The 140164-nt window shown below is 42.6% G+C and overlaps 1 protein-coding gene and 1 non-coding gene across 2 annotated transcripts; one reads left to right on the top strand and one right to left on the bottom strand.

Annotated features, from left to right (window-relative positions):
• Positions 1 to 28969: 28969 nt before the first annotated feature.
• On the bottom strand, positions 28970 to 29076 carry LOC126025062 (U6 spliceosomal RNA). The gene has a single exon (XR_007501110.1). It is a non-coding gene; the product is annotated as a U6 spliceosomal RNA (small nuclear RNA).
• A 16477-nt stretch (positions 29077 to 45553) lies between these two features.
• EIF2AK3 (eukaryotic translation initiation factor 2 alpha kinase 3) lies at positions 45554 to 127292 on the top strand. Its single transcript, XM_049784910.1, has 17 exons — positions 45554 to 45867; positions 61444 to 61573; positions 86135 to 86329; positions 87895 to 88025; positions 90069 to 90303; positions 90971 to 91133; positions 94132 to 94272; positions 95222 to 95344; positions 97658 to 97878; positions 98423 to 98535; positions 109364 to 109486; positions 111051 to 111200; positions 113918 to 114695; positions 117257 to 117424; positions 122563 to 122664; positions 125980 to 126042; positions 127048 to 127292. The coding sequence occupies exons 1-17, from the start codon at positions 45569 to 45571 to the stop codon at positions 127252 to 127254; spliced, it is 3342 nt and encodes a 1113-aa protein (XP_049640867.1). The 5' UTR covers positions 45554 to 45568; the 3' UTR covers positions 127255 to 127292.
• The last annotated feature ends 12872 nt before the right edge of the window (positions 127293 to 140164 follow it).

The following is a 140164-nucleotide window of genomic DNA, read 5'->3' as shown; positions in this document are numbered from 1 at the left end:
TTTGGTTTTTGGGCCACACCCGTTTGACGCTCAGGGGTTACTCCTGGCTATGTGCTCAGAAATCGCCCCTGGCTTGGGGGGACCATATGGGACGCCGGGGGATCGAACCGCGGTCCTTCCTTGGCTAGCGCTTGCAAGGCAGACACCTTACCTCCAGCGCCACCTACCCGGCCCCTGTGGGGTTGGTTTTGTGTGTTTCTATTCTGTTGTTTGTTTGTTTGTTATTTTAATTACCCTTAGCTGTGTTCAAGGGTTACTCCTAGCTCTGCAGGAGTAAGTAATCACCTGGCATTCCAGGAGTGTAGGAATCACTCCTGGCATGCTAAGGGGCCCAAACATGAGATGCCAGAACTGAACACAGGTCGACCAACTGCAAAGCAAACAACCTACCTGCTGTACTGTCACTCTTTACTATGTGTTTTTGTTTATTTGTTTTTTGTTTGGGGGGGTCACACCCGGCAGCGCTCAAGGGTTACTCATGGATCTAGATTCAGAAATCGCTCCTGGCAGGTTCGGGGGACCATGTGGGATGCCGGGATTCAACCAACATCCTTCTGCATGCAAGGCAAATGCCTTTCATGCTCTCTGGCCCCTTTACTATGTTTTTTAACGCCCCACATAAAAATCATTCTATGCTTGTCCCTCTCCTGACTGACCATTCAGCTAACCACTTATCTGCAGAAACATGCACATAGTGGCAAACTGCATGATTTCATTTTTTCTTATAGCCATCGTGTACTGTAGTATGTTTATCGAGTCATGGACACTTGGGTTGTTACTAAATTTAGATTATTATAAATAATGTTGCAATGCAGATAGGAGAGGAAATGTCTTTTCTGAATGGATTTTTGAGGATTCTTGGGGTACATGCCAAGAAATGAAATTGCTGAGTCTTTTTTTTTTTTTTTTTTTTGGTTTTTGGGCCACACCCGGCAGTGCTCAGGGGTTACTCCTGGCTGTCTGCTCAGAAATAGCTCCTGGCAGGCACGGGGGACCATATGGGACACTGGGATTCGGGATTCGAACCAACCACCTTTGGTCCTGGATCGGCTACTTGCAAGACAAACACCGCTGTGCTATCTCTCTGGGCCCTGAAATTGCTGAGTCTTATGGAAACTCAGTTTTTAGTTTTTTGAGGAATGTCCATATTGTTTCCCAAAAGGCTGGACCACTTGACTTTCCCACCAGCAGTAAATTAGGGTCCCTTTTTTCCCCACATCCATGCCAGAACTGGTTGTTCTTGTTCTCTGTGATGTGTGCCATTGTCTGTGGTGTCAGATGATATCTCATTGTTATGAAGTGAATTCCCTGATAAGTGATGTAGAACTTTTTTTTTATCTGACTTTGGTCATCTGTATGCAAAAGACTACAAGTTTCTTGTTAGCAGAGAGTCTTTTGAATCAACAACACCTGACTCAGTATTACAAAAGTGAGTAGAGTTCTACAAAAGTCAGTCATTGTTTGTTTTCTTTTACCTTATCTCTCTCTTTGTTTCCTTTAATTTCTCTTTCCTACCTCTGGGACCTTCTTTTTCAGACTGCCAGATGGCTCTCCCCATTTCCTTTTGAAATCCCATTGATTGTCCTTGAAACAAATCACAGTGCTAATCTTTAGAAGGATATAAAGAACTTTTCCTTTGCTTTGTTGTTTATTTGTATTTTACTCAGCAATGCCCAGAACTTACTCCTGTCTCTGTGTTCAGAGATCACTGCTGGAAATATCCACACAGAAAAATGTACACATGTTTATAAGAGTTTTATTCATAATTGATAGAACCTGGAAGCAACTAAAATGTTATTCGGTAGGAGCCTGACATAAGAATAGGAGTGGAAGTTCACAGACACTTTGGTAGTAGTGAAATACAGAAATTGCATATCAAATTGTGATCATCTGCAGATAAAAGACAAACTGAAGTACATGCATATAATGGAATACTATTTAGCTATCTAAACTACGGAAGGAAGGAAGGAAGGAAGGAAGGAAGGAAGGAAGGAAGGAAGGAAGGAAGGAAGGAAGGAAGGAAGGAAGGAAGGAAGGAAGGAAGGAAGGAAGGAAGGAAGGAAGGAAGGAAGGAAGGAGGAAAGGAAGTAGGGAGGGAGGAAGGAAGGAAGGAAGGAAGGAAGGAAGGAAGGAAGGAAGGAAGGAAGGAAGGAAGGAAGGAAGGAAGGAAGGAAGGAAGGAAGGAAGGAGGAAAGGAAGTAGGGAGGGAGGGAAGAAGGGAGGGAGGGAGGGAGAGAGGGAGGAAGAGAGGGAGGGAGGGAGGTAGGGAGGAAGGGAGGGAGGGAGGGAGGAAGGAAGGAAGGAAGGAAGGAAGGAAGGAAGGAAGGAAGGAAGGAAGGAAGGAAGGAAGGAAGGAGGGAGGGAGGGAGGGAGGGGGGAGGGAGGGAGGGAGGAAGGGAGGGAGGGAGGGAGGGAGGGAGGAAGGAAGGAAGGAAGGAAGGAAGGAAGGAAGGAAGGAAGGAAGGAAGGAAGGAAGGAAGGAAGGAAGGAAGGAAGGAAGGAAGGAAGGAAGGAAGGACAATTGCCTTGTAGTTATCCAACCCAGATTTCATCCCCAGCACTCCATATGGCCCCTGAGCCCTGTCAGGAGTGATCCCTGAGCACAGAACCTGGAGTGAGCTCTCAATCCTGCTGGATGTGACCCAAGAACCAAACCAAAAAGAAAAAAAAAGAAAAAGAAAAAAAGAAACTTCCTTAAAGAAAACACACAGGTAACAAATAAGTATATTTTAAAATGTTCTGGGGTCAGAGAGATAGCACAAGGGCATTTGCCTCGCACGCAGCCGACCCAGAACAGATGGTGGTTCAAATCCTGGGATCCCATATGGTCCCCTGTGCCTGCCAGGAGCGATTTCTAAGTGCAGAGCCAGGAGTCGCCGGCAGATGTGACCTCAAAACTAATAAACAAACAAACAAATAAAATGTTCTGAGTGGTAGAACAGCTGGTAGGGTGCTTGCCTTGCATGCAGCAGACTTGGGTTCAATCCTTGGAATCCTACATGGTCACCCAAGCATCCTCAGTAGTAATTCCTGATTACAGAGCCAGAGTAACCCCTGAGCATTGCTTGATATGGCTCCAAAACCAACCAAATAAAAAATTTTTTCTAAGTTACTATAATAAGGGAACTACAAATCAGAGTAATAATGAGAAATCAACTCATACCAATGAGACTGGCACACATCAAGAAGAATTAAAACAGCCAGTATTGGACAGGATGTGAGAGAAGAGGAGCCCTTATCCACTGCTTTTTTAGAAAATAATATGTATATTTCTCAAAAAAAAAATGGGGGCTAGAGAGATAGCACAGAGGTAGGGTGTTTGCCTTGTACATAGCTGACACAGGATGGACAGTGGCTCAAATTCCAGCAACCCATATGGTCCTCCAAGCCTTCCAGGAGCAATTTCTGAGTGCAGAGCCAGGAGTAATCCCTGAGTGCCACTAGGTGTGACCACCCAAAAATTAAAAATTAAATTTCCGGGGCCGGAGAGATAGCATGGAGGTAAGGCGTTTGCCTTTCATGCAGAAGGTCATTGGTTCAAATCCCGGCGTCCCATATGGTCCCCCGTGCCTGCCAGGAGCAATTTCTGAGCATGGAGCCAGGAGTAACCCCTGAGCACTGCTGGGTGTGACCCAAAAACCACAAAAAAAAAAAAAAATTAAATTTCCATGTGATCCAGAAATTCCACTTCTTTGCATCTACCCCAAGGATCCAGAAACTTTATTCCAAAATGATATTTGTATTTCTATGTTCTTTGCAATATTATTTGTAATGACCCAAATCTAGAAACAACCCAAGAATTCAAGAAAATATGACTAAATATAAAACCTATGTTACATATGGACAATGGAATGCTACTTATCTATGAGAAAAGATGAAATGCAATTTACCACTATATGAATGGGCGTGGAGCATATCATGCTGAGTGAAGTTAGTCAGAAGTAGAACAAACAAAATGATCTCTTGTAGGTGATCTTTCTCATGTAAGGACCAAGATTCTCCCCCTAAGTCCATATAAGAAACTCCAGACAAAGACAAGCCCAAACCCTAGTTAAGTGTACTTTTCCACACTTAGCTGAAGACAGAGAGTTAACTCAGAAATAAAACCTAAGTTAGTGCCCTCCAAGAATAAGGAAATAGAGGTTGAGTGAGCTTGGAAAAAGGCTCCCTTAACAACCAAGAGTTTGAGACAGAGTAACCCTTGAAAGCCAGGGTCTAAATCAGATAATCCCCCTCCCCACCCCCCCTCCACAACCAGGGTTCAAATTAGGATATCCCTTGATGACCAAGGTTTGAGTCAAGAGTATTCTTTTTTTTTTATATATATATATTTTATTTAAATACCTTGATTACATACATGATTGTGTTTGGGTTTCAGTCATGTAAAGAACACCACCCATCACCAGTGCAATATTCCCATCACCAGTGTCCCAAATCTCCCTCCTCCCCACCTGACCCCCACCTGTACTCTAGACAGACTTTCCATTTACCTCATACATTCTCATTATTAGGACAGTTCAAAATGTAGCTATTTCTCTAACTAAACTCATCACTCTTTGTGGTGAGCTTCCTGAGGTGAGCTGTAATTTCCAGCTCTATTCTCTTTTGTGTCTGAAAATTATTATTGCAAGAATGTCTTTCATTTTTCTTAAAACCCATAGATGAGTGAGACCATTCTGCATTTTTTTCTCTCTCTCTGACTTATTTCACTCAGCATAATAGATTCCATGTACTTCCATGTATAGAAAAATTTTATTATTTCATCTCTCCTGACAGTTGCATAATATTCCATTGTATATATATATATATATATATATATATATATATATATATATATATATATATATATCACAGTTTCTTTAGCCATTCGTCTGTTGAAGGGCATCTTGGTTGTTTCCAGAGTCTTGCTATGGTAAATAGTGCTGCAATGAATATAGGTGTAAGGAAGGGGTTTTTGTATTGTATTTTTGTGTTCCTAGGGTATATTCCTAGGAGTGATATAGCTGGATCGTATGGGAGCTCGATTTCCAGTTTTTGGAAATCCATATCACCTTCCATAAAGGTTGAACTAGACGACATTCCCACCAGCAGTGGATAAGAGTTCCTTTCTCTCCACATCCCCGCCAACACTGTTTATTCTCATTCTTTGTGATGTGTGCCATTCTCTGTGGTGTGAGGTGGTACCTCAACAGATCACTTTCTTTTTTTTTTTTTTATTTAAACACCTTGATTACATACATGATTGTGTTTGGGTTTCAGTCATAAAAGGAACACCACCCATCACCAGTGCAACATTCCCATCACCCAAGTCCCAAATCTCCCTCCTCCCCACCCAACCCCCGCCTGTACCCTAAACAGGCTCTACATTTCCCTCATACATTCTCAATATTAGGACAGTTCAAAATGTAGTTATTTCTCTAACTAAACTCATCACTCTTTGTGGTGAGCTTCCTGAGGTGAGCTGGAACTTCCAGCTCTTTTCTCTTTTGTGTCTGAAATTTATTATTGCAAGAATGTCTTTCCTTTTTCTTAAAACCCATAGATGAGTGAGACCATTCTGCGTTTTTCTCTCTCTCTCTGACTTATTTCACTCAGCATAATAGATTCTGTGTACATCCATGTATAGGAAAATTTCATGACTTCATCCCTCCTGACAGCTGCATAATATTCCATTGTGTATATGTACCACAGTTTCTTTAGCCATTCGTCTGTTGAAGGGCATCTTGGTTGTTTCCAGAGTCTTGCTATGGTAAATAGTGCTGCAATGAATATAGGTGTAAGGAAGGGATTTTTGTATTGTATTTTTGTGTTCTTAGGGTATATTCCTAGGAGTGGTATAGCTGGATCGTATGGGAGCTCGATTTCCAGTTTTTGGAGGAATCTCCATATTGCTTTCCATAAAGGTTGAACTAGACGGCATTCCCACCAGCAGTGGATAAGAGTTCCTTTCTCTCCACATCCCCGCCAACACTGTTTATTCTCATTCTTTGTGATGTGTGCCATTCTCTGTAGTGTGTGGTGGTACCTCATAGTTGTTTTGATTTGCATCTCCCTGATGATTAGTGATGTGGAGTATTTTTCATGTGTCTTTTGGCCATTTGTATTTCTTCTTTGTCAAAGTGTCTGTCCATTTCTTCCCCCATTTTTTGATGGGATTAGATGTTTTTTGCTTGTAAAGTTCTGTCAGTGCCTTGTATATTTTGGAGATTAAATTAAAAAAAAAAAAAAAAGAGTATCCCTAGAAAACCAAAGTTGAGCCAGAAAAAAAAAATCAGTGATTAAGACATCTATACAAAATTTGCTAAACACATTTTTTGGGGCCGGGAAGGTGGTGTAGAGGTAAGGTGTCTGCCTTGCAAGCGCTAGCGTAGGACGGACTGCAATTCGATTCCCCGGCGTCCCATATGGTCCCCCCAAGCCAGGAACAATTTCTGAACGCACAGCCAGGAGTAACCCCTGAGCATCAAACAGGTGTGCCCCCCCCCCAAAAAAAAGACATCTATACAATGAAATAATTGTTCTGTTAATGTTCTGTTAATGCTTGTAATTTCTATATAAATTGCTTGAAGATTTGACTCAGGGTCCTTGCCAAGATTCCCCCTAGTGGGATGAGGCTCGGACCTTTGGCACCTTGAATTATCAGAGGTGGTCTTTGACTCTCAGTGCCAGATGTCAATTCGAACCCTAATACTCATAGGTAGAAAGACATATTTAAAAAGACATATTACGGGCCCGGAGAGATAACACAGCAGCGTTTGCCTTGCAAGCAGCCGATCCAGGACCAAAGGTGGTTGGTTCGAATCCCGATGTCCCATATGGTCCCCCGTGCCTGCCAGGAGCTATTTCTGAGCAGCCAGCCAGGAGTAACCCCTGAGCACCGCTGGGTGTGGCCCAAAAACCAAAAACAAACAAACAAACAAACAAAAAAGATATATTACCTGCACAGTAGATAGGGCATTTTTGTCTTGTAAGCAGCCAACCCAGGTTCAATTCCCAGTATCCCATATGGTCTCCTGAGCCTGCCAGGACTGATTTCTGAACGCACAGCCAGGAGTAACCCCTGAGCACTGTCAGATGTGGCCCAAAAACAAAAAGAAAAAAAGAAAATTATTCAAGGGATAATAAATGGCCAAAGACAACAGAGCCTTAGAACTGGCCTATAGAACTGAGTTTATCAAAACTCATGGTTAAAGTGTGGTCAAGGGGAGTTGGGGTGTAGACATACAGGCAATGGTAAAAGGAACCAGCCCCCAAAACTGCATCTCTGGCAAAGCAGATGGCCTCATGAATCCCAACCTTCTAGGCCAGCTGCATATTCCAGTGGTGCTCTTTTTTTTTTTTTTTGCTCTGTACACTCTTGTGCTACATAAAACATGTCTTTGCTGGGTAGCATCCATGTGTGTTTAAGCAGGGTCTGGCTCCCCGGTCTGTTCACATCCCTACTTTATGACCCAGCAGAATTTCTGACAATGCTTGTGGGCAGTGAAGCAAATTTGATAATAATAGAATTTTGTTTGTTTGTTTGTTTTTGGGCCACAACCAGTGATGCTCAGAGGTTATTCTGGCTATGCGCTCAGAAATCGCTCCTGGCTCAGGGGACCAAGTGGAATGCCAAGGATCAGCTGCATGCAAGGCAAATGCCCTACTGTTGTGCTATCGCTCCAGCCCAATACTAGAATACTAGAATATATATATATATTTCCCCCCAATACTAGAATATTTTAAGGAGAGATACTTCTGGCCAATGGTGCAGGCAGGTGGAGCCAGTCCTGGAACTGCTGCTGAAAGCTGACCTGCTCCAGAGGGGAAAGAGGGATTTGTTTTCTGTTTTTGTTTGGGGGCCACACCCAGCTATGCTTAGGGTTTACTCCTAGCTCTATGCATAGGGATTATTCCTGGCTGGCTTGGGGAACCAGTTGGGGTAGCCAGGGATGCAAGGTAAGCTCCCTACCCACATACTATCTTTAGGGGCCAGGAGGGACTTTGGGATGGCAGGGAGAGAGAGTCTTTCCTATCTGACCTCAGGAATGCTCCTTCCCTACAGGAGTCCTCCTTTCTCTGTACCCACCTACTTTAGCTATGCTCCCCTCTCTCCTCATTGAGTCATTGAGGGAAAGAAATGAAGAAAGGACTCCCCTCTCCTTCCATTTCCTTTCTGGGCCATTCCTGTCTCACTGCCTTGCTCTACTTCCCTCCTCTCTATTGCTTGGCTCCCACTTCAGGTTTCCTTCTGTCCTTTCTTCTGGATTCACCTGCCTCCTTTCCTCTCCCTGTCCATGTGGCTGACCTCTCACTCACCCCTGCCTCCCTCACTCCTTCTGACCACTAGCCAGGGGAAAAGACACAGCTGCCATTGCATCAAGCACTGTGCTTTGCTTTGAATTTGTGATATGACATTGATCTTTATAGAATCACACACTCAGATGAGAAATTCTTCCCTTCATATATCACTGGTCTCTCATACTCTATATTATAGTAATATAAAAATAACAAAATAGGGGCCGGAGTGATAGCACAGAAGGTAGGGTGTTTGCCTTGTTTTTTGTAGCTGACCTAGGTTTTTATTCCCAGCAATCCTATATGGCCCCCCAAGCCTGCAAGAAGTAATTTCTGAACGCAGAGCCAGTTGTGACTCCTGAGAGCCCAAGGTGTGGCCCAACCCCACCCTCACCCCAAAATATGAGCCAGACCAATAGTACAACAGGTAGAGCACTTGCCTTATACATGGCCAACAGAGTTTGATTCCTGGCATGCCATATGGTCCCCTAAACCTGCCAGGAGTGATCTTGAGCAACACAGGGTGTGACCCTGAAACAAACAATAATAATAATAATATAAAAGAGAAGTCCTTCCCTTTTCTTAGATGAGCGTTCGCCTATGGTTTTGCTACATTCAACATGGATGCCGGAGGCTTAGATACCCACAGTCAAGCCAAGCTCAGACCTGAAAGTTCCAGGAGGAGCTGAGACTACAGACAACCTATTTCTGAGTTTCTGCTGCTGAGTTTCAGGGGAAGATGTGATTACTGGGGGCTGGAGAGATAATATAACTGGTACTGCATTTTGCAAGCAGCAGACCCAGGTTCCAACCCCAGCAAACACAGAGCCAGCAGTAAGCCCTGAGCACTGGTGGGTGTGACCCCAAAAACCAAACAAACCACTTGTGCCTAAAGAATGACCCCAAATGCTCCATGTCTGATCCAGGTCTGTCCCCATTTGGCATGACAGCCTGGAGAGAGACAAAGAGATGTTGTGGCTGCTGCTGTGGAGCCTGGAGTAGCTGGTCTGCCAGAGGGCCACAGAGGGTCTAAGTCTCCCGACCATCCCTGAGGTGGATCTTGGGGTGCTGGCTTTGTCAGGTTTGACCAAGTCTGCCCAGTCTCCACTAAAGGACAGATCAGAAGGTGACAACTTCCTGTCTCCTCATGAGCTGCAGTGTCCAGCCCCATCAGCAGACACCACAGTGTGTCCTGCCAACTGGGTCCCAGAAGTAGACAATCCTTTCCTCACTTCCTCTCTGCCTTGTTCAAGGTGAGGCCCCATTTCCCCACCCCTAGAGCCCTTTCAGCAGGGGCCTCAGCCTGGGCTCCTTCCCAACCGCCAACCAGCTGGCCTGATCCCCCACTAGAAGCATTAACTGTAGCTCAGTCACACATTTTCCCATCTGGTGCTGCCGTGGGTGCCCCTTCAGCAGGCCACTGGCCGGAGGCTTCTCCAGGGTGGGCAACCAGTTTTGCTTCCTTGGCATCTCTTGTTAGGGGGCTTCTGCCTTTGCTCATGCCAAGTACAGTGCACACCCTACTTCAGCATGGGCCTGAGTTCACACATCTCCTACCCCTGATCCAGAGCTCTCTAAACTAAGTATTTTCAGCCTGGAGGAGAAAGGGGGTATTATGCCCCAATGCCTTCTTCCTCTCCCACCTCCACCATCAGACTAGCTTTCTAAGGGAAGTGCCGCAAGCCAGCCAATTCCTTCTCTCCATCCACAGTCACAACCTTGGTCATTTTGTACAATAACATGTATAATTATATATAATATATAAACAGCAATGTAGTCATAGCATAAGGACTCTCCCAGCCCTTATATTTATGGTGCTATGTTCAATATACACCCAACAGACTTTACCAAGGCACAATGATAGGAGTTTCCACAAGGGGGCAGACCATTCTTTCAACTCGAACACATGGCAACCAACTCTAATTAACCAGCTCTTTTCTAAGAATTTGAATATAATATCCCAGTTTCTCCAGCTTTTCTGGCCCTGAGATTCTGGGTGTGCTCCAGTAATGTTCTCTATTGGACTACTGTTTATAAAACCTTAACCAAGAGAACAGGTGTTTTGGCATTGCTCCACAAGAGGGATTCTCTCTTCCTCCCAGTCTGGGGGAATTTCAGCCAACAAAGGGGAAGTGGATTCCGAATAACGCCTTGCTGTCAAGGGGAAGCCCGCAGGCTCTGTACCTAAGTCTTAGTCTCAGAGTTCAGTGGGATGTCCACAAGAAAATAAAAGCCTGAAAAATCTGGGGAGACACCATACAGCCTGGGAAAAGCCTTTACAGAAAAGGGTCATTCAGGCTGAGCCCTGAAGGAAAAGAAGGGGGCAGATTTTGAAGGGAAGCAATGCAGAAACATGAGAAAATGTCAGGCTCTGAGACTGGGAGAAATTGAGGAACTAGAGAAACTGGGCTTGTATCTTGTGGGTGGAGCAAGGTGACCAGGAAAGAAGGAAAGGGAGTGAGAAGGTCAGGGAAGGCAGGGATCAGACCAGATGTAGTCTGTGAGCTTTGGAAAGGGAAATGGGTTATGTCCTTGGCAGAGAGAAGCCACTGGAAAGGATAAACAGGGCAAGAACATGGGGTGGTTTGTATATAGCTGTGGAAGAACAGACTCCAAGGGAGATGGAGTGGAAGCAAAGAAACCACTGATCACATCAGATTCAAGGGTCAGGCTTTGAGCACCTGTGCCATGGTCCTCTGAGGGTACAAAGAAAGAGTTGCCATCCTGAATATCTCCTCAACCAGTATTTCAGCCCAGACTCCCATGCCCCACTTGGTAGCCAGGCAACAAGGCCTGAAGATCTTGCAGAGAGTCTGTATGGGGTCAGGGTTATGGTTTAAGTGGTAGAGAATGTGCCTTCATGTGTGAGTCTATGAGCCTGATCTTCAACACCCAATGCCTCCCTGCTGTCCCAGCACTGCCAATTATGGACCCCGCAATAGCCAAATCTTGTGAACACAGAAGATTCCCCCAAAGGCAGATACATGGCAACAAAATATTACTGCATACTGGTGTCAGTGGACAGAATGAGGAGAAACGAAAGCTAGTTCTAGAATAATGAGAAACAGGGAAACCATGAACACTTTTTAGTGCTTTTTGGGGCCTGGCAGTACTCAGGTCTTATTCCTGGTTCTATGTTCAGAGATCACTCCTGCAGATGTGGTACAAGGAATTGAACTTGTTCAGCTACATGGAAGACAAGCACTTTTATACCTAGATTGACCTCTTTTAATCCTGAAATCCCTCTCACCATTCAGTCTCACTTCATTCTCCCTTTCTATCCAGTTTGGTGCTGCCCCTGAGCCAACAGAGATGGCACTTTCTTGCAGGACTCAGAGTGATGCAGGATGCCCCAATTATTCTTGAGACAAGTGGGGATGCAGGACCAGCAGTGTGCCCAATTATAAGGTGGGCAGGCTTGAGGAGCTGAGCCTGTGATACAACCCCAGTAAGGATCATCATGGATCCTTTTAGTGGAAAGACAGGAACTACAGGAGTAAAAGAGATCCTTGGCAGATTCCCCCAGGTAGCTCCTCTGCACCTCTGGAAAGCCCATTTGGCCTTGCACTGGCTCAGGTCTACAGACAGGGATAGATTCCTGAGAGATGACTGGGTCAGAGCTGATCAGACCCAAGGCCAGGCTATGTGTGAAAGACCCAGCTGTGATCCTGCTCTGACCAACATGTGACCAAGCCTTCTAAGAGCCATTAAAAGCAGTTATCAATAAATGTTCACACAGGGGACTACGTGGAGATGAATCACCTGAGCCAAGACAACTGTCACCTGAGCAGCTAGGAGTGATGAGGTACAGACAGTACTACCCAGAAAGGAAACTGGCTCCTTTTGGAGCCTGGCCAGTGCCACACACACACACACACACACACACACACACACACACACACACACACACACACACACACACACATATAGCCTGTCCATCCATAATGGAATCTGTGCCAAGGTTTTTCTGATAAATAAGATCCGGATTCTGTGGCAGTTACCTCTGGCCAGTGTGTTTGATCAGGGCAGGAACAGACACGCCTCCTGTGACCATGACTCATAACCATGCTATCAATGGCCCTGAGAATGCACCATCTGCCAAGGCAGAGCTAGAGAGGGCCAGGGAGCCACCAGCCAAACACCCTCTGGAAAACCTCGACCTAAATGGGACCAGTCACAAGGCACTGCCAGCCAGAGCTGTTCAAACATCCAGCCTCATGACAAAATGTCCTCAGTGTACTACTTAGACCCTGAGGAAATAGATCTAGAGACCTATAGAGATAAGTCTGCTCTTGCTTCTGTATGGTTGGTTGCAGAAGAAATTTGTAAGCATAAAGATTAAGGGGACTGGAGGCAGCCTTACAAGCTTAAGGTGGTAAATTCAATCCCCTGTGCCACCAATTGTGCCCAAAATGACCTGGGCAACATTGTTAGTGATCCCCTGCACCACAACCAACTTCTTGCAACATTGCAGCCAAGTGATCATGAGCACTGCTAGCAGATGTGCAACTCTCAGAGAGCAGCATAATCCAGTGGGCATACTGCAACTGCTAGGAAGAGAGAGGAGGGAAAGGACAGGGAAGAGGAGGAAAGGGAAGAGAATGAGGAAGGGAGGGGAAGAAAAGGGAGGGGAAAGGAAAGAAGGGGAAGAAAAGGAGGGGAGGAAAAAAGAAAGGAAAAAGAGAGGTAAGGGAGAAGGAAAGGGAGAAAGGAAAGAGAAGAAGAGGGGAGGGGAGGAGGGAAGGGAAAGAAAAAGGGAGGGAAAGGGGAAAAAGGGGGGAGGGGAAGGAAAGGGAGGGAATAAAGTAAGGAAGCCCTGAGCTTCTCACCCACATATTAGATTAATCATGTCTATAGGAAGGGCTAAAGATCCCTGATCATCAGGTAGCTTTAATTTAAGTTTTGTCAGTTTTGCTTATTTGTTCCTGGACTACTACTACACCTGGAAGTGCTCAGGGCTTACTCCTGGCTCTGTGTTCAAAGATCATTCCCAGCAGACTCAAGGGACCAGATGTTGTTCCAGGGATCAAATTCAGGTTGCTGCATGCAAGTCAAGTGCCTTATATGGTGAACTATCTCTCTGACATCAATTTTTAAACATTTTTGAAGAATCTTCATATTGGTATATTAGAGGTTGAACTTAATTTTATATTCTTTTTTTTTTCTGGGGTGGTAGTGGTGGTGGGTGGTGATGATGGTGGGGTTAATTTTATATTCTTACCCACAGTGCACGAGGGGTCCTTTTGTCCACACTTCCACCAACATTTGCAGTTTTTAGTCTTTCTTTCTTTTTGTTTTGTTTTGTTTTGTTTTGTTTTGGGGGGGGGGTCACATCCAGCAGTGCTCAGAGGTTACTCCTGGCTCTAGGCTCAGAAATCACCCCTGGGAAGCACAGGGAACCATTTGGGATGCCGGGATTCGAACCACCGTCCTTCTGCATGAAAGGCAAACGCCTTACCTCCATGCTATCTCCCCGGCCCCAGTTTTTAGTCTTTCAATGTACATCCTACAGTGAAGGAACCCATGTACAGTGGAGATAATTACAGTCTCAATTCCAAAGACAGTCTAGAGACATACTTTCTTCTTTCTCAAAGACCACAGTCATTTCTCTTTGAAAGTTTCCAACACTGTGGAGGAAAAGCTGCTTTAAAAACTAATCTCGGGGCTGGAGAGGTGGCACTAGAGGTAAGGCGTCTACCTTGCAAGCGCTAGCCTAAGACCTTGGTTCGATCCCCGGCGTCCCAAGCCAGGGGCGATTTCTGAGCACATAGCCAGGAGTAACCCCTGAGCATCAAACGGGTGTGCCCCCCCCCAAAAAAATTAATCTCATCTGAAATACATCTTTACAGTGATGTCTACACAAGAGTTTGATCCAAATGAGTCCAATGGTGTGGTCAAGTTGTCAGATGACATTAACCATCACACCTAGCTGGGCTATGATGTTGTACCCTCTCTGCTGGCTCTGTATCACTTGCAGTGACTGTCCTCTAATGGAGTCTCTCTGCAATGTGAGAGAGATGAGGTCTGACCCTACCTAAACACTTAACTCAGGGACTGTCAAAGTCACATATAGCTCTTCTCTTCAAGCCATCAAATCGCAGACTGGAGAGATAGTGTAGTAAGGAAAATGCTTGTTTTGCATGTGCCCAACCCTGACTTGATTCTCATATGCATTCTACATGTATGCACTCCATAAATTAAAAATCAAAATAAAATAAATAAAATCACCAAATCAGCGATAGTTTGCATGAGTCTATTATTTTGACCTTAGAGTCCTGTTCCCAAAGAGCATCTTCATTTTTCACTTGAACATTTAAGTTTAATTATTTAAAACTCAATAGAGGGGCTGGAGCAGTGGCGCAGGTGGTAGGGCATTTGCCTTGCAAGCGCTAACCTAGGATGGACCATGGTTTGATCCCCCAGTGTCTCATATGGTCCCCCAAGCCAGTGGTGATTTCTGAGTACATTGCCAGGAGTAACTCCTGAACGTCACCAGGTGTGGCCCCCCCAAAAACAAACAAACAAAAAACAAAAAGAAATACCTCAATAGATTGCCAGAATGAAAATGGAAAGTAAGGAGTTAGAGAGATAGTACAGCAGGTAGGGTACTTGCTGGAACTTGACTGACCCAGGTTCTTTCCTCAGAAACCTATATAGTCCCCTGAGCATCACTAGGAGTAATTCTTGAGTGGAGAATCAGAAGTTAGCCCTGAGCACTGCCAGGTGTGGCCCAAAACAAATAAAAAAAAAAATAAAGAAAATAGAAAGTGAGTGGCTGGTAACTAGACTGCCACTCTATCCAAGCAGATGTTCATAGGGCTAAATGAGAGCCTGGCAGGAAACTTAGGAATGCAAAAGTATATTGGGAAAAGATGGGTGCAGGAAAGGTCAGAAATCTGTCCTCATTCTGTGTTCTGAGAGTGTGGGCAGAGAACATTTTTAAAGTATGGCCATTTGATTAGACCTACCTAGACTGTTAACCTCAGATTCAGACTAGTCATTTTCATTTGTGGAGAGTACACCTGGCAGTGCTCAGGGCTTACTCCTGGCAGAGTTGGGGAAACATATGGGGTAATGGGGATCCAACTCAGGTCAACTTAGTGCAAGGCAAATACCCTACCCACTGTACTATTGCTGTGTTTCCCTATTTTTTTGTTTGCTCTGCTAATTATTGTCTGTTTCACTATTACCTCTCTTTCTTTCTCTCTCTCTGTCTCTCTCTGTCTCTGTCTCTCTCTCTGTCTCTCTCTCTCTCTCTGTCTCTCTCTCGCGCGCACGCGCCATTATGAAGTCCTATCCTATCCTTTTTTTGTTGTTTGGGCCACACCTAGTTGCATTCAGAACCCAGTTTTGTGCTCAAGGATCACTTATGGCAGTGCTGAGGAGACCATATGTGTTGCTATGAATCAAGCCAAGATCAGAAGATCAGCCAGGGCCTGAGTAATAACACAGTGGTAGGATGTTTGCCTTGCACGTGGTCAATCCAGGACAGACCTGAGTTCTATCTCTGGCATCCCATCTGGTCCCCCGAGCCTACCAGGAGCAATTTCTGAGTGCAGAGTCAGGAGTAACCCCTGAGTATCCTGGGTGTGGCCCAAAAACAAACAAACAAAAACTATTTAAAAAAAGAATATCAGCCATATGCAATACAAATGCCTTAAACCATATTATCTCTCTGGACTCTCCTTTAAAACATTTTCCCTATATTTTCTCTTCAGAGATAACTGCTGCAGACATGTTACGTCCCTAAGCAAAACCTTAGTGGGTCAGATAATCCTCACTGGGAACAAGCGGGTACACAAGGCGGATGAATATGAAATATGAAAATGAAATAAATGAGACCACACAAAATGCATTGTATGGGGACCCACGTCCATGGGACGAGAGTCAAATTTATTTTTCAGCTGATTACATTTTTAAGTACAAGTTCTGGTATGGAGGGTGTCGTCAGGGAGAACAAAGTAGGAGAGTAGTCCAATGGGGAAACAGGCCTAGAATCTACATATCAAATGACTATCCTATAGGTGAGAAAGACCCCTGTTGGAGGTTGGTGGTGGAATTGTTTTTGGGTAAGCAGAAAACAGGTTTAACAAAGAAACAGGAGGAGAGAGATAGAAATATTTATGATATTTATCTAGTTGTCGAAAAATAGATTTTTGGGGGTACAGAAATAATTGTTTATCATCATAGAGCTAGACTCAGAAAAACAAGCTGCTGGTGCCAGGTTATACTAGAAATACGAGTCACAAATAAACTAGCCAGCAGGGAACTTTTGGCGGGCTTTGGTACCAACATTTCTTTGTTTGCAGGAAAGCTGAGGCCGAATTTCTATAGTGGGCAGAAACAAATTAAAGGGGAAAATGTTGAGTCACGTGCCCGGAGAGATAGCACAGCGGCGTTTGCCTTGCAAGCAGCCGATCCAGGACCAAAGGTGGTTGGTTTGAATCCCGGTGTCCTATATGGTCCCCTGTGCCTGCCAGGAGCTATTTCTGAGCAGACAGTCAGGGGTAATCACTGAGCACCACCGGGTGTGGCCCAAAAACCAAAAAAAAAAAAAAAAAATGTTGAGTCACTACTGTCACATCCCACTCAGGAGAGGCACATACCACAAGGTATATTGCCCTCCTGAAAAGGAATTATTTGCCAAAAAGGCCCGCTTAGAGCAGTCAAAATCACTTGACCCTTTGCGTGGATTGTTTGGACATAATTCCATAAGTGGCTGTAACTATCTCTCTCTTTATTTTTAACCAATATTAGAAATCAGGCCTTAGTAAATTCTTTCTAACAAGGACAGTACAATCCAGCCAAAAATCTCCCACTTAACAGCTCCCTGTAATTTTTGCTACCTTGGCGCCAAGATCAGGTTTTTCCATAAACTTAGCTCAAAACAAAGTAATTTTCAGTTTTCCCCCGTAACTCTGAAACATTCCTCACTCTTCCTACTTCCCTGATAATTACCTGTTTTTCTTCGGTTTTACCCAATACAAAGCGAACCCAAAACAAACTGCCTTTTCACCTTCAGTATCAGCTCTTTAATATGCTAATTTAAGCCAGAGTCCTTCTTTCTTTCCCAGTTTCTTTGATGTCTAGAATTTGCACCCTGCTTTTCCCTGCCTCAGCCTTTTAAAAGCAGCCAGCTCAAAAAATAAAATTGTCTCGTTCCTTGTAGACGCGAGTCCCCATACAATCTGTGTGGTTTCATTCATTTCTACAATATATTTCCGTCATTCGCCGTTTCGTGTGCCCACTCTCTCCCCGCGGATTTTTTCCCGAAACTCCACGAAGGATCTGTTTGCAGGCGCTGGTGTCTAGCGAACAAAATTTGGCTCACAGCAACTACCATGTAGGAAGTATGACAGAAATATCGCCAGTGATCCATGCAAAGGGTCAATGATAGACCTCTAAACGGGCCTTCTGGCAGATATTTCTTGGGAGAAAAAATTAGACACTGCACCAGGAAGGCAAAAAGCCACATCTGGTGCGTGCCCCCCTAAGTGGGGGGTAACAGATAACAATGTGGAAAAAAATTTTTTGAAACCAGGTCTTAGTCTTGTTGGTGCTTCCTGATGACAGTCAGCCAAATTCAATGCTACCACTTATTAATCTCACCTGGTAGTCTAACTCAGGTGTTATAATATGAGATATTAACCTTTTCGTTTCTGGTTACAAACATTTGTATAGAGAGAAATTAAGAGAAATGGTTAAACTCCTGGTAATATACATCAAGGGCCCAAAAACAGAATGAGAGGGGAAAAAAAAAGACATCTGCACTCCTATGTTTTTTGCAGCACTGTTCACAAAAGCTAGAAACAACCCAAGAGCCCAAGAACAAAGGAGTGGATAAAGAAGCTGTGGTACGTCTCCACAATGGAATATGCCTTGGCTGTAAGAAAAGATAAAAATCATGCAATTTGCTGCTATGTGGACAAATCTGGAGAGTGCATTGGTGAGGGAAATGAGTCAGAGGAATATAACAGACACTGAAAAATATGACTCATTTGCGGGATATATAGGAACATAATTGGGAAATAACTAAAGCCCAAAGGCAACAGAATGGCAGAGCAGGAGGACTGGTCCTTAGTAGGAATCCTGCCACTGTGGGAGTAGAAGGAGTAGGTCAGGGAAGGAAGCACTACGATAATGAGAAAGGGAAGTGGTCTTTCTGTATAATGTCTGGGTGCTGAAAGAAGGAAGTGATGTATATGTTATCCTTTCAGTACAGTATTGTAAACCACTGTGCCTACAAAGAAACCCAAAAGAGGGAGCAGGGAGTGTCTGCCACAAAGGCAGGCTGGAGGGTTGGAGAAAAAGTGGAAGCATTGGTGGAGGCAAATGGACATTGGTGAAGAGATGAGTGTTGGAACATTGTATGCCCAAAACTCAATCATGAATAATTTTGTAACTTCATAATTCATGGTGTTTCAATTAAAAATAATTAAAAATGTAAATGATTAGGGGGTCGGAGAGATAGCACAGTGGTAGGGCATTTGCCTTGCATGTGACCAACCCAGAGGGACCTGGTTTGATTCCCAACATCTTATATGGTTCCCCAGCCTGCCAGGGGCAATTTTTGAGTGCAGAAGCCAGGAGTAGCCCCTGAGTGCTACTGGGTGTGACCCAAACATCAACCCATCAATCAATCAATAAAATTAAAAAAATTAAATGAGGGGGTGGTGAGGTGGCGCTAGAGGTAAGGTGTCTGCCTAGCAAACGCTAGCCAAGGAAGGACCGCAGTTCGATCCCCCAGCGTCCCATATGGTCCCCCCCCCCCAAGCCAGGGGCAATTTCTGAGTGCTTGGCCAGAAGTAACCCCTGAGCATCAAACGGGTGTGGCCCAAAACCAAAAAAAAAAAAAAAGAGTAAAAATAAAATGATTAAATGACAGAAAGGTATACAATAAAATCACTTGAGAAAGAAGTAAAATTATCGCTACAAATTATATAATTGTATATGTAGAATCCTCTAAATTTTCCACAAAAATTGAAACAAAACTAATAAATGAATTCATCAGGTATGGAGAACTAAAATAGGGGTAAGGCACTTGTCTTATACACATAAACCCTAATTTTGTTACTGGCATCTCATAGAGTCCTCAGAACACTGCCAGGAGTAATCCCTGAGTCAGGAGTAATTCTTGAGCACTTTTGGATGAATGTAGTACCAAAGACCCAATCCCCACCACCAAACTAATATTAGAGACCATCTTGTAATGTTTAAGATGGCTACTATCAATCAAAACAAACAAACCCCTGGCTTCCACTATTGTTCCTGAACCCCACCAGGAGTGATCCTGAAGGCAGGATTAAGGCCTGAGCACTATCAGGTGAGGACTCCCCTCCAAACCCCACCCCAAATGTTTGTTCAGAGAGAGTGAACAATGAGCTGAGCATGTGCAGGAGGCCTGGATTTGATCCTCAGCGCCACATCATCCACTAAGTGCTCATAGAAATGATTCTTAAACATGCCGGAGAGATAGCATGGAGGTAAGGCGTTTGCCCTTCATGCAGGAGGTCATCGGTTCGAATCCCGGCGCCCCATATGGTCCCCCGTGCCTGCCAGGAGCAATTTCTGAGCATGGAGCCAGGAATAACCCCTGAGCGCTGCCAGGTGTGACCCAAAAACCACAAAAAAAAAAAAAAAAAAAAAAAAAGAAATGATTCTTAAACATAGGGATGAGGATCATATTGAGCACTAACAGGTGTGGACATAAAACAAAACAACAAAAAAAAGTAAGCCCTGAACACTGATGTGTATGGCCCCACCCAAACAGGATGGAAGGAAGGAAGGGAGGGAGGAAGGAAGGAAGGAAGGAAGGAAGGAAGGAAGGAAGGAAGGAAGGAAGGAAGGAAGGAAGGAAGGAAGGAAGGAAGGAAGGAAGGAAGGAAGGAAGGAAGGAGAAAAATCCCAAACTGAGAAAATGGTCACCCCCAATCTGAGAAAATGTTTCTGGTCACCCCCAAGCTGAGAATTTCCCAGGTATGTGTGCTGTGGGGGCCTGGCTACCAACTGGCCTCTCGTGGCTTGCCAGGTTGCTTCTTGCTTCTTTCCAACATTACTCTTCAGAGCAGCTTCTTTCCCTCCTCCAGGAAGTTTTTGTCAGATTTATCTCTGCTCCGTGTGGGGCTGTGAATACACATTCAAGTTCATGCTTGACCTTTAGCTTAAGAAAATAACTCAGAGAATGTGGAGGCCAGAGTTGGTAGAGCCCGTTTCCTGCTCCCTTTCAGAACTAAGATCAGGTCCTCCCCCCACCCCAATTCAGCAGAGATGTTAAGGTGTGGTGGTGGCAGTCAATGCGGGGGAAGGAGAAAGGAAAACTCCCCCACTTCAATCTCTCTAAAATCTCTTTAGCTTCTGCCTGTCCCAGCCAGAATCAACTAGTGAACAAAGACGATCGCTCAGGCCACAGCCACCTCTGCTTCCAGTAAAGTCCAGTCACTATTGGCCTGTGGGTGAGGCTGGGTCTGAGCTCCGGGATCAGGTGATAGTCACCTGCTGGAAACACAATCTCCAAAACCAACAGGAAGCATCTACTAAAAGAACCGTGTCTTTGAGATTCAGGAGCTGCAAAGACTCTAGACTCTATAATCACTTTGAAAAGGGGTTTCAGGAAGCTGCAGGCTTCTGGAAAGAGAAGAAAATGAAAATCTGTTCTTACCTCAAAGGGCAGTCACTGACAAGGAACCATGTTCTCAAAGGCAAAGAAAGTTGGGCACAGCTAGTAGCCCTACAGCCAGCCATTGCTGGGCCCTTTGCTGACCTCTGAGTTCAGAATGTGGCTGTGAGGAAGGCTGAAGGCAACAATGAAACTGGCTTTCCAGGGGTCTCAAACTCAATTTACCTGGGGGCCGCAGGAGGCAAAGTCGGGGTGAGGCAGGGCCGCATAAGGGATTTCGCTTACCGAATATTTGCAAGGAAAAATCGCATTAGTAAGAAAAAATCGCAAAAAATCGCATTAAACATTTGCATACCCTGAACGGAATTGCTCGGGGTATGTGAATGTTTAATGCAATTTTTTTCTTACTAATGCGATTTTTATTGCAATTATTCAGTAAGCGAATAATCGCGAATACAAAATGTTGTATGGAGGGCCACAAACAGCCCGCGGGCCGCGAGTTTGAGACCCCTGAATTAAGTTCTTCCTTTTCCCAGAGGTTCTCTGATCTCATCACTTGGAGAAGAGCAAAGAACGGAGGCCTTGATGGTTTTTGATTCTTGATCAAGTGCAGCAAAACTGGCTGAGGGTGTGTGGGTGGAGCATGGAGCAATAGCACAGTAATTAGGGCATTTGCCTTGCACATAGCTAAACCAAGACCGATCCAAGTTCGATTCGTAGCATCCCATATGGTGGTTACCCGAGCCTGCTAGGGGTGATTTCTGACCACAGCGGTGCACAGGTGTTGAGGATCAATAGCCCAGATGGGGGCAGCTCTGATCCACTGTGCTTCAGAGAAATGAATAGCATTAACCAGTCACCCATGGCCAAAGAATCGTCATCATGCAAAGGTTAGAAATGACCATTGATGGGGCCGGAGAAATAGCATGGAGGTAGAGAGTGTTTGCCTTGCATACAGAAGAACGGTGGTTTGAATCCCGGCATCCCATTTGGTCCCCCAAGCCTGCCAGGAGCGATTTCTGAGCATAAAGCCAGGAGTAACCCCTGAGTGCTGCCGGGTGTGACCCCTTCCCCCAAAAAATGCCCATTGAGAGCTGGAGAGATAGTACAGCAGGTAGGGCACTTGCTTTGCAATGCACCCAACCCAGTATTGATCCCATATGGTCTGCCAAATGCCAGAAGTAAATCCTGAGCATTGCCAACAGATAAAAATGCATCAAACAAACTAGAGTGAACACTTTGCATGCAGGAACCCTGGGCTATAGGACCCTGAGTACTACAAGGAATTACCTCCCACACACCCAGCCCTGTGTCCTAACACCACTGAGTATAGAGTGCACATATCCAAACAAAATTAAATGAAGCACTAATAAACTCTCAACTTCTTTATATTTGACTCTTTATCTAGTGGTTTGTTTTTGGTTGTTGTTGTTGGGATTTGGTTTGTTTGTTTGTTTTGGTATTTGGGCCATACCCAACAGCACTCGGGTTATTCCTGGCTCTGTGCTCAGAAATTACTCCTGGCAGGCTAGGGGAACCATACGGGATGTTAGGGAACAAACCGAGGTCAATTACATGCAAGGCAATGCCCTACCTGCTGTGTTTTTGCTCTGGTACCCTATTGTTTCTTTTTGGGGGGAGAAGGATTTGGTTTGGGCCCACCTGGGCTGACAGTATTCAGGATTTACTTCCTGTTTTGTCTTCAGGAATCATTCACAGCAGTGTTCCAGAGACCAAATAAAAAACAATGCTCAAAGTTGAATCTGAGTCTTCCACATGAAAGGCAAGTACCCCTACCTGCTATACTATCTCTCTGGCCCTTTTGTGTAATTCTGTTTTTTTTTTTTTTTGGGGGGGGGTCACACCCGGCGGTGCTCAGGGATTACTCCTGGCTGTCTGCTCAGAAATAGATCCTGGCAGGCTCGGGGGACCATATGGGACACCAGGATTCGAACCAACCACCTTTGGTTCTGGATCGGGTGCTTGCAAGGCAAACGCCGCTGTGCTATCTCTCCGGGCCCCCTTTTGTATAATTCTGAATCAGCATCAACTCCATCTCTTTTCACCAAACTCCTCTATGAACAACTATATTCCTTGTTTTTTTCTTTTTTGGCTTTTTGGGCCACACCCTGTGATGCTCAGTGGTTATTCCTGGCTATGCACTCAGAAATTGCTACTGGCTCGGGGAACCATATGGGATGCCTGGGATCAAACTAAGGTCCATCCTGGATTGGCTGCATGCAAGGCAAACACCCTACCACTGTGCTATTGCTCTAGCCCCAACTATATTCCTTTTTAAGAAAATATTTTTGTGGGGCCAGAGTGATAGCACAGTGGTAAGGAGTTTGCCTTGCACACAGCAGATTCAAGACAGATGATGTTTCAAATCTCAGCATCCCATATGCCTGCCAGGAATGATTTCTGAGCACAGAGCCTGGAGTAACCCCTGAGTGCTGCCTGGTGTGACCCCCCAAAAAATTATATATTTTTGTAACTATAGAATAGAAAATATATTTTTCTTGTCACGCAAATACAGAGAAAACTGAGAATTTACTGTTCTTGATACACTAGAATAACATATCATACCATGAATTCATGCTACCAGCAGTGATAAGAATTCAATACCAACTGCAAAGATTCTCCACCCTAGGTATACAATAAAATCACTTGAAAAAGTAAAAATATCTTTACAGATTATATAGTTTTATATGTATAATTCCCTAAATATTCCACAAAAATTAATACTTGGAACTAATATGGTTTCCCCAAGCCTGCCGGGAGCAATTTCTGAGTGCAGAACCAGGAGTAACCTCTGAGCACCACCGGGTGTGACCCAGAAAAAAAAAAAAAAGAAGGGAAGAAGGAGGACATAGCCATAGTACATCGTACATAGTAGGGCATTTGCCTTGCATGAAGCCTTTCTGAGTTCAATCCCCAGCATCCTATATGGTCCTCTGAGCACTGCCAGGAGTAATTCCTGCATGTAGAGTCAGGAAAAACCTCTGAGCATTGCCAGATATGGCCCCAAAATAACAACAACAAAAATAAAAAAGTAAGGGAACAGATGACTAGATAAAGAAACTATAATATATATACGTATATGTAATAAAATACTACTTAGTTATAATAAAAAGGTGAACTCATGCAATTTTCTTTTATATGAGTGGATCTGGAGAGTATAGTGCTCAGTGAAGTCAGTCAGAAGAGGGACAGATACAGAAATGAGCTCCCTCATAAGTGGGATATAAAGAAACATAGTATGGGAGAGACAGATGGTGAAAAACAACAGAGAATGAGAACTGGTCTATAGAACTGGTCTATGGCCGGGTTGGAGTGCGTGGGCAGGAGTGAGAGGCACAGAGATATTAGTGGAGAAAAAAGGAGAGCGGTGAAAGGTGTGATGTTAGAATGTTGGACACATAAAACCCTGTCATTAACAGTATCATATATCATGGTGCCTCAAATAAACTTTTTCTTTTTGGTTTTTGTGCCACACCCAGTGATGCTCAGGGGTTACTCCTGGCTATGCACTCAGAAATCGCTCCTGGTTGGGGGACCATATGGGATGCCAGGGGATCAAACTGTGGTCCATCCTAGATCAGCCGTGTGCAAGGCAAACATCTTACTGCTGCGCCACTGCTCCGGCCCCTCAAATAAACATTTCTTTAAAAAGAGAAGGGAAGGGCCCGGAGAGATAGCACAGCGGTGTTTGCCTTGCAAGCAGCCGATCCAGGACCAAAGGTGGTTGGTTCGAATCCCAGTGTCCCATATGGTCCCCCGTGCCTGCCAGGAGCTATTTCTGAGCAGACAGCCAGGAGTAACCCCTGAGCACCGCCGGGTGTGACCCCAAAAAAAAAAAACAAAAACAAAACAAAAACAAAAAAGAGAAGGGAATTCTGCATATATTTCAAAATGGATGGACCTTGAGAAAATCATGCTAAGTGAAATAAACCAAACATGAATGGTCAGCACTTGTCTGACTCCTCTATGTCAGCATTTACAGTAGTCAAAATCAAATAAATGGAAAGTAGAATGATTTCCAGGATTGGATATGGGAAATGGGGTGTGTAAGATCCCTGAGCCTAGACCCCATGCAAAGTTATCTTCAGCTTTCCAAGCATTCACTCTGGCCTTGAAGTTTTAGTTTCACAAGAAGAAAAGTGTCCTGGAGAGAATGGTAGTGATGGTTGTACAATATTATGAATGTAATTAAGAGCACAGAATTTTATTCTAGGACCAGAGAGATAATGTACGGCTTATGGTGTTTTCCCTCTCTGATGTACTATTGCTTCGGCCCCCAACTTAAGAATTTTTTAAAACTTCATTTATTGATTGATTGGTTTGGGGGCCACACCTGGCAGTGCTCAGGGGTTACTTCTGACTCAGCACTCAGAAATCACACCTGGCAGGCTGGGGGACTATATGGGATGCCAGGAATTGGACCGGGTCCCTCCCTGGTCGACTGCATGCAAGGCAAATACTCTACGGCTGTGCCATCTCTCCGGCCCCTAACAAATTGTGAAATTTTTTTTTTTTTTTTTGGTTTTTGGGCCACACCCGGTGACGCTCAGGGGTTACTCCTGGCTATGCGCTCAGAAGTCGCTCCTGGCTTGGGGGACCACATGGGACGCCGGGGGATCGAACCGCGGTCCATCCGAGGCTAGCGCAGGCAAGGCAGGCACCTTACCTCTAGTGCCACCGCCCGGCCCCTCAAATTGTGAATTTTTAATCAGATTGGTAACCAGGCTATCCCTCTGACCAACTCATTAAGGTATCTATGCATATGTATTAAGGTCCCTTGGTAATATAGGTCAGTCAAAGGTGAATGGCAGCATGTTAAAGGAAAGTGGATGTCACTTCTCTCTTGCCAAGCTCTTCAAGAGCAACATAAAATCAAATGCTAGATCACCTGTATATTAATCCAGAAACAAGAGTACACCTAGATTGTATAAGTGGTTATTTCTTTTATAACAATCTCTTCCAAACCCCACTCTGGGAGAAGAGGGTGAGGCCACAGCCAGAAGGGCTTATCTCTGGCTCTATAATCAGGGATCACTACAGGATATGCCCCAGGACCCCATGTGGTGCGGAAATCAAAGCAGAGCCAGCCATACAGAAGGTAAGTGCCTTTACACAATAAATTGGAAAAGGGAGGGTATATCTCAGGTACCCATTTTTTCCCATTTTTTGTTTGTTTTTGTTTTGGGGCCACACCCAACAGAGGTTCCTTCTGGCTCTGCATTCAATGATCAATCTTGGCAGTGCTCCGGGGACCATATGGGATGCCAGGGATCAAACCCAGGTTGGCCACATGCAAGGCAAATTTCCCACTTTCCCACTTTTGCGTCTTTTTCTCTTGTTCCCTTCCTTTCTAGAAAATATAAGTTATTATGTGTAAGCTCACTCTTTGGTATTCTATCCAATCTCTATCAGTTTGTCTTTCAAAGTAGAGATCAGGCCTTCACTAGAATTCCATCTCCCAACATCTTAAAATCTTAAGATCTAGTTCCAGCCCCTTTGGCCTTGCTCCTCTCCCTTACCCCTCATTCCAGAGGACTAAAACTCACCTAAAGCAATGTGTGAATACCTGCTTATCTTCTACCATTCCTGGGATAGGTGTGTGACCAAGTCTTCCTGAAATTTTTGTTTTCATACACTTGTTGTATAGTTTCAGGTACTGGGGAGCTTATTAAGCCTTGTCGGTTTAAAAAAAAAGGTTTTCTCTTGGGGCCGGAGAGATAGCATGAAGGCAGGGAGTTTGCCTTTCATGTAGAAGGTCGGTGGTTCAAATCCCGGCATCCCATATGGTCCCCTGAGCCTGCCAGGAGCGATATCTGAACATGGAACCAGGAGTAACCCCTGAGCACTGCTGGGTGTGACCCAAAAACCAAAACCAAAACAAAAACAAAAAAAGCCTTCTCTTAGGAGCCAGAGTGATAGCACAGTGGGAAGAGTGTTTGCCGACCCAACCCATATGGATCCCTGAATCTGCCAGGAATAAGTTCTGAGTGCAAAGCCAAGAGTGACCCCTGAGCACAGGTGTGGCCCCCAAACAAAACAAAACAAACAAAAAAGGTCTTCTCTGAGAATAATGAGGTAAGTTGTTAGCTGGGTGGATGCTATAACACAACACTTAGACCAAGTGGGAATAGGAACACTTTTTCTGTGAACAGGTTCCCTGTGTAGCTATAGAAACCTAGGTATGAAAGGCATAGCACTTGCCTCTAGGAATTTCAGTTTTATGGTTCATGGTGAATATAGATAGCTTAAATTACCTAAGGGAAGGATAAGGTTCAAGTTTATGATTTTTTTTTAATCAGGTCTGTTTCTATAAACAGAAGTGACCACAGGCAGGATTTAGGAGATTATATGTAGTGCCAGGGATCCAACTAGGAGGTTCACATGCAAAATAAGCATCTTGTATCCTACAAGATTCCTTAACTCCTGCACTACTATTTCTTACTCTTTGTACTATTCCTTAACTCCTGGACTATTCCTTACCCCATGTACTATTTCTTACTTCCTGTACTATCTTTCTCTGTAAAGTTCATACCTTACACTCAGGAAACTTGGTTTCAATTCCTAGTATCACAAATAGAAGTCAGAAGGAGAGAGGTACAGAATGACATTTATCATATGTGAGATATAAAGAAACATAGTAAGGGAATAACAATGGCCAAAGGGAACAGAACTTAAGAAATTTAAAACTGAACCTACCAAGAGCAGGATGGTGGGGGTGGCTGGGATGGGTCCTGCGATAATGATAGGAGAAGTAAAAGTGATGAAATATGGGGTTGGATGTAGTGTGAATGAAATCCTGTCATGAGCTGTAATAAAAGTCATAGTGCGGCAAGTAAAAATAAAATAAAATACGACCAGAGTCCTTTGTGGCTGTAGTGTAGTTGTGGCTGCCCGTGCAGAGTTGGCAGAGTGGCTGGGGAAGCCAGTATCTCCCCAAGGAATCACATTGGGCAATGTGGAACTGTACTGAGAACTGAACATTGTCCTCACACATTCAGGATGTGCTTGACACTGAGCCACATCTCTAGGCCAGAGTTTGATGAAACTAAAACAAAAGAACTGAAATAATCAGGGGAAGTGTGGTAGAAGATAAGAAAGGCGTCTTGGGGGCCCAAGAGATAATGTAGGGCATCATGTAGGGCACTTGCCTTTCTGTGGTTGAATCTTTGGTGCTGCATATAGTCCCCCAGCACTGTCAGGAGTGATTCCTTAGTACAACTCCCAAGATCTAAAAAAAAAAAAAAAAATCATTGTTCACTTTAAATAGGTGAATTGTTTGTATGAGTATATATCTCAATAAATCTTTTTGCAAAGGGTTTATTGAAAGATAGCTCAGTGGCTAAAGCAAGTGCATTACAAACATGAGGTTGTGAGTTCAGTCTCTAGGGCCACCATATATATTGAGCTATTGTGGAGCCCTGGGCTCTAAACAAGGAGGGACTTCATTTTGTAAAGAACCACATATTAAGCTTCCCTTTCTCAAGCCTAAATTTCCATTAACACTGCCCCAAGCTACCTGACCATACTAGTAGCCAATCATTTTAAAGATCATCCGAAACTAGAACCTCCTTATCCCCTCCCTATATTCATCCCTTCCATATATAAACTGGCTTGTGACATAGGTCATCCTCTGGGAGAAGACCCTGACTGGTCAATTTAGGGCTTGTAACTGATGGAATAAAGTTTTGTTTTTCTTTACTCCAATTGTGTGGTCTCGTCCTTTGGCTCTGCACTAACACTGTCCTTGCCAATCTTGACTGTGAAGTTGGAAAATAAGAGGCAGAAGCAGGAAACTAGAGGTAGGACTCTGACTCATTCCAAAACCTGGGCAAAGATGAACAGGTCTTAAATCACAGAACAAGTAAGCAAAAGCTATTAGGTTGTTTGAGCAAGAACCAGAGTCACAGAAACAATTAGTAAATTTCTATATGGAACTTATGGTAAATTGTACTAGTCACTGGCAAGTGTTAACTATATTAGCAATCATTATTTATGCTAGATAAAAAATGTTTCCCTAGAAATGATGTAGCCTGTATCTAGTCTTTTTTTTTAGAGAAAAATATGGAACGCTTTATGAATTTGCGTGTCATCCTTGCGCAGGGGCCATGCTAATCTTCTCTGTATCGTTCCAATTTTAGTATATGTGCTGCCGAAGCAAGCATCTGTATCTAGTCTTTAAAGCTCTTTGTGATTTATATTCATGGCACTCTACTTTGGTGATAGACAGGCTGAACCTGCATAATAAAACTGCATTGCTGGGGCCGGAGAGGTGGCGCAAGAGGTAAGGTGTCTGCCTTGCAAGCGCTAGCCAAGGAAGGACCATGGTTCGATCCCCCGACGTCCCATATGGTCCCCCCCCAAGCCAGGGACAATTTCTGAGTGCTTAGCCAGGTGTAACCCCTGAGCATAAAATGGGTGTGGCCCAAAAAAACAAAAAGCAAACAAACAAACAAAAAACAAAAACTGCATTGCCTTTGGAGGCCAGAACAATGGTACAGCAGATAGGGTGTTTGCCTTGCATGCAGCTGACCAGGGTTCCATCCCCAGCATCCCATATGGTCCCACAAGTCTGCAAGGAATAACTTCTGAGTGTAGAGCCAGGAGTAAGTAACCACTGAGTGCTCTTGGTATGGCCCAAAAGCCAAAAAGAAAACAAACAAACAAAACTATATTGCCAAGAACAACCAGTGTTGATGCGAATGTGGGGAAAAAGGAACTCTCATTCACTGCTAGTGGGGATGCCGATTGGTCCAGTCTTTTGTTGTTGTTATTGCTGTTTTTAGGGTCACACCCGACAGCACTCAGGGGTTCGTTACTCCTGGCTCTATGCTCAGAAATTGCTCCTGGCAGGCTCGGGGGACCATATGGGATGCCAGGATTCAAACCACCATCCTTTTGCATGCAAGGCAAATGCCTTACCTCCATGCTATCTCTCTGGCCCCAACTGGTTCAGTTTCTTGGAAAAAAAAATGGATACTCCTCAAAAACCTGGAAATTGAGAGCTCCCATATGCTTCAGCAATACCACTCTTAGGGACTCAAAAACACAATACAGACAAGACCTTTGCACTTTTATGTTCTTTGCAGCATTATTTACAATATCCAGAATCTGGAAACATCACTTCTCAGCCTTTTGGCTAAGATCAAGTGCAGAATCTGGAAACAACCAGGTACCCTAGAACAGGTGTGTGGTTAAGAAACTGGCGCGGGGCCGGGCGGTGGCGCTGGAGGTAAGGTGCCTGCCTTGCCTGTGCTAGCCTAGGACGGACCGCGGTTCGATCCCCCGGCGTCCCATATGGTCCCCCAAGAAGCCAGGAGCAATTTCTGAGCTCATAGCCAGGAGTAACCCCTGAGCGTCACAGGGTGTGGCCCAAAAACCAAAAAAAAAAAAAAAAAAGAAACTGGCGCAAAGCAGCTGATCCAGGACCAAAGGTGGTTGGTTCAAATCCCAGTGTCCCATATGGTCCCCCGTGCCTGTCAGGAGCTATATCTGAGCAGACAGCCAGGAGTAACCCCTGAGCACTGCCGGGTGTGGCCCAAAAACAAACAAACAAACAAAAAAAAAAAACATGAAAAAAGGAAGAAAAAAGAAAAGAAAGAATTTTAGGGCCCGGAGAGATAGCACAGCGGCGTTTGCCTTGCAAGCAGCCGATCCAGGACTAAAGGTGGTTGGTTCGAATCCCGGTTTCCCATATGGTCCCCCGTGCCTGCCAGGAGCTATTTCTGAGCAGACAGCCAGGAGTAACCCCTGAGCATCACCAGGTGTGGCCCAAAAACCAAAAAAAAAAAAAAGAAACTGGCGCATCTACACAATATAATACTATGCAGTTGTTAGGAAAAGTGAAGTAATAAAATTTTCTTATACATAGAAGGATATGGAGATTATTATACTGAATGAAATGAGTCAAAGGAAGAAAGTCTTACTTATCTATGGGATATAAGAAAAATAAAAGACACCATGGTAGGGGCTGGAGAGATAGCATTGGAGGTTGCATCACTGCAACCCCCAGAAAGCACTGCAGCCACAATTTGTGACAGTACCACAACTAATGCATGCAGCTCCCAGAAGCTGTGCAAGAAAAGGAAGTAGTGAAATCCTTGAGGCTGGAGAGAGAATACGGGAGGGAGGGCATTTGCCTTACCCTGGGTGGCTGACCTGGATCTGATCACTGGTATCTGATATGGTTCCCTGATCCTTCCAGAATGATTCCTCAGCATAGAGGCAGGAATAACTCCTGAGCAACATTAGGTGTGACCCAAACAAACAAACAAACAAAAAAAAAAACAACAATAAAAAGTAAAAGCCGGGCTGGAGAGATAGCATAGAGGTAGAACATTTGCTTTGCATGCAGAAAGACGGTTGTTCAAATCCTGGCATCTCATATCCCAAATCAGCTGCCAGGAGCTATTTCTGAGCGTAGAGCCAGAAGTAACCCCTGAGTGATGCCAGGTGTGCCCCCCCCCCAAAGTAAAAGCCTCAAGGGGGCTGAGGAATAGGATAGGGAGTGCCAATGACTATGATGGTAGCATGTGTTCAGCCAGAAGGAGGAGGTGATGCTGAAAGTGTTGTGTATAAAATCCTATCAGCAACAGTACAGCAAACATAAAAAGCATACATACATATAAAAAAGCATGCATACATATATAGTAATAATATATAATACCTATTACATATATAATAATATATTAACAATAGTATATGTATAACAAAAGTGCCTCTTCAACCCTCTACACTCCTATGTTCATTGTAGCACTATTTACAATAGTCAGAAGAATCTGGAAGCAAACTAGATTCCTCTCAACAGATGAGTGGCTAAAGAAACTGTGGTATATCTATGCAATGGAATACTATGCAGCTGTTAGAAACAAAATGAAGTTATGAAATATGGATGAAAATGGAGAGTATTTGGGGGGGTTGGACCACACCCAGCAGGGATTACTCCTGCTCTGTACATAGAAATCACTCCTGGCAGGCTTGGAGGACCACATTGGATGCTGGAGATCCAACACCAGTCAGCCATGTGGATGGCAAATGCCTACCCACTGTGCTATGACTCCAGATCCAGTACATGGAGAGTATTATGCTCAGTAAAATGAGTTAGAGGGAAAGGGATAAACAAAATGATTTCACTTATCTGTAAGATATAAAAAAATAGGGCCCGGAGAGATAGCACAGCAGCGTTTGCCTTGCAAGCAGCCGATCCAGGACCAAAGGTGGTTGGTTCGAATCCTGGTGTCCCATATGGTCCCCCGTGCCTGCCAGGAGCTATTTCTGAGGAGTAAGCCCTGAGCACTGCTGGGTGTGGCCCAAAAACCAAAAAAAAAAAAAAAAAAAGATATAAGAAAATAAAAGACAGGCCCGGAGAGATAGCACAGGGGCGTTTGCCTTGCAAGCAACCGATCATGAACATAAGGTGGTTGGTTCTAATCCCAGTGTTCCATATGGTCCCCCGTGCCTACCAGGAGCTGTTTCTGAGCAGACAGCCAGGAGTAACCCCTGAGCATCGCCGGGTGTGACCCAAAAAAAAAAAAAAAAAAGAAGAAAATAAAAGACAGTGTGGGGATGATATCCAGAGAAAATAGAGATGAGGATTAAGAGGACCAGTCCTTGGTAGAAAGCTTGCTACAAAGAGCGGAGAGTTCAGTTAGAATAGAGAAAGGTTTAACATAAAAGGGACGTTCATGGCACCCATTTATTTATTTATTTATTTTTGTTTTTTTGGGCCACACCCAGCAGTGCTCAGGGCTTACTCCTGGCTGTCTGCTCAGAAACAGCTCCTGGCAGGCACGGGGGACTATATGGGACACTGGGATTCGAACCAACCACCTTAGGTCCTGGATCGGCTGCTTGCAAGGCAAACACCGCTGTGCTATCTCTCCGGCCCCCGGCACCCCTTTATTAGCAGTAGTGAAAACCACAATGTCAAAGAAAGGAGGAGAGAGATGGAGAGAAGGATAGAAAGATGAAGAGAGATGGAGAGAAGAGGAGAGAGAGAGAGTGAGAGAGAAGTGAGAGAAGTAAAATGCCTGTTCTAGAGGCAAGGGGGAGGGAAGAGGTCATCAGGAAGGGCAAGAGGGAAACTTTTGACCTTGTGGCAGAAATTCGCACAGGTGAAGGTTATTATACATTGTATGACTGTAACTCAATCATGAACAACTTTATCTGTGGGGGGGGGGGGAACTGGAGCATGAGCAACCTTGTAACCATGGTGTCTAAATAAAAAAAAAAATACTGCACTACAACAACAAACAAAAGTGTCTCCCTCCTAGAGGAAAAAGGTGAAAGTGGGACAAGAGGGGGGAGGGAGCTTAGGGGAGGGAAGTGGACACTGATGAAGGGATCTGTGTGGAAATATTGTATGCATGAAGCCCAATCGTCAATAACTTAGTAAGTCTGCCCTGGCAAGCAGACAACTAAGAACATGTTCACAACTAAGAACTAAGTTATCATAACAGCAGCAAAGTGGGGGGAGGAATGTTTTGGAAAAAAAAAAAAAAGATGCTGGGGCCAGATAGCACAGTGATAGGGTATTTGCCTTGCATATGGGTGACCTGGGACAGACCTGGATTTGATTCCTAGAATCCCATATAGTCCCCTAGCCTGCCAGGAGCGATTTCTGAGTGCAGAGCCAAAAGTAACCTCTGAGAGCAGCTGGGTGTGACCCCAAAACAAACAAACAAACAAAAAACAACAAAAAAGGAAGATGCAAAGAAATGTTTTCTTCTGTCCTTTCACCTTTGTACAAGGACTACCTTATTTATTTTCCCAGAAGCACCACGCTGGTGGTGCATACATATATACAAAATTTTCCCTCATCCTCTTTGCACTTATGTTTGCTTGTTTGTGAGACATATTTGGCCATATTTGGGAGTTACTACTAGTCTGGTTCCCAAGGGTCACTCTCAGAGTTTATAGGGCAGGTATTATGTAGTTCTGGGGATCAAACCTGATATTCTAGGGCCCGGAGAGATAGCACAGCGGCGTTTGCCTTGAAAACAGTCGATCCAGGACGAAAGGTGGTTGGTTCGATCCCGGTGTTCCATATGGTCCCCCGTTCCTGCCAGGAGCTATTTCTGAGCAGACAGCCAGGAATAACCTCTGAGCACTGCTGGGTGTGGCCCAAAACAAAAACAAAAACAAACAAACAAAAAAACCAACCTGATATTCTTTTTTTTTTTAATTTTTTTATTTTAAATTATGAGAACAAAAGATGCAAAGAAAGAGGACAAGGTAAAGTTACAGTGGAAGGACAATCACCCGTAACATAATTCTCAGAAGAAGTCCCCATGGTGATATCTTAACTTTGAACTTTCAGCCAAAGAAAGTTAAGATAAAATAAAACAGAATCCATGTGAGATTATTTTGTCCCTCGAGTCCCCAGATTGTAGCACATTATAATATTTCTTAACAGCACACAAAGCAATCTAAAGCCATCAAACTTACGTAACTCCTTAAACATTAGAGGCATAGTATTTTTTACATTTCCATGTACATGAATATTAGCTTAAGTTAACCTCAAATTTTAAGTGGGTGCGTTTTAAGGATTAGAGTCAAAGGAGCCCAGTAAAAACGTTGATAGAGTGGCAATTGTTGTTTGCATAGGCCCACCAAAATATGAGAGGCATGAAAAGGAATAACCTTGGCCTAAATACAAAGAGATCCTACCCCTGAAGTTTCCTGGCATAAGACCAGCTCTAGGCTTCGGGCAAGTTATCGTCCGATCCAAGACATTGTCCGTAGTGCCAACACACTTTTTACACAGTCTCTGTTGTTGATATCATGTTTCTGTATTAAAGATTCTGGAATCTGCATGTCCTACATTGAAGTCATGATGTGGAGTGTCTTCTCGTTTCACCTCACCATGAAAGGGCAATGCAAGAAGCCCTTTCCTGTAAGCAGGTTGTTGTTGTTAAGTCTTCTCAGTGTTAAGGGAAGTCTCTTTTGAGCAGGACGATGTCTGAGCAGTGGTAGGGTCTTCCGTGGTAGAGGATTGCTTCCAGGTGATGTTATAGACAAACCTCACAATTAAGGGGCAATACAGCAAGCCCTGTCCAGTAAGCAGGTCATTGTTCTTATTGTCTTCTCAGTGTTAAGGGGTGTTTCTTTTGAGTAGATAGATGTCAGAGCAGCTGTAGGGTCTTCCCTGGTACAGGAATGCCACCAGGTGATGTTATATACAACCTTGGATGTTTTGTAAATGTCTTCTGTAGATCAAGGGGTGAATGGAGAATGCCCATTCTTCTGAGGCCTGTGCCTGGTCTTTATGTCAATGTTCAGGGTGTAAGGTCTCATTGCACTACAAGATTTGTGTGTTCCCATCTCTATTAGATAAGAACTTATTGGTATGTATAGTATTTTCCCATTTTAGTGTGCTTAAGCAAACAAGAAATAAAGCCACGTGGTGCTATCAGATATATGGGGGCGTAAGAATATTTCCAACAAGACCCATGACTTGGTTCAAACATAAGTATTAAACTGAGGGATTCTTTCACACCAAATTCCATATTAAGCAGTTCACAAAGAGAAGATAAAAAACATGGGGGGGGGGGGAATCGTCACTGTATAAGAAAATATTCAGGGGCCGGAGAGATAGCATGGAGGTAAGGCGTTTGCCTTTCATGCAGAAGGTCATCGGTTCGAATCCCGGCGTCCCATATGGTCCCCCCGTGCCTGCCAGGAGCAATTTCTGAGCATGGAGCCAGGAATAACCCCTGAGCACTGCCGGGTGTGACCCAAAAACCACAAAAAAAAAGAAAAAAAAAAAAGAAAAGAAAATATTCAGCAAAAGTTTATAGACGTCAGAGAAAACACCCATAAAATGTTGAAAACATATAAGTGTCTTTTTTATGCCTTTTAAAATAGTTGGGTGGTTGTTAACTCCAGGGCACCACTTTGGTCTGTGACTTAGGACTCTACCATACTTAAGTTAGAAAGGGTAAATGAGGAGTAATGATGATAGGAATTAAAGAAGTTAAAGAGAAATATGAACTTATGAAGGGGTATGCAAAAGGGCAGAGTACAAAATGGACATTCTGCATACATAAAAACATAATTCAATGATAGTGAGTACTATTAATGTTTCTTGTGTGAGTACTATTAATGTAATCGCCCCCGAGCGATTCTGAAAATATAGACTGGACAGAGATTACCAGTGATTTCAAGAAGCTGGGAGGCCAGAAGTTCAGAGCCCCACCCAGACCCTCCCTAAGGAGCTGAATGGATAATGGGGGAAGGCCTAGGGTACCTTCAAGCTCCACCAAGGGACCCAACTCATCGGCTTGCCCAGGCATGTGGCCCGGGAAAGCCCTGGAGATCTGGAGCAAGGCGGTAGAGGGGTGCTGGGGTTACCCAAGTCCCGCACCCCCACTAGGCCTGGTCAAGCAGACCTCCGGCATGGCAGGGGCCTGCCAAACCTCCTCCTGCTAGACTCCCCAACCTGATATTCTAGCATGCAAAGTGTACACTCCCACCCTTTGAGCCATCTTCCCAGCCCTCATCCTTTTTAATTTGTATTAGTTTTGATCTTTTGGTTTTGGGGCCACACCTGGTGATGCTCAGGGGTTACTCCTGGCTCTTCAGGAATTACTCCTGGCAGTGCTTGGGGAGCCATATGGTTTCTTTCTTTCTTTCTTTCTTTTTTTTTTTTTTTTTTTTTTGGTTTTTGGGTCACACCCGGCGGTGCTAAGGGGTTACTGCTGGCTGTCTGCTCAGAAATAGCTCCTGGCAGGCATGGGGGACCATATGGGACACCGGGATTCGAACCAACTACCTTTGGTCCTAGATCGGCTGCTTGCAAGGCAAACACCGCTGTGCTATTTCTCCAGGCCCGGGGAGCCATATGGGATGCCAGAGATTTAACCAAAGTTGGTCACATGCAAGTCAAATGCCCTACTCACTATGCTATCACTCTGGTCCCACATTTGGTTTTTGGGCCACTCAGTACTCAGGGCTTACTCTTGGCAAGCTGGTGGAACCATATGGGATGCAGGGGATTGAACTCTATCCACAGTACTATCTCTCTGGCCCCATTATCCTCTTTTATATAAATATTTTTTAAATTTTTATTTTATAAAACAAGTGTGATCAACAGAATCCTTTATAATTGTCCTTATTCCCTTTAATACAAAATTCTGGAGCAGAGTTATAAAATAATTAGGGGTTCTCAGGCCAGAGATAGTACAGAAATTTGTCTTGCACACAGCCAACTCCAGTTTGATCCTTAGAACCATATATGTTCCCTTGCATTCCACCAGGAGTGACCTCTGAGCAGTGCTAAACCAAAAATACCCCACAAAAGCAGACATCTTGAAGGCCAAAAAGTTAGTACAGTGGGTATTGGGCTTGCCTTGGATATAGTCAATTTATGTTCAGTCTCAGCCACCACACTAGGTCCTCTGAGCACTGCTAAGAGTGATGATCCTTGAGCATGGAGCCAGGAGTAATCCCTGAGTACCACTGGGTATTGGTCTAAGCATGGTCCAAGGTCCATGGATCCCTGCTTCCTCAAAAGAATAAAGCACCATTATAGAGATCTTGGATCTGTGACCTTGTGGTCATTGAAAGAGGCCCAGAGCTGTAAATTGTGTTATCAGGTGGAACAAAGTTGGAGCTGTATTGGAGTAAAGTTTTGAGGAGGGTGAATCAAATCAAAGACAACAAAGAAGCTGAAGGTTTATTTTAACACTAAACATCCTTGGTCTCTTACTACCATAAAATGTGACCCATAGGAGTCGGAGTGATGGCACAGCGGTGGGACATTTGCCTTCTACACAGCCAATCCGGGACGGGCCCTGGGTTCAATTCCCTGAAATCCATGTAGTCCCCCAAGCCTGCTAGGAACAATTTCTGGGCACAGAGCCAGGAGTAATTCGAGTGCTGCAGGGTGTGGCCCAAAAAACAAAACAAACAACAAAAAAAAAAAGTGACCCATACATCAGTTTGTCTAGAACTTTCCTGATTTTTTTTTTTTTTTGGTTTTTGGGTCACACCCAGTGACACTCAGGGGTTACTCCTGGCTATGTGCTCAGAAGTCACTCCTGGCTTGCGGGGACCATATGGGACGCCGGGGATCGAGGGGGATCCAACCAAGGTCTGTCCTAGGCTAGTGCTGGCAAGGCAGACACCTTACCTCTAATGCCACCGCACAGGCCCCAACTTTTCTGATTTTAAAGCAGAAAATTACTTGGTCTCAAAATTATTAAATCATTCCATTGAGTTACCTGAATTACCCCCAGGAGACATTTCATTTTATTTTGTTTTTGTTTGACTTAATAAGTTCTGCCAAACTGAGGTGATTTAAGTCTGAAGAACAAAGCAGGCATGCCCGTAAGATTAATGGAGACATTTATTAAGGGGCATTTACATACAATGGACATGTACTAGAGATGATGAACAAACTTTGATCTGAGAGAAGGCTCAAACCCAGCCACCATGTATAGTCTTACATTCCACCAAAAGGTACCTTAGTTTAATGCCTAATCGATAAGATGTATAAGAAAGCTGATGAGGCCAGAGAGATAGCACAGTGGTAGGACTTTTGCCTTGCAAGTAGTCAAGCTAGGATGGTGGTTTGAATCCCAGAATCCCCTATGGTCCCCTGTGCCTGCTAGGAGCGGTTTTTGAGCTCAGAGCCAGGAGTAATCCCTGAGCGCTACAAGTGTGACCCAAAAACCAACCCCCATCCCAAAAAAAGGGAAAGAAAGCTGATGGGAGCCGCAGAAATGTGTCATATGCTCCTTTGTTTTATTAAGATTAATGATTTTTGCTTGTTGTTTCACGAATATATATATGATTTGGAAACATAATTACAATACTGACTTCATTCCTGGAACAGGGTTACCATTGGCCAAAGAGGTAAGCAAGATGGTGCTCGTTAAAAGAAAATAGGCACTTTCCTGCACACTCTTGTAAGAAAAGAGGTTTGATGTTTTTTGGTTTGGTTTGGTTTTGGTTTTGGTGGGGGATCATAGCCATCCATGCTCAAGGCTTAGTCCTTGGTGCTCAGATCTGGTGTGGTGCCAGGGTTTGAGTATGAATTAGCTTCAGGTGAGACAAGCACATTCCCTGCTGTATTTCACTGCAAGAGAGATTTGATTTGTTCTCGAATCTTCCAGAGTGAAAAACAGGATGTAGAGAACTACTCACTGCAGTCTTTACTTTTGTTTTCATCTTCAGTGTCAATGATATAAACAGCATAATGTAATTTTTCCTTTTCTTTCTTTCTCTCTTCTTCTTCTTCCTTCCTTTCTTCCTTCCTTCCTCCCTCCCTCTCTCCCTGTAGTGGGCACACTTGGCAATGTTCAGACTTACTCCTGGCTCTGCACTCAGGAATTACTCCTGGTGGTATGGAATGCTGAGACTTGAACCTAGGTTGACTGGATGCAAGGTGAGCACTATCTCTCCAGATCCAACATACCATATTTTCTTTAGGTTCCATTTCTCTCTCTCTTTCTTTCTTTCTTTCTTCTTTCTTTCTTTCTTTCTTTCTTTCTTTCTTTCTTTCTTTCTTTCTTTCTTTCTTTCTTTCTTTCTTTCTTTCTTTCTTTCTTTCTTTCTTTCTTTCTTTCTTTCTTTCTTTCTTTCTTTCTTTCTTTCTTTCTTTCTTTCTTTCTTTCTTTCTTTCTTTCTTTCTTTCTTTCTTTCTTTCCTTTCTTTCTTTCTTTCTTTCTTTCTTTCTTTCTTTCTTTCTTTCTTTCTTTCTTTCTTTCTTTCTTTCTTTCTTTCTCTCTCCCTCTCTTTCTCTTCTCCTTCTTTCTTTCTTTCTTTCTTTCTTTCTTTCTTTCTTTCTTTCTTTCTTTCTTTCTTTCTTTCTTTCTTTCTTTCTTTCTTTCTTTCTTTCTTTTTCTTTCTTTCTCTCTCTCTCTCTTCCTTCCTCCCTCCCTCCCTCTTTCTTTCTTTCTTTCTTTCTTTCTTTCTTTCTTTCTTTCTTTCTTTCTTTGTTTCTTTCTTTCTTTTCTTTCTTTCTTTCTTTCTTTCTTTCTTTCTTTCTTTGTTTGTTTCTTTCTTTCTTTCTTTTTTATTTTTTATTTTATTATTATTTTTTTGTGGTTTTTGGGTCACACCCAGCAGTGTTCAGGGTTTTTTTCTGGCTCCGTGCTCAGAAATTGCTCCTGGCAGGCACGGGGGACTATATGGGACACCAGGATTCAAACCAATGTCCTTCTGCATGAAAGGTAAATGCCTTACCTCCATGCTATCTCTCCGGCCCTCCATTTCTCTCTTGTACTGAATTTTCTATATGCTTTTTGGTTTCAGGTGCAGGTCTTGAGTTCCAAACCTTTCAGCTCTTTCCTACACCTTCCAAGGTCTTTGTTCCCTCAACCTCCTGACTACAGTTGAAGTTCATATGTTGAACTTGAGACATTCACCCCATTTACGTTTTACCTTCCTTTGCTGGTACCTCCTCAGACAGTTGGACTTGAGTAACTTATCCCCCACCCTCCACCCCCATTCCACCTTTTTAAAGGATCATACTCAGTGTCAAGCTTTGAGATAGAGCAAGAGGTTTGGGACTTTGCTTCACCAGTTTCAACTAATCATAACTGAAGTTACCTTTAGTTCAGATTTGGAAGGCTTTGAACCTAAAACATTAAGTAGAGAAAGAACTCACTCCTTGCATTTCTGCCATATGTGCTTGAGGGTCTGTGTTTATGATGACTAACTTCCTGTTCACAAGTTGTCTTTGCTGAGTTTCTTCAGTTCATCGGCTTAGGCGTCTCTGCTGAAGCTGACCTTCCTGTCTGATTCATCTAGTTGATGCTGCAATTTCTCCTGTTTCTTCTGTGGCACTTTTCTTTTACAGTTGTGTCAACAGGCTTTGTACCCCCCAACAGACAGAGGCTGCTCACAAGTACAGAGAAGGGCTAGCAGAAAAATCAGCTTCCTTAGGAATACTCATGGTTTTAAATCCATCTTGGGTCTTTTATAAGTGTGGGGCACCTCTCCCATACTGTCCCAAGAAATCATAGCTGGACTTTCATGGCCTGTTATCCCACCTATAACATGTCAGAATGGTCCCTGTAGGCATCATCCTTTCTAAATGTTCTTTCTTATTGCCCATCCTAGAATTAGAGTCTCCATCATCGTCTCTGCTGCCTATTATTATAGCTACCCTAGTCCTGTGTGGGCCATCAAGTCACTGTACCCACAAAGCTGGTTTAGGTCTTATGTGCATTTTGTACGTAAAATTAACATATATGGAACTGGGGACAATGTACACTAGGCCCATGCCTGGTGCTTGCCAGGCATGTAACCAACCCAGGTTTGCACTACAGATGGTCCTCCTGAGCTGTGCCAGGATGATCCCTGAGCAATCAGAAGTAAGCCCTCCTCTATGCCCCAATCACTGCAGCCTCAGCTGCTTGTGGGCTCTTTAGCCTGAGGGAGGAGGAAAAAAAAAAAAAAAACCCAGAAAAAGCAGAAGTAAGTTCTGAACAGTGCTGCTCATGTCCCCAAAAATAAACAAATCAAACGAGAGAGAGAAAAATCAACATAATAAACTTAAGATGTTCATAAAGTTACTAATTTAACTTCTTGAGGAATAGTTTTGGTTTTGTTCTATGCCCAAGTCTCATATTGGTCCCTTGCTGACTCCATGTATACCATAGGTCCACACTGGTTCCTTACTGGTTCTTTCTCGACTATCCCTTTGCTTTATTTGTTTGTTTTGAGGCCACACCTGGCAGCACTCAGGCTTTACTCCTGGCTCTGTATTAAAGAATCACTCCTGGCAAGCTTGGGGGATAATACAGGATGCTGGGAATTGAACCCAGGTCACTGTGTGCAAGACAAACACCCTACCTGCTGTGCTATCGCTCCAGCCCTAACCACTGTCACTCTGGTCTGTCACTGTTCTTCTGTAGCATGTTTCTCAAGGTCTGGAGTCCCATGGCTATGGGGTCTGTATTTCGTTTGTTTTAAGGCCACCTGAGTAAGAATGTTGCTTTCCTGCCCTCTACCCAGGCATAGCGCAGGGGTCAAAGAGAAAGTTGCCAGACCTTCGCTCTTTTATGCTACTCTTACCAACTCTTAGCCACTTCCACTCTCTATTTGCCTGACTACCACTCATGTGTGAGAGATTAAAAATAACTTGACTATATTACCTGGTGCAGACAATTTTTAAAGTTGTCTGTGGTAGGGCAGGCCCTCCTGTCTATAACTTTCTCTGACCAAAAGATAGATTTTTTCCTTAAGAGTCAAAGTAATACTACAGCAGATAGCCTTGCAAGTGTCTGACCTGATTTGATTCCCAATAGTCATATGATTCCTGAGCACTGCTAGGAGCAATCCCTGAACATAAGGCTGGGGCACCAGTAGTTTTTTGGGAAAAAAATACAAATGAAAAACAAACAAACAAACAAACAAACAAAAAACCTACCCTGAATATGCCTGTCTTAATCATCATGTGATCAGTAATGTTCTTTCATTCTCTTATTATTAGAGAAACTCATGAGACTAGACAAGGAAACCAAATTCATATTCTCAAATACAACAATACTCAGATAATTCAATCTCTGTTCAGTTCACAATAAACAAACTGCACTGATAGTTAATCCTCTAAAGCAGGGGTCCTCAAACTTTTTAAACAGGGGGCCATTTCACTGTCCCTCAGACCATTGGAGGGTCTGACTATAGTAAAAACAAAACTTATGAACGAATTCTTATGCACACTGCATATATCTTATTTTGCAATGAAGAAACAAAACAGATACAAATACAATATGTGGCACGTGGGCCATAGTTTGAGTACCACTGCTCTAAAGAATTTTTTTTGGGGGGTGACCATAAGTAGAGGTGCTCAGGGCTTACTCCTGACTCTGTGCTCAGGGATTGCTCTTGCTGGGCTTGGAGGACCCTATGGAGTGCTGGGGATCAAACTTGGGTGGGCTGCAAGCAAGGCAAACACCTTTTTTTTGTTTTTGTTTTTTGGGCCACACCCGTTTGATGTTTAGGGGTTACTCCTGGTTAAGCGCTCAGAAGTTGCCCCTGACTTGGGGGGGACCATATGGGACGCCGGGGGATCGAACTGTGGTCCTTCCTTGGCTAGCACTTGCAAGGCAGACACCTTACCTCTAGCGCCACCTCGCCGGCCCCAAGGCAAACACCTTATCCACTGTACTATTGTCCTGGCTCCAAGAATTGTTTGAGGTGGGGACTCAGGAGAGGCTAGGACCCCATCTTTCAGTGCTCAGTAGTTATTTCCTAGCTTTACTCTAGGTAAAAGAATTCAACTGAAGTTGACTATAAGCAAGGCAAGCATTTGTAATCTCTCTGGTCCTGAGTCTTCAGGTACATTAAAGGGCAGGTTTCCTAAAAAAGCAATGTAGAATGTGATTTGGGAAGACCATGGTCAGTTTTGGGTTACTGAGACACCTGTGAAATAACAAGCAGAACTGAATTGTTAATGGGAAGAGTCTCAGACTGTCCTCTCATTACTGTGTCAGTGGCTGAAACTTCTCCTTCCAAGTGGTTCCTCAATTCAGCTGACTGGTATGGGACATATGATCATCTGACACTAGCATTGATCCTCTGTAAGAAAGTCTCTTGAGAAAATAGTTTTGTTTTGTTTTGGAGCCACACCACAAATGCTTAGGGCATATCCTGGCTTTGCACATAGGAATTACTCCTGGGGGTGCTACAGGGATTTTATGTGGTGCTGAGAATTGAATCAGGATCAGCCCCATGCAAGGCAAATATCCTGCCCACTGTACCATCTCTCTAGTCTGACAAAGTTTCTCTTCTTATTCTCCTTTTTCATTGGGACTATCATGTTGAGAGAGGGACACAAATATGCCTCTGTGTGACTATAAAATCTCTCTCTCTAGTACTCTTTGCATAAAATCAACTTTACCATATTCAGAAAATATTTGCAAAACAGATATCCGAGGAAGAAATGTTATTCAAGATATATAAAAGAACTCCTAAAACTCAGCAATATGAAAATTAAGAGCTCAAAGAATGGGCAAAATGTCTGAACAGATATCTCACCAAAGATATACACGGGTGACTGGAGTTAGGGATCAGGCCACATGCCTTGCATGATGCCTACCTGGCTTTGATCTCTGGCATTCCCCTGCTAGACTTAATTCCTGAGTGCAGAGCCAGGAGTAAGCCTGAGCATCTCCAGGTGTGGCCCAAAATTAAATATAATAAAAAGGATATGCATGGTCAGGCCTGCAAATGACCCATTAAATCCCCAGCACTATGTGGACTCATGGAAGCAACTCCTAAGCACAAATCTGGTAATAACAACCTCCTCAACCCCTGCTTCTAGGTGTAATCCCCCAAACCACTGCCTAAAATTGTATACAGAGGCTGGAGAGATAGCACGGCGGTAGGGCTTTAGATTTGCTCACAGCCATTCTCAGGACGAACCTGGGTTCAATTTCCAGCATCCCATATGGTCCCCCAGTCTGCCAGGAGCGATTTCTGAGCACAGAGCCAGGAGGAACCCCTGAGCGTTGCTGGGTGTGACCCAAAAACAACAACAAAAACAAAAACAAAAGTCATGGTCTGTAAATAATTGTGTGACCTTCGACAAATTACGTAAGGGCGCTATTTCCTTCCCTTTGGGGAAGAGGGGGCGTGTCAGGTCGTCGGGATGATCTGCAGATTCTAGCTTCTCGAGCACCAAGGTAGTGATGCTCAGAATTCCTCAACCCGCCTTACCCCCTTCCAGGACTAGGAACCGCACCTATGTTTCTTTTTGCTTTTTGTTTTGGGGCCACACCCGACAGCGCTCAGGGGTTACTCCTGGCTCTATGCTCAGAAATTGCTCCCGGCAGGCTCGGGGGACCATGTGGGATCCCGGGATTCGAACCACCGACCTTCTGCATTGCAAGGCAAACAAACGCCCTATCCATGCTATCTCTCCGGCCCCCGCACCTAAGTCTTATAAGGCGGAAACTTTCCCCCCAGCACGCTTCTTTGGTGCCTTTCCAAACACACCAGTCCCTTTAAGAACAAGGCCTCCTCCCCGCCACCAGGGACTCGCCTCCCACTCTTTCCCTTTCCACATGGGACTGTCTCCATCTTCTCAGTGAGAATCAGCCACGTAGTCAGGGCCGCTTCCAACCAATCCCGAAGCAGCTCTAGGAAAGCATTTTGAGTGGCATTCGTCTCCACCAATGAACTGCACGCTTTCTCTAAGCGCCTCGCCTAAGGTGGCGAAGCCAACTTCCGCCACGACCCATCTACCCGGGATAAAGATTTTTTTTTGTCCCGGAACTCCGAAACTGACCAATCAGAAAACACAACCAGAGAGGAACATTTCTGATTGGTCATCCAATGCGGAAGAAGGCGGGGACCTCTGGGCGCCATGCTACGATTTGATTGGTTCGTTTTCTGTTGACAACCTGAGCAGGCTCTTGTCATCCAATCGAAACAGCCCGGGTCGGAAGAGTGGCAGCGCCGGCAGCCAATCGGAAAGCAGAGGCGCGGAAAGTTTGCTAAATGGGCGATGTCCGATGAGAGACTGTCACTTCGGGTGGCTTTGGTGGAGGCCGGGCTGAGTTAAGACGTGGCCCGGGGAAGTGCAGCCATCGGGGAAGCGCCGGGGTCTGGTCGAAGGCACCACCGAGGGTGGAGACGGGGAGAAGCGGGCGCCGGCAGCTGTGCACACACCTCCATGCGCGCTCGCAGGGCGGCGGGCCGCTGATGGAGCGCGCCAGCCGCGCCGGGCCGCTCGCGCGGGCTCTGCTGCGGTTGCTGCTGCTGCTGCTGCTGGGGCTCCTGGGGACGATCGCGGCCGCCAGGCGCGCCTCCGAGCTCCTGCCCCCCCGAGCCGAGGCGGCTTTCGGGCTGGGGGCTGCGGCCGCCCCCACCTCGGCCAATGCTGCGGCCGTGACGACGGCGGCCGAGGTGACCGTGGAGGACGCCGAGGCCTTGCCGGCTGCACCGGGCGCCGAGCAGGACCCGCAGCCCCAAGACGAGGCCGAGCTGCGGCCACGCGGCAGGTGGGTGAGCGCGGGGAGGCTGAACCCCCGGACTCAGAGGGGTTTGTGCACGCTGGGAAGAGCATTGGGGGTTCCCCAGGTCTCCCCGATCTCTGCGGCCTCTGGCTGGTTGATTGCACGAGGTCCTCCTTTCCATCCCCCGAGCTTCGCTGGGCTCCTGAACCCCACAAAGCTGCAGCATCCCTCACAGGTGTCTGGGGTCTGCTTGGAGGATGGAGTGCAGAGGTGGCAAAGAAAAGTCACTTTCCCTCTTTTCATTGTTTTTTTGATTCAATGCTTTCTTCCATTTCAAAAGCTTCATTCGAGCCCCGAGGAAATCAGCGTGTCCCCCCATACACACCCCCATTTAATTGTTCTCATAAATCGTCCTACCATAAATCTCTCTGCCAGTGTAACAGCTGTTGGGGGGCAAGGACTTTACAAAGATTTTTCTGCACGCTCTTGCATTCCCTTGAGCAAAACCTCGTAGTGGTCTGGAGTCAGTGACATAGAGTATCTCTCACTGACTGAGCTCTGCCTAATACTGGCTTCAGGAATAGGGGCATGCACGGGCAACTCGCACAGTTGGCAGGCCCCACCCTGGTTAACTGACTATCTCTGCCTCCGAATCTGGACTTGGAAAGTTTGACAGGCACTCCAGATCATTCTGTTTTGTTTTGTTTTGTTTTGTTTTGTTTTTTATTTGTTTCAGGGCACTTCTGGCTCTGTACTCAGGGTTTCACTCCTAGTGAGGTTTTTGGGGGAACATATGGGATGTCTGGGCTCGAACCCGGGCCTGTCTCATGTAAGGCAAACACCCTACTTGCTGTACTATTATCTGTGGCCCCAATCAGATAATTTTTGAACACCAGACTTAAAGAGCAATGTGTCAGTTATTTGTAGGATTTATTATATGAATTTTTAATTTAGGTTTGTCTTAGTTGCATAAGAGTCCTTAAATGACACCTTAACTATCTTTTAAAGCCCTTTTCCAAGACTGGACCCAAATGTAGGGCATTGTAATGATGAAATATTGTGCAGACAGTTCATCTTAACACACTCCTGAAGAAGTGATGCCCCATGTAATGGATAAAGGGAGCTGTGGGTAAACTAAATCTGGAAGAACAGTCTAAACCGGAAAGTATTGAAAATTTACAATGTAGAAGTTAGTAGATAAAAAAAATAACTTAGTAGATCATAAATTAGATTTATTTGGTTTTGAGCTCACACCCAGCAGTGCTTTGTGCCCAGGGGTCACTGCTGATGATTTTTGGGGGACTATAGTCTACGTCTGGGATTGAGTCAGGATTAAATCCACACAAGGCAAGGACGGGCCTTACCCCCTGTATTATCTCACTTGGTCCTAGATTTAAGTTTTGTTTGAACATCAGAATTCTGATCTCTATACCTAGAACCCTAAGTTCTAAAATTGTCAAGGCACAATTTTTCACGCATTCTCAAATATTTGTGTGTAGGGGCCAGGGCGGTGATGCAAGTAGTAGGACGTTTGCCTTGCACGCACTGACTTAGGACAGACCGCTGTTCAATCCCCCAGCATCCTATATGGTCCCCCAAGCCAGGAGTAATTTCTGAGCGCTGAGCCAGGAATAATCCCTGAGCGTCACCGGGTGTGGCCCAAAAACAAACCAAAAAAATTGTGTGTAGATTCTTTTTCATTTCTTTGGTGTTTGGGCCACTCCCATAAGTGCTCAGGGTTTACTCCTGGCTCTGGCTCTGGAATCACTCCTGGAATCATTCCTAAGGCTGCCGGGGACCATATGGGAGGCTGGGGATTGAAACCATGTGGGCAATACAAGTGTCCTACCCACTGCTCCAGCCCCTTGTGTGTAGCTTCTTTTTCCTAAGTGGCAAGTATTTGATCAATATTTTTGTTTGTTTTTGCTGGTTTTCCTGGAGGTAAGATTTTTTTTTTTTTTTTTTGCTGACAAGTACAAATTCATGCAGCTGTTAGTGCTGACAGTCACATCCCCAGAAGTCCGATATGTAGGATAGGTCGATAGTTCCAGTTTTCCTGGAGGAACAGATAATCTAACACTGAGAGGATTCCATGAGATTCAGAGTAGAGCAGAAGTTGTGCAAATTAGGTGTCATTGGTGTTACAAGGTTTTTGTAGGGACAGGGAATTGGCTTAGTGGTAAAGTACTGTCTTGCATGTGTGTTCAACCCTGATACCATGGGAAAACAAAACAAAACAAAACAACTTCTTCCCCCTGAAGGTTTTTGTGGTATTCAGTGGTTGGGGTGAAGAAAACAAGAAGGTAAGATAAGGCTGAGTGGTTCCTGAGAAGTTGGTGACATTGTGAGAGATATACTGGACTTGAGAAAACAGAAGTGGCACAAAAACTTTTTTAGGGAAAGTGTGTGTGTGCAATGACCTGTGAGTATGAGAGATACAGGTGTTTAACTGTGTAGGGATTATTATACATGTGTGCTTATCAAATGTTGACCTGTGGCTGGATAGGACTGTATAGGAGAAGAAATTAGAAGAGCAGCTTAGAGCCTTATTGTATGTGTGTGTGTGTTCCCCTTTTTGAGAACCATTGGTTCTTAGGACTTAGTAGTGATCCAAGGATCACTCGGAAACTATAAGGGTTGTAGAGGATCAACCCAGGGTCAGTTAAATGCAAGCGTCTCACCCCTTTTGTACTATCTCTCTAGCCCCTCTCACCTTAACATTTTTACCATGTTCCCTATCACCTGAGAACGTGGTAGAAATGCAAAATCAGCCATCACTTTATAACCATTGAGTGATTGTTTGCATTTTCACAAGATCACATGTGAAATATATGAACATTATAGCTCTAGAGAGGTTGTGTTAGAGTACATTAAATGCCAGGAATGAATGGTCTTTGCTTAAGAAAGATGTTTCGGGGCCTGAGAGAGATTATGGCAGGTAAGGTGCTTTCCTTGCAGGTAGCCAATTTGGGTTTGATCCCTAAGACTGACACTGAATATGTTCCCCTGAGCACTGCCAGGTGTCATTAAGGAACATAGCACCAGGAGTAAACACTGAGCACTGTTCGGTATAGAAGAAAGCAACAAAGGAAGGGTAAAAACAGAAATACTTCTCTAATAATACCACGATAAGATAAGGATATCAGAAGGAGTGCAAATGAGAGCTTTATTGTTTAGTTGATGTAGAACAGAGTCAGGTGATTTGAGAAAGATTCTTGATTCATGGAAAATCTATTGATTCCTCCTCCTCCATCTAAAGGTTGAAACTGGTGATTGCAAGCATGGAACATTGAGAGATTTAGGGGGATGTGGAAGATAAGGTAAGGGATTTGGAGTTGGACATGGTGAATTGGAGGTTTGGGCACACATCAGAGGGAGAGGTTTGGTAATCAGGTGGAAATGATGGGAACAGCAAGAAGTTAGGGTGAATAGGTGGAGCTTTGAGCAAAAGAAGGCTCATGACCAGACCTCAGGAAATGCCTCTTAGAGAAGACGGGCCAGCAGAAGACCCAGTAAAGCTGACTGTTGGAAAACTAGGGTGAGGATGGAGGGAAAGGAAGGATCAGTGATGAGCACACTTAGAGGACAAGTGAAATATGGGCCGGAGTGATAGTGAGTGCATCTTGTAGGGCATTTGGCTTGTATGTAGCCAATGTAGCTCTGATCCCTGGCATCTCATATGGTCTCCCGAGTCCCACCAGGAGTAAATCCTGAGCACAACCAGGTGTGGCCTCAAAGTGAAAACAAAAACATACAAAACCCAAATAACAAAAAATAATTCAAGTGTAATAGCAGAGAATACTTAGATTGTTAGATGTTAAGGATTCATCCCTTTCAGCTCCACAGCTTCCTTCCTTCCGTGCTAAACCTGACAGGAGGCAAATGTAGGCACCCTGGATCCAGGATCCCAGATCTTAGGCCCTCAAAGAAGGAGATTGTAGACATTGAAAAGGAATAGAAGAGGGGGACACGGAGAGTATAGTTGGTAAGGTACTTCCCTTGCATGTGACTGACCTAGGTTTGATCTCCAGCATCCCATGTGGTCCCTATCCCTCTAGGAGTGATTCCTGAGTGCAAAGCCAGGAGAGGAACATCTGAGCACTGCCAGGTTTGATGCAAAGACAAAACAAACCAACAAAAACATTAAAAAGGAATTGAAGAGGAGTGAAAGTGAAGGGATTGGAGATGTCCACAAGGAGGAATAAGAATAGTGAAAATAGAGGCTGTGTACAGTGGTTAGGACACAAGTTTAGCATGCAACTGACTATGGTTTGATTTCTGACACCATATGGTTGCTCAAGCATTGTAGGGTACATTGTTGGAACCCCCAACACTGCAGGACTGGCCTGGCTAATACCTGGCTGTGCAGGGCTAGAGCAGCACAGTGTCCTTGTACCTTCGCATTGAACAGCCGGCCTGGTTTGTCAAAAATTGCAGGTGGGACCCCAGGTCTCCTGAGCTCTCCCCGCCAAAATTAGTGAAAATAGGAGCATTTTGCCTAGCATCTTAAGATAGTGTGAGAGTTTTTTAAAACCTTGGGTAAGTAAATTGATTTAGTGTCAACAAGAGAAGAAATGAAAACCCTTCAAAACCTTTAAATGCTTTTTTTAAGAAGTAGAAGACCAGAAACCATCAGGTCCATAATAATAGACTGATATCCTGTTTGTTTCAAGGAGGGTGATTAGGGGAACAGATCTGAATTAACCAAGCGTTTATTACCAACAGCTGTAAAGAGCTATGGCACTTGTAAAATTTAAAAAGAGGGAGGTGGGGAATGAAGAGGCCTGTTTTTGCCTATTGTTCTTTGATTCTGGAGAAGCAATGTGGACCTCACTAATTCATTGTTTTCCTCCTTCACAAAGTATTTATTGGTTTTATTCTAAACAGCCAGCATCTCAAGTGTCTGAGTGAATAAAACTATTTTTTCTTTAAAAAGTAATTAAAACTGGGACCAGAGCAATAATCCAGCAGGTAGGACACTCGCCTTGCATGTAACCGGTTTCAATTCCTTGTACCCTTTATGGTCTCCTGAGCACCGCCAAAAGTGATGCCTAGCAGAGTCAGGAGTAAGCCCTAAGTACTGCCAGGTGTGGCCCACAAACAAAAGCAAACAGCAAAAGTAACTAAAACTTGTTTTCCTGGTAGTCTTGCCAATTTTGTGTGTGTGTGTGGGGGGGGCTTGGGTCACACCCAGCAGCGCCGCTCAGGGGTTACTCCTGGCTCCATGCTCAGAAATCGCTCCTGGCAGGCTCGGGGGACCATCTGGGATGCCAGGATTTGAACCAATGACCTTCTGCATGAAAGGCAAACACCTTACCTCCATGCTATCTCTCCGCCCCATCTTGTCAGTTCTTTTGTTAAACTTTACACCTACTAGAAATTTGAATGGAATGGACACTGCAGAAAGTTGGGAAGAAATTCATAATCTCTTCTTCTGTTCTGTTTAATTTCCATTGAGTTACCAGTTATTTGACTCAACACTTGTAAACTTTAAGTGTTACTTATGATGGGCTGTACATCTTCCCATTGGTGCATCTGGCCACCTAAGAAGATGAAAAGGACTTGTTTTAGTTCAACTCTTACACTAATTTATAAGGAAACACTCCTTCTTCCTTTACCTTTATTGCCGGCTAACAAAAGTGTTACTGCATATGACATTAATCTATGAGGCTTCTTTAATTTGTATTATGTAAAATGACTTAAAAAATGAGAAAATACGATGGCCTGATTGATAGTAGACCAGGTAACGTGCTTGCCTTTCTTTTATCCTGGCCCCCCACACGTTCCCCTGAGCCCTGCAGGAGTGATCCCTCAGTGCTGAGCCCCACTTAAGCCCTGAGCACTGTTGGGTGTGGCAAATATACAAAAGAGAGAGAGAAGAGAGATTAACATGAAAATATTTAATGCAAGAATATTTAATTACTCTTCATTTCTATAATTTTTCCATAAATTAGTGTGAATCAGTGGTATAGAGGTCTGGTTTCCCTCAGATTTTCACATTCATAGTTCTCTTTTGTTGTTGTTTTGTTTTGGGGCCACACTCAGCAGTGCTCAGGGGTTATTCCTGGCACTGGGTTCAGAAATCACTATTGGCAGGCTCCGGACCATATGGGATGTTGGGAATTGAATGTGGGTTCATCCCGGGTTGGCTGCGTGCGAGGCAAACGCCCTGCTGCTGTTCTATGGCTCTGGCCCTCCATTCATATTTATTTCTTAGTTTCTTGGCATGTCAGATGATGCCCAGAGTTGATTTCTGGCTCTGTGCTCAGGGATTATTCTTAACACAAAGTGGGAACCGTATGCAGTGCATGGGATCAAACCCAGGTTGGCTGCATGCAAGGGAAGTGCCTTACTTACTTGCTCTACTGTTTTTCTTGACCCTAGACAATTTTTTAAAAGTCGATATAACTCTGTAAGTATAGTTAATTTTTACATATTTATTTTGACTTGGGTATGGCCAATCTCGTGATATGTTCAAATAAAGGTTTTTATTTGCAGATTTACTTAGTAGGTGAGGGCTAAAGAGTAAAGTCTAGTTAGTTCTAAGTTATGTTTTAAATGAAGGCATATGCTTCCTTGAATGAAAACATGTTTAGTTAAAGAAATCTTCTCCACATAAAAATAAACAGATTTTGGGTCTGGAGCAATAGCATAGCGGGTAGTGATTTTGCCTTGCACTTGGCTAACCTGGGTTTGATTCCAGGCATCTTCTCATAGGGTTCCCTGAGTCTGCCAGGAGTAATTTCTGAGTGCAGAGCCAGGAGAAACCCCTGAACACTGCTGGGTGTAACCCAAAAAAACCCAAAACAAAACAAAACAAAAAACCAAATTTAAATCAAGTAAAAAAAATTTTTTTTAAGTAAGTCACCATGAGATACAGAGGTACAAAGATGTTGATTGTAGAGTTTTTATCTACGAAGTTCCAACACCCATCTCTTTACCAGTATTTATTTTCTACCACCAAATTCCTCAATTGCCCTCTGTGGCAGAGTTTTCTTCTCTCTCTGTCTCTGTCTCTGTCTCTCTGTTTCTGTCTCTCTGTCTCTCTGTCTCTCTCTGTCTCTCTGTCTCTGTCTGTCTGTCTGTCTGTCTGTCTGTCTCTCTCTCTCTCTCTCTCTCTCTCTCCTACTTCACTCCCACTATCCCCAACTTTTTTCCTTTTAAGCAAAGTTAGACCAATCAAAAAATTTAAATTTGTGAAATTTTTTTCCTTAAGAAAAGAAATGTACAATTTAAAAAATCAATAGTTGGGGCTAGAGAGATAGTACAGTGGTAAAGTGCTTACTTTGCATGTGTCAGACTTAAGTTTGATCCTTGGCATCCTATAGGGTCTTCCAAGCACTGCCAGGAGTAATTCCTGAGTGTAGAGCCAGGTGTAACCCCTGGGTATGGCTGGGTGTGACTCATATACAAACAAACAAGCAAAATCAATAATCGAGGCTGGAGATAGTACAGCACAGTGGTAAGGTTCTTGCTTTGTGTGGCTAACCCAGGTTCTATCTCTGGCACACCACATAGTCCTCAAGTACTGCCAGAAAGGATCCCTGAATGCAGATCCAGGAGTAAGCTGAGAGTATAGCTGGGTATGGCTCCCCAAGCAATATAATGTAAAAGTAAGCAAAAACTATTATACTGATTTCATTGTAGAAATTGTTGATATGACATTCTGTCATCACACAGGCAGGAGGATTCCTTTGCAACTTCTGTAGAAAGCAGTTCAGCACATACATATTAGACTGCCAAGTCTTTCTTTGTATGTGTGTGTGGGGAAATGGGAGTATCTACCCAGAACTCACCCAGGGGAAGCACTGAGCTGCATCTCTACCCAGTCTGATCAACTGAACTATATGTAAATAGGCAGGTAATCTGGGTGATTTAAATCAGAACAAGCAATTTTTTTTAAAGATATAAGGCTCTGTTTTATTAAGGTGTCTTTTTTTCTTTTCCCCTTTTTTCCCTTCTTTTTTTTTGGGGGGGGGGGGGTCACACCTGGCTGCACTCAGGAGTTAATCCAGGCTCTGCACTCAGAAATTATTCTGGCAGGCTCGAGGGACCACATGGGATGCTGGGATTCGAACCACCGTTCTGCTGCATGCAAGGCAAATGCCCTAACGCTGTGCTATCTCTCCGGTCTCCGGTCCCTCCTTTCCCTTTCCCTTTTTATTTTTTTTTAATTTTTGGGTCACACCCGATGGCATTCTGGCACTCTGGGTCACTCCTGGCTCTACACTCAGAAATTGCTCCTAACAGGCAGGCTCGGGGGACCATATGGGATGCTGTAAATCGAACCACCATTCATCCTGGGTCGGCAGTGAGCAAGGCAAATGCCCTACCACTGTATGGTCTCCGAATGCCTCCTTTTCTTTATTTTTTTAAAATACAGCATTACATTAGTTGTTGAGGGGCTGAAGCGAGACATCTGGGTTCAGGTTGGCCCCCTTTGCTTGTCAAGAATGATTACTGAGGGGCCGGGAAGGTGGCGCTAGAGGTAAGGTGTCTGCCTTGCAAGCGCTAGCGTAGGACGGACCGCAGTTCAATCCCCCGGTGTCCCATATGGTCCCCCCAAGCCAGGGGCAATTTCTGAGTGCATAGCCAGGAGTAACCCCTGAGCGTCAAACGGGTGTGGCCCAAAAGCCAAAAAACAAAAAACAAACAAACAAAAAAAAGAATGATTACTGAGCAGAGAGCCAGGAGTTAACTCTTGAGCATCACCAGGTGTGCCCCCCCAATGTTGATAGTTAAATTTTGGTCATACAGTATTCCAACAACACTCAGACCCACCAGCAGTAAATGAGAATTTCTTTCTCCCCAAATCCATGGGTTGTTCTTGTTCTTTGTGATATATGCAAGTCTCTGTGGCATGAGATAATATAAAGGTGATTTATGACAGTCTGATGAGATTTCTGGAAGCTGTACATTATGGTATAATACAGAGTGTCCATTTATGCAAATTTACCATTGAGATTAATGTTGACAACCTAAATTCATGCTTCAAAATTTGTCTGAAACTTCTTATTTGGTGCATGCCTTTAGGCAAATAACTTTCACATCTTTCTCAGCCTCTGTTTTTGTTTCTCTTATATGTGACTATTAATGTCTATTTTGAAAAAATTTACCATTCAGCAACATTTATTGTGTTTCATTAGATGTTACCTATTATTGGATATGATAAATGGGCCACTAGGTTTGGCTTGAGTTTCTAGTCTGACAGAGAGTGATGCTGGAATTAAAGATTTAACTTTATAGGCCTGAGCGATAGCTCAATGGAAAGGCATTTTGCCTTGCACACAGCTAAACTAAACCAGGACCAACCCTGGTTCAATCCCCAGATCCCATATGGTCCCCCGAGCCTGCCAGGAGCAATTTCTGAGCACAGAGCCAGGAGTAACCCCTGAATGCTGCTGGGTGTCACCCAAAAATATGAGGAAAAAAAGTTAACTTTATAAAAATGGACAATAAGTGACCTAAGATTAATATGAATGCCTAGGATGGAAATGTCAAGAAATAAATCCTTGTATGTGAAGCATCAAGAATCATCTAGGTAGCAGGGGTAATGTGAGCAAAGGCACAGAAAGCCTGGACTATGGGCAAAATTGGTGGTTCCTAATCCAGAGCTTTTGGAACCCTGTGGATTTGCCAAGGTGAAATGGAGATCTGGGAGATTCTTAGTATTTTAAATAACCTTAATGGAAAGGGCCAAGCAATAGTACAGTGAGTTTGATCTTCTGCATCCCATATAGTTCCCAGAGCCTGCCAGGAGCCTGCTCAGAGTATGGCTAAAAAAAAAAAAACACAAATTAAGTAAATAAAAATAATCTAATGGAAGTTGAACATTCAAGGAGGTAATTGCTGATTTCTTTCTTTCTTTCTTTCTTTCTTTCTTTCTTTCTTTCTTTCTTTCTTTCTTTCTTTCTTTCTTTCTTTCTTTCTTTCTTCCTTCCTTCCTTCCTTCCTTCCTTCCTTCCTTCCTTCCTTCCTTCCTTCCTTCCTTCCTTCCTTCCTTCCTTCCTTCCTTCCTCCCTCCCTCCCTCCCTCCCTCCCTCCCTCCCTCCCTCCCTCCCTCCCTCCCTCCCTCCCTCCCTCCTTTCCTTCCTTCCTTGGCTTACTCCTGTCATGTGCAAAGCAAGTGTTTTGCCTATTGTATTCTCTTTCCGTCTTGAGAGTGCTGATTTCAAAGTTAAGTTTCATGACTTTGAATGAGAAAGATAGCTAATATAATTTCAGCTTCTTTTCTGAAATTTGAATGTTTTATTGGTACTTATGTAGTACCTCTAAAATGAAGGAGGGGCCAGAGAGATGATAGAGTGGGTAAAGTGCTTGTCTTAGACTTATACACTACCAGCACCTGAGCATCACCAGGAGAGATCCTTTAGCACAGTTGGATGTAGCCCCCAAACCAGAACCAAAATAAAGAAATTAAAATGAGGGAATTCGGGGTCGGAGAGATAGCATGGCAGTAGGGCATTTCCTTGCATGCAGAAGGATGGTGGTTCGAATCCTGGCATCCCATATGGTCTCCCGAGCCTACCAGGAGCAATTTCTTGTTTTTGTTTTTGTTTTGTTTGTTTTTTGTTTTGTTTTTTTGTTTTTTGGGTTACTCCTGGCTTTATGCTCAGAAATCGTCCCTGGCAGGCACAGGGGACCATATGGGATGCTGGGATTCTAACCACCGTCCTTCTGCATGAAAGGCAAACACCTTACCTCCTACTCAGAGGTTCTGAGAGCCAGGAGGAACCCCTGAGCTCTGCCAGATGACCCAAACCCACCCCCCCAAAGAGGGAATTCATTAGAAGTTCAAATGAAATATTTTTTATATATGAAACAAATAGTGAAGGAACTTGGTATAAAAGGTAAAGTGTGTGTATGTGTTATGGGGGTTATGCTGTATTAGGAAAGGCTTAAGTACAATAGGCACAAATAACTTCTGAAGTTTATCAAGTCTCTGATCAACACAAAAGTGTTGGGAGAATCTAGGATAAAGAGATCTAGAACAGGAACATATGCTAGGAAGATTTTTGTTTTGTTTTGTTTGGGTCACACCCAGTGGTGCTCAGAGTACTTCTGGCTCTGCACTCAGGGGTCATTCTTGGCAGGGGATATGGCACAGGGATCCAACTCGTGTTGGCTTAATGCAAGGCAAATGCCTTACCCTCTGTGCCATGCTCTGTCCCCACCCCTCAAAGGTTTTCAAATGATGAAACAGGAGAATCTAGGGCAGTGGAATGAAGGAGATTTAAAAGCTTCAGGAATAGAACTGAATAATCACTACAGTTCAGATGTTTAGTCTGAGAAAAAGGGTTGAGCTTATATCTATCTGATTTAAATAAACAGTAGTAGGGTAGCTGGCAAGAGATGAGAGAGGTTTACTGAATGCAGTAACAAGCACGTCCTGCTGAAATACAAAGCTAGATTTGGACGATAGATGACCTGCAAGTACATTTTATGTCTGAGGCTTTTATGCTACAGATAGCAATGAAGTTGTGGTTTTTGGCCAACGATCAGATTTCCTGGTCTACTTGCTAGAGAGTGAGAGCTATAGGATTAATAGGAAGATTGGGCAGAAATGGTGGATTGTTCCTGTAAAAATCAAGGGGAAAATGTCCAGAGTGAGGAGTCAGCCATCTTTTCAGTTGCTGCTACTAGAACTCTTGAAAAAGGAGGAGTTAGGAAATCATTGGAATCTTCCCTGAGAGTAGCTTCGGAGAATCGGGTTATGGGAATGCTGTTGCTTTGATTTTTTAATCAGCTATGGGTTTCTCGTCTTGTTATAGAAATCTCAAAAGGGGACAGAGGGAGATAAATGTGGCCTGCGTTCCTGTTATCTGGAGAGTTTGGGTTCTTTTTGTTTGGATTTAGTTTTTTTTTGTTTTTTTTTTTTTGTTTTTTTTTTTTTTTTTTGTTTTTGGGCCACACCCTGTGACGCTCAGGGGTTACTCCTGGCTATGCGCTCAGAAGTTGCTCCTGGCTTCTTGGGGGACCATATGGGACGCCGGGGGATCGAACCGCGGTCCGTCCTAGGCTAGCGCAGGCAAGGCAGGCACCTTACCTCCAGCGCCACCGCCCAGCCCCCTGGATTTAGTTTTTGAGTCATGATTTTCAGTGAAAGAACTTCTGAATGGCTTATCAAAATATATTCTTACATATACATAAGATGCCCATATGTATATACTATTATGGATCTTTGTTTTGAAGATGAGAGCTAGAATTTTACCTTCTCAGTATATACTAGCAAAAACACCTACTACGCTTTTTTTTTTTTTTTTTTTGGCTTTTGGGCCATGCCTGGCTGTGCTCAGGGGTTGCTCCTGGCTATCTGCTCAGAAATAGCTCCTGGCAGGCACGAGGGACCATATGGGACACCGGGATTCGAACCAACCACCTTAGGTCCTGCATCAGCTGCTTGCAGGGCAAACACCACTGTGCTATATTTCCGGCCCCAAATAAGCTTTTTGTTTATTTTGTTGTTGTTGTTTTGGGGCCACACCCAGTGATGTCCTGGCTCTGCACTGGTGGTGCTCAGGAGAAACTATATGGAATGTTGGAGATCAAATCAGGGTCAGCCACATGCAAGGCAAGTGCCTTCCTTACCTGCTGTACTATCTCTCTAGCCTTTTTGTTGTTGTTGTTGTTGTTGTTGTTGTTTTTTGGGTCATACCCTCATACCCGGCAGTGCTCAGGGGTTACTCCTTGCTCTATGCTCAGAAATTGCTCCTGGCAGCTCGGGGGATGTCTCCATTATAAAAGGATAGCACACTCTAGATGTCTACTGGCTTTTCTGGTGAAGTGCCTATTTTTCCCCAAGAAACAATTGAGCCAGAAGGCCCGTTGGTGGAAGTCAATCATAACCCTTGCGTGGATTACTGGTTATATTTTTGACATGGCTGCGACTTTATATATCTCTTTACTTTTATTTATTTGGCTTTGCCTCCCTTGCTAAACTACAGATATTCGACCTCAGTTATCCTGCAATCTTATAGAAATTTTCAGCACCAAGACTGCTAAATTCCCCGCTGGCTAGTATATTTTTAACTCAAAGGTTGAGCCAAGCCAGTTCCCAGCAACTTGCTTTTTCCTACTCTCAGCTTCAATGTGCTCAAACTATAGCTTCTGCCTTTCTCGAATTCTACTTTCCAGAGGCTGCTGCGAACCTCTTGCAAACCAGAACACCTCCCTCTCATGTTTTGCCTTACCCCTAGCAGGGCTCTTTCTCACCTACTTCGGGTAATTATTTGATATGTAGATTCTAGGGTCCGATATTCTAGGGTCCAGTACCATTGTGTTGTCCCTCCTAACATCCTCTGCCCTTTGTTTCCCTGAAAATACCTTGCATGCCAGAGTTGGGCTTAAAATGTCATCAGCTGAAAAGTAAAGTTTGTCTCTTGTCTCATAGACGTGGGTCCTCATACAATGCATTTTGTATGGTCTCAATTATTTCATATTTCATATTTGTCCTCTCGTGTACCCGTTTTCCTCTCGTGAAAGTACTATGACCCACGAGAATTGCTGAGATGCAGGACGTCCACAGCATTAATGATTATCGAATTGAAAAAATGGACATTTCTATAATGGCCATAGAAAAGAGTAAACTTGGAAACTTTGCTTGTCACTTAGATTCCACTGCTTTTATTTATTGGCACATTTAATATGTGAATTTCTTTACTCCTCATAAAATCGTATTCTTTCTTGTAGTATGTTTCTCTTCTATCAATTATGAACAGGTCTTTTTAGAAAACAAGGTAATTTGTGTAGTGGAAAGTTGAATTCTTTTCCTTTTCTTGGTTTGTTATCTAGATTTACTAATCTGTAGTGTGGCAGGTTTCTGTTTGGTCTGTTTGTTTTTATTTGTTTTTGGAGCCACACTTGGGACTCCTGGTTTTCAGAAATCACCCAGATGACATGAAAGAAAGTGTAATATAAAAAAGAAAATGCAAAGAAAAAAATCTTCAAAGTGGTGTTTTATTTTGTTTTGTTTTGTTTTAGTTTTTGGGCCACACCCAGTGACGCTCAAGGGTTATTCCTGGCTCTGCACTCAGAAATTGCTCCTGACAGGCAGGCTTAGGCTCAGCCCCTAAATAAATATTTTTCAAGAGCCAACTATTAGCTGCATAAGAACTGTAATTGCCAAGATCTGAGGGAAAATCATGCATAATATGTTTGAAGAATTGAGAGAATCTATTAGGAGCATAGATTTTTGAATGTGTGATTTTTTTCAAGTCCTGTTTGACTAAATCTGATAAGCAGTTAAATATTCAAGTGTAGAATTCAGGGAATGGGCCAGAGTCAGAGCACAGTGGTAAACTGTTTGCTTTGCATGCAGTTGACCCAGGACTGACCTGGGTTCAATCATGGATGTCCCATATGGTCCCCTGAGCCAGGAGCAATTTCTGAACGCATAGCCAGGAGCTACCCTGGAGCATCACCGGGTATGTCCCCACAAAAAAAATGTAGAATTCAGAGGAGAGGCTTAGAACCAGAGATTAAAATTTTGGGATTGCCAGAATATAGATGGTGTTTTAAGTTATGACAGTGGATCAGACTATCACGAAAAAAGTACAGGTGGGTAGAGAGTTATTTAAGAAACAGAACTATGGGGGCCGGAGAGATAGCATGGAGGTAAGGCGTTTGCCTTTCATGCAGAAGGTCATCGGTTCGAATCCCGGCGTCCCATATGGTCCCCCGTGCCTGCCAGGAGCAATTTCTGAGCCTGGAGCCAGGAGTAACCCCTGAGCACTGCCGAGTGTGACCCAAAAACCACACACACACACACACACACACACACACACACACACACACACACACACACACACACACACACACAAAGAAACAGAACTATGGAGAAATCAGAAAACAAAATAGTAGCATTTAGTTATGCATAGTACTGTTGGGAGAGTAAGTTATTTGGTGGCTCAGAAGAAGAGTGGGCTTTAGGGGCCTGAGAGAAGGAAATTTTGGAGTCATATATCTCAACTGGTTCACAGTGTTTTCTGTGGCAAAGGGGACCAAGAAATTGATTGGAATTTGGAAGAGGGACGATTCAGTTTGTGTTCTATAACTTGGTTTTTAAGTTGGGGAAAATTGTAGGTTTGACTGCTGAGGAGAATGCTCTGATAGAATAATTGATGCAGTGGTCGGAGCAATAGCATAGTGGGTAGGGCATTTGTCTTGCATGCAGCTGACCTGGGTTCGATCCCCGGCATCCCATATGGTCCCCTGAGCCTGCCAAGAGGGATTTCTGAGCACAGAGCCAAGAGGTACTCCTGAACGCTGCTGGGTGTGACCCAAAAGCTGAAAAAAAAGAAAAAAAAAGAAAAAGAAAAAGAATAATTGATGCAAAACCAATCTGTTGCCTAGGTGTAAGTGTTGGTATCATAGTCTCTACTAAATTGTACTCTACTAAGGATAGTTTCTGTTCTACTCTAGTTGCTACCCTAATCTTCTACTGTCATAGTCTCAGAAGCTAGTTAAGAGCTTGTGGTGGTTAGAATGTAAGCATAGTAAAGATGTGGGCCACCTTTTCTCCTATGGTTAGAGAGCTGGGAGATATTGGTTTTCTTTTGACTATGAATGTCCAGTATCTTCACTCTCTCTTATACTTTGTCTTATTAATTTTGTAATTTACAGATCATTAGTAATTATCAGCACTTTGGATGGGCGAATTGCAGCCTTGGATCCTGAGAACCATGGTAAAAAGCAGTGGGATTTGGATGTGGGATCTGGCTCCTTGGTTTCATCCAGCTTAAGCAAACCAGAGGTAAGAATTTCCTAATGACACTGACTAGAATACTTAGAATTCTTTTTTTTTGTTTGTTTTTTGTTTTTTTGGGCCACACCCGGTAACGCTCAGGGGTTACTCCTGGCTATGTGCTCAGAAGTTGCTCCTGGCTCGGGGGACCATATGGGACACCGGGGGATCGAACTGCGGTCCGTCCAAGGCTAGCGCAGGCAAGGCAGGCACCTTACCTTTAGTGCCACCGCCCGGCCCTGAATACTTAGAATTCTTAGTAAGTAAGAATACTTACTTAGGGGTGAACAATCGCCATTATTAGAAAGTCTGTACTTGTAGGACAGTCTCAAAACCCATTAATCTGGTGGGAAGTCTGTTGGTCTCTGTAATTCCTTTGGGCATTTAAATAACCATCTCTTCCTCAGTTCCCTCTCTTTGAAATCAGGTGTGTGATATTACTGCTTCTCAGGATTGTTTTGGACTTTAAATGAGTGAAAGATATAAGTGAACAATTAGAGATAGCATCTGCTACGTAAATATAGCTCATTGTGCCAGCACTATTTCTATTTTGGGGGAATCACACCGGTGAGACTTGGATTACTCCTGGTTTTATACTCAGGAATTACTCCTGGCAGTGCTTGGGGACACTTTGTGTGGTTTTGGGGATTGAACGTGGGTTGTTATGTGCAAAGCAGATGCCCTGCCCACTGTACTATCATTTTGGACCTAACTTTTTATTTATTTATTTATTTATTTATTTATTTATTTATTTATTTTTGGTTTTTGGGCCACATCCAGCAGCACTCAGGGGTTACTCCTGGCTCTGTGCTCAGAAATTGCACCCTGAGGGCCAGAGAGAGCACAGCAGTAGGGTGTTTACCTTGCGTGCAGCCTACCCAGGATGGACGGTGGTTCAAATCCCAGCATCCCATATGGTCCCTTTTGCCTGCCAGGAACGATTTCTGAGAGCAGAGCCAGGAATAACCCCTGAGCACCTCCAGGTGTGACCCAAAAACAAACAAACAAAAAACAGAAATCTCTCCTGGCAGGCTCAGGGGACCATATGGGATGCTGGGAATCAAACCCAGTCCTGGGTCACCCACTGCAAGGTAAATGTCCTACTGCTGTTCAGCTATATTTCTTATTTTTTTAATAAGGGTCTTAGGAATAAACAAATGTAAATGACTTACCTCTCTCTTAATAGTTAGGAATATACACTGCAGAACCCATTAAATGATTACCCACATTATTCCTCAGCCAAACTAGGTTTGATCACCAACATATCCCATATGGTCCCTTGAGCCCGCTGGGAGTGACCCCCTTAACACAGAGCTAGGTGTAAGCCCTGGGTGTGGCCTCAAAATCAAATAAATGAAAAATAATTTATCCTTTACATTTCTCTTCAAGAATACATTCTAATGATAACCATAATTCATCTGAAATTTTCTTAGAATGTAATTCTGGACACATTTAAATATTTTGCAAGGAGGAAAAAAACAAACAAAAAACCTTGTTCCCAGAATTGCTGTGGTACATTCTCAAGATCTGATCAGAATGCTTAGTTGCAGAACATTAGTATGTCCACATAAAGAAAATGAGAGCTCAGTCTGCCTTGATGAGTTTGGGAGACGGTTAAATGGGAGAAACTTATTTTTCTCATCTTTAGTCTTGACTGTGGTAGATAGTCTCCTTTTGGGTTTCTATTCTCTCACTCAAATCACCTATAGCAGATTCTTGGTGGCTACAGCAATAGTATAGCAGGAAGCATATTTTGGTGCAGGTTCAATCCCTGACACTCAGTTTGGTCTCCCGAGTCTACCAGGAGTGATTCCTGAGTGCAGAGCCAGAGTAGGTCTAAGCACCACCACATGAAACTCAAAAAACAAAAAAATTAAAAACAAATCTTCCTTCTTTGAAGGAAAAACTGCTGATATGGAAACAGTTATTGCTATTCTCTAGAGGAGGGGTCCTCAAACTTTTTAAACAGGGGGCCAGTTCACCGTCCTTCAGACTGTTGGAGGGCCAGATTATAGTAAAACAAAAATTATGAACAAATTTCTATGCACACTGCATATATCTTATTTAGAAGTGAAGAAACAAAATGGGAATAAAAACAATATGTGACCCGCGGGCCGTAGTTGGAGGACCATTGCATAGAGCATCCTCAACTTCCCACCTATTGAATTGTTCCTTTGGGACACTTACTAAGGAAGTAATTTTTTCTGCTGTTACTTATTTATTTACTTATTTATTTATTTTTTATATTTTGGGCCATACCTGGTGGTGCTGAGGGATTATTCCTGGCACTGCTGCACTCAGGAATTACTCCTGAGGTGCTTGGGAAACCATATGGGATGTCAGAGATCAAACCCTGGCTGGTCACGTGCAAGGCAAACGTTCTACCCACTGTACTATGGCTCTGGCCCCTAAAGTGGCAGTTTTCTTTCTATTTTTTTTTTTTTTTTTTTGGTTTTTGGGCCACACCCAGAGATGCTCAGGGTTTACTTCTGGCTGTGTGCTCAGAAATAGCTCCTGGCAGGCATGGGGACCATATGGACACCGGGATTCAAACCAACCACCTTTGGTCCTGGATCGGCTGCTTGCAAGGCAAACAAGGCAAACGCCACTGTGCTATCTCTCAGGGCCCAAGTGGCAGTTTTCTAATGAGAAAATTGGTAACAGTAACTCATCTACTTGCTGATAAACCCAGTCTGGATCCTGCCTAGACCATCCAGGCAGGCCCTGTCTGATCTTCACAGTCACATATCTGCTCTCTATTAATCCGCACACTAGAAAATTATCTAATGGGATAGTGAACTCTGTTATGGTGCGAATTATTAATATAAGCAACAACGTGATTATAAATTACATTAAAAACTTTTGCATTAGGTGAAATAACAGATCAATTGCGAACTAAGCATTCATTTTAATGTATTCTAAGATTATGTTTGGGAATGCATATTTTGCTTTATTTTTAAATTAGACATAAAGAACGATCAACAAATCAGAAGATGGTGAGCTGTTTACATTTGAGGTAATATTCCATTATGTTGCAGTGGTGTGAAGCATGTGTGTTTGCAAACTAAAATATACACGTGCATATAAAGATAAACTGCATGGTTTGAAGTACAAAGTAGAAATCAAGTGTCATAATATCCCAGGTGCTATGTTTAAGTTAAAAACAACTACTCAAATTTGAAAGATAGGGGCCGGAGAGACAGCACAGCGGTAGGGCATTTGCTTTACATGTGGCCACTGGTTTGATTCCCTGCATCCCATATGGTCTCTCGGTCTGCCAGGGGCAATTTCTTTTTTTTGTTTGTTTGTTTTTGTTTTTGTTTTTTTGGGTCATACCCAGCAGCACTCAGGGTGTTACTCCTGGCTAAGAGCTCAGAAATCGCTCCTGGCAGACTCAGAGGACCATATGGAATGCCGGGATTCATTCTTCTGCATGCAAGGCAAACGCCTTACCTCCGTGCTATCTCTCTGGCCTCATACCAGGGGCAATATCTGAGTACAGAGCCAGGAATAACCCCTGAGCACCGCTGGGTGTGGCCCAAAAACCAATCAATCAATCAATCAATCAATAAAGTTTAAAAATAAACAAACTTGAAAGATATATATAGGGGCCGGCGAGGTGGCGCTAGAGGTAAGGTGTCTGCCTTGCCAGCGCTAGCCAAGGAGGGACCATGGTTCGATCCCCCGTCCCATATGGTCCCCCCAACCCAGGGGCAATTTCTGAGCACTTAGCCTAGAGTAACCCCTGAGCATCAAATGGGTGTGGCCCGAAAAAACAAAACAAAATAAAAGATATATATAGTTATTTATTTTACAAAGAACACATATTAGCTGTTTTTCAATTTCAATTTCAGCTTAATTTTTTCATCATCCATAGTCCTAACCATTTTCTGTGGTTTGTTAAAGCTGTTTGATTCTTTTGGGGAAGGGGTTACACCTGATGGGCTTATTCCTGACAGTGTTCAGGGATCACTTCTGGTGGTGCTTGGGACTAGTGTGTTCTGGTGTTGGGGATCTAGCCCATGTCAGCTGTGTGCAAAGCAAGTATCCTATCTCTCCAGTCCTCTTTGTTTTTGTTTGTTTTTGTTTTGGGCCCACACCTGGTGGTGTTCAAGGCTTACTCCTGGCTCTGTGCTCAGGGATCATTCCTGGGGTACTCTGAGGACCTTATGTGGTGCTGGAATGGAATTGGCCACCATCCATAGCATAGTATAGTTCTGTGTTAACATGATAGGTTTACAAGTTTTTATTTCTTTCGCAAGTTCTGAGGCCCAATTTTTTTTAAGATTATGTTTTACTCTCTTGATCTGCTAATAAAAATAGCTTTGTTTCTAGCCTTGTAATATTTATGTAATATTTACATATTACTTATACCTAGTGTGAGCCTTACATGATCCTCCTGAGGTTGACATGTTGGATCTTATTTTATATAAAAGGAAAGAAACTAAAGCTCAGAGAAGCTAATTGCTTATAGGCCAACCAGGTAATAAAGTTGCAGCCAATCCAGAATTTCCTGCTGTGCTCTACTCTCCTACTCTGCAGTCCTTTCTCATCTTAGGTACCTCTCAGGACCTTAGGAACTATGAAATTGGGGCTAAAGAGAGCACAGTGGTAAGCCTTGCACACTGCTGACCTGGGACGGACACAGGTTCAATTTCCGGGATCCCATATGGTCCGCCAAGCCTGCCAGGAGTGACCCTGAGCGCCGTCAGGTGTGGCCCAAAAATTTAAAAAAATGAAAGATGGGGCCGATGAGGTGGCGCTAGAGGTAAGGTGCAAGCGCTAGCCAAGGAAGGATCGCGGTTTGATCCCCCTGCGTCCCATATGGTCCCCCCAAACCAGGGGCAATTTCTGAGCGCTTAGCCAGGAGTAACCCCTGAGCGTCAAACGGGTGTGGCCAAAAAAAATGAAAGAAGGAAGGAAGGAAGGGAGGAAGGGAGGGAGGGAGGGATGAAAGAAGTATGAAATTATTTTTAAAACCAGGGAAGGCTCCAAGGAGTTGCATTTTCTTACCCATAGGTTATATTTTATCTGTACTTAAGCCTTATTGAAAAATATAAAAGGGCCAGATATTGAAGAGATAGAACAGTTTATTGGACACTTGCGTTGCAGGCAGCCAACCTGTTTTCAACCCCCTGCACCCTATTTGGTCCCTTGAGCCCTACCAGAAGTTTATTCCTGAGTACAAAGCCAGGAGTAAGGACTGAGCACAGCTGGGTGTGTTCCAAAAACCAAAAAGGATTGGGGCGGGGGGGGGGGGGGGGGGAATGTGGCTCATTGGTAGAGTAGTTGAATAGGTGAGTCGCTGAGTTCAACTCCGGGCACCACCAAAAACAAAAATAATACAACAACCAAAAACCTGGATTGAATTAGCAAAATATAGGATTGTATAAAACAAAGATAGCTGATAGTAATTGATTTGCAAGATATTGGTACTTTGGTAAGCTGGCATGGTATGGTTGCTTTGTACTCTTAAATCATGTGAAATGTTACGCTTTTGTTAACCAATGCTACCTCATTATAAATTAAAACAAAAGCATTAGCATTTATTAACTCTAAAAAATGAGCCTATTATATGAGAGTAGAAGTAGTATTTTATTTATTATTTTGGTTTGGGGCCACACCCAGTAGTGCTCAGGAGTCACTCTTGGTGGTGGTCAGTAGACCATGTACAGTGCAGGGGCTATAATTGGGCTTGGCAGAGTGGAAGGCAAAACACTTTGACCTGTTTACTATCTCTCACACTTTTGAAATCTTTAATTTCTGGTTTAAAAGAAGACAGCTGGGCTTGGGATAGATGGTTCAAAGGGGTTTGAAAACCAAAAATTAAAAATGAAAGACAAAATACTCATGCTTTGTTTGCTGGAGCCTTCATTTAATCTCTGGCTCATGGTTTAATCCCTTAGTAATGCCAGAAATGCCCAAGAAAAAAAACCCAACTGGACTTTTGTATAACTTCAACATTAAGTATGTAGTTGCATTGTTGTTTTGGTGGCACAATACAAAAAAGAAAACTTAGGCACATATTTATATACTTGGAAAGAGGGTTTTTTTTTTGTTTATTTAAATAGCATTTTAGGCAATTCTGGTCATTTTTAATATAATTAAAACAAATAAAGTTTCTTAAAGGTTAATTGCACTTTTAAGTCTGAAAACACCAGTTAATATTTAGTATTCTATACATTAACATCAGCTTGTATACTTTGCCTTTTATTTAGAATGGTTTTCTAACAATCGGAATCGTTGATTCATTGAACCTTACAGAAAAGTAAATACTATGAAGATGTCAAGTTCTCATTTGTAGTGAAAAGGTTTTCCCGAAATTAAAGTTTCACTTGAAAAGTTGAATATAATCTTAAATAAGTTCAGGGTTATTTTGCTTATTTTGGTTTGGTTTTTACTTCTCTTTTTTGGGGGGGGGGGTTTATTTTTGGGGCCACATCGAGCTCTTCTCAGGGCTTATTCCTGGTGAGTGCTTTGAAATCACTTTTGGCAGAACTGATTGTAGCACGGGGTTGAATAGGGCCGGGTGTGGGTCTGAGCAAGGCAAACACCTTCTCTACTGTACCATCTCTCTGGCCCCAACCTTAGTTTTTTTTGTAGTGAAAGATTCATTTTATTTTTACAGAAAATATTGACCTTGCCTATCTTATAACTCTTCAATATTTTTCAGTTGTTCAGGTAAAAATGGAACTGGCTCCAAGAACAAAGTCATTAGTCCATTAATCCAGTTTACAAGGTCCTAAAGTGCTTTTTTTTTTTCTATTATTTTTTATTAGGTTCAACATAACTTCCCCCTAATCCAAACAAAAACTTTACAATGATGTGATTTTGGTGACCATTCAGTAGAAATAATACTTTATATTTTGAAGTTTTAAAAAACTGAATTAGAGATTTTTACCCTGATAATGATAAAATGCTGCACAGAAGGAATAAATTATGGCCAAATTACCTCATAGTGCTTTTTCTTGATATATGCTTCAGTGTGTTGCAGAAATGTTTTTTTGTGTACTTCTGTTCAGTCATACAGATTGGTAAAGAGATATTTACTTAGATCATGTGCTGATAAATTAATTGTTTGGGGGCCAGAGAGTTAATAAAGCAAGTAGGACGTCTGTCTTACACATGGCTGACCTGGACTCCATTCTTGGCATCCCATATGATTCTCTGAGTATTGCCAGAAGTGATTCCTGAGCTCAGAGCCAGTAGTAATCCCTGAGTGCTGCCAGATGTGGCCTAAAAACTAAAAAAAAAAAAAAAAGGGATATGAAACAGAAAACACACATTATGTTTTCTATGCAGCAGTTACTAAAATTACTGATGTAATGAGAAGATGAGGTAGAAGGGGTTTTGCCAGGTGTAGTTTAAGTTCTTGATAATATAGGAATTGGTTATGGATTAAACATATATTTCCTGGAATAATAAAGTAAATCAGTGTAAATGAAATACATTTTTGGAAAAAAATAAATACATTTTTGGAGGAACTTTTGATTACTTCATTTAAGGATTATTTTTTAAGTGCTTGGATAGGTGGCCAGAGTGATAACATAGTGGGAAGGGCATTTGCTTTGCATGCATCTAACCTGGGTTAGATCCACAGCACCCTGCCAGGAATAATTTATGAGCACAGAGCCAGAGTAACCTCTGGGTCACCAGGTGTGACCAAAAAACAAAAACAGACACGAAAATATGATGGGAATATGGCTAAGTGTTAGAGCACAGGTCTTACATGTATGAGACCTTCTGTTGAAACCCTGGCATAGCATGTTTGAGCATAATGAACACACACACACACACACATCACCATTCTCTTATTTTTTTCTGGTCGATTTTTTTGTTTGTTTTTGTTTTTTCGGGCCACACCCATTTGATGCTCAGGGGTTACTCCTGGCTAAGCACTCAGAAATTGCCCCTGGCTTGGGGGGACCATATGGGACGCAGGGGGATGAACTGCGGTCTCTCCTTGGCTAGCGCTTGCAAGGCAGACACCTTACCTCTAGCGCTACCTCCGAGGCCCCTCCTGGTCTGTTTTTAAGTTGTCTTCAATCATATCTGACTTAAAGAGCACAGGCATGGAAAATAGGCATGTAATGTAATGCTCTATGTTGTTTTAGAAGTATTTTGATTACGTCATGAAAAAATAAGTTCCAGAGGTTGAGAGATTGACATTTACCTTAAAATTGCATATGACAGGGCCTGGAGAGATAGCATGGAGGTAAGGCGTTTGCCTTTCATGCAGAAGGTCATCAGTTCGAATTCCGGCATTCCATATGGTCTCCCGTGTCTGCCAGGAGCAATTTCTGAGCAAGGAGCCAGGAGTATCCCCTGAGCACTGCCGGTTATGACCCAAAAACCACACACACACACACACACACACACACACACACACACACACACACACACAAATTGCATATGACAAATTGGATTTAGAAAGAATTCTATGCTTCTGGATGGTTTAAGTGCCTTGGAACACAGATCTGATTTGCTAGTCTTTCCTCTTGTTTAAGTATTTACAAGCTTCCTCAAAAGGCTACTGATACAAGTCAGGTTCGGCTTCTTTGTATTAAAATAAATAATGAATTTGATGGGCTAGATTCTAGAACAATAGTACAGTGGGTAAAGTGCTTGCCCTGCATGTAGCCAACCCTGATCTTGATCTCTAGCATCCCAGATGTTCCCCAGGCTACCACCAGGAGTGATTTCTGAGTGCAGAGTGTGGAGCCAGGAGTAACCCTGAGCATTGCCAGGTGTGGTCCAACCCCCCTCAGGAATACCCCCTCCACACACACACACACACACACTCTACCTCCTACTTGGAAAAAAAATAACTTGAGTTTCACTCAATTAGCTATTAACACTTGCATTGTTATGATATTGTGGTGTTACAGTTTTAATTGACACTTCAGGGAGGGAGTACCTATCACTGGTCACAAATCATAGGACATCTGTAAGGGTTATTTATGGAGTTTTTTTGTTTTGTTTTGTTTTGTTTTTAAGAAATACAAACAGCAAAATGGTGGTTTGGGGACAATATGGCTGTCCTTCTGTTAAGCCATTACATTACCACAGGTTCTAGCCTAATACTTTTGATGGTAGGTAAAGAATTTTATAAATTTTATATGGACTGCCTGAGGTGAAATTTGATTTGCTTTCCTCTGGCAACTTATACAGCAATTTATATTCAGTTATGAAAAAGTACCAAAAGGGACTAGAGCAATAGCAGAGCAGGTAGGGCATCTGCCTTACACGCAGCATCCTATATGGTCCCCTAAGCCTGCCGGGAGTGATTTCTGAGTGCAGAGCCAAGAGTAACCCCTGAGCGCTGCCAGGTGTGGCCCTAACACCAAAAAGGGGTGGGGGCATAAAGAGATTTGATTTTAGTTCAAATGAGGAACAATGGTTTCCATTGTCTTAAAATTTCGTTTTCTTGAGGGTTGTCTTAACAGTATTTAGTTAGATTATATTTTGTCAAACAGGTAATATCTTTGAACTATCTCTTGTACGTCTTCTTAGTACATTTTCAAATATTTTAAAAATCTTCTTTATTTAGATTATTATAATAGTATATACTTTGTTCATTGGTAATACCTTTATTTTTTCTTATTTAAAGATACCACTTTTCTTGCTTCAATGTTTTGTTAAAATGTTAAACATAATAAAGAACAAGGACTGGAGTGGTAGTACAGCAGTTAGGGCACTTGCCTGACACACAGTTCACCTGGGTTCTGTCTTATATGGTTCCCTGAGCACTACCTGAAGTGATCCCTGAATCATGAGGAAGTCCTAAGCACAGTTGGTGTGACCCAGAAACAGACAAGAGTAAAGCTAGGGCAATGATCTCTGGAGTGAATTCTCTCTGTGCAGGATATTTGTGCTGAATTCTGGGATCTCTTGATCCCTAGAACAAACAGCCTGGAATAACCCCATGATCATCTCTGGGTGTGCATCCCCCCCCCAAATAAAAGAAAAAAAAGGAGAACAAACAACTATTGAAAGTCTATAGTTAGAGTTTGGGGTTTTGTTTTATTTCAGACCCATTTCTCCCCAAGGGACGCGCCTGTTTGAGACAGGTGCAGATACAGACAACCGTGACGCTTACGCTCTCCAGCTCTCACCCACCAGCAGGCACATTTATTGAGATGGGCCTAAGAAGGTGGAGACTACGAGTTGGGACTTTGAAAAGAATGTGTTTTAAAAAATTTCATTAGTAAACTTTTTTTGTTTGTTTTTGTTTTGGGGTCACATCTGGGTGAAGCTCAAGGGTCACTCATGGCTCTGAGCTCAGAAATTTCTAGAGGCAGTATTCAGGGGACTATATGGGATACCAGGAATGGAAGCCAGGTCAGCATGTGCAAGGCAGATGTCATATTCACTGTACTATCTCTCTGGCTTATAGTAAACCTTTTAAATTAGATCTGTAATCCCTTTTAAGATTCTTTAATTTTGGGCCCGGAGAGATAGCACAGCTGTGTTTGCTTGCAAGCCGCCGATCCAGGACCTAAGGTGGTTGGTTTGAATCCTGGTGTCCCATATGGTCCCCCGTGCCTGCCAGGAGCTATTTCTGAGCAGACAGCCAGGAGTAACCCCTGAGCACCGCCGGGTGTGGCCCAAAAACCAAAAGAAAAAAAAAAGATTGTTTAATTTCGGGGCCGGAGAGGTGGCTCTACAGGGAAGGTGTCTGCCTTGCAAGCGCTAGCCAAGGAGAGACCTCGGTTCTAGGTTCTATCCCCCGGCGTCCCATAGGGTCCCCCCAAGCCAGGGACAATTTCTGAACACTTAGCCAGGAGTAACCCCTGAGCATCAAATGGGTATGGCCCAAAACACCAAAAACCAAAAAAAAAAAAAAAATGATTGTTTAATTTATGCAGAAAAATATCCAAATTGTGCTTGCTTTGACAGTACATATACTAAAATTTGAATGATATAGAGAAGGTTAACAGAGTCCTATGCAAAGATGACAAATTCATGAAGTAGGAAAGAAGGAAGAGAGGAAAAAAGAAAGGGAGGGAGGGTGGGAGAAAGTCTAATCATCTTGTAGAATTTCTTTTTATTTCTCTTTTTTTGATTATTTTATTTTGTTTTGGATCACACCTGGTGGTGCTCAGGGGTTACTCCTGGCTTTGCACTCAGAAATCACTCCTGGCAGGCTTGGGGGACCATATAGGATGCCGGTAATCGAACCCAGGTTAGTCCTGGGTCGACCATGTGAAAGGTAAGTGCCCTACCCCTGTGCTAGCACTCTGGCCCCCAAAATAAGCAGATTTTTGTAAATATGCCTGCCTTCAGTTAGACTGGTATATTTTCATTAAGTAAACAACGTGCATAAAAAGCCAATTTCCTAAAAAGCAGGATCAAATATGTTCTCACTTGATAATACAAACACTGGACTAAAATAATTTAATTCACATCATTACTTCAATAATTCACAGCATAGATTGAGAAAAGAGGGAATAAAACAGTTATTATTTACTGACATTTCTCTGCTCTTGGGGCATAGTTTATATTCTTTGACATCAAAACACTTTGGAGTTTTTTGGTTTTTTTTTTTTTTTTTTTTTTGGTTTTTGGGCCACACCCAGCAGTGCTCAGGGGTTACTCCTGGCTGTCTGCTCAGAAATAGCTCCTGGCATTAAACGCTGCTGAGCTTATCTCTCCGGGCCCCTGGAGGTTTTTTTTTTTCTTTGCATTTTCTTTTTTAAATTACACTCTCTTTTATGTCACATGGGTTGTTTCCTGTTAGTACCTATTGAAAGTTTTCTAGGCCCTCCTGCTATATCATAATTTTTGTGTGCATTTAATGTCGTGGTGACCAGGAATCAAGAGCACCAGTGGGAATTTTCAGGGAACTAAAAGAAAATGAGGGAGACTAAGGATGAGGGTTGGAGGTGAGTAGTAGAGACAAGCCCATTGAAGGAGGTCAGGGACAGGTTAGTTTAGGGCTTAATAAATTAAAATCTAAGCAGTTAGATTTTTATCTTGAGCCCTTAGAAGGCACTGAGAATTTTTGTTTGATTTTGGTCATTGAGTTATACCCAGCAGTACTCATGGGCTTCCCTCAGTGTAGTGCTCAGTGTCCACACCTGGCAGTTCTGAGTGGATCGTATGCAACTGGGGAAACTCCGTGCTCTCTCGTGTGAAGGCTTTTGAGCTGTCTCCTGGCACCCCATTGAAGGGTGTTTAGGTGGGAAAGAGAGATTGCTCCTTTGTAAACAAAAAAATGAAAAGTAATTTTTAGTATTCTATTTTGCTATGATATTTTGAATAGGGCTGAGGAGGATCCAAGTGTTTGTGAGGCATTTGTATTATAAGCCGCTTATCTCTAAGTATAGAAATATTTTTACTTATAAATATTATAAACAGTCCTAAAATCATATCAACAAGCAAGTGAGGCCATCTAGAAAGCAAGGAAGAAGGGGTTGGTATGATAACACAACAGATAGGGCATTTGCCTTGTATGTGGTTGACCCAGGTTCGATGCCCAGCATCCCATATGGTCCCCTGATCCCTCCAGGAGTATCTCTGAGTACATGGCCAGGAGTAATCCCTGAGCATAGCTGGGAGTGACAAATATATATATACACACACAGTATATAGCACCGCAGGTAGGGAGTTTGCCTTGCATGAAGCCAACCTGGGTTTGATCCCTTGCATCCCCTATGGGACACTAAACCTGCCAGGAGTATCTTTTTTGTTTGTTTGTTTTTGTTTTTGTTTTTGGGCCACACCCGGCGATGCTCAGGGGTTACTCCTGGCTGTCTGCTCAGAAATAGCTCCTGGCAGGCACGGGGGACCATATGGGACACCGGGATTTGAACCAACCACCTTAGGTCCTGGATCGGCTGCTTGCAAGGCAAACGCTGCTGTACTGTCTCTCCGGGCCCTATCTTCTCAATCTTAATCAATTTTATCTTTACATATTACTTGGAGCCATTATTGGTTTTTTGTTTTGTTTTGTTTTGTTTTTAGTCACACCCTGTGGAGCTCAGAGGTTACTCCTGGCTCTGCTCAGAAATCACTCCTGGCAGGTTTTGGGGACCATATAGGATGCCAGAAATAGAACACGGGTTAGTCCCAGGTCAGCTGCATGCAAGGCAAATGCCCTACCGCTGTTCTATCTCTCTGGCCTCTGGAGCCATTATTGTAAGCATCAGTTATTATATTATCCCAGGTATGTTTTGAGGTTCCTTTTTTTATATATTATTATTCCCCCCCCCCGGAGGTTCTTAAATGAGAGATATGTAACCCTTTAGTGAAAAAATTTATGATTGGGCCTGGAGACATAGCACAGCGGCGTTTGCCTTGCAAGCAGCCCATCCAGGACCAAAGGTGGTTGGTTCGAATCCCGGTGTCCAATATGGTCCCCCGTGCCTGCCAGGAGCTATTTCTGAGCAGATAGCCAGGAGTAACCCCTGAGCACTGCTGGGTGTGGCCCAAAAACAAAACAAAAAAAAATTGAGGATTGATGTTTTTTTACCCACATTTTCCCTTTTAATTGATTGTTTATTTCTTCTCTAGATGAGTCTGTAGTTTACCTCATGTTTTTCCTTCCCTTTTTTCTTAACCACTGTATTTCCTTTTAGCTCTTATCATTTCCTTGTTTGTCTCTGAGACTTGGCTTTTCTTTTTTTTGTGTGTGTGTGTGGTTTTTGGGTCACACCCGGCAGTGCTCAGGGGTTTTTCCTGGCTCCGTGCTCAGAAATTGCTCCTGGCATGCACGGGGGACCATATGGGATGCCGGGATTCGAACTGATGACCTTCTGCATGAAAGGTAAATGCCTTACCTCCATGCTATCTCTCCGGCCCCTAGACTTGGCTTTTCTAACTCAGGGCAGCTATGTTCCTTTCTTGGTTAGGGAACACTGGATGTAACTTTTTGGGTTCGAACATGTTTAGTGTCTGAGTCACTACTGGATAAAATGCTTCAGTGTGCAGATCCAAATAGAAAAGCCAAATGAAGGAAACTTCTTAATTTTTAATTTTTTTAAATTTACTTTATTAAAAGAGCATATATCATATAGTTACATCTCTAGAGAGTTGTAGAGAAGTGTTGAAGCAGGGCCATAGGCAAAGAGGCGATTATGGGTGATGGATGCAGCAGGCATGTCTCCAGCAGAGCAAGGGGTTAGCCTCCTTAGATTGCCAGCTTTCTGCTGTGTGGCTGTTGTACCCATGGCTTGGTTTACTTCTCTTTAGAGAACCGAGTGAGTCTGTGGAGCTGGACAGTTACAAGCATGAAAATGGAAAATTCTTTATTATAGAAAATCTAAATAATAGGTGCAAAATGATAGAATTAGAAATAATGGTTTTAATTCTCTGTTGAAATCAATTTACTAAGATCATGAAAAGTTGATGACACACCTTATTTATTTATTTTCATTTTTGGGCCACACCCCGGTGACACTCAGGGGTTACTCCTGGCTATGTGCTCAGAAACCACTCCTGGTTGGGGGGACCATATGGGATGCTGGGGGATAGAACCATGGTTCTTCCTAGGTTAGCATGTGTAAAGCAAGCGCCTTATCACTTGTGCCACTGCTCCGGCCCCAACACACCTTATTTTTAATTCTGTTTGGTTTGGAGGCTACACAAGACTATGCTTAGGGTTTATTCTGTGCTCTGGGCTCAGTGATCACTCTGGGAACCTTAGGGGATGCTGAGGATACAGCCTGCATTGATCCCATGTAAGGCAAGTGCCCTATTCATTGTAGTGTCCCTCTGGCCTTCTGATGAGACTCTGGAAAATGAGGGGATTAGAGCAACGCCTCTAAATCCACTGATTAATAATGATGACATAACACAAGTTGACAAACCTTTTTTTTTCTTTTCTTTCCTTTTTGTTTTTGGGTCATACCTGGCAGGCTCAGGGGACCATATGGGATGCCGGGATTCGAACCACCATCTTTCTGCATGCAGGCAAATGCCCTACCTCCATGCTATCTCTCCAGCCCTGACAAACCTTTTTAATGAAAAAAAAAAAACTTAAAGGAAATATCTTGGCTCTGTGGGCCAAGCAGTCTCTATAGTTGTATGGGAAATTAGTTATCTGTCATACAAAAACTGAGCAAATGTGGCTTTGTTACAGTACAATTTATGAAATGGGCAATGACCTGGATTTGGACCTTGAGATATCTAGTTTGTTGGTGTAATATAAAGAACATGTAATTATCCCACAAGTATAGAATTCATGTTGTTGTTGTTTTGTTTTGTTTTGGGGAGCCACACCTAGTGTTCATTGGTTACTCCTGGCTCTGCATTTAGTATTGACTCCTGGCAGACTTGGTCGACCATATCAGATGGCTGGTGTTGGAATGTTGTATGCATGACGCCTGTCAGTAACAATATGGTAAATTGCAGTGTCCAAAAAATATTTTTAAAAGCTCTACGTAACAAATACAGGAGTGGAATAGATGAAACAGCTTGCAAAATGTTGATTGTTGGCTCTGGATGATAGGTTCTTGGTTTTTTATTGTGCTTTTCTCTTTACATGTTTTATATTTCATAAATTTCATAGTAACTTAAAATAAAGCTGCTTATTTCCCAGAAAAGTGTATATGTTGGTTTGGGGATGCTGGTTTATATTTTGTTTTTGTTTTTGTTTATGGGCCACATCCAGCAGCTGCTCAGGGGTTACTTCTGGCTCTGTGCTCATAAATCATGCCTGGTAAGCTTAGGGGACCATATGGGTAACAGGAATCAAACCCTGGTTGGCCACGTGCAAGACAAATGCCTGACCTGCTATGCTATTGTTCAAACTCCGTGATTTACATTTTATAAGAAAAATACTAAAAAATTATTTTTCAGCAAGTTATCGAAAGTTTTATTTTTATTGCAATTTGTATTCACTTTAGTAGAAATACTTATTTTCTTTTTTTTTTTTTTTTTTGTTTTGTTTTTGGGCCACACCCGGCGGTGCTCAGGGGTCACTCCTGGCTGTCTGCTCAGAAATAGCTCCTGGCAGGCACGGGGGACCATATGGGACACCGGGATTCGAACCAACCACCTTAGGTCCTGGATCGGCTGCTTGCAAGGCAAACACCGCTGTGCTATCTCTCTGGGCCCCTTAATTTTCTTAATTGAAGAATTTCCCTCTACCACTTGAAATAGGGCTTTTCCTTTCACTTTTTGTTGCTGTTGTTATGGGCCAAATGTGCTCAGGATTACTGGGCTCTGGGGACCATGTGAGATCCTGGGGATTGAACTCGAGTTGGCTTTGTGCAAGGCAAATGCCCTACCCACTGTGCTATTGCTCCAGCCCTTTACTTTCACATTTTAATTACAATTTAATTTTTTTTTTTTGGTTTTTTGGCCACACCCGGTGATGTTCAGGGGTTACTAGTTTGGGGGACCATATGAGACACCGGGGGATTGAACCAGTTGATCCTAGGGCAGTGCGTGCAAGGCAAGTGCCCTACTGCTTTTGCCACCGCTCTGGTCCCTTTAATAACAATTTAGATTACATGCGGCATTAATACATATGCCACTGGTATTCATTATGCTGTTCCGATTTTGTTCAGATAGAAGTTGAATTAACTACTTCTTTGTGGTCTCATCGATAAAAACCTTGATTAAATATTTGGTACTGAGTTTGCTAGTTAATGATAAACCTTCTATTTAAAAATTATGAACAGTAACAGAATGGAATGAATCCAAAATACCTACGATTTCATTTTTGAAAAATGAAGGGGGATAACAGTCAGACAATTAATTTGAAATGCAGAGAGCAGTGAATCAGAACAAATAGCTGCTAACGGGGAACAGATCGGTGGAATGTGAAAATGCATCTCTGTAACCTACATTTTTTTTCTACCAAGAGATTTGCAGCTGATGATCTGGGTGACTCATTCCTATGCTGGGAGAGTGAGGTAATGCTCTTCTGAGGGATGAAGTCATCTCTCTACCTGAGCTGCATACATATATGCATAGCTCTCCAGGAAAAGCACCATCTGCTTCCACATTGAAAGACTTTACAAAGATTGACACAAAGGTTAACAGCTATTGGTATGACTCATAGGTAGCCAATAGGAAAGAACAGCTCTTTGCAAGTAAACTTTTAAAATCACAATCCAGAAATATGACATAATGACTCAGTATTGAATCATTATGCTTTTTAGGTTGTTTTGGGGTTTGTACTTATCTCATTTGTTAATTTTGTTGAATTTATTTTTTTTGGAGGGTGGAGCACACCCAACAAAGCTTCTGGCTCTGCACTCAAGAATTAGTGCTGGTTGTGCCTGGGGGATCATATAGGATGTCAGTGATAGAAGCCAGGTTGGCTTTGTGCAAGACAAATGCACTGTAGTATCGCTCCAGCCCCTTTGTTGACACTTTAGTTTTAAAATAAGGCAGTTTTTCTTAATGTAATTATTCATGTAAAATCTCTTGGTTTGCTTATATACCCTTATTTTCTTAAACTGTGGGTTGTGACCCCCTTATGGGGTCTCTTAACTGAATGTGGGAGTTGTGACAATTTGGCAGCTGCAACGGATTATTGAACACATGATAATCAAAAATTTATCAGAATCAGTCACATAATGAATTTAAGTTGTTTCTGGTAGCCTCACTCCTCGTGTTCATTGTGTTGTATTTCTCAAGTTAAAGGGGCTGCCAGGGACCGAAGAGATAGCATGGAGGTAGGGCATTTGCCTTGCATACAGAAGGATGGTATTCGAATCCCAGCATCCCATGTGGTCCCCTGAGCCTGCCAGGAGTGATTTCTGAACGTAGAGCCAGGAGTAACCCCTGAGCGCTGCCAGGTGTGATTCAAATGCCCCCCCAAAATAAAATAAAATAAAAATAAATAAAGGGGCTGCCAGTGGAAAAGTGGAAACTCTGATTTTAATCATACTTTCAGGTGCAGATAACTTTGTTTTCTTTTGTATTTGGAATATTATAAATTATACTTAAAGCAAAGATTATATTAATATATGAGTTTGACAGTTGAATTTTAATTTTCATTTAGCAACCATTTTGTTCCCTGTGGACTTGCTTTCTAATGTTTTTTTGTGGGGTAGAAGTTGTTAATGGGGGCCCGGAGAGATAGCACAGCAGTGTTTGCCTTGCAAGCAGCCGATCCAGGACCAAAGGTGATTGGTTCGAATCCCGGTGTCCCATATGGTACCCCGTGCCTGCCAGGAGCTATTTCTGAGCAGACAGCCAGGAGTAACCTCTGAGCAATGCTGGGTGTGGCCCAAAAAAACAAAAAACAAAAACAAAACAATACAAAAAAAAAGAAGTTGTTAATGGGTGAAGGAACAGTCAACTTGAATGTCATCTTTTTAACAGACTCACTATTTACCTGCCTGTTAGTTATGCATACCTGTATTAACTAGTATGACTATACTAAGACAACTAAAATAGTTAGATTTGAATTTATCCTTCCTCATTTCATGCTTATCTGATGTTTCCTTGTGATAATATAGGAATACTGCATAGTGATCTTTTTAAAAATAATTTCTTATTTTTTTTTTTTTTTTTTTTTTTTTTTGGTTTTTGGGCCACACCCGGTAACGCTCAGGGGTTACTCCTGGCTATGCGCTCAGAAGTCGCTCCTGGCTTGGGGGACCATATGGGACGCCGGGGGATCGAACCGCGGTCCGTCTCCTAGGCTAGCGCAGGTAAGGCAGGCACCTTACCTCCAGCGCCACCGCCCGGCCCCATAATTTCTTATTTAATGAAGGAACTGTGTTGGAAGTTGAGTTTTAGGCATATCATATTTCAACATCAATTTCACCACATCATCAATATTCCATCCCCTCCACCCTTGCTGCCCTCGCCTGCCTCCTAGACAGGCATTTTACAGAGTATGTTGGTTGCAGCCTAGATCTCAGGTTTTCAATGTTGTTTAGTCTGTGCTTTGGATTTATAGCTACACCACTTTCCCACATCATCAATATAATCAAAACCCCTAGCCTTGTTTCCCCATTATTTTCCTTGGTAATAGGTGATCCTCTCAGGATATCAAATCTCACATCTAACAATGAAGTTAATTTTGATCATGCAAAGTAATTTTTTTTAGTTTTGGAACCACACCTGGTGATACTGGTGATTAGGAATTACTCATGATACTTGGGGGATCAGATGGGATACAGGGAATTGAACCTGGTTGGCTGCATTGCAAGGTAAATGCTCTACTCATTGTACTATCTCTTTAGCCCCACATCCAAAGTATTTTTTATCTGTTTTTGTTTTGTTTGTTTTGGGACCACACCTGGCAATGCTCAAGGCTTACTTCTGGCTTTGCACTCAAGAATCACTTCTGGTTGGCTTGGAGGACCAGGGATTGAGCCTGGGTTGGCTGCATCCTGAACTATCACATTTGGCGCCCCCCCCCTCCCAAAGTTTTTTTTTTTTTGGTTTTTAGGTCACACCCAGCAGTGCCCAGGAGCTACTCATGGCTCTATGCTCAGAAATTGCCCCTGGCATGCTTAGGAGACCATATGGGATGCCAGGATTTGAACCACCGTCCGTCTGTATGCAAGGCAAATGCCTTACCTCCATGCTATCTCTCCAGCCCCCCAAAGTATTTTTTGATCATCTAAAGTATTGTCTGAAATTTCCACTTGTAGTTACTAAAGGTATTTTTTTGTAATGATAAGTAATCAGTGTGGAGAGACTTTTAAGACTATGCAAATATACTGTTCCTCCAAAATTTTTCCACCTAAACTTAATACCTTTGGTTTCTTTTGCCCCATATAATCTTGAAATTACTATGGTGATCATCAAGTGGTAATTTGTCTAACTTCATATTTTCCAATAGGAGCTTGGTATTTCATTGCTGTAAAGAACCTTTTCTTTCTATATATAGGTTTTTGGGGGTGGTTTTTTTTTTTAGTTTGTTTGTTTGTTTGTTTTTGGGCCACACCCGGTGATGCTCAGGGGTTACTCCTGGCTATGAACTCAGAAGTCGCTCCTGCCTTGGGAGACATATGGGACGCCAGGGGGATCAAACTGCAGTCCATCCTAGTCTAGCGTGTGCAAGGCAGATGCCTTACACCCTTAGTTTTATGTATTTGTTATCAGTACATGCTATGAAATTCCTTTTTATTAAATGCTTTTCAATACTACTCTTAATTATCTTGGTGCTTAAAATGTTCTGGTTTTGATCTGTGGCAAGTGTCCATCTTTTTTGTTTGTTTTTGTTTTTTGGGCCACACCAAGTGACACTCAGGGGTTATTCTTGGCTCTGCACTCAGAAATTGCTCCTGGCTCGGGGGACCATGTGGGACATCAGGGGATCGAACTGTGGTACAGCCTGGGTCAGCCAAGTGCAAGGCAAATGCCCTACCACTGGGCCATAGCTCCGGCCCCAAGTGTCCATCATTTTTTATTGATTCATTACTTTCTATATTTTTTTTGGTTTTTGGGCCACACCCAGCACTGCTCAGGGGTTACTCCTGGCTGTCTGCTCAGAAATAGCTCCTGGCAGGCACGGGGGACCATATGGGACACCGGGATTTGAACCAACCACCTTTGGTCCTGGATCGGCTGCTTGCAAGGCAAACGCCGCTGTGCTATCTCTCCGGGCCCATACTTTCTAGATTTTTAAGATGCTTAAGGTTCATCTTGTACCTGCCCTACCCTAATTCTGGAAGCATCCATTTCTCTGGGGTGTTTTGATTCCTATGATGAGGGAATAAAGTTAGAGAGCAAAATATAGGTACTGAACTTACATTACTTTTATATCCTCTGTATGAACAAACGTTTTGCCTACTTGGTAAATGTTCATTAAAGGTAAAATATTTTGTTTTTGTTTTGTATTTGGGTCACACCCAGTGATGCTCAGGGGTTACTCCTCCTCTGCACTCAGAAGTCGCTCCTGGCAGGCTAGGGGGATCATATGGTAATTGAATCAAGGTCTGTCCTGTGTTGGCCGCGTGCAAGGCAAAGGCCTTACCACTGTGCTATCACTTTGGTTCCAAAGTAAAATATTTTGAAAAAAGTGCTGGAGCCATAGAACAGTTGGTAAGGCACTTGCCTTACATGCAACATACCCTGGTTCAATCCTGGTATCCTGTTGCATTAATTATTAATTATAAAGTCCTAGTGGTGGATGGATAGATGGTGAGACCTTTTTCAGCCTGGCTTAGTGCCTGCAGCCCCTTCAGCCTGCGGGTCTGTAGGTATCAGGGTGACAGCGAAGAAATGATCCACAGGCAGTCAGATGAAGTTTCGGGAGAAATCCAGCACTAACTGCCATGTGCATATTCCTTACTAGGCCTTTAAAATAAGCAGCCTCACTGCATCCTCTGCCTCCATCCTGTCTCCTCTCTACCTGCTTAATCTTCCTTGCTGAGTCTATCCCTCACCCCTCCCCGTAAGCCACTCTTAATTACCAACCACAGACCCCCTCTTAGCTGTGGAAGGGTCTCCCTTTCCAGGTGAGATAGGCAGGAATTTGGGGAAGGGGTAATAGCATCCCATATGGCTTCCTGAGTCTCACCAGGAGTGATCCCTAAGTGCAGAGCTAGGAGTAAGCTCTGAACAGAACTGGTATGACCCCAAAACAAAAAACAAAACAAAACAAATTTTGAGAAAGTGTATATCAGCAAAAAGTCACAATGTAGTATTATGAGATGGGAACATTTTTATCATCAGACTTGCACTACCAAGAACCAAAGAAGTGACTTGGTGATAGAGCACTTTTGCATGCATAAGGCATTGTATTCTTGGTGCCACAACAGAACATATATTTTACATGTATACGTTTTATGAAGAAAAAAGGTTACTGAAAATAGAAAAGAAACTACCCTGCCAGGGAGGAATTGATCACAGGATTAAGTTCTATTCTATTTCAAAGCAAAAACATAAGTGATTGTAGTTTGAAGGCCAGATAGACTTTGAATAGGAGGGAGAAGAAATGACCTTGACAGTGACTTAACTCAACATAAGCTGATATTATATTACATATTATGCTAAAGTAATGATGCTCAGTGTCTGCCCATGGAAGGAAAAGTGAAAGACAAGAAGGAAAAGGTTGTTTGCGGTTATGTTTAGAGGACTTTGAATGTCAAACTTAAGATTTGGGATCTTTAATAAGATAATAGAGAGATTGAAGATTTTTGAATAGTGTCATAACAAGCTTAACTCTGACTCAAATAGATAAATCCAGAAGATAACCAGAGATAAGATTGAGGAAATTACCAGTTAAGAACTGTAAAGAGGCTTTTATAATAGTTCAAGCAAGAGATATTAAGAATTTGAAGTAGAAAAGAAAGAAAAAATTGAGTTAGAATAATGGTTTTCAATCTGCCCATCAGAGCTCCAGTGGGGGGCAAAGCTGTGTGAAGAAAGAAGAGAGAAGCACCATTTGGAACTCTTAGTGATTGAATGGAATTTTCAAGGAAATGAACACAAAGCTAACAGGGCAGGTTGTTCAGTACGAAGTCCTGAAAATTGTATCCTGTTCTGGTCCTTTTGGTGCTTGGGAATTTTTTGTATCACTTCAGCAGTCCTTGGAGATCCCCAGAGCTACAGGCTTCCAGAGTTGTTTCCAGTGATGCTTTGGGAACCATGTGATGCCAGAAACTAGATCAGGTTTAATCTTCCTGAACTAACTCTCCAGCCTCTGAGCCTCTTCACCTTTTTAAAAAGAATTCTGCTGCTTAAGGAACAAAGCATAGAGAGAAATCTTTTTTTTGAAGAAACTTAAGACTAGGTTAACTGTAACTCAGTGGTAAGAGTACATGCTTCACATGTCTGATTCCCATCATCCAAAAAAAAAAATACAACTTCAGATTGGCATTTATATGGTTTTTTAAAAATTTTTTTATAAACTCATACTTCTTTCAGCTTAGAAAACTGAAGAATATAGTCATTAGCTGGAGTAAGTTAAGTTGATTGTATATTTAAAGTCCAAAAGGTTAGTGTCACAAGATCATGCACTAATATTCTTTCTTTAAAAACCTAAATATTTGGGACCTGAGATATAGTATAACAGTAGGGCATTTGCCTTGCATGTAGAAGAACAGTGGTTTGAATCCTGGCATCCTATATGGTCCCTGCCAGGAGCAATTTCTGAGTATAGAGCCTGGAGTAACCCCTGAGCACTGCCAGGTATGACCCAAAAACCAAAAACCAAAAACAAAACACACACACAAAAAACAAAAACAAAACAAAACAAAACAAAAAAACCCCTAAATATTCAATGAAAGGAAGGAAGGAACAAGATGTTTTTGGCCAAAATTTTTTAGAGTCATGCTGAATTCTTTTGCTCATTCCATGTGGGAAACTCACCATGAAATCGCCTTGGCTTTACCTTCCAGTTATGTTCCAAATCTGATCACCTTCACTGCCTCTACTGCTCTCAGTTTAATTGAAACCTGTCCTTCAACTTCTCACAGACTCTGCCCCTGCACCTCAGCATATTTGCTGTGCTTTTCTTCTTAGATACATGTGCTTTCTTTCACCTTTTGGCATAGTGAACTGTCCCTGAAATAGTAGCATGTTAAACCTCTCATTTGGATTGCTCCAATGATACTTTCTCAATGAGGCTTCCTTACATACCTGTCTCCTTCCTCTCATATTTTTCAGTTTCTTCTTTATTTTGTAATAATCTCCCTCATCCCAGCATTTCTCACTTAACAAACTATAATTCTTTATATCGTTTGTTTTTTAACATAGAGTTTCAGCTCCACACAAAGAGTACCTTTTTTTCTTTAGTAAAGCAAAACATTTTTTTATTTAAAAGAAATTTAGATAGATCAGAGGGGGGAGAAAAAAGAGAAATATATGTTCAGGGGCCGGCGAGGTGGCGCTAGAGGCAAGGTGTCTGCCTTGCAAGCGCTAGCCAAGGAAAGGACCACGGTTCGATCCCCCGGCGTCCCATATGGTCCCCCCAAGCCAGGGGAAATTTCTGAGCACTTAGCCAGGAGTAACCCCTGAGCATCAAACGGGTGTGGCCCGAAAAACAAAAAAACAAAAACAAAAACGAAATATATGTTCAAGAGAGGACAATGGAGAAAAAGTTAAGAAGTGACTTTTTGTTTGGGGGTCACACCTGGCAGTGTTCAGGGGTTACTCCTGGCTCTATACTTAGAAATTGCTCCTGGCAGATTTGGGGGATCATATGGGATGCCAGAATTCGAACCACCATCCTTCTGCATGCCAGGCAAATGCCCTACCTCCATGCTATCTCTCCGGCCCCAAGAAGTGACTTTTTTTTTTTAATGTTGTTTTGCATCTGGAGAGATAAATACAGCAGGTAGAACTTTTGCCTTGCTTGTGGCTGATCGAGGTATGATCCCCAGCACCACATATGGTCCCTCAAGCCCTGCCAGGAGTAAGCCCATAAAACCTGTTAGGTGCAATCCAAAAGCAAAAAAATAAAGAAGAAAATAGCAAAAAAAGGTCAGAGGCAATATAATGGAGAACTGATCCACATAACCAAGTTTGAGGATGGGGATGTATGAAAGGAGGGATACATTTGGGTCCTTTTGGGAAGGGAAGTAGATATTACTGATGTTGATATGGTGTCGGAATATGTGCATGAGACCATTACTTATAAATCACAGAACCTCAGTCAATAAAAAGGCTAAAAAGCAAAGGAGATAAAAAATATGCTTTTTGTTTTAGGTATTTGGGAATAAGATGATTATTCCTTCTCTGGATGGAGACCTCTTCCAGTGGGACAGAGATCGGGAGAGCATGGAAACAGTTCCTTTCACAGTTGAATCACTTCTTGAATCATCCTATAAATTTGGAGATGATGTCGTTCTGGTTGGTGGAAAATCTCTCACTACATATGGGCTCAGTGCATACAGTGGAAAGGTGAGTAAGAATTGTGAATTTATTTGGGGACGAATCAGAATAAGAAGGGATAGGAAAAATTTTTGTTTGTTTTGGGGCCATATCCTGGCTCTGTGCTCAGGAATCGGTTCGGGCAGACTCAGGAGACCATATGGGATACCAGGAATCAAATCCGGGTCTGTCCTGGGTTGGCTGTGTACAAGGCGAATGCCCTACCGCTGTGCTATCTCTCCAAATTATTTAAGCTATATTATTAACTGGTTGAGGTTTATTATAATTTTCCCTGAAAAAAAAAATTGAGGGAGGCACGTTATATCCAGTGGCGCTCAGGAGTTACTCTTGGCTATGTGCTCAGAAATTACTCCTGGCAGACTCGGGGATCATATTGGATGCTGTTATCAAACCCCGTTGACCACATGCAAGGCATATGCCCTACCTGTTATGCTATTGCTCCGGCCCTGAAAATATTATTTTTAAATAAATAAAAGAAACTTGAACTCAAAAGAAGAAAATATCATTAAAGGAAGTGATCTACCTAAGATAAAAAATATATCAGTAGATGTGTTTCAGGTAAGGTTTTCGTTCTTTCTTCTGAAATTTACACTGTCCATAAAGACCTCATATTTTTATTTTCAGTTGGACATATGAGAAACTCTCTAAAATTTTTAACAATCTAATGATAAGAATAATTGTTTTATTTGTTTATCTAATGAGAGGACCCAAGAGGAAGGTTTGATCTGATTTTACAGTTGAGAAAGCAGAAAATTTACAAAGATCTAGAAACTCCAAGGTCAGTTTGGACTTAGATTTATCTAACAGTATGATCAAGTCATACTGTTAAATGACCTAGACTTTCTCCTTTATTATATCTTAGGATATAATCATAGTCTGCTCCTAAGATTGGGCATTGTAATACAAATTTGTTATTAAGAATGGCTGAAACATACTTTGTAGAAAGAGTGGAGTCTTTTTTTTTTTTATTTTTAACACCTTGCCACCTTAAGAAGTGAGTATTGTAAATATAGGCTGAACAGAAAAACTAGGAAACTTATCTTTGTCCATTGTGTATTCAGACTTTTATGATTTCTAGTCTAAATATGAGGCTCACAGCACCTTCTTGCTCTGGAAAATGCTTTTTTGCCTACATCTGTATTGAGGAGGCCTTAACAACTTTTTGCTATATTTCATCTGTAAAATAGTGGGCTAGAGCCTATCTGCTTTTTTAATTTGACGTAATGCATCAAGTTTTTCTATTTTAGCAGATATGCTTCTTCTTCTGAGGAACTTAGTTCAACATCTACTAAGAGATTATCCTTTTATTTATATGAATTTTGGGTCATATCTGGTGATACTCAGAGATTACTCTCTACTCTACTAAGGAATAACTCCTTGCGGGCTTAGGGAACCATATGCCAGGGATTGAAACTGGGTTGGCTGCGTGCAAGGCAAATGTCCTACTTACTGTATTACTTCTCCACTCCCAGGATTCATTTTAATATCTCTGATCTCTTATAACTTATATATTTACTACTTTTCTTTTTTTTTTTTTTTTTTTATATTTACTACTTTTCTACCTGTCTTTTCAGGTTAAGTACATCTGTTCATCTTTGGGTTGTCGCCAATGGGATGATGATGAAATGGAACAAGAAGACATCCTGCTTCTGCAACGAACCCAGAAAACTGTTCGAGCTGTTGGACCTCGTAGTGGAAATGAGAAGTGCGTATTACCATTATTTTGCCGTCTAGAGTTACAAGACCAAAACAAGACCCAAAAACAACAAGACCAAAATTCATTGGATTTTTATTGTGGAAATTTTGTGGACTATTTTTTTGTTCGACAAGCATACTAGGGGCTGGAGAGATAGCACAGGGGGTAAGGCACTTGCCTTTCATGTGGCCAACTTGGGTTAAATGGCTGGCATTCCATATAGTATCAAGCCCACCTGGAATGATCCCTGAATGCAGAGCCAGGAATAAACCCTGAGCATCACCATATGTGGGTCCCAAACCTAGACCAAACGAAACAACCCCGGCAGTGCTCAGGGGTTACTCCTGGCTGTCTGCTCAGAAATAGCTCCTGGCAGGCACGGGGGACCATATGGGACACCGGGATTTGAACCAACCACCTTTGGTCCTGGATCAGCTGCTTGCAAGGCAAACGCCGCTGTGCTATCTCTCCGGGCCCAAAAATAGTAGTCTTTTAGAAGAAATGTAGTCACTAAATTAAAAACTCATGGTAATTGATACACCCTAAACTGAACCAGTATCTGCTTCAGTGTGTGGATTCACCAAGATAATAAAATAAATAAACTACATATTAGTTTATCTTAGGCTAGTGGCATCTTACTTTTTTTTGTTTTTGGTTTTGGTTTTTGGGTCACACCCGGTGGTGTTCAGGGGTTACTCCTGGCTCTGTGCTCAGAAATTGCTCCTGGCAGGCTCAGAGGACCATATGGGATGCTGGGAATCGAACCAGAGTCCCTCCTATGTTGGCCTTGTGCAAGGCAAATGCCTTACCTCTGTGCTATCTCTGGCCCTGGAGACATCTTTTATATCAGTTTCAGTGATCAAAGTTTTTTGAATGCATAAAGCTTTTCAGGTAAAATTGCTATGCTTTCCTTTAACCTTGATCTGGTTTATAGTTTTAATAGGCAGATCAATAATTTATCTGACTACTCTCATTTAAAAATACTATTGTATGGTAGGTAGGGCACTCACCTGGCATGCAGTTGACCCAGGTTTGATCCCTGGCATCTCATATGATCCCCTGAGCTCTCCAGGAATGATCCCTGAGCACAGAGCCAGGGGTAAGCCCTGAGTACTGGTGGTTGTAACCCAGAAACAAACAATATAAATTATACTATCAAAATATTAAAGTTTATTGGTTCAATACCCTTTGTCTTCCTTTCCCCAATAACTTTATGTATCTTTTGCATTTAAATATATGATTAAAATCAGGGGCCAGCACGATAAATCATGCAGAAGGCTTTAGTTCTATCTCATGGTCCCTGAACACCAAATCCAGTCATGATTAGTCCCTGAGCACCATTGGGTGTGGCTGAAAAAAGAAACAGTTGTATGATTGAATTAGGCATGCTGTTCCTAATCACATGCTTGGATATTTTTTGTTTTGTTTTGTTTTTGTGTTTGGGTCACACCTGTCTGTGCTCAAGCTTCCTTCTGGCTCTCTGCTCAAAGATCACTCTTGACAGTGTTCAGGGGATCATATATTGTGTCATGGATCTAATCCAGATTGGTTGCATGCAAGGCAAGCACCTAATTCTTGTGCAATTTCTCCAGCTCCAGTGTTTGCTGTTTCAGAGAATAGTGTCCCATACAGTTCACAACTCTTAGAACTATTGGTTCTAAAGGACAAAGAAAGGTTTCTGCCCTCTTGTGGCATAAAGCAGCAAAATCTCCTTTCCAGAAGATTGTGAAGGCTTGGGAGGTTGCAGGATGCTTATGGGACACTAGGTTCATTCCCTGGTCCTGCAGGGCTCTCCATTACCACAGTGACTAGGAGTTGAATAATCCCTGGACACATGCTATAGGTGCAGGAAACCCAGTTTTGAGTCCCAACACAGACCCAAACACCATTAGGTGAAGCACAAAAACAAAACAAGATAATGTTCAATTGGGTTTTTTTCCTCATTACAAAATTTTAGTGTTTTCTTCTTCAATCTAGAAGAATCTTTGATTTATTTTTAAAATTCAGTTTATTTAAAAGTAATGTACTAAAATATATTTTTGTAAATTTAAGGTGGAATTTCAGTGTTGGACACTTTGAACTTCGGTATATTCCAGACATGGAAACTAGAGCCGGATTTATTGAAAGCACCTTAAAACCCAGTGGAAACAAAGAAGAGTCTAAAATTATTTCTGATGTGGAAGAACAGGAAGCTGCCCTGATGGATACAGTGATAAAGGTCTCGGTAACAGACTGGAAGGTTTTGGCATTTAATAAGAAGGGAGGACATCTGGAATGGGAATACCAGGTACCTAAAACCACTGAAATCTCATGATTACATTTTTTTCTTTCTCAAGTTTACCACACTGACTGGGTAGAAGGAAATGACTGCTACTTTGGATTCTTGATTGCTTCTGTATGCTTAAATAAATTAATATGGTTTTATACCTAATGACTGTTATGGGGGCCGGAGCGCAGCCAGCAGCACTCAGGGATTACTTCTGGCTCTGTGCTCAGAAATCACTCATGGCATGTCCTGTGGGATGCTGGGAATCGAATCCGGGTCAGCTATGTGCAAGTAAAATGCCCTACCTGCTGTTCTATCACTCTGGTGCCCAAGAGTGATTCTTTAAAATATTTTTTCTTGCTTTGTTGAGATACAATTGCTAAAATTTGCATTTATTGAGATGTTTAACATGCGTTGATACACATTGTGAAATCAAGAGTTTAGATCTTAATGTTCTCACCATATAAATAATAACTGTGCAGTATGGTGAATGTTACATTAGTTAGGGTAATTATTTTGCAATATATACATAAATCAAAGCATCAAAGTATATTCTGGTAACAGTTGTTAGTTATGCCTTTATAAAGCTAGAGGAATAAAAACATTGATTTAAATGTATCTACATTACAAGTTGAAACGTCAGAAATAATGCTTAAAATTATTTAAAATATCTTGGATTTGTATTTAGTTTTGTACTCCTATTGCATCTGCCTGGTTGGTAAAGGATGGCAAAGTCATTCCCATCAGTCTCTTTGATGACACAAGCTACACGGCCAATAATGATGTGTTCAAGGATGAAGAAGACATTGTGGAAGCTGCCCGAGGGGCTACAGAGAGCAGTGCTTACCTGGGTGAGTACTGCTCCACTCTATGCACTTAGCATTGTCTTCCTCCGGTGCTGCCTCTTGCTTTTGGTACTACTTCCTGCCCATAGTAGTTCTAAGTCTAAGTACATCCTGTGACGTATGGTTGCCCTTTCTATTTCTAATTTTCATTTCTGAGTTTTCCCCTATGTTTTCCCAAGACTGAAACTTGGGACTGCTAAAGCGTATTCCTTTTTAAAGAGGTCTATATTGTAAAGGCTTAGAAATCTTTCCAATGGGTATCATGATTTTTTTAGCATAGTAAATAGCATGGCTGTCTCATATATCATGATTCCTAATTTTATATCCTCAAAGTCTATAACTTCCTACAGAAAATAAAATATGCCTGAAATTCAACAATAAAAAAATTTGTAACCACAGTGCTTAAATAAAGCAATTAAAAATAAAAAAACAACAGAATTCTTCTGTGCTTTTGGGCAAATTTTTGAAAAGCATGTTTTTAAAATAAATCTAATGATTTGATCTTGTTTTGGTAGCCAGATATTTCTTTTTGTTTATGTTTGGGGGCCATACCCAGTGATGGTCAGGGGCTACTCCTGGCTATGTGTTCAGAAATTGCTCCTGGGGCCTGGAGAGATAGCACTTCGGCGTTTGCCTTGCAAGCAGCCGATCCAGGAACAAAGGTGGTTGGTTCGAATCCCGGTGTCCCATATGGTCCCCTGAGCCTGCCAGGAGCTATTTCTGAGCAGACAGCCAGGAGTAACCCCTGAGCACTGCTGGGTGTGGCCAAAAAAAAAAAAAACAAAAAACAAACAAACAAACAAACAAAAAACACCAGAAATTGCTCCTGGCTCAGGGTACCACATAGGACAAGAGGGATCGAACTCAGGTCCATCCTGGGTCAGCTACATGCAATGCAAATGGCCTATCCCTATGCTATTGCTCCGGCCCCTGGCCAGATATTTCTAAAAATTTTCAGTTCTATCAATATGTTGCTCACCTTTTATTCTGAATTAAATGAATGGATTTCAAAATATGACCAGTCATAAGTGATGGGTCATACATGAACGATGATAGTACTTCTTCACTGAATGAGCATATGAAACTATTAATAATCTTTCTTGATTTACGGGTATTAGATTTTCTCAAGGAGAAATTACCGTATATACTCAAGTATAAGCCGAGTTTTTCCTGCACAAAATTTGTGCCGGAAAACCCGAATTCGGCTTATACTCGGGTCATACAGGTTATTTGATTCGATGCAAGCACACCGAATCAAATGCACATAGTTTCTAGCCATCTTCTGTCGTTTGCTGGAGGGGCAGTGCTTCAACTCAGTCCACAAGTCGTGACTGAGCTGAAGAGGTAGGCTGCTGAACTGAACTGGATGCCACTGAACTATTTAACCCACAATATTCTGCACTTTGTATGAGACCAACAGCAGTGATGATGATATTTGCAAACTCAGTGATGATGACAATGTCTATGCTGATACCCTCGCATCAGATACAGCTGAAGCTCGTTTAGACAGACAGATGAGGAGGAGGAGGAATCAAGTTTTGAAGGATTTTAATCTTTGTGATTTAGCTTGATTACCTGTTAAGCTATGGTTTATGCACTTTATTTAAAGTTTTAAAGTTACTGTTGCTAGTTTGCAGTTTTTCTTTAGCAATAAATATTGAAAAACATTTAACCTACTGATTCCTCAATAATTGTAATTATTTTGGGTATATATTTTTTATTTTTGAAATTTACCAGTGGCTGCTGCATTTTCCACCTCAGCTTATATTCAAGTTACTAAATTTTCCCAGTTTTTAGGGTGGAATTGTGGGGGGGATCAGCTTATACTCAGGTCGGCTTATCCTCAGATATATATAGCACTTGAAACAGTTTTAGGCTTTAGGGGCCAGAGAGATACTACAGTGGGCAGGGCACTTGACTTACAGGCAGCTGACCCAGGTTCAATTCCCACCAACACATCTGTTTTCCCGAACCCTCTAGGAAGTGATATCTGAGTACAGAGCTAGGAGCCCTCAGACTCCTAAGCATCACCAATTTCCCCCCCCCCCCCCCAAATAAAACCCAACTATGTTTCAGGCTTTACCAATATTGTTGTTTGTTTGGTTTTTGAGCACAAAACCAGGAGTAAGCCTTGAGCATTGTTCTGCATGATTATCCCCCCATCAAATATTACATTGATTTTTTTTATATTTGAAATTTTGTGACTGAAGAAATCCCAATAATTACTGAAAATTACGTATAATAAAATAATTACTGCTACTATGTATTAAGAAGAAGTTGGGGCTGAAGAGATATGTGAAGCCTCATGACTTATATCCAGCCAGCCCCAGTTTGATTGCTAGCAACTTTTGGTCCCCTGCACTGCCTGGTAATTCCTGGTACCCTAAAACCTGATCAGCAGCATATTCTTAGGTCTTCACATTGAACTGCCTGTCCAGTTGGTCACAAATTACCCAGAGAAACCCTTAGGTCTCCTGAGACTGCTTGAACACTGTCTCCTGAACATTCCCCACCACCCCAAAAGAAGTCTTATATTTTTATAAAAGCTTTTTGTTAATCACCTCTCTGTCTCTGTATCTGTGTCCCTGTCTGTCTGTCTCTCTGTCTGTCTGTCTTTGTCTATCTGTCTCTCTCTCTCTTTCTTTTGATTTTTGGGCTGTACCCAGCGATGCTCAGGGATAACTCCTGGCTCTGCACTCAGGAATCACAACACTACAGAGGGGAAGATATGGAATGCAGGGATTGAACCTGGGTCAGTTGCATGCAAGGCAAATTTCCAACCCACTGTACCATCACTCTAGCCCCTTCTCTAGTTTTTTGTTGATTAATTAACCTTTGGGTTATGTTTGAGCTCTTTCATCATGATGATTCTCTGAAAATTGCTATGCAGTGCGTGATTATATAACTGAAATTAATTTGGTTTTATTAAGTTGAAACTAATCATTTTGAAAAAATTATTAGTGTTTGTTTATTAACATAATTGATAATATTCTGGTTTATTCAGGAATGTACAGAGGCCAGTTGTATCTGCAATCATCAGTAAGAATTTCAGAAAAGTTTCCTACAGATCCCAAGGCCTTAGAGTCTGTTAATAATGAAAATGCAATAATTTCTTTGCCAAAAATCAAGTGGAAACCCTTAATTCGTAAGTGAATTTTTATTTATTTTGGTTTTTTTTGGGGGGTGGGGCCATGCCCAGTGATGCTCAGGAGTTACTCCTGGCTATGCCCTCAGAAATCGCTCCTGGTTTGGGGGACCATATGGAACGCTGGGGATCAAACCTAAGTCTGTCCTGGATCAGCGCGTGCAAGGCAAACACCCTACCGCTGCGCTATCACTCCACCGCTATAGAAGTTATATTAAAAAATGTTTTACTATACAAAGCTCTTAACCATTTCCAGACCATGCATAACTATCACCTAGCCCTTATGTTGTTTGTGCTAAAAAAAAAATGTTATGGGGAGAAACTGGAAAGATAGTACAGCTGATAGGGCACTCGCCTTACAAGTGGCCAACCAGGTTCAATCTCCAGCATCCCATATGGTTTCCCAAACATTGTCAGGTACAATTTTTAAGTGGGGTAGAGCTAGGTAGTAACCCCTAAATATCCCCAGGTGTAGACCCTCCCAAAAGCCTCCCCACAGAATGAATATTATGGGGACCAACTAGTACAGAGGTTATGGTGATTGCTTTGTATACAGCTGACCCCGGTTCAGAGGGTCCTTGGAGCACTGCAGGAGTGACCCCTGAGCACAGAATCAGGTATGGTCTCTCTGCCCCAAAAATATTTATGAAAAATCTGACTATTGAATTATATTCTTTGAAACATTCTTATTGATTTAAATAGTAGTCATCTAATTCCTTTAGCTATATTTCCGTTTCTTATGATGTTTTGCAAGGCACATATTTTTTAAGTACTTACTTAAATGACTTGGCTTCTCTACATGATTGTGCTTTGCAAGGGAAAAAACCTTGAACCTTTTGTCTGACTTAAATATTTGAACTGAACTATGGTTAAATGTTTTTGTGATTTGAATAAGATACATATGCTTTATTTAAGTCATTACAGATAAGATTTTACCATTTTCTTTTAGATTCTCCTTCTAGAACGCCTGTCTTGGTAGGATCTGATGAATTTGACAAATGTCTTAGTAATGATAAATTTTCTCACGAAGAGTACAGTAATGGTGCTCTTTCAGTCCTGCAATATCCATATGGTAAGTGAGATCATTCTAAATTTTTAATATAAAATTAATAGACTGCAGGGCCGGGAAGGTGGCGCTAGAGGTAAGGTGTCTGCCTTACAAGCGCTAACCAAGGAACGGACTGCGGTTCGATCCCCCGGCGTCCCATATGGTCCTCCCAAGCCAGGGGCGATTTCTGAGCACATAGCCAGGAGTAACCCCTGAGCATCAAACGGGTGTGGCCCAAAAACCAAAAAAAAAAAAAAAAAAAAAAAATTAATAGACTGCAAATGAAAGCTAGTCATTGAGTAATAGGAAGCACATGATTGTGTAGGAGCACAGAAGAGAGCACAGAAGATAGGACATTTGCCTTGTATGTGGACAACCTGGATTTAATTCCCAGCATCCAATATGGTCCCCTGAGTCTGCTAAGAGTAATTTTTAAGCACAGAGTCAGTAATGTGAACAATATCAGGTGTGGCCCAAACAAAATAAAACAGAACAAATAAAGAAATACATGGGCCCGGAGAGATAGCACAGCGGTGCTAGCCTTGCAAGCAGTCAATCCAGGACCTAAGGTGGTTGGTTCGAATCCCGGCGTCCCATATGGTCCCCCGTGCCTGCCAGGAGCTATTTCTGAGCAGACAGCCAGGAGTAACCCCTGAGCACCACCGGGTGTGGCCCAAAAACCAAAAAAAGAAAAAAAAAAAAAAAGAAATACATGATCTTGGAAGGAAATATTGTGAATGGTGCCCAGGATTTTTAGATGCTCCCAAGTATCTAGATTCAGTTCTAGTTGGCCACATACTCTAATAGATGCATCTAATTGCCTTGTATCTTGGTTCTTTTACCTATAAAACAAGGATAAAGATCTGCTTAGACTGCTATGAGATAATACACAAAAGCCTAATTAACACTATCATATTTTCCTATTATTAGTGCTCATATATATTAATCATTCTATTTAATGAGGAAAATAGATGTCTCTAATAGAGTTACTTGACACAGCAGGTAGGGCATTTGTCTTGCATGTGGCCAACCCAGGTTCAATCACTGATGCCCCATATGGTCCCCCAAGCCTGCTAGGAGTGATTTCTAAGCACTGCTGCATATGGCCCAGAAACCAAACAAGAAAAAAGTAAAAGATAATGCTTTGATTGTTTTGTGTTTGGGTCCATACTGGTGGTACTTGGGACTCATTCCTGGAGGTATTCAGGTGGTGCTAGGGATTGAACTTTGGTTAATTTTGTGCAAGGCAAGCCGATGAAAAGGATTTAAAATGGAGTTATTTTAATTTTGTCTCCAGACAAAAGAAATTAGGGCAAGTAATAAGAACGGGTAAAATTTGGCATGGAATTCAACCCTGTTTATCTAAAGCTAGGATGTGTCTGAATATAGAAGTGCTTTGAAAAATTTCAAAGTTAGATTTTTAGCCATGTAGACCAAAAAAGCTTTAGTTACAATAGATGCTAGAACTGGGAAATTATTTAGAATATAAGTTGATCAAATGAGAATCCCTAGCACCTCATATGGTCCCCTGTGCCCTGAACACAGAGCCAGGAGTAAGTTCTGAGCAGCCCTGGACCTCTCAAAGCAAAGCAAAACTTAAGGTTCTGAACTAGAAACAACAATCTTACCTGTTATTGGTCAAAATAAAAGGGAAAAGGAATGATGGGGTCTTTCTAGATAGTGCAGAAAGGATGACAAATATGATAGCTTTCTGGAAACAGCTCATTCTGACAACCCAAAATGAACCAAAGAACATGTTGAAGATGTTTTTCTTTCAACTTCTGAAGAAAGATTAATGATAGAATTTGGAATTTTGATGATTAGAAATACACGGAAAGTTTAAATTTTCACAAAGGAAATTTATGTATTGTTTAAATCATGTGTTTAAAGATTCCTAAGGTTTTTCAGGCTTGTGATCCATTATAAAGAAATTTTATTGTGATGTTATGGAAAACATTGAAAAAAAGGGAAAACATTTGTGTAGTAAAAATAAATAAGTAGGTTACATTGAAATGTGTTAATAAGAGTTTAAACTTTAAAGAACAAAATAAAACAGGAAAACTATTTTTGGGGGATTATTTTGGGGTTTTTTTGTTTGTTTTTGGGCCACACCTGGCATGCTCAGGGGTTACTCCTGGCTCTGTGCTCAGAGATTACTCCTGGCAGGCTCAGGGGACCATATAGGTTGCCAGAGATTGAACCCAGGTCAACTGCTTGCAAGGAAAATGTCTACCTTCTGTGCTATTACTCCAGCCCAGGAAAATAAATTTTTAACAATAAAGGTTGGACCTAAATTGTTTTATCTTAATTTTTTTTCCTTTTTTTTTTTTTTTGAAGATAATGGCTACTATCTACCATATTATAAGAGGGAAAGGAGCAAACGAAGCACACAAATCACTGTTAGGTTTCTCAACAACCCCAGTTACAGCAAGAATATCCGCAAAAAGGACCCTGTTCTCCTATTACACTGGTGGAAAGAAATAGTTGGAACTATTCTATTTTGTATCATAGCAACAACTTTCATTGTGCGCAGACTTTTTCATCCTCATCCTCACAGAGTAAGTCATTTTTCAAATTTAATCTATTGCAGAGTGTTGACAGCAAAGAAAATTTACAGAGTGTTTGAGTGGGGGACTGAGTACATTTACTTAAGTTTTATCATAAGCAATTTATTGTTAATACTCGTTTCCTTGCCCTTATTTTCCTAGGCCATCCTCACCCATTGCAATCTATTTTGTACCCCTATCATTTCCCTTTTCTTGTAAAAGGAGCTGTTTTATTATATATTCTTATAGTGCATATTTTTCTCAATATTATTGCTTTTTTTTTTTTTTTTGATGTTTTTTGAGTCACATCCAGCAGCGCTCAGGGGTTACTCCTGGCTTTACACTCAGAAATCGCTCCTTGCAGGCTCAGGGATCATATGGGATGTCGGGATTCTATCCACTGCCCTTCTACATGCAAGGCAAAAGCCTTACCTCCATGCTATCTCTCCAGCCCCAATATTATTTCTTTTTAAATCCAATTTTATAATGTTAGATTGCTAACTAGCTTTAGTTTAACTTTGTACTAGTAGTCATTTGTTTTTTTCCATATTACCAGCAAAGAAAGGAGTCTGAAACCCAGTGTCAAACTGAAACTAAGTATGATTCTATCAGTGGAGATTCCAATGACAGTAGCCGGAATGACATAAAAACTTCTGGATATGTATCACGGTAAGAGTCTTATAAAAATATCTGTCTATATTATAATTTCTGGTGGTGACTCTGTGAATCTTTATGAGATATTTTGTCTGTCCATAAGATCTTGCCTAAAAAGTGTCAATATCTAAATAAATAAAACATTAACTTTACATTCAATTAACTAAAGTTTACTCAAAGTGGTATCTAGTATAAAGTGACAGATATAGGATATCACAGAAGTTTAGATTTTATCCATAAGTTAGTTTTCAGATAAATTATTAAGAATTCATGGTACCAATAATTATTGTGTTATTAGAAAAACATTGTGTTTTACATAATTTTCAATTATTCTTTTTTCCTTTTGGTTCTATCTTGGTTCTAGAATATGAAGTAGTACAATCTGGGGACTTGTGGACAAAGTAATTGTACATGGGTTCTGCCTTATTTTTTTAATGTTTTTTTGACTGTAGGTTCAATATTTAGGCGTCAGCAAGGGGATTTCTTCTGAGAACTCTGTTTATGGGCGATTGTTCTTTCACTGTAACTTTACCTTGTCTTCTTTGCATCATTGTTCTCATAATTAAAAATAAAAAATTAAAAAAATAAAGAATATGAAGTAGTAAATAAGGAAAATATACAAATAAATTAGTTTTTTTAAAGCAGAAAAGGGAGGTGGATTATCTAAAAGTAGACAACTCAACTAATTTAAAATAAGGCAAAAGGGAGTTGATGTGATGTGTAGATTTTAAAGCTTTTTGTTAAGATGAGCTGTGGTTTATTTTTCTATTACACGGGTTTTTTGCTTCTCTATCCCTTCTCCTCTCTCCCCTCTTTGATCTCATACTTGGTATTTTACTGGCTTGCTTCTTTTTTTTTTTTTTGACTTGCTTCTTAATTTTAAGGTAATGACAGTGTGATACTTTGATTATTTATGGACCTAATTATCTAAATTGCATTCATACTGTTTTATCAAAGCTTGAGAATTTACTGTTTTTATAGCTCTAATTTTCCCACAACAGGATTTACTTTTTTGAGGGTTTTTTTTTTTTTGGTTTTTGGGCCACACCTGACAGTGCTCAGGGATCACTCCTGGCTGTCTGCTCAGAAATAGCTCCTGGCAGGCACGGGGGACTATATGGGACACCGGGATTCGAATCAACCACCTTTGGTCCTGGATCGGCTGCTTGCAAGGCAAACGCCACTGTGCTATCTCTCCGGGCCCACTTCTGGCAGTACCCAGGTCTTACACCTCATTCTGTGCTCAGGGAATCATCTGTGGTTCCGGGACTGAGCCCAGGTTGTCTGTGTGCAAGACAAGTGCCTGCCTGCTGTACTATCACTCTGTATACACATACCCAGCAGAATCTACTAAGTGTTAAAAATGGTGAGGGTTTAAATGTCATTGCTAATATAAATATTAATACATCTGTGGTAGGAGTTCAGCTGGCAGTGAGAGTGAGAGGGGAGACACCTGCCAGCTCTCCTACTGAAGGCCTTTAGTCCTCATTCAATATTTACTGTGAATGACTGTGCAGGACAATTTTTATTTCTTCAGAATAAACAATTTTTTTTTGAGTAAAGGAAACCCTGGTCCTATCTTGGCTATCTTGGGCTTTGTGGGGGGTATGGGAGGAATTAATATTGGGTATAACATAAACATACAAGTAAAAGGCCATGAACTTAATGACTTTTTGTGCTCACCCAAGAAGAGAATATGATTAAAGCCATATTTAAATGAATCTGACATTTTATTTATAAGATTTAGACAGGTAGAGTGAGGGGAAGTGGAATGTAGTGAATATATATATATATCAGATTGTTGTGAAGAGAATTGGGAATAAGTATTCTATCATGGAATTCAACTTAATTTTCCTTCTTTATTCAATATGCTGGAATAGCTGATGGTTCTTAAAATATAGGGGTTATTGAATAAAAATGATACCTAAAGCTGATTGATTGCTTACCGTGTTTAGATGACTTCAGGGCTCAGTCATGAATTCAGATCTCCACTTTTATCTATTCTCAGTTTGGATGGTAGGCAAGATCAGATTTTATTGTCTGATCATATGTAAGATGTTTCTTGGATATTTAACTTGGTTGTTTTCCTTAATATGGGAAGATCATTCAGTTGGTATTCTAGGAGCAGGGCATTAACTTTGTAAGTTTTTGCAGTGGGGAGTTAGCTAGGTACTTTTCCCAGCTATTTTTAGGATACAGATTATTATTATCTCCATCCTTTGTGAAGGTAATTGGCCCTTGGAGGGTTGGAATATATTGCTTCTCCTTTTTAACTTTGTGCTCTAACCAGCTGAGCCAACTGCTAAATTAATATGAGAATGCAAACCATAAAGTAGTGAACCCTATAAGTACAGGAAACTAACAGTGATCTAAGTCAGCTTTCATTTGGCTGAAAAAATAATGTCCTAGCACACATATTAATTTTTGTTTTATTTGACAATATTTGTTTGGGTTTCTCTTTACCAAATAAGTCCAGTCTCTGGAAATGCAAAGAAAAGCAGAGTGTCCAAAGTGATAGTACCATGGGTAGGAAATTTGCCTTACATGCTGCCAAACAAGATTCCATCCCTCATACGCCATATGTCCTCCAAGCTCTGCCAGGGGTCACATCACCCCTGAGCACAGAGCAGGAATAAGCCCTGTTGCTGTGTGTGGCCCTCAAACAAACAAAAATGAAGAGAACAAGAATGTGCTGCATTCACCACAGTTCATTACTTGTGGGAAGAGTGCTCAGCATACAGGTAACTGCTTAATATGTTTGTGTTTATTTAAAAAAACCAGAAAGATACTTCAGTACATGCTTTGTATTGCTACAGACCTGGGTTTGAATCCCCAGTACCACATGGTCTCCCAAGGACTGGATAAAGCCCCCTCATCCTTTCCATGGAGTCATGAGTAACCCCTGAGCCATCTGCTTCATGTGACCTAAAAATAAACCTTTTTTTTTCCTTTTTTCTTTTTGTTTTTGGGCCACACCCAGTGGTGCTCAGGGGCTACTCCTGGTTATCTGCTCAGAAATAGCTCCTGGCAGGCACAGGGGATCATATGGGACACCAGGATTCGAACCAACCACCTTAGGTCCTGGATCAGCTGCTTGCAAGGCAAATACTGCTGTGCTATCTCTCCAATCCCCCAAAAATAAACATTTTGTTTGTTTGTTGTTTGTTTGTCATCGGCCACATCTGGTGACACTCAGAAGCACAAGGCACACCCCTAACTATGTGCTCAGAAATCACTTCTGGCTTGGGGGACGATTTAAGATACTGGGGATAGAACTGAGGTCCATCCTGGGTCAGCCATGTCAAGGCTGTGCTATCGCTTCAGCCCCCAAAAATATACATTTTTAAAATTAAAAAAAAAAATAGCTTAGGGTTAGAGCACCTGTTTTGCGTATGTGAGTCCCTGGGTTTGATCCCCAGAACAACAAAATCAAAAGAAAATTAAGTTTAAGTACTTCAAAAATATTTTGTGGGGCTGGAGAGATAGCATGGAGGTAGGGTGTTTGCCTTGCATGCAGAAGGACGGTGGTTCAAATCCCAGCATCCCATATGGTCCCCCGAGCCTGCCAGGAGAAATTTCTTAGTGTAGAGCCAGGCGTATCCCCTGAGCACTGCCAGATGTGACCCAAAAACACCAAAATAAAAAAATTATTTTGTGCTGTGGCTGGAGTGATTACACAGTGGGTAGGGCATTTCCCCTGCATGCAGCCATCCATGTTGTATATCTGACATCCAATATGTTCCCTGAGCCTGCCAGGAGTAATTTCTTCTTTTTTATTGTTGTTGTTGTTTTTTATTTATTTATTTTTGTTTTTTGGGTCACATCCGGCACTACTCAGGGGTTACTCCTGGCTCTATGCTCAGAAATCGCTCCTGGCAGGCTCGGGGGATCATATGGGATGCCAGGATTCGAACCACCATCCTTCTGCATGCAAAGCAAATGCCCTACCTCCATGCTATTTATCCAGCCCCTAAATTTTATTTCTTTTAATAAAATCTTTATTTAAGCACCATGATTACAGGCATGATTGTAGTTGGGTTTCAGTCATAAACAGAACACTCTCCTTTACCAGTGCAATATTCCCACCACCAGTGTCCCCCTTCCCTCCTTCCCAACTCCTGCCTATATTCGAGACAGGCATTCTGCTTCTCTCACTCTTCAAGATTGTCATGATAGTTGTTAGTGTAGTTATTTCCCTAACTGCACTCACCATTCTTTGTGGTGAGCTTCATATTGTGCGCTGGTCTGTCCACCCCTCATCTCATTGTCTCTGGGCATTATTACAATAATGTCCTTAATTATTTTTAGAACCAATAGATGAGTGAGACTATTCTGTGTCTTTCTTTCTCCCTCTGACTTGTTTCACTCAACATAATAGATTCTATGTATATCCAAGTATAGGAGAATTTCATGACCATCTCTCCTGATAGCTGCATAATATTCCATTGTGTATATGTATCACAGTTTCTTTAGCCATATGTATCACAGTTTCTTTAGCCATTCTTCTGTTGAAAGGCATCTTGGTTGTTTCCAGAGTCTGGCTGGCTATTGTAAATAGCACTGCAATGAATATAGGTGTGAGGAAGGCATTTTAAATTGTATTTTTGTGTTCCTCGGGTATATCCCTAGGAGTGGTATAGCTGGATCATATCGGAGCTCAATTTCCAGTTTTTGGAGGAATCTTCATATTGTTTCCCATAAAGGCTAGACTAGACGGCATTCCCACCAGCAGTGATTGAGAGTTCCTTTTTCCTCACATCCCTGCCAGCACTGATTGTTCTCATTCTTTGTGATGTGTGTCATTCTCTGTGGTGTGAGATGGTACCTCATTGTTGTTTTGATTTACATTTCCCTGATGGTTAGAGACGTAGAGCATTTTTTTCATGTATCTTGGCCTTTTTTTTTTTTTTTTTTTTGAGTTTTGGGCCACGCTCAATGGTGCTCAGGGGTGACTCCTGGCTCTCTGCTCAAAAATCGCTCCTGGCAGGCTCAGGGGACCATATGGGATGCTGGGGATCAAACCCAGGTCTGTCCTGGGTTAGCTTCCTTGCAAGACAAATGCTCTACCACTGTGCTATCACTCCAGCCTCAACCAGGAGTAATTTCTGGGCATAGAGCCAGGAGTAATCCCTGAGCACCATTGGGTGTGGCCAAAAAAATAGAAACAAAACCAAATATATATATATATAAATATATATACATACACACTATTATAGAATGCTATATGAACATTAAGATGGGGTCTAGAAAGGCTTTACAAGAGGTACAAGAAGAGCAAAATAAAGAAATAACAGACTAAGTACAGACAAGTGACCATCTGTGGAGTAGTAGAAGAGACTTTTTTGTGAGTTTGTAAGTTTGGTACAAATAAAATATAAACTGCAGACCAATGAGGTCAGGCACTTGGGGGTCATAAGAGACTGTCTCATTTGGAGGCCCATCTTGTAAGAGGAGATAGCAAGTTAATTCCTGTCTGAGGACTTTCAGTGATGGGTTTTCCGATTTATGAGACAATCCAGCTAAATTTCAGATAGTTCCAGTGCTAGAAAGAGTTCTGGCTAAGAAAGTACTGAAATTAAAAAGTAAAATAGTACTGAAATAAAATAGATTGATTCCATAAAACATACAATAAGATTAAGATATGCTTTCTCTGAGTAGAAAATGCCATAGGACAGACAAAATTATAGAGCTAAGGAAAGAATATTTTAATAGATGATGGGAAGTACAGGCTAGGTTTGAGTCATTGGAACAGCTATAAAAGAGTAAAGGATTCCCAGGTAAGCAGAAGTTTTGGGGATTTGGTAGTTTTTTTTTAATTTGCTTCTTTTGGGGGGAGTGTTTGTTCACACCCAGCAACACTCGGGTTACTCCTGACTCTACACTCAGAAATTACTCCTGGCAGGTTCAGGGAACCATATGCGATGCCAGGGATTGAAACCAGATCTGCTGCTTGCAAGGCAAATACCCTACTCACTGTACTATTGTTCCGGCCCCAAAAATATAGAATGTGTTTGCTTTACTTATTAAAAAAAAAGAGTCAAGAATGTTATTAGTAGTAGTATAGAATTAATATAAAGACAATAGAGACAAGGGCAAGGTGTATCCATCTATGGTAGGACGCTTGTCAAAGAAAGCTGGGAGTGCAATTAGGGCAGAGAAGGGACCATATGACAATGATAATTGGAAATCATCATTCCGAACAAGAACTGGGTGCTGCCCTGATTTTGACATAGAATCTGTGCAAAAAACAAGATCTCTAATTACAGAAACCTAACTGTGACAACCATGATTGAGAAGAAATTTTACTGGGACCATGAAGAAAGACTTTGGGGTTAGACAATTTAGTATGCCTGGAGTCTGTAGTTGGTCTTATTGCAGGATGTTTCATGGATAGGAACTCCCTGTTTTTAGGCCATACTCGGTGATGCTCAGGGGTTACTCCTGGCTGTCTGCTCAGAAATAGCTCCTGGCAGGCACGGGGGACCATATGGGACACCGGGATTCGAACCAACCACCTTTGGTCCTGGATCAGCTGCTTGCAAGGCAAACGCCACTGTGCTATCTCTTTGGGCCCAGGTTTTTCCTTTCTAATTTCCCCAACTCCTTGCTGCACCTATGCAACAAACCTGCCAATCCCCCTCTTTTATATGTGTGTGTGTTTTTCTTTTTTTCTTTTTTTATCTTTTCATAGAACTTTGGGACACAGATTACTTTGTTTTACCTCATATTTCTGGATTTTTCTATAAATTTAAGAAGAAAGGAAAAAAGAAAGAATGGGGGCCAGGGTCCAAGTGGTCTCAGGGGTATTGGTGGAGGAAAAAGGACAGAACTAAATATCCAAGCCAAACTCAACAACAATAGAATCAAGAGACCTAAACTTTTACAATCTAAACTTATATGGATCTGTTATACTGGCAGGCCAGGGGAAAAAGGGTGGTGATATAGGATGCTCTCTGGGATTATTGGTGGAAGGAGGTAGACACTGGTGGTAGGAATGGTGTTGATTCACTATTATCAGAATTCAACTATAAAGGACTTTATAGATCATAATGGTTTAAATAAAATTAAATTAAAAATAAAAAAAATAAAAAAGATGGGGCCGGAGAGATACCATGGAGGTAAGGCATTTGCCTTTCATGCAGAAGGTCATTGGTTCGAATCCCGGCATCCCATATGGCCCCCTAAGCCTGCCAGGAGCAATTTCTGAGCGTGGAGCCTGGGGTAACTCCTGAGCGCTGCCGGGTGTGACTCAAAAATTCTAAAATTTTAAAAAAAAAAGAAAGGAAGGAAGGAAAGGAAAGGAAAGGAAAGGAAAGGAAAGGAAAGGAAAGGAAAGGAAAGGAAAGGAAAGGAAAGGAAAGGAAAGGAAAGGAAAGGAAAGGAAAGGAAAGGAAAGGAAAGGAAAGGAAAGGAAAGGAAAGGAAAGGAAAGGAAAGGAAAGGAAAGGAAAGGAAAGGAAAGGAAAGGAAAGGAAAGGAAAGGAAAGGAAAGGAAAGGAAAGGAAAGGAAAGGAAAGGAAAGGAAAGGAAAGGAAAGGAAAGGAAAGGAAAAAGGAAAGGACCTGGTGCTGAAAGGAGATTAAAAGTGATAAAACTATTATGCAAAGTGAAATAAGTCAGAGGGAGAGAGATAGACACAGAATAGTCTCACTCATTTATGGTTTATTAATAATTTTTATTGTGACCAAAGTGGATTACAAATCTTTCACAGCAATATTTTATGTACATAGCAGCATTGAACCCAAGGCATTCCTACCACCAAACCCTCAAACCCTGTTCCCAGCATGCATCCCATATCCCCCTCCTTTGCTCCCCCCTTCCCCCCCCCCCCGCTAGTATAAGTGGTTTCCTCTGTATCTAGATTGTTTTTTTTTTTTTTTTTTTTTTTTTTTGGTTTTTGGGCCACACCCTGTGACGCTCAGGGGTTACTCCTGGCTATGCGCTCAGAAGTTGCTCCTGGCTTCTTGGGGGACCATATGGGACGCCGGGGGATCGAACCGCGGTCCGTCCTAGGCTAGCGCAGGCAAGGCAGGCACCTTACCTCCAGCGCCACCGCCCGGCCCCTGTATCTAGATTGTTATAAATTGGGGATCAATTCTGTTGTTGTTGGCCTTGAATTTGGTGTTTAAGACTGATTTTTTTTTTTGGGTGGTATTTGGGTCACACCCGGCAGCGTCCAAGGGTTACTCTTGGCTCTATGCTCAGAAATCGCTCTGGCAGGCCCGGAGGACCATATGGGATGCCGAGATTTGAACCATCGTCCTTCTGCATGCAAGGCAAACGCCTACCTCCATGCTATCTCTCTGGCCCTAAGACTGATCCTTTTTTTTTTTTGGTTTTTGGTTTTTGGGTCACACCCAGCGGTGCTCAGGGGTTGCTCCTGGCTGTGTGCTCAAAATAACTCCTGGCAGGCACGGGGACCATATGGGACACCGTGATTCGAACCAACCACCTTTGGTCCTGGATCAGCTGCTTGCAAGGCAAACGCCACTGTGCTATTTCTCCGGGCCCGATTTTTTTTTTTTTTTTAATGTTAATACAACTGTTTGGTCTTGGTACCATCCATTTTCCCCCCTTCATTTATGGGTTTTAAGAACAATTAAAGACAATAGTGTAATAATGTCAAGAGACAGTAGAGATGAGGACTAGGAGGACCAACTCAACATATGAAGCTCACCACAAAGAGCTTTTAGAGCATTTAGAGAAATAACTACACAACAACTATCATGTGAGAGAGGTAGAATGCCTGTCTCTAACAGGCAGGGAGTGGGGGGAAGGGGGGCATTGGTGGTAGGAATGTTGCACTGGTAACGGGGTGGGGGTGTTCTTTTATGGCTGAAACCCAACTAGAATCATGTTTGTAATCATGGTGCTTAAATAAAAATAAAGAAAAAGGGATATGCGGGGCGGAGAGATAGCATGGAGGTAAGGTGTTTGCCTTGCATGCAGAGGACAGTGGTTCTAATCCCATATGGTCCCCCGAGCCTGCCAAGAGTTATTTCTGAGTGTAGAGCCAGGCGTATCCCCTGAGCACTGCCGGGTGTGACCCAAAAGACGAAAAAACAAGGGTGGGGGGATATGCATGGTATTTCTTTAGTAACAATATAACAATATTGCAAACCACAGTGAGAGAGAGAAGAGAGAAAAAAGAGAGAGAGAAAAGAAGAAGAAGAAGAAAAAAGGAGAAGAAAAATATGTCTGCCACAGAGACAAGAGAGGACAGAGGGGGAGGAAGGCAGGAGGGAAACTGGGGACAATGGTGGAGGAAAATGTGCATTGTTGAAGGGTGTTGTATATTGTATGACTAAAACTCATCATGAACAACTTTGTAACTATCTCATGGTGACTCAATTAAAGAATTTTATTTATAAAAAATAAAACATCAAAGGGGAAAATTGATTTGAAAAATAAGGAATACTATTAGTAGAAACTTAACCAGTCTTTATTAAAATAAGTTTTGTGAAAAAGACACTGAGGGTTTCCTGATAGAACTTAAGTTTGCTGAGGCCGGCGAGGTGGCGCTAGAGGTAAGGTGTCTGCCTTACAAGCGCTAGCCAAGGAAGGATCTTGGTTCGATCCCCCGGCGTCCCACATGGTCCCCCCAAGCCAGGAGCAATTTCTGAGCACTTAGCCAGAAGTAACCCCTGAGCATCAAAAGGGTGTGGCCCGAAAAACCAAAAAAAAAAAAAAAAAAAGAAGAAGAACTTAAGTTTGCTTAGGAAGGTGGTAGGTTGGGGTTTGAGAAACCCAGAAACTAAAAGACAGAGCTGCAGGGTTGCTAACAATGGTACAGGTTCTAGTACAGTAGCATTAAGAGTATCATAAATCTGGGGGCCAGAGAGATAGCATAGAGGTAAGGCGTTTGTCTTTCTTTTTTTTTTTTTTTTTTTTTTTTTGGTTTTTGGGCCACACCCGGTGACACTCAGGGGTTACTCCTGGCTATGCACTCAGAAGTTGCTCCTAGCTTGGGGGACCATGTGGGACACAGGGGGATCGAACCGTGGTCCATCCAAGGCTAACGCAGGCAAGGCAGGCACCTTACCTCTAGCACCACCGCCCGGCCCCAGGCGTTTGTCTTTCATGCAGAAGCTCATTGGTTCAAATCCTGGCATCCCAAATGGTCCCCTGTGCCTGCCAGGAGCAATTTCTGAGCGTGGAGCCAGGAGTAACCCCTGAGTGCTGCCGGTTGTGACCAAAAAAAAAAACCAACAACAACAACAAAAAAAGAGTATCATAAATCATAGTGCCTCATTAAAAATAAATCTACATTTTTTTGGGGCTGGAGAGATAGCATGGAGGTAAAGCGTTTGCCTTTCATGCAAGAGGTCATCGGTTCGAATCCCAGCATCCCATATGGTCCCCTGTGCCTGCCAGGAGCAATTTCTGAGCATGGAGCCAGGAGTAACCCCTGAGCACTGCCGGGTGTGACCCAAAAACCACACAAAAAAAAAATAAAAAAATAAAAAAAAAAATAAATCTACATTTTTTAAAGAAGGCAAAAATTATTTTTTTGTTTTTTTGTTTTTTTTTTTTTGTTTTGTTTTGTTTTGGGTCACACCCGGCGGTGCACAGGGGTTACTCCTGGCTGTCTGCTCAGAAATAGCTCTTGGCAGGCACGGGGGACCATATGGGACACTGGGGTTTGAACCAACCACCTTTGGTCCTGGATCGGCTGCTTGCAAGGCAAACGCCGCTGTGCTATCTCTCCGGGCCCAAGGAGGCAAAAATTTTAATTAAAATAAGTTCTATAAGATTTATAAGTTTACACATCATAATATAAGATAGTGTTTTTTATTTACTACAAAATTTCTAAGTACTTATAGACTTCGATTTTTCTTTTAAAGCTATTTAACAGATTTTGAACCAGTCCAGTGTATGGGTCGTGGTGGATTTGGAGTTGTCTTTGAAGCTAGAAACAAAGTAGATGATTGCAATTATGCTATCAAGAGGATTCGTCTCCCCAACAGGTAAGATCAGTTTTAGTAAAATCTGGAGTTTGCACAAACGTATCTAGTATACATATTTATTATCTCGGAGGCAACGTCTTTCTTACTGTGCTCCAAGGAGACAATAGAAGACAGTTTCTGACCTAAATCTTGGATAACCAGCTTTGAAAAAGTCTAACAACTCAGGACTTTCCCATAGTGCATTTACAACTTAAATCATATCACCATTTAAAAGACATTACTAGGGGCTGAAGCAATAGCACAAGAAGTAGGGCATTTGCCTTGCACTAGGCTGACCCAGGACAGACCCTGGTTTGATTCTCAGCATTCCAGATGGTCCCTCAAGCCTACCAGGAGCGATTTCTGAGCACAGAGCCAGGAGTAACCCGAGTGCCGCCGATTGTGGGCCAAAAACAAAAAAAGAAAGAAAAGAAAAGAAAGACTACTATACATCACCCCATTGTGCTTCTCTGAGCACTGCCAGGAGTGTTCCCCACCAGGAATGAGCCCCCAGCCAAGTGTGCCTTCCCCCAACGAGAGAGAGAGAGAGAGAGAGAGAGAGAGAGAGAGAGAGAGAGAGAGAGAGAGAGAGAGAGAGAGAGAGAGAGAGAAGAGAGAGAGAGAGAGTTCCCCACCAGGAATGAGCCCCCAGCCAAGTGTGCCTTCCCCCAACGAGAGAGAGAGAGAAAGAGAGAGAGAGAGAGAGAGGGGAGAGAGAGAAGAGAGAACATACTTTACCAGAAAGATATCAAAGCAGAAGCTCAAATCCAGATGCTCTTCTTGTTGTATCTACTTACTTGTGATATTCAGTAGTTGAGGTTTACTTTAAACAAACAAGTAAACTATCGAGTGCTTTTTGTATTGTAATGTGGAATCCTGTTGGTGTGGCAGTTCTCCCTCCAGGCTGTGATGCCCGACCTCTGTTCTCAGTGTTAGTGTGTGCCTAGTTGTCCCCTTATTGGTGAAGAAGCATTATTACTAATATGCCAGTGCTAGCACATACCGTCAGTGGTTCACACTTGAATGTCTTATTCAACACGAATTGCAGTGTGGGTTCAGTGTGTTAAACAATCTCTAAGAATCTGTGCTGAATTCTTTTTAGGCAGTCAAGAAAATTTAATTTGATGAAATGATAGACTTGCCTGTAGTATTTTTTTCTAGAATTTAAAAAAGGCTAAAATACATTTTTTAAAAACATAAAGCTGTTCTATGCCACTAATTCATAGATTTATGCCACTAGGCTAACTCATCTGTTTCTTTGGTTTTTGTTTTGTTTTGTTTTGTTTTTGTTTTTGTTTTTGGGCCACACCCAGCAGTGCTCAGGGGTTACTCCTGGCTATCTGCTCAGAAATAGCTCCTGGCAGGCACAGGGGACCATATGAGACACTGGGATTCAAACCAACCACCTTGGGTCCTAGATGGTTTGCTTGCAAGGCAAACACCGCTGTGCAAACACCGCTGTGCTATCTCCCCGGCCCCTAACTTATCTGTTTCTAATTTTACTTTTAAAGGGAACATCATACTATTTTTCATTATTGGAATTGATTATGTCTTCAGTGTCTTCTTTTTCTCTTCTGTATTTTAGGGAATTGGCTCGGGAAAAGGTTATGCGTGAAGTTAAAGCCTTAGCCAAGCTTGAGCATCCAGGAATTGTTAGATATTTCAATGCCTGGTTGGAAACACCACCGGAGAAGTGGCAGGAAAAAATGGATGAAATCTGGCTGAAGGATGAAAGGTAACTGACTGTTTGATGTAGTCTTGAAACTAGTATTTTCTCCCCAGCTTGTTTTTTGCTTCTGCAAACTAAATATTCCTTTAATTTAGAGAATTAAAAAAAAGTTTTTAAGAAAAGTAACAGTAGATTTTTGTTCACTTATTATTTTTGTTGTTCTTGGAGTAGGGTGAGGGATGTGGTCATAACCTGTGATGTTTAGCAATGACCTTGACCAATGCTCTATCTCTCCAACTCTTCTCATCATGCTTTAAACATGTCTTTAGCCATATATGTTGAGATAAACTGACTTAGTTTTTGGTTTTCTTATCCTCTCCCCCATCCCTGTCCATATTTTTAGTAGGTAAAGAAAGCTCTTGGTTGTGATTGACTGATGGATTCATAGTGTATTTTCTTAGTAAAAATGCTGTTTGCCTCTAATGTCATTAAATATTTTTAGATCTAATTTAACCTAGTTTATTAACATTTTAATACTAATTTTTTTATTTTTTGTTTTTTTTGGGTCACACATGGCAGTGCTCAGGGGTTATTCTTGGCTCTACGCTCAGAAATTGCTCCTGGCAGGCTCGGGAGACCATATGGGATGCCGGGATTCGAACTACCGACCTTCTACACACAAGGCAAACACCTTACCTCCATGCTATCTCTCTGGCCCCCTTAATACTAAATTTAATGGTAGCCTGCCAATGCTCAGGCTGATAGTAATTGAGAGAGACCAAGGCCATGCAGACATCAGGCCCAGCTATTCTGAGAGGCCAGCATGGCCATACCCAGTGTTACATATGGTGGTCATGTGATGTGGGCATCAAATTCAGAGCCTAAATGAACTAGGCCTATGTTCTATTGCTTGAGTTTTCTCCCTGACCCTGTTTTACCCTCACTGACTTTCTTTGTTACCAGTTTACAACTACTTTTTAAGGTAGTTTAAACCATTGCAGTTAAAAATTTATGAACTTGAGGCCAGAGGGATAACACAGTGGTAGGGCGTTTGCCTTGCACACAGCTGATCCAGGATGAATGGTGGTTCAAATCCTGGCATCCCTGATGATCCCCCAAGCCTGCCAGTAGCGATTTCTGAGTGCAGAGCCAGGAGTAACACTTGAATGCTGCCAAGTGCTATCCGTCCCCCCTTCCCCCCCAAAAAAGGCATGAACTTGAGCAACTTGAAGACAATTCCGATTCCAATGTGTTAAGGAAAAGAAGACCTTTATGTAAGCTAATAAATAAGAACATAAAGAATAAGCAGGGGCCAGAGTGATAGCACAGCAGTAAGGCCTTGCACACTGCCCACCTGGGACAGACCCAAATTCTATTCCCAGAATCCCATATGATCCCCTGAGCTTGCCAGGAATGATTTCTGAGCGCAGAGCCAGAAATCACCCTTGAGAACTGCAGCAGGATATGGCCAAAAAAAAAAAAAAAAAAAAAAAAGAATAAGCAGATTACCAATAGCTGGAGTAAAATCACTGCCTAAAATTGACAAGGTCTTGGGACTGGAGGATCGTACAGTGGATAGGGTGCTTACCTTGCACACGTTGGCCCAGGTTTGATTCTTGGCATCTCATGTATTTCCCTGAATCTACCAGGAGTGATCTCTGAGTGCAGAGCAAAGTATAAACCCTAAACATGCCAAGTGTGGCCCAAAACAAATAAACAGGACTGGAATGAAAGTATAGCAGGTAAAGCACTTGCCTTGTACACTGCTAACCCAGGTTTGATCCCTGGCATCCCATTTGGTTTCCCAAACCCATCAGGAGTAACTCCTGAGCACCTCAGATGTGGCCCTCAAGCAAAAAGGAAAATAATAATAATAATAATAATAATAATAATAATAGGGGCTGGAGCGGTGGTGCGAGCTGTAAGACATCTACCTTGCATGCGCTAGCCTAGAAGGAACTGCAGTTTGATCCCTCGGCATCCCATATGGTCCCACAAGCCAGGAAAGATTTCTGAGGGCATAGCCAGGATTAACCCCTGAGCATCACTGGGTATGGCCCAAACCCCCCCCGCAAAATAATAATTGGGGGCTAGAGAGATAACCAGTGGGTAGGACACTTGCCTTGCATGCAGCCAACCTGGATTCAATCCTAGCACCCATATGGTTCCCTGAGCATTTCTAGGAGTGATTGCTGAGTTTATAGCCAGGAGTAACCCCTGAGGATCACTGAGTGTGGCCCAAAAACCAAAAGAAAAAAAGCAAAGAAGATTAACTAGATCTGTTTGAGGATACTTGTTAGAGTGACACTTGCATAGACACAGCCAAGAGCTAAACCATGTCCAGACCAAATGAAAGGGGTTCTGACCACAAGGCTCTGTGAACTATGTGCTATTATACACAGAGTTCTTGGCCATTCTGGTGTGATATTCCAGACAGTTATTTCAAGTATAACATTAAATGCTTAAACATATAGTTAGCATATTGCTGTATTATCATTTTGTAAGTTGCTTTATTAATAACAGCACCTATTTTCCCTTATTGTTGCTATTGCAATGACTACCAGTCACCCACTTGAGTGCCACTAAAGATCCGCATGTGGCCCCAGGGATTGCAACTGGATGCTACTCCACATGTAGAGTGGTACTGGGTTCCAACTCTTAGCCTTGTGGATGCTAAGCAGACATTACCACTAGGCTCTCCCTGGGCCTCAGAGCTGGAACTTTTAACATTGTTTAATTAACACATATTCACTGGCATCTCTTTGTATTTCTCCCCTTTGTAGCACAGACTGGCCACTTAGCTCTCCTAGTCCAATGGATGCCCCATCCGTCAAAATACGCAGAATGGACCCTTTTTCTACAAAGGAACACATTGAAATCATAGAGCCCTCACCTCGAAGAGGCCGATCTTTTTCAGTAGGAATCTCCTGTGGGGAGACGAGTTCCTCAGAGAGCCAATTCTCACCACTGGAATTTTCAGAAACAGATCAGGGAGATGTCAGCAAATCAGTGGATGCAGCCTACAAGCTCCAGGACAGCTGCCTCACAGACTGTGACGGGGGAGATGGTACCATGCATGGCAGCGATGAGGGCCACTCCTTTGAACTCTGTCCTTCTGAAGAGTCTCCTTACAGACGGTCTGGGGAGAGAACCTCATCTTCTATAGTATTTGAAGATTCTGGCTGCGATAATGCATCCAGCAAAGAACTCAAAGCAGACCGACTGCATCTTGGCTGCCATTGTTCTAATAAACTCACTGCTTTCAAGCATTCCAGTAGTCAGTCTTCTTCTGAGCCCACTTTGTCTGTTTCTCCGCCAAGACCAACTACCCTAAGTTTAGATCTCACTAAAAATTCGGTGGAAAAACTCCAGCCCAGCTCCCCAAAAGTGTACCTTTACATTCAGATGCAGCTGTGTAGGAAAGAAAATCTCAAAGACTGGATGAACAGTCGTTGCACCATCGAGGAGAGAGAAAGGACCATGTGCCTGCACATCTTTCTGCAGATTGCCGAGGCAGTGGAGTTTCTGCACAGCAAAGGGCTCATGCACAGAGACCTCAAGGTGTGTATCTGTGGATCATTTCCCAGGGCTTCAGTCTGATGCTTGGTAACTGATAGCACATCTGGTACCCTGAGCAGGGAAGCTGAGGTCTGGGTTGGTGTCCTGAATGGGCCCTGTAGCAGAAATGACCTATCCTGTTATGAGGACTTGAAGCAACCTGCGCATTCTTTAATAATGTGTTCTATAGTAAAATGTGTCTTTTTTTTTTTTATTGGTGGGGATGGAGTGGGTTTGGGGTATTTTTTCATGCCCAGAAATCATTTGCAAAGTAATTTTAAGAAAATAATTTTGGGGCCAGAGCAATAGCACAGCAGCAGGGCATTTGTCTTGCATGCAGCTGACCCAAGATGAACCTGGGTTTAATCCCTGGAATCCCATATGGTCCCCTGAGCTGCCAAGAGTGATTTATTTTTTTCGGTTTTTTGTTTTTGGGCCACACCCAGCGGCATTTAGGGCTTACTCCTGTCTCTGCACTCAGAAATAACTCCTGGCAGGTTCTGGATACCATATGGGGTGCCAGGAGTTGAATCACCTTCTGTCCTGGATCGGCTTCATACAAGGCAAACACCCTACCGCTGTGCTATGTCTCCGACTCCCAGGAATAATTTCTGACCAGAGAGCCAGGAATAAGCCCTGAGCACTGCCTATGTGGCCTAACCCCCCCCCCCATTTTTTTAAATAAAAAACAAAAACAAGGGGCTGGAGAGATAGCACAGAGGTAAGGCCTTTGCCTTAGACGCAGAAGGATGGTGGTTCGAATCCTGACATCCCATATGGTCCCCGGGGCCTGCCAGGAGCGATTTCTGAGCATAGAGCCAGGAGTAACCCCTGAGAGCTGCCAGGTGTGACCCAAAAATCAAAACAAAACAAAAAACAAAAACAAATATAAAAAGTGGGGCAGAATGGTAGCACAGTGGGTGGGACATTTGTCTTGCATGTAGCGGATCTCAATTCCCCATATGATCCCTCTAGCCTGTCAGGAGCAATTTCTGAGCACAGAGCCAGGAATAACCCCTGAGCACCACTGCCACCGGGTGTGGCCCCCCAAAAAAAATTTTCCCAAGCCAGGGAAATAATTAAGAAGGTAAAGTGTTTTGCATGCAGCTGTGCTTATAGCAACTCTGGTTGGAATCCCTGGCACTGTTTATGGACCCCTGAGCACTACCAGGTGTTATTCTTGGGCACAGTGACAAGAATTCCTGACCAGAAAATAGTACAGTATAGTAGATAAGGCACTTACTTGCTTTGCATGCAGCTGACCTGGATTTGATCCTCAACATTATATATAGTTCCCCGACCCCTACCAGGAGTGATCCTTCTGTACAGAGTCAGTAGTGAGCCCTGAGCACAGCCTGGTATATCTCCCAAATACAAACAAACAAACAAACAAACAAGAAAGGGTCTTCTGGGTCTTCTTTCCATTTTGTATTCGGATTAGATTTTGTCATTAGAATGCTCCAGCTCCTAAGTCTCTAGGCTGATTTCTAGTCTTCACTGTAGCTATACTGGGTTTTTCTCAGTTCTGAAATTTAGACAGTGAAGACCTCCTTCACTATTCTCAGGATAGATACCATGTGTGATAGCCTCCGGTTTCCACAAAGACAAGCCATATATATGTTTTGTCCACCTTAGTATTGTGTCTGTGCATATTCTTTAAGCTCATATTTAATTTCAAATATTCTTTTATTTTAAACCAGAAGTATTTATATTAATTTAATCAAAAAAAAATGTAGGGCTGGGAGAATAGTATAGCAGGGTACATGCCTTTTATGATGCCAACACCCAGTTTCTATATGGTATCCAAAGCCCATCAGGAGTGACCCTGGGTACAGAGCCAGAAATAAACCCTGAGCACATCCAGAGCTTTTTAACATCCACATTTTGTTATGCCCCCAAAACAAAAACAAACCAAGAAATGTATTGGCTCATGTATATTTAAATTTGCTTAGATTCAGATAACATCATCTAGAAACAAATGTCTTGACCAAAACCTAGTCTGTACCCTCCACTCTTGTTTGCATTTTCACATAAACTCCTGACTCACTGTCTCTGGTGAGACATGGCAGCCCTGCAGTTCTCAGGACTACATATTTGGGCCATGGGGACTGGGGAGGAGGCTGGAATGAGAATCTCTGAAGTTTTAAATAGATATTCAGTAAATGCTACCTAGCTTCCTCTGCAGCACACTCTCACAGTGCTGTCTAGCATTGAAGAATTGCCTTTATTTTCACAGTAATTCATTTAAAAGAGAAACATGTCTGATAACACTCCTTTTTTTGTTTGTTTTGTTTGTTTGTTTGTTTGTTTGTTTTTGGGCCACACCCAGTGATGCTCAGGGATTACTCCTGGCTTTGTGCTCAAAAATGGCTCCTGGATTGGGGGACCATATAGGATGCCAGGAATCAAACCAAGGTCTGTCTTCATGCAAGGCAAATGCCATACCGCTGTGCTATCACTCCAGCCCAATAACACTCAATCTTATGTTTATTTTCTGTACTCATTTTTATTTCTTGCCTCTGCCATACCCACCCATCATGCCTTTGTCTATTTGTTTTTTCCAGCCTTCCAACATTTTCTTTTCAGTGGATGATGTGGTCAAGGTGGGAGACTTCGGATTAGTAACTGCAATGGACCAGGATGAGGAAGAACAGATGGTCCTCACTCCCATGCCAGCATACGCCAGGCACACGGGGCAAGTGGGGACGAAACTGTATATGAGTCCTGAGCAGGTGAGTCTTTTGTTTTGTTCTGAATTAGCAATAGTATTTTCATTAGGCAAGACAATTTAGGTGTACTCTCTGCTGTCCTGCTTAAAATACACAGTAAAAATTAATCTGAATATTGAAAAATGTGCTTGTGCCCCATAAGCAACACAGCTAGATGCAGTTCCTAAAGTCTTCTTTAGGGATAATTAAGAAAATAGGGCCCGGAGAGATAGCACATCGGTGTTTGCCTTGCAAGCAGCTGATCCAGAACCTAAGGTGGTTGGTTCGAATCCCGGTGTTTCATATGGTCCCCCGTGCCTGCCAGGAGCTATTTCTGAGCAGACAGCCAGGAGTAATCTCTGAGCACTGCCGGGTGTGGCCCAAAAACAAAAATAAAAACAAACAAACAAAAAAGAAAATATAGCAAAAAAAAAAGGGGGGGGCCAGCGAGGGGCGCTAGAGGTAAGGGTTCTGCCTTGCAAGCGCTAGCCAAGGAAGGACCGGGGTTCGAGGTTTGATCCCCCGGTGTCCCATATGGTCCCCCCAAGCCAGGGGCAATTTCTGAGCGCTTAGCCAGGAGTAACCTCTGAGCATGAAACGGGTGTGGCCCGAAAAACAAAACAAAACCAAAAAAAAAAAAAAGAAAATATAGCATAGGGCTGGAGTGATGGCACAGTGGGGAGAGTGTTTGCCCTGCACATGGCCAGCTCAGGTTTGATCCCTGGCATTCCTTATGATCTCCTGAACTTTCTAGGAGTAATTACTAAGTACAGAGCCAAGAGTCACCCCTGAGTACTGCTGGCTGGTACTCAGGCCCAAAGTCAACAACAACTAATAAAACAAACAAAAAAATACAGCATATAAAATGTTTTTCAAACAAACAAACAAAAAAAGTAAAATGTGCTTTTCCTCTTAACTCAAGAACCTGGCCACACCCAGAAATTTGAAAGAGACTTAAAATGCCTCCCTTTCAAATTTAACTCCTATTTGCCTTCTCGACTGGAGGAACTGTGTCCAGAGCCAGTGGTATCAAGTTGTCACTCTCTGTATCACAGTTAATGTCCAGAATATACCACAACAAGAAATAGATAGACAGGCAGGAGTATGTTGTCTATGGGATGTCCACTCTTCAAAGAAAAAGCAATACAGGCGCCGGAGAGATAGCATGGAGACAAGGCGTTTGCCTTTCATGCAGAAGGTCAGTGGTTCAAATCCCGGCATCCCACATGGTCCCCGGAGCCTGCCAGGAGCAATTTCTGAGCATAGAGCCAGGAGTAACCCCTGAGCACTGCCGGGTGTGACCCAAAAACCAAAAGAAAGAAAGAAAGAAAGAAAGAAAGAAAGAAAGAAAGAAAGAAAGAAAGAAAGAAAGAAAGAAAGAAAGAAAGAAAGAAGGAAGGAAGGAAGGAAGGAAGGAAGGAAGGAAGGAAGGAAGGAAGGAAGGAAGGAAGGAAGGAAGGAAGGAAGGAAGGAAGGAAGGAAGGAAGGAAGGAAGGAAGGAACTATAGTTTCTAAATTGAAAAAGCAATATAAATTAGATATCAGCTGGAAGAGAGTGTGACTTCTCAGAACTTCAGAGTACACATTCGGCCCCCCAGACTGTTGACATTTGTAGGTTTGTATATCCTCCCATCTGTGGTTCTCATTGTTCTGTACATTGTGTCTGTACCTGTGCTTGCAAACATAGTTAAGAACCTGAATAGGCCAGAGTTATAGTACAGCAGGTAAGGTGCTGCCTTGCACACAGCTGACCTAGGTTCAAGCCCTTGGCACCACATTTGGTCCCTAAGCCCCACCAGGAGTAATACCTGAGCACAGAGCCAGGGTAAGCCCTGAGTACTTCTGGGTATGACCTTAAGAGGAAAAAAATTGTTTGTTTGGGGCTATATATGGTGGTGCTCAGGGGTTACTCCTGGCTCTGAGTTCAGGAATCACTCCTGATGATTATATGGGATGCCAGGGATCAAACCCAGGTTGCTCTAGGCCCTGAAGAGATTTTTTTTTAAATCAGGATTTATATTAAAATATTTGCCATATTGGGAGCTGGAGTGATAGACAATGGTTCTAATCCCAGTGTTCCATATGATTCCCCCAAGCCAGGAGCGATTTCTGAGCACATAGCCAGCCAGGAGTAACTCCTGAGTGTCACGGGTTGTGGGCCCAAACACAAAAACAAAAACAAGAAAAGAATGAAAAGTGATAGTAGGGGCCAATAAGATTGCATGGAGGTAGGGTGTTTGCCTTGCAAACAGAAGGACGGTGATTTGGATCCCGACATCCCATATAATTCCTCCCCACCCCCCCAGCCTACCAGGAGCGATTTCTGAGCATAGAGCCAGGAGAAACCCCTGAGCACTGCCGGGTGTGACCCAAAAACAAAACAAAACAAAACAAAGTGATAGTAAGCATCAGTATGCATTGCAGTAAATTGCCAAGAGCTTGGAATGAGAAGTGTCATGCGGAAGGGGTTTTGCATTCTGCTCTGTGGACTGCAGGAGGAGCTGCAAGCTCAGGCACTGCCACTGGCTCCATATTAAGATATTTTAAAGGGGCCGGAGCGATTGCACAGCAGTAGGGCATTTGCCTTGCACGCAGCAGATCCAGGACACACCTGGTTTGCTCCCCGGTGTCCCAGGTGGTTCCCCTAGCCGGGAGCAGAGCCAGGAGTATCCCCTGAGCATCACCATGTATGGCCCCAAAACCAAAACAAACAAACAAACAAAAAAGATATTTTAAAATATCTATTTTCCAAAACTCTTAATTTTCTCTCATTTTCCTTCTAGGAATAAATGAGCAGAGACTACAATTACTTTGTTCCTGGTTGTAATTACTATAAAATACAAGCCAACTTTGAGTATTTCAGAGTGGTAAAATAATCAACTTAAACTCTGAAAGTTTCTATTATGTTCTGCTCCTTTGAGATTTTCTGCTTAGTCCCATTTCTTATAAAAAGATATTTTTATAAAGGTCACTCTTTAATGTGTTCACGGTGCTAATTTTTTCTTTAAAATGAATGTAATAATGCCTTTCTCGTTATATATTAATCCATGCTTGATATAGGGAATACAAAAATATAAAAATTATAAAGAATAGGAATCAACTAAAAAGTTATCTCTAAAACAGTGTCACGAGTTAGTTATTTCCTCTGTCTATTTATGCATATATTGCATATTTATACATACCTTATTTTGGGGAAACAAAACTGGAATTCTAGTCTGTAAAATGTCAAACTTAATATATAATTTTGTTGTTTTGGGGGCCATACCTAGTTATGCTCAGGGCTTACTCCTGGCTCTGCATTAATGAATCACTTCAAGTAGAGCTCAGGGGACCATAAGTGGTGCCCGGGGTTGAACCTGTGTTAGCCTGTTGCTAGGCACTTTATCCATTGTATTATCACCTTGGCTCCTCAAATGCAATATTAAAATATAAGTATTTCCTATATGGGAAGGGAAAATACACTCCCCAACGGTGAAGAACTGGTATAGGACTAAGTTGAGATTCTCTTTTGATTGTTTAGCATTCTCTCTATTAAATGACTTATTCAGCATTTGTGGGGGTTTTGTTTTTGTTTTTTGTTTCGTTTTTGTTTTCTTTTGTGTTTTTTTGGGGGGGTTGGATCATACCCAGCAGCGCACAGGGGTCACTCCTGGATCTGTGTCCATATGAGATGCTGGAATTCGAACCACCATCCTTCCTGGTTCACTGCGTGCAAGGCAAAGGCCCTATCGCTGTGCTATCTCTCTGGCTCGCCTCAGCATTTGTTTCCAATATTTTACTTCCTTCTAAGATTGTTTTTAGGATCATCATATAGGTAAACCCTCCCCATCTAAGGTCTCTGTTCATGTTTCTGTCCCTGCTAGGGAAGAGAGAAAATTAAATGTAACTACTATAGTAGGAATAAACAGGGGCTGGCCAGGTGGCGCTAGAGGTAAGGTGTCTGCCTTTCAAGTGCTAGCCAAGGAAGGACCATGGTTCTATCCCCCGGCGTCCCATATGGTCCCCCCAAGCCAGGGGCAATTTCTGAGCGTTTAGCCAGGAGTAACCCCTGAGCATCAAATGGGTGTGGCCCGAAAAAAAAAAAAAAAGGGAATGAACATTTATTCCCAAACTGCTTTTCACAATATCCCATCAGTTGTTTTTCAACATATTTTCTTTGAATACTTCCTAAGTCCTGGGATAAGAGAAGGGGAGGGTGGGGAGGATGTAGTCTAAGCCTACATTTTCCATCTGACACTCTAACCCTAGAAGCCAGTTTCTTTCCGGAGGAACCCAGGGATATTGGTGGCAAGCATTTTTGTGGAGGCCGGAAGGCTCTGATCCACTCCCTCCTGATCCCCCGTTAGAAATGCTGCACTGGCGCATTCCCCAAGTGATGTGCTGATGTGCTGCTTTGTCCTTTTGCCAAATGTCAAGTTATGTGCCTGCCTGAAGTAATTTTCACAAATAAAAGGGTTCTTCTGGGTCCCAGGAGGTCACTTTTAATTTGAATGCGGCTTTGTGTAATCGAGGAGTAAGGTTGTAATTCATTTGTTCATTTTAACAAGCATTTATGGAGTACCTTCTCTATACTTAGCTCTGAGTTGGATGTAACAACACAAAAGAAGCAAGTTTCCTTTCCCTCCAGGACTTTATAATCTAGTTGTGAAGAATAAGAAATATAGGCATGAAAAAAATACAACTAAGAATGCCAAATAGTCCATAATTAAGTGCCATAATGAGGGCTAACCACAGTTGATTAGTGGTTTGGAGTAATGAAGATTTTCTCATAAAAATGGGTGAGGACTAAGATGATTAGAAATAAGAGATTTGCTTTAGATAGTGTTCCTTTGAAAAACTTCACCTGGGGCTACTGAGCTGCTCTTGCTGGTTCAAACACACTGCAAGGCTCCGGGTTTCTGCTGGGCCTATTTTACTGATGCATATCTCAGAACTATAGCCTGGCTTGCCTTCTGTAATGCTGAGTAGTTTAATTACCCTGCCACTAGAGAGTGGAAGAGGCTGAAGATATTATTAACTCTTTGCTAACATTTTTACCTCTGCAGTTACATTTAAAACCAAGAAATGAGTAAATCAACGTTGGGATTCAGTAATGCCATGGTATCAATTGTAATTCTTAGGTTAACTTTTTCCTAATCTTTCTTCTTTTTGTGGGATTTCAGATTCATGGAAACAGCTACTCTCATAAAGTGGACATCTTTTCTTTAGGCCTCATTCTGTTTGAACTGTTGTATCCCTTTGGCACCCAGATGGAGAGAGTCAGGGTAAGTTTCCCCACTCCTCAAAAAAGAAAGCCCCAAGATTTACAAAACAAAGTGTTTTGTTTTATTTTATTTTACACACCCCTCCTGTTTTGGAGCCACACCCAGCTGTGTTAGGATGTAATCCTGGGCATGCACTCCCGTGGGATGCTGGGGACTTGAACCCTGTTGGCTGTGTATAAGGCCAGCTTCCTTCTCATTGTATTAACTCAGTAGCCCCAAGACAGTGTTTTAATAGAAAGCTAGCCTACTGTTAACTTCTGAAGACTTAACTGGAAATGGAAGAGATTCTGTGAGCTAAAGAGAATTTTGAAACTCAGTCTTTAAAAATTATTTATTTCAATCGTTTGTTCTTTGTTCCTTAAACTTATCACAACAAAGCTTGTACTCAGTTAATGTTTTATTGTAATTTAGATAACATGGTTACAATGGTGCTGATTTGTATGAGGGTTTTTTTGTTTTTTTGTTTGGTTCTTGAGGTGGTGTTTTTATTTTTGGGATCCACATCCAGTGCATCAAAGAATATTGTTAAGAAAATAAAAATAGGCCCAGTTATAGCTCACTGATAATGAACTGACTGCTCACTGCTAGTATGCCTTATATTTGGGTTCAGGTGGTGTTTTTATTTTTGGGATCCACATCCAGTGCATCAAAGAATATTGTTAAGAAAATAAAAATAGGCCCAGTTATAGCTCACTGATAATGAACTGACTGCTCACTGCTAGTATGCCTTATATTTGGGTTCAGGTCTGGGCTCTGCCATCACAACCAGAAGGGAGCTGTCATCCTTTTTTTTTTTCTTTTTTTGCCAGTCATCCTTCTTAATGCCTGAGTAGTGTCCTGTTGTGCACATGTACCTCCTTTCTCCACACACTGGATAGTAAACTAGTAATATAATTGCTGCATCTTATGGCAATTCTGTTTCCTTTTTTTTTTCTTTTGTTTTTGGTTTTGGAGCCACACATGGCAGTGCTCATGAGGTTTCTCTTAGCTCGGTGTTTAGAAATCTCTCCTGGCAGACTCGAGACCATATGAGATGCCAGGAATTGAACCCAGATAGGCTGCATGCGAGGCAAACATCCTACCCATTGTGTTATTGTTCCAACCCGTTTTTACTTTTTTGAGAAACCATTTTGTTGTTTTTCATAGAAATCTCTTTTTCTGGGGCCGGGCGGTGGCGCTGGAGGTAAGGTGCCTGCCTTGCCTGCGCTAACCTAGGACGGACCGCGGTTCGATCCCCCGGTGTCCCATATGGTCCCCTAAGAAGCCAGGAGCAACTTCTGAGCGCATAGCCAGGAGTAACCCCTGAGCGTCACAGGGTGTGGCCCAAAAACCAAAAAAAAAAAAAAAAAAAAAAAAAAAGAAATCTCTTTTTCTTCTTCCTCTTCTTCACAGAAATCTCCTTAGTTTCCAATTTACAGTCCCAATAGCAGTGATTAGGGGCTCCTTTAATTCCACACACTTTTCAGCACTGACAGTTTACCACTAAAGAGGTATGAGAAAGCACTCCCGAAACAGTCAGTTGTAGAAACTTTCAATAAAAAAACATTGGACTGGGGCTGGTGTGATAGCATGGAAGTAAGGTGTTTGTCTTCCATGCAGAAAGATGGTCATCCTATATGGTCCTCCATGCCTGCCAGGGGCGATTTCTGAGCATAGAACCAGGAGTAACCCCTGAGCGCTGCCGATTATGACCCCTCCCCCCAGAAAAAGAAAACATTGGGGCGTTTGCCTTGCAAGCAGCTGAACCAGGACCTAAGGTGGTTGGTTCGAATCCCGGTGTCCCATATGGTCCCCCGTGCCTGCCAGGAGCTATTTCTGAGCAGACAGCCAGGAGTAACCCCTGAGCACCGCTGGGTGTGGTCCAAAAACCAAAAAAAAAAAAAAAAAAAAAAGAATAGAAAGCTGGGGTTCAGAAACAAATCCCTTTTGATCTTTACCCTGCAAGTACTGTCCTAGACTAGCCTGATGTGGCTTGGCCCACACAGGACCTTCTATTTGGACCCAACTAAGTCTTCTTTACTAGCCTGGCTTAGAGTCCTTGTTTCCTAGACTTTACTTTTATTTCCCTTTTATTCTTTTTTTTTTTTTTTTTTTTTGGTTTTTAGTTTTTGGGTCACACCCGGCAGCACTCAGGGGTTACTCCTGGCTCCATGCTCAGAAATCGCCTCTGGCAGGCACAGGGGACCATATGAGCTGTCGGGATTCGAACCACTATCCTTCTGCATGAAAGGCAAACACCTTACCTCCATGCTATCTCTCTGGCCTCAATTTCCCTTTTATTCTTGCATAATTTATTTTGCTAGAACATGTCTTTCAATAGGTTCCCAAGAATATATGAAAGATCAAGTCCAGGGCGGATCTAATTTCATCCTCATCTATAATTGGCCGATGTACAGGTGTTAATTTTTATACAAAACTAAGAATTTTTCTTCACCTTATAGCTTTCAATACTTGCTTTATTTCACTTTTCAAAATACCTTTTTGTCATCATTGCAAAAGCAATGAAGGCACTGTACTAGTTTGCTTGAATTATCTCATTTACATGTCAAAACAATCAAACAAGATGAGCCGTGTTATCGTCGTAAGGGAATGGAACATTTGCTTATGTTGCTTATGTTATCATACATAAGGAAGCTGGATCAGAAAAAGCTTAGTAATTGTGAGGACTAGAGAGATAGTACAAGTTTAAGGAATTTGCTTTGCACACAAACAACTCAGATTCCACCCCTTGTACTTCATATGGTCCCCTGAGCATGGTGATAAGTAAGAAGGGAGAAAGGGTGGGGGGGGGGGGAAGAAAAATGTCACTAATGCATTCATAAATAATTGTATTATTTTTGACACAAGCCTGAAAATGTACTGAAATGTTAGAAGTGTAAGGTTGCGGGGCTGGGCGGTGGCGCTGGAGGTAAGGTGCCTGCCTTGCCTGCGCTAGCCTAGGACGGACCGCGGTTCGATCCCCCGGCGTCCCATATGGTCCCCCAAGAAGCCAGGAGCAACTTCTGAGTGCATAGCCAGGAGTAACCCCTGAGCGTCACAGGGTGTGGCCCAAAAACCAAAAAAAAAAAAAAAAAAGAAGTGTAAGGTTGCAGAATGATGGTCCTAGATTTTGATGATTTAATGGTGTGAATATCCATGCTCAGGGAGCACTTTATATGCACAGTGTCACGTCAGGAAAAGCTACTGATAAATATTTTGTCTGTTTAATAGCCAACCTTCTTGGTCTGTGAGAAGATAGAAAAATTTTTTTGTTGTTTAAATAGATTTACATGTCAAAATTAACTTAAAGATAATAACACTTTTATTTCTTTTTAGATCTTAACCGATGTAAGAAATCTCAGATTTCCAACACTTTTTACTCAGAAATATCCTCGTGAGGTATGCCTAAGACTTACCTTTTATTATTTTGAGAATCACATTTAAAACATGCAGGGCCCTTCATAGGCAGCATGTGAGTTTTCTCCTCACAGAGATGAGGAAGCCATGGGTCCAGGAGGATAGAGGATAGAGGATAGAGCATCAGATTGCCTAAGTTTTGTTTGTTTGGGGGTTACTCCTGACTATGCTCAGGGGTCGCTCCCAGTTTTATGCACCAGAGTCAATTCTGGAGGTGACTAAGGAGCAAAGACAGTTGTAGCTTTAAATGATGTTCTAAGACTAATTTTAACATTTTTATATCACTTTTTGTTTTCAGGCCACCTCTAGTTGTGTTCAGAGCATGTTCTGGCTTTGAACCAGAGTGGCAGAGCACAAGACTTCTGGGATCAAACCCAGGTCTACTCCTTGCAGAAAACCTAAACTGCTGAATTATCTCTCCAGCCTAATATTTATTTTTAAATTATGTCTATACTTCAAGGGATATAATTTGTGACCTTTAATTGTTTAATTGAATACAACCAGTTTACCTGCAAATGGCCCATTTTTTTTGAAGTAGAGGTTGACAGACTGACTCATATCCAATCTAGTTGTATCCTACTTTAGTAATAAAGTTTTATTGAAACTTAAGGCCTTTTGGTTACATAACATCTATGGCTGCTTTTGTACTTTTGTGACCAATTTGAGAAGTTGGTCAGAAATTGGCTTACAACCTTAAAATATTTACCAAAAAAGAAAGAAAGAAAGAAAGAAAGAAAGAAAGAAAGAAAGAAAGAAAGAAAGAAAGAAAGAAAGAAAGAAAGAAAGAAAGAAAGAAAGAAAGAAAGAAAGAAAGAAAGAAAGAAAGAAAGAAAGAAAGAAAAGGAAGGAAGGAAGGAAGGAAGGAAGGAAGGAAGGAAGGAAGGAAGGAAGGAAGGAAGGAAGGAAGAAAAGAAAGAAAAAGGTTGCCTACTGATTTAGAAATTTCAGCTTGGCCTTTTTTAACACAAAACAATATTTATATTTCAGCATGCAATGGTTCAAGACATGCTCTCCCCTTCACCCACTGAACGGCCAGAAGCTACAGACATCATTGAAAATGCAGTCTTTGAGGATTTGGAGTTTCCGGGAAAAACAGTGCTCAGACAAAGATCTCGCTCCCTAAGCTCTTCAGGAACAAAACATTCCAGACAGTCCAGCATCTCCCACAGCCCTTTGCCCAGCAGTTTGTCTTAGGTTGTGCTCATTGCCCCCCTGGGAACCAGAGAGAGCTCCTCACCCTTTGCTCACTGTTGTTTTGGGCAACTTTTGCTAAGTTCAGTTTAATTGGACTTTGGGGGCTTAACCTAAAAGGAGCTAACACTTGACTTTTGCTCTACTCAAGGAGAGGACTTACCCCTTATTCAGGGGGTGTCCATATTCTTCGTTGGTCTCTTGAAACTGGCTGACTGAGCTTTCTCACCCCCACCTTTTGCAGAGGGAGATAGAAGCAATCTCTAAAATAGAGAGATTGAAAACAAAAATATTTTTATAGTACAGAAAAAGGAAAATCTCTACATGGGGCAACTTTATAATTCTAGGAGTATTCCTCCTAGAGATTTGGTGATTTTGAAATTGATTTCCAAAAAAGCTGACTCCATTTTTGCCCCTGGTGGGTAAATTAGGGATCTGCTCTATCCTGGAGGATCCGTAGCACAAATTGCATAATTGTTTATGTCGATAACTAGTTTTATAGTGACTTTCATAGCATTAAATAGCTTTATTCCTTAGGTTCTAGGGAAATTTTGAGCTTTTTATACTTTTACCTCCAACAAAGGGAAAATGAAGCTTTTTTTGGTGTAAATTGGTCAGAAGTTCTGATTTGAGGAGGAAAAAAGGTGTAGTAAGAAATGATTTATATATTACAACTAACTTCTTCAATTTTGGGACATCTTCAACCTAATGAAATTTTAAGTGTCTTATATCTCATAATCTAGTAGGTTGGTATTTTCTCAAAACTGATTATAAATAAGTTTAATCACCTAACTTGCTAACATGTTTTTATTTTTCACTGTAAATATGTTTATTTTTTATTTATAAAAATTCTGAACTCAATCCATTTGGGTTGGTGGTGTACAGGACACACTTAAGTGTGTTAACTATTGTGACTTCTTTCAAGTCTAAATCATTTAATAAAACTTTAAAATATTTGTGTGTGACTTATTTGGGGGTAATTAACTTCAAATTTTCTAATTTATAAAACAGGATAACATGTCTAGGAAAGGTCAGACCTTATAATCAAGCAATTTTATTTTATGGGCAGAGCAATAGTATAATAGGTAGGATACTTGCCTTGCATGCAACTGGCCTAAGATTGATCCCTGGAACCCCAGATAGTCCTCCGGTTCTTTCAGGAGTGATCCTTAATCACAGGGTCAGGAGAAAACCCTCTGCATTACTGTGTGACCTAAATAAATATAAACAAACAAAAAGAAATCTTATTCTAAGGGACCAGGGAGATAATATAATGGATATGTTCTTGTTTTGCACATGACTAACGCACGTTCAAGCCCTTGTACCCCATATGGCTTCCTGAGCACGGAGCCAGGAATAAGCTCTGAACATTGCTGGATGTGGCCCCCAAGCAGCCCCAAAAAACAAAAATACTAATGTTAATTTAAAATAGTTATTCTGCCGAAGAGATAGCATGGAGTTAAGGCGTTTGCCTTGCATCCAGAAGGTCAGTGGTTCGAATCCCAGCATCCCATATGGTCCCCTGAGCCTGCCAGGAGTGATTTCTGAGCATAGAGCCAGGAGTAACCCTTGAGCGCTGCTGGGTGTGACCCAAAAAACAAACAAACAAAAAAAAAATAGTTATTCTAGGGGCCAGAGAGATAGAATGGAGGTAAGGCGTTTGCCTTTCATGCAGAAGGACAGTGGTTCGAATCCCAGCATCCCATATCGTCCCCTGTGCTTGCCAGGGGCGATTTCTGAGCATAGAGCCAGGAGTAACCCCTGAGCACTGCTGGGTGTGACCCAAAAACTAAAAAAAAAAAAAAAAAAAAAAAAAATAGTTGTTGTAGGGGCCGGAGAGATAGCATGGAGGTAAAGCATTTGCCTTTCATGCAGAAGGACAGTAGTTTGAATCCCGGCACCCCATATGGTCCTCCTAGCCTGCCAGGAGCGATTTCTGAGCATAGAACCAGGAGTAACCCCTGAGTACTGCCGGGTGTGACCCCAAAACAAAACAAAACAAAAAAGTTATTCTAGTAGTGTTCTCTCATTGCCTATATTCTTCTTTGGGGCATAAATTTACTTTGGTGATTCTCTCTCTCTCTCTCTCTCTCTCTCTCTCTCTCTCTCTCTCTCTCTCTCTCTCTCATGTTACTTTCTCAGAATTACTATCCTCACTCAGTAAAATAATGTTATGTTATTGAAAAAATAAAAACCTGGTCCAGAGAGATATAGGAGTTAAAGCATTTGCCTTACATGTGTCCAACCTCTATGTAATCCCCTGCACTTCATATGGTCCCTAGAACACTGATAGAAGTGATCCCAAAGTTTAGAGCTGGGCCTAGCCCCTGAGCACCATGGGTGGTACCCAAAAACAAATGAAAATCTTTTTTTGTTTTGTTTTGTTTTTGGGCCACACCCGGCATTGCTCAGAGGTTACTCCTGGCTGTCTGCTCGCTCAGAGGTTACTCCTGGCTGTCTGCTCAGAAATAACTCCTGGCAGGCACGGGGGACCATATGGGACACCGGGATTTGAACCAACCATCTTTGGTCCTGGATCGGCTGCTTGCAAGGCAAACGCCGCTGAGCTATCTCTCCGGGCCCACAAATGAAAATCTTATCCCAAACAGGTAGCATCTGTTATTTCTCAAAGATTTGTAGAACAGAGTCTCAAAAATTAATGGACTATCATTAGGGAGACATTTGCTCAGTGTCTCCTTAAGCTAGGTTCTGGGAACCTGAGAACCATGCATAAAGGGAAGCCTCACTGGAGTCATGTCTGATTTGTGCCAAGTGGAGGCATGCATCCTCCTGGGCTGCCAGGCCCTTAAAGGTGTGTCCCAAGCCAACATACACAATCTTTAAGCGTCAAAAGACATGACTGGGCTAGAATACAGAAGCTAAGGCACTTGCCTTGTATACAACCAACCCAAATTTTATTCCAAGCAACTCTTAAGCACTACCCCCCTCCCACCCAGCACTACTAGAAGTGATGGCTGAGTGCAGAGCCTAAAGAAAGCACTGAGCACCACTAGATGTGGCCCCAAAACCAAAGACGAAAAGACACAAGGTCACTTGCAAAGTGCAGACAAATAATGGCTCTACACACACTTCCAGGTGGTTTGAAGCTGGAAACAGGCAGCAAGCTTTTGTCTCTGTCACAACCACTTTCCAGTGCCTCTTGGACATTTTTTCCTTCCTGGCCATTTTGCTATCTGTTTCATTGCTTAGCTGTCCTTATTGCAGCCCTTTTCTTCCTTTCCTCTTCACTCTCAGCAGGATTGCATCAGTTTTTGCTGCACATCCTCTGTCCTCTCTCAACATCCAGGAGAGTTAGCCTGACCAGTTTTTTTCTATTTATGGGGAAACTCAGGTCCAGAAAACGACTCATATTTGATTATCATAATTCAGCCAGGGGCCGGAGAGATAGCATGGAGGTAATGCGTTTGCCTTGCATGCAGAAGGTCGGTAGTTCAAATCCAGGCATCCCATATAGTTCCCTGAGCTTGCCAGGAGCAATTTCTGAGCATAGAGCCAGGAGTAACTCCTGAGCATTGCCGGGTGTGACCTAAAAACCAAAATAAATAAATATAATTTAGCCAGATCAGATCTGGCACCAAAATGTTGGCATTTCAGTTCCTAGTCAGAGTTTGGTCCATCTCCTTGTACCAAGTTGCCTAAAGATTAGCAACTTGTTCCAAGATCGAATCAGGCCTGCATTTGCTTTACTTCCACATGTATTTTGTACTTAATAACACTCATCACTCTCAGGCCTCCAATGATCCTCATCCAAGTCAGTCTCAATAGTTAGTATCACCCAAGGTAGGTGTGAACCTTCTTTTAATTTCAACAATATTAGCTTAAAATCTGCACTGAATGCCTGTTTTGTGTAGTAGAGTTTGGAGAGGATAATGTGTTGCACCAACATAGCAGAATGAAGAGGAAAAGAAATTTGCCTGTCATTGTGATCAGCATTGACCAAAAATAGATAAGGAGTGGAGCTAGAGCAATAGCATAATGGGTAAGGGGTTCACTTTGTATGTACCCCATGAGTTTGATCCCTAGCAGCACCACATATTATCATCCCACCAAGAATGATTCTTTTATTGGGGGGGGGTCACACCCGGCAGTGCTCAGGAGTTACTCCTGGCTCCACGCTCAGAAATCGTTCCTGGCATGCTCAGGGGACCATATGGGACGCCGGGATTTGAACCACTGACCTTCTGCATGCAAGGCAAATGCTTTACCTCCATGCTATCTCTCCGGTGAGACACTTATGTTTTTAATATCATGATTACTCAACCTACATTCTTTTCTGTTATGAAACACCAGGTGGTACTCAGGGCTTACTCCTGCTATCTACTTAAGAATCATTCTTCGGGGGGCCGGTGAGGTGGCGCTAGAGGTAAGGTGTCTGCCTTGCAAGCGCTAGCCAAAGGAAGGACCGAGGTTTGATTCCCCAGCGTCCCATATGGTCCCCCAAGCCAGGGGCGATTTCTGAGCACTTAGCCAGGAGTGTGAGCATCAAACAGGTGTGGCCCGAAAAACCAAAAAAAAAAAAAAAAAAAAAAAAAAAAGAATCATTCCTGCCAGGAGTGATTTCTGAGCGTGGAGCCAGGACTGACCCCTGAGCACTGCCGGGTGTGATCCAAAATACCAAAAAAACAAAACAAAACAAAACAAAACCATAAGTGTTTCAAGAGCCTGAGCAATAGTACAGTGGACTATTTGTTTGCCTCACATGCCGCCCACCCAGATATATATCCCAGTGTTCCAGAAAATTCCCAAACTTGTCAGGAATGAGCCCTGAGCACCACTAGTGTGACTCAGAAGATAAAGCTAAAACACTAAATGTCTGAAACATAAGAACCTTTTTAATGTTTACTTCTTTGGTATTTGGGCCATACCTGGTGATATTCATGGATTATTCCTGGCTCTGTGCTCAGGAATCATTCCTGGCAGTGCTTGGATGGCCAGATGGGATGCTGAAGATAGAACCCAGGTTGGCCATGTGCAAGGCAAGAGCCCATTCAATCTGCTGTACTATCATTCCAAACCAAATCCTGGGAATCTTTTTAGGTGAAGAGGAACTGATACTCTCATTTAAATACAAGGATGGGATGAAGACTCAGCACCCACCTGACTGAGGGCCTGACACCCTTGTTCAAGCCTCCTCCTCATCTTTTACTGGAGTTCATTCCATCCTAGGCCACTGAGCTGCCTAAGAGTGGATCTGGGAGGAGCCACATGGGCAAGCACATGCATATCTTCCAAGTTCTTCCTTCCAGGAAGACAACTGCTGATTTAGCGGTCAAGAGGACCATAGAAATTCTGAAAACTTTCCACTTGCTTCCTACTTCCCTTTGCCTCCTAATAGCAATCAGAAAAGAAGGTGGTATTGATGATTCGAGCGGCTTTCTTTTTCCCTCGGCAAATTCAGGAAAAATTACATTTCTCAAAGAAGAGGAAACCTGGGGCCGGAGAGATAGCATGGAGGTAAGGTGTTTGCCTTGCATGCAGAAGGTCATTGGTTCAAATCCCAGCATCCCATATGTTCCCCTGAGCCTGCCAGGAGCAATTTCTGAGCCTGGAGCCAGGAGTAACCCCTGAGCACTGCCGGATGTGACTCAAAAACAAAAACAAAAACAAAAAAAAAAAAGAAGAAGAAGAAGAGGAAATCTTCGATCCAGCCAGCATTCTTTTTTTTTTTTAATATATATTTTTTTTATTTAAGTAACATGATCATAGTTGGGTTACAGTCATAACCAGAACCCCCCCCCCTTCACCAGTGTAACATTACCCCTTCCCCCCTTCCCATCCCCTGCCTGTATTCGAGACAGGCATTCTACTACAGTTATTTGTTTTTAAGTTCAGTAAGTTGTATTTTTTTTTCCTTAAAGGATAAGAGTAAAAAAATATAGTAAGGGTGTGATAGTGGCAATCACCGTTGTTTGCATAGGTCCAGAAAAATGGGGAAATTGGAAAAAAATCCTTGACCTGATTACAAAAAGGCCTCACCACAGAAGTTTATTGGCATAAGACCGACCCTGGGTTCCAGGCATACCAGTCTGTCCAACTCCAGTCATTCTCAAGGTCCCAGTGAAACTTTTTCACACTTTAGCTATTGTTGGTATCAGATTCTTATATTTAAAGACTCTGGATTCTGTGTATTTCTTTCATCGGTCAGGCTGATGTGGACCATCCTTTAGTTTCAGCATACCATTAAATGCGGAGTGATCTGCCCTGCATGCAGACTGTTGCTGAGTCACCTGGGTGTTGGGAGTACTCTTTGGAGTAAGTCAATACCAAAGCAGTGGTAGGTCTTCCCTGATAGAGGATTGGATCCTGGTAATGTTATAGACAATTGTGGTTGTTTCCATAGATGGTATCCATTGTTCAGGTGTGTGTGTGGAGGATGCCCATTCTTCTGAGGCCTGAGCCAAATCATTATGCCAATGTTCAGGGTAAAAGGCCTAACTACGGGCCCGGAGAGATAGCACAGCGGCGTTTGCCTTGCAAGCAGCCGATCCAGGACCAAAGGTGGTTGGTTCGAATCCCGGTGTCCCATATGGTCCCCCGTGCCTGCCAGGAGCTATTTCTGATCAGACAGCCAGGAGTAACCCCTGAGCAAAGCCGGGTGTGGCCCAAAATCCAAAAAAAAAAAAAAAAGGCCTAACTACATTATCAAATTTGTGTTCCCATCTCTATTAGATAAGAACTTGTTTGCATATGTATTATTTTTCCATTTTAATGTGCCTATGCAAAAGGAAGTAATGCCACAAGATATTGTTGGTGCATCTGGAGGCCGACAAATAAAGTTCAACATTCCCCGTAACTTGGTACATACATGAAATCTACACAGAGATACTCTTCTACCAGTATTGCTTATAAAACAGATCTCAAAGGGGGAAAATCAAACAATCAAATAACAAATCCAGTAGGCAAATTGTCACTATATGAGGATATTCGAAAAGAGTAATAGATGTTAAGGAAATATATCTGAGATATACAAAGGAGATACACGTCACCCTTTTATGTTTTAAAAATAGTCAAGAGGGAGGGGGGTGTTTCCGAGACACCACTTTGGTCTGTGATTTGGACAAGTGAAGAGAGCATGGAGCCATGTCCTCCCCTTGTTGCCTGCTGAAGCTTCTGACTCCCCGAGAGGCGTTTCCTTCCTAATTGCTGGAAGTTGAAAGTTCAGCAGTCCCTTTCCAGCCCCTTGCAGGAACAAGGAAGCCTGGGGTCTCTTTTAAATTGCACCTCACCAGAACCCACTTGCTGGGACCCTGAGCAGGTGTCCAGAATAACCCTGGGGACAGGGAGGAAGGAGAGAGAGAAGGCTGTGGGGGGCAGCCGAAGCTGCATCTTCACCTTATCTTGGCCAAAAAGCCTACAGCATGGAACCTTGCCGTGATGCGTTGCCTGCTGAAGCTTCAGACTCCACCCAAAAAATTACTGTGAAAGATATGTAATCCACCTTGGCCAAAACAAAAATCATTAGTACAGAAAAATGGTTAAATGTGGGGTAAAAAGAGATGGGAGTGAGGTAGTAAAGGAATAAAACGAGCGCCTGGACGGCATTCAGATAATGACAAGCAGATGAAAAACAATGATATCCATATATTTCTCTTAATATTTCATAATGTTTCACAATGGACAGGTTTAATAAGAAAAATACTGGGGCCGGGAAGGTGGCGCTAGAGGTAAGGTGTCTACTTTGCAAGCGCTAGTGTAGGACCGACCGCGGTTCAATCCCCCCACCCATCCCCGGCGTCCCATATGGTCCCCTCAAGCCAGTGGCGATTTCTGAGCACATAGCCGGGAGTAACCCCTGAGCGTCAAACGAGTGTGGCCCAAAAACCAGAAAAAAGAAAAAAAAAGAAAAATACCCTGGTAAGTCCTAATGCCAGAACCTATTGTGCTGCTGCTATTCCCACCTCGCTGGCTTGCCCAGCCATGTGGCCAGGCAAAGCCCTGGAGTACCGGAGGAAGGAGGTAGAGGGGTGCTGGGGTGACCCATGTCCCGCACCCCTTCCTAGGCCTGGTTACAGAGGCCTTTGGCATGGCGGAGGGCTGCCAAACGCCATGCTCCAGCCAGCATTCTTAGGAGTCATTCTTGATTCTGGTAAATCAAGTCAATCAGGAATTCTGCGGGTATCTTTAACTCACAACTAGCTTTGCAAAGCGGCTTCTTTCTGCAACTACAGCAGTTGCCACTAGGCGTCTCACTTCTGCGTTTTCCTCCCAAACAGAAATTAAGAGCAGAGATTAAAACTTTGTTCGGGGCCGGGCGGTGGCGCTAGAGGTGGGGTGCCTGCCTTGCCAGCGCTAGCCTTGGACGGACCGCGGTTCGATCCCCCGGTGTCCCATATGGTCCCCTAAGCCAGGAGCAACTTCTGAGCGCATAGCCAGGAGTAACCCCTGAGCGTTACCGGGTGTGGCCCAAAAACCAAAAAAAAAAAAAAAAAAACTTTGTTCATGGTGGTGGGAATGTTGCACCGGTGAAGGGGGGTGCTCTTTACATGACTGTAATCATACAACTATAATCATGTTTGTAATCACGGTGTTTAAATAAAGATAAGAAAAAAAAAAAGAAAAAAAAAAAGAAAAAAAAAACAAACTTTGTTCCACTCAGGGGCCAGAGAGATAGCATGGAGGTAAGAAGGTATTTGCCTTTCATGCAGAAGGTCGGTGGTTCGAATCCCGGCATCCCATATGATCCCCTGAGCCTGCCAGAAGTGCTTTCTGAGCATAGAGCCAGGAGGAACCCCTGAGCGCTGCCGGGTGGGCCCAAATACCAAAAACAACAACAACAAAAAACTTTGTTCCACTTCAAACTCAAACACAGCAAATGTGTACCATCTAAAATGGTGAAGTTCAAGTGTATCAAGTTCGAACGTGTTTCATTACAGTGAAATGTTTTTAAATTCTACAAGTGGACAATGGCTCAGGTGTAGAGCTCATACTTCACAGGCCTGAGAGCCTGGCTTTGATTGCCAGTATCAGAAAATAAGTGATAAAATAATAAAGCAGTAAAAATAGGGGTAATTTTGTGCTGGGCTACTTCCAACTGGGCCTGCATCCCCCATCCCTCACTGAACACCCCACTCTGAAGCAGTACAGTAGCTTTGTCTCTGCTTCCTTCCAAAGTTCAGCTGGTTAGTAAAGGATGAATAGAACATGGGAAACAGCACATGCAAAGGCTTTGGGGCCAAGGAGGAACGAGAAAGATTGCACAGTGGGAGCAGCAAGAAACTGATCAATTTGGACAGGAGAGAGAGTGGCCTTTGCCTATGGGAAAGAATCCTCACCATCACCAGAGGTGACTGTTCCAGGGAGAGGATTGGTGTGAGAAGTAATGAAGGGAAAAGACTCCTCCCTTTCATGGAGTCTTTGGAAGAAATACTTCAGGCCATGATTGAATAAGTGAAAGTGTCGTCCCACCATGGACACTGCAGTGATTGTTCCATTAGTGGAATTATTGAATGTTGTTGATTAAGCAAAATGGAACAAATCTGCCTGCTGAAGTGAAGGAAAAGAACCATTGTAAAGAAATGAAACTACTCTCTGTTTAAGTGACTTATTTTCATGGCATCAAGAAAATTTGGGGGCCGGGCGGTGGCGCTGGAGGTAAGGTGCCTGCCTTGCCTGCGTTAGCCTAGGACGGACCGAGGTTCTATCCCCCGGCGTCCCATATGGTCCCCCAAGAAGCCAGGAGCAACTTCTGAGCGCATAGCCAGGAGTAACCCCTGAGTGTCACAGGGTGTGGCCCAAAAACCAAAAAAAAAAAAAAAAAAAAAAAAAGAAAAAGAAAATTTGGAGGGCCCGGAGAGATAGCACAGCGGCGTTTGCATTGCAAGCAGCCGATCCAGGACCAAAGGTGGTTGGTTCGAATCCCGGCGTCCCATATGGTCCCCCGTGCCTGCCAGGAGCTATTTCTGAGCAGACAGCCAGGAGTAACCCCTGAGCACCGCCAGGTGTGGCCCAAAAACCAAAAAAAAAAAAAAAAAAAAAAAAAGAAGAAGAAAATTTGGAAGTGCCCATATATACCTGGCTCCACCCTGGCTCACTCTAGAATGGAGAAGAAGTTTGGGGAGAAGAAGAAGGATGCTATAACCATTATCTTTTCATTGTGTGACTTCATCCAAAGGATGTATGACTTTCCGGGTGAATAATACTAAATTGATAAGACAAGAAAAAGGAAGGCTATGCATAGCATTTACAACAGTGTAGGAGGATCTTTGTGCCCTTTTCATACCACACAAGGATTGAAAGTGTTCTCACAACCTTTGCACTCCCTTACTTTTGGTGCTGTCTTTTCTATGAAGAAGCAATAGAATTATCAAAATAGTATTAAATTATTATTGTGGGTTTTTTGGGGGGTGGTCACACCAGCAATATTTGGGGCTTATTCCCAACTCTCTTCTCAGGGATCAGGGGGGCAGAAGGCATTGGCAGGCAGTGCTCAAGGCAAGCACCTTGCCCTCTGTACTATGGCTCCAGTCCCAGATGATATTTCAGGAGCGAAAGGGCTTCACTGGACTTGGGAATCTAAGTCTTGTCCTTTTTCTTTTCTTTTTCTTTTCTTTTCTTTTTATTTTATTTGCCAGATAATTTCCCTTGAGGTTTCTAATCTGTTTCCTTAACAACAAATAACATGCTGTGACAATTTCCTGACAAGAAGTATAATTTTATCATGAATCCTGGCCAGTAAGCAGAGGTTTCAAATGAAACAATAACCTCTGTTTCTTCAGCTCTAAAAATGGGCATAATCAGTCACGTTATTACAAAGATTACGACTTAAGAGTCATATAGTAAGGCTGGAGAGATATAACAGCAGGGAGAGTGCCTGCATATATGCAAACATGATTATAGTGTAATCAGGGAGACCTTAGAGAAAAAATCTGACTGGACGCTGGAGGAGCAGAAGAGAAGGAAACAGGAGGAAACACAGTCGCGTCATTGAAATAGCACATAAACCTTTTTCTGCAAAAACGTTGGTACTTGAATATGCATATGACTATGAACTAGGGTAGGGAATGTGATTGTTTGGGGGATAATGTTTTACATAAATATGAAGAGATGGTCATCAAAGCAGCTTAGAAACCTCCTTTGTCATTCTGAGGGGTGTGGGCAAAGGGGAGGGGAGTGGTGGAAATTCCTTTCTACAAGTCTTTGACCCTCTCCTTGCAGGTCAACCGAGTAGCAGTCGAGTGTCCCACTTTTGGCTAACGGAGAGCCGGGGCGCAGCGTGGTCAGAGGGTTCGGAGATCAAAGACAAGAGGATGCGACACCGATTCTTTTTGGCTGGGGCCTGGGGGCTGGATTGCGGTTGGGGCGCACCGGGGAGCGGCGCCAGATCGGTGCACTGAGCGGGGCGTAGAAGATCTCGCCCCGGCCACCAGGGAGCGACAACACACCGAGGCGAGACTGAGGCCCAGGGACCAAGGGCGCTCGGGATTACCCCGAGAGAGCCTTGGATTTGGGAAGGTCACCGTGTGGTGGGCTAGCAAATAATCCATTTGTGGGGCGTTGCAGGAGAGCGGGCTGGGAGGCAAGTGCCTATTTCGGAAATGCAGAGCAGAGGGAAAGGGAAGCTGGGAGCATTTCTGGAACCCTAACTCAGGGCCAAGATTTGTTCTAGCTATTGTATTTTTATGGGTCTCATCTGGTCCTCAAGACACCTTAGGAGACATGATTGCCCCTGTTTTTTTGTTTTGTTTTGTTTGTTTGTTTCTTATAGCAAAGCAAGCTGAGTTTTAGCAGCCTAAAGATCTGCTCAAAGAACTTGATCACGGGTGAATTACACTGCTGTTTGGTGGCAGTGCTGGGGATGGGGCCCAGGGTACCCCTCTTGCAAGGCACTGCACTCCGCCCCTGAGCCACACCTCGACAATAAATTTCACTTATTTTTGTTTTGTTTGATTTTGATTTTGGGTCACACCCGGCGAGCTCAGAGGTTACTCCTGGCTCTGCGCTCAGAAATCGCTTCTGGCAGTGCTCAGGGGACTATATGGGATACCAGGGATCAAACCAGGGCCAGCTGGATAGATGCAAGGCAAACACCCTATCTGTTGTGCTCCACCAGTCACTTCAAATATTAGGGGGGGGGGAGTGAAAGTGGCTGGAGGTCAGAGAGATAGCACTATGTTAAGGAGCTTGCCTGCATGCTACAGCAGATAAGGTTGCTGGCCCTGGCATTACATGTGGTCCCCCAAGTTCTACCATGAGTGATCCCAAGCACAGAGTCAGGGAAAAGAGGGCATTAGAAATAATTCAGTGGGCTAAGCATATGCCTTGCATGATATCTGTCTTCAGGGGGAATGACCCAAACATGAAGTCAGTAGCAGCCTCTACAGAGATAGTGCAGCAGGTAGGGCTCACACCTTGCATGTGACCACTGGGTTCTATCCCTGGCATCACATATGCAGCCCCTATTGCAGCACCACCAGAAGTAAGCCCTGAGTGCATAGCCAGGAGTCATCCTTGAGCATTACTAGATGTGGCTCTCAACCTTTCAAATAATATAAAATTAAAAAGTCAGGGCCAAAGAGATAGCATGTCCTGCCTTGCATACAGGACAGTGGTTGGAATCCCGGCATATCATATGGTCCCCCGAGCCTGCCAGGAGCAATTTCTGAGCGTAGAGCCAGGAGCAACCCCTGAGCACTGCCGGGTGTGACCCCCCCAAAACAACAACAACAACAATAACAACAACAAAAATACTCAGGAACAGGTCATGAACATTACTAGGTGAGCCACAGCACCCTGAAAAAATAATAACCACAAATGAAAGTAAATGAATGAAAAGAATTCAACATTCAGGGCCCGGAGAGATAGCACAGCGGCGTTTGCCTTGCAAGCAAACCATCCAGGACCTAAGGTGGTTGGTTCGAATCCCGGTGTCCCACATGGTCCTCCGTGCCTGCCA

The sequence above is a fragment of the Suncus etruscus genome, chromosome 12, assembly GCF_024139225.1.
Source record: "Suncus etruscus isolate mSunEtr1 chromosome 12, mSunEtr1.pri.cur, whole genome shotgun sequence".
Classification (NCBI taxonomy): domain Eukaryota; kingdom Metazoa; phylum Chordata; class Mammalia; order Eulipotyphla; family Soricidae; genus Suncus; species Suncus etruscus.
Note: the sequence above shows the minus strand (reverse complement) of the source record. Positions and strands in the feature narration are given on the sequence as shown.

Bases quoted from the DNA above. Each gene is read 5' to 3' on its own strand.
- EIF2AK3 (XM_049784910.1), top strand. From the start codon at position 45,569: ATGGAGCGCGCCAGCCGCGCCGGGCCGCTCGCGCGGGCTCTGCTGCGG. The intron at 61,574-86,134 runs GTAAGAATTTCC...TTTTTGTTTTAG, and splicing joins CCAGCTTAAGCAAACCAGAG to GTATTTGGGAATAAGATGAT. The intron at 98,536-109,363 runs GTAAGAGTCTTA...TTTCTTTTAAAG, and splicing joins ACTTCTGGATATGTATCACG to CTATTTAACAGATTTTGAAC.